General features: G+C 41.8%; 4 protein-coding genes, 1 long non-coding RNA gene and 1 pseudogene across 7 annotated transcripts; 4 read left to right on the top strand and 2 right to left on the bottom strand.

Moving 5' to 3' along the window:
* The first annotated feature begins 6,667 nt into the window (after positions 1 to 6,667).
* Positions 6,668 to 7,542, top strand: LOC309843464 (F-box only protein 27 pseudogene; annotated as a pseudogene). Its single transcript has one exon. The product of its transcript is annotated as an F-box only protein 27 pseudogene (transcript).
* A 21,007-nt stretch (positions 7,543 to 28,549) lies between these two features.
* On the top strand, positions 28,550 to 44,287 carry LOC309843870. Its single transcript, XR_014300387.1, has 4 exons — positions 28,550 to 28,669; positions 29,054 to 29,162; positions 39,911 to 40,030; positions 44,184 to 44,287. It is a non-coding gene; the product is annotated as an uncharacterized lncRNA (long non-coding RNA).
* Positions 38,521 to 39,531, bottom strand: LOC309844079 (mitochondrial import receptor subunit TOM20 homolog). Its single transcript, XM_082690252.1, has one exon. It carries the CDS (start codon positions 39,408 to 39,410, stop codon positions 38,973 to 38,975), a length of 438 nt encoding a protein of 145 aa, XP_082546378.1. The 5' UTR covers positions 39,411 to 39,531; the 3' UTR covers positions 38,521 to 38,972.
* A 21,753-nt stretch (positions 44,288 to 66,040) lies between the features above and the next one.
* On the bottom strand, positions 66,041 to 74,381 carry LOC309843463 (serine protease 40-like; the record flags this gene model as incomplete). Its single annotated transcript, XM_082688981.1, has 5 exons — positions 66,041 to 66,358; positions 69,400 to 69,566; positions 71,135 to 71,409; positions 73,310 to 73,472; positions 74,258 to 74,381. 5 exons carry the CDS (start codon positions 74,379 to 74,381, stop codon positions 66,041 to 66,043), a joined length of 1,047 nt encoding a protein of 348 aa, XP_082545107.1.
* Positions 74,382 to 80,556: 6,175 nt separating this feature from the next.
* On the top strand, positions 80,557 to 131,807 carry GPR148 (G protein-coupled receptor 148; the record flags this gene model as incomplete). The annotated part of the gene is given in 8 exon segments (XM_082688980.1): positions 80,557 to 80,736; positions 83,376 to 83,400; positions 83,403 to 83,931; positions 83,933 to 83,981; positions 83,985 to 84,027; positions 84,030 to 84,178; positions 84,182 to 84,366; positions 131,441 to 131,807. Coding segments are annotated over 8 exon segments (1,527 nt in total).
* AMER3 (APC membrane recruitment protein 3) lies at positions 130,382 to 140,252 on the top strand. 2 transcript variants are annotated; one of them, XM_082690175.1, is made up of 2 exons: positions 130,382 to 131,803; positions 137,735 to 140,252. In XM_082690175.1, exon 2 carries the CDS (start codon positions 137,752 to 137,754, stop codon positions 140,188 to 140,190), a length of 2,439 nt encoding a protein of 812 aa, XP_082546301.1. In that variant the 5' UTR covers positions 130,382 to 131,803; positions 137,735 to 137,751; the 3' UTR covers positions 140,191 to 140,252. The 2 variants fall into 2 exon arrangements, with proteins under 2 accessions (XP_082546301.1, XP_082546300.1); XM_082690174.1 differs by having other exon boundaries at positions 137,732 to 140,252.
* Positions 140,253 to 142,056: the final 1,804 nt, after the last annotated feature.

Genomic DNA, 142,056 nt, shown 5'->3' with positions numbered 1-142,056 from the left:
TCTCACAGGTGCGTGGTGCCATCTCATTTCTAACTTAAAATTTCCTGCTCTCAGAGGAAGTTGAATATCTTCCCATCTGTTTCCTTGCCAACTATAAATCTTTGATGAGGTAATTGTTCAGGTCTTTTCTCCAATTTTTAATTGGTTTGTTCATATTCTAGTGCTGCATTTTAAGGGTTCTTTAGTATATCTTGGATAATGGTAATTTATCAGATGTGTCTTTTGTAAACATTTTCTCCCAGTCTGTGGCTCTTGTCATTGTCTTTTGCAGAGAAATATTTCTTAATTTTATAAGGTCCAGCTAGTCAATTTTTTCTTTCATGGATCGTGCCTTTAATGTTGTATCTAAAAATCATTATAAGACCCCAGGCCATAGATTTTCTCCTATACTATATTGTAGGAGTTACACACTTTGGGATTTTACATTTAAGTCTGTGATCCATTTTGAAGCAAATTTCATGAATGGTATATGGTCTGTGTCTTTTCCCCCCACCCATGTGAACGTCTAGTTGCAGCATTATTGGTTGAAAAGACCTTAATTGCTCTAGTATATTGAATTTGTTCCTTTGTCAAAGACTAGTTGATGACATACTTCTGTGGATTTGACTATGGGCTCTCTAATCCATACCATTAATCTGTCTATTCTTTTACCAATAACCACAGTCTTGATTATTATAGTTTTATAGTAGGTCTGGAAGAAGAGTATTACCTGTGCTTTGACTTTGTTCTTCTTCTTCAATATTATGTTGGCTATTCTTGATCTTCAGCCCTTTCAAGTATATTTAGAATCAGTTTGCTGATATCCATAAATTAACTTGATGAGATTTTGACTTGGATTGTGTTGAATCTATAGACCAATTTGTGATGAACTGTTATCTTGACCATATTGAGTCTTTATCCATGAATATGGAGTCTTTCTCAATTTCCTTTGTTCAATGATACTTTCCATCAGCGTTTTGGGCTGTTCTTATGTAGATAAAAGGGGTATTTTTCAAAATGTTCTTTTTTATTTTCTCCTTGTAGAGGCATGAGGAAGTTTTTCTCCACTGTTAACTATGAGGACCTGGTAGAGCTCCTGGAGGTAAAAACACACAAATGTGTGGAGGTTCCCTCTGGCTGGGTCCCCTTACAGTTGATTTTTGCTTTTCCCCCAATAGAGTTCTTATCAGAGTCATAAGCACACTAAACCTTCAAGCAATACACTAACTACCGTTTAGGTTTCCCAACCCCAGGACTGGTTTCTGTGGAAGTTTCTGTTTTGGAAGGTTGTAATTCTCTGGATCTGCCTGCCTGTCTCTCATGTTTTAGGAGCAGGGGTTTGTCCATGAACTCACTCTCTGAAAAATTTAAGGACAGTTGCTTATTTTTCAGCTTTTTACTTGTTAGGATGGACTAACAATTTCTAAGCTCCTTATTTGTTAGCCCAAACCAGTTATGATTTATTTGAGAGAGGGAGAGATAGAAAGGGGAGGCAGAAAAAGAGGGAGAGGGGGAGTCCTAAATAGGCTCCCTACTGAGCATGGAGCCTGACATAGGGCTCTATCTCATGGGCCTGAGATCACAACCAGAGCCAAAGCCAAGACAGCTCTGCCTAGAGGCCCCAAATTATGCTTATTTTTAAATCAACATCTTCAAGTCTCACAAACTCTTATCCCTCTTTTCTTACTTGCCTTTCCAATGATCACCAATTAAATTTCTCACTGAACAAAAGTTACAAAGTACCTACTAAATTAGATAAGGCCTTTGCAAGCTGAAGGAATTAAGTAATAATTTGTAGCCAAGATATATAATGTACCTGCTTTCATGATTTTACAATCTAGTGGCATAAACCCCAATGAATTTCTTCCATTTCTATTACCTGACTGTTCAATCTGGTTAATAAACCATTTGGTCTCTGGATTATATCTTTTGTGTGTAGAATATGATATCATATAAGAATATTTTTAAATTTTTAATGAAAATTATTTTCAGTACTAAATGAAGCAAAGTCTAAGTTAAAACTGTTGTGGCCCTTGGAAGTAATTTAAGTCACAAATTGCAAAAGTTTGTCAATAGTTACAAGTGGGAAATACTTAAGCAATAGGAAGACAATGCACTGGGGAAAAATGATTTAAGAAAGTTAGATTTCTACTCCCCTCACTGAAATGGAGAGATCATCCAAGCAAAAGATCAGCAAGGAAATAAAGGCCTTAAACGACACACTGGACCAGATGGACATCACAGATATATTCAGAACATTTCATCCCAAAGCAACAGAATACACATTCTTCTCTAGTGCACATGGAACATTCTCCAGAATAGACCACATCCTCGGCCCTAAATCAGGACTCAACCGGTATCAAAAGATTGGGATCATTCCCTGCATATTTTGAGACCACAATGCTCTAAAGCTAGAACTCAACCACAAAAGGAAGTTTGGAAAGAACCCAAATACATGGAGACTAAACAGCATCCTTCTAAAGAATGAATGGGTCAACCGGGAAATTAAAGAAGAATTGAAAAAAATCATGGAAACAAATGATAATAAAAATACAACAATTCAAAATCTGTGGGACACAACAAAGGCAGTCCTGAGAGGAAAATATATAGTGGTACAAGCCTTTCTCAAGAAACAAGAAAGGTCTCAAATACACAACATAACCCTACACCTAAAGGAGCTGGAGAAAGAACAAGAAAGAAACCCTAAGCCCAGCAGGAGAAGAGAAATCATAAAGATCAGAGCAGAAATCAATGAAATAGAAACCAAAAAAAAACAATAGAACAAATCAACAAAACTAGGAGCTGGTTCTTTGAAAGAATTAATAAAATTGATAAACCCCTGGCCCGACTTATCAAAAAGAAAAGATAAAGGACCCAAATAAATAAAATCATGAATGAAAGAGGAGAGATCACAACTAACACCAAAGAAATACAAACTATTATAAGAACATACTATGAGCAACTCTACGCCAATAAATTTGACAATCTGGAAGAAATGGATGCATTCCTAGAAACATATAAACTACCACAACTGAACCAGGAAGAAATAGAAAGCCTGAACAGACCCATAACCAGTAAGGAGATTGAAACAGTCATTAAAAATCTCCAAACAAACAAAAGCCCAGGGCCAGATGGCTTCCCGGGGGAATTCTACCAAACATTTAAAGAAGAACTAATTCCTATTCTCCTGAAACGGTTCCAAAAAATAGAAATGGAAGGAAAACTTCCAAACTCATTTTATGAGGCCAGCATCACCTTGATCCCAAAACCAGACAAGGATCCCACCAAAAAAGAGAGCTATAGACCAATATCCTTGATGAACACAGATGCGAAAATACTCAACAAAATACTAGCCAATAGGATTCAACAGTACATTAAAAGATTACTCACCACGACCAAGTGGGATTTATTCCAGGGCTGCAAGGTTGGTTCAACATCCGCAAATCAGTCAATGTGATCCAACACATCAATAAAAGAAAGAACAAGAACCATATGATACTCTCAATAGATGCTGAAAAAGCATTTGACAAAGTAAAGCATCCCTTCCTGATCAAAACTCTTCAAAGTGTAGGGATAGAGGGCACATACCTCAATATCATCAAAGCCATCTATGAAAAACCCACCGCAAATATCATTCTCAATGGAGAAAAACTGAAAGCTTTTCCGCTAAGGTCAGGAACACGGCAGGGATGTCCATTATCACCACTGCTATTCAACATAGTACTAGAGGTCCTAGCCTCAGCAATCAGACAACAAAAGGAAATTAAAGGCATCCAAATCGGCAAAGAAGAAATCAAATTATCACTCTTTGCAGATGATATGATACTATATGTGGAAAACCCAAAAGACTCCACTCCAAAACTGCTAGAACTTATACAGGAATTCAGTAAAGTGTCAGGATATAAAATCAATGCACAGAAATCAGTTGCATTTCTCTACACCAACAGCAAGACAGAAGAAAGAGAAATTAAGGAGTCAATCCCATTTACAATTGCATCCAAAACCATAAGATACCTAGGAATAAACCTAACCAAAGAGACACAGAATCTATACTCAGAAAACTATAAAGTACTCATGAAAGAAATTGAGAAAGACACAAAAAAATGGAAAAATGTTCCATGCTCCTGGATTGGAAGAATAAATATTGTGAAAATGTCTATGCTACTTAAAGCAATCTACACATTTAATGCAATTCCTACCAAAGTACCATCCATCTTTTTCAAAGAAATGGAACAAATAATTCTAAAATTTATATGGAACCAGAAAAGACCTCGAATAGCCAAAGGGATATTGAAAAAGAAAGCCAACGTTGGTGGCATCACAATTCCGGACTTCAAGCTCTATTACAAAGCTGTCATCATCAAGACAGCATGGTACTGGCACAAAAACAGGCACATAGATCAATGGAACAGAATAGAGAGCCCAGAAATTGACCCTCAACTCTACGGTCAACTCATCTTCGACAAAGCAGGAAAGAATGTCCAATGGAAAAAAGACAGCCTCTTCAATAAATGGTGCTGGGAAAATTGGACAGCCACATGCAGAAAAATGAAATTGGACCATTTCCTTACACCACACACAAAAATAGACTCAAAATGGATGAAGGACCTCAATGTGCGAAAGGAATCCATCAAAATCCTTGAGGAGAAAACAGGCAGCAACCTCTTCGACCTCTGCCGCAGCAACATCTTCCTAGGAACAACGCAAAAGGCAAGGGAAGCAAGGGCAAAAATGAACTATTGGGATTTCATCAAGATCAAAAGCTTTTGCACAGCAAAGGAAACAGTTAACAAAATCAAAAGACAACTGACAGAATGGGAGAAGATATTTGCAAACGACATATCAGATAAAGGACTAGTGTCCAGAATCTGTAAAGAACTTAGCCAACTCAACACCCAGAGAACAAATAATCCAATCAAGAAATGGGCAGAGGACATGAGCAGACATTTCTGCAAAGAAGACATCCAGATGGCCAACAGACACATGAAAAAGTGCTCCATATCACTCGGCATCAAGGAAATACAAATCAAAACCACAATGAGATATCACCTCACACCAGTCAGAATGGCTAAAATCAACAAGTCAGGAAATGACAGATGCTGGCGAGGATGCGGAGAAAGGGGCACCCTCCTACACTGTTGGTGGGAATGCAAGCTGGTGCAGCCACTCTGGAAAACAGCATGGAGGTTCCTCAAAATGTTGAAAATAGAACTGCCCTATGACCCAGCAATTGCACTATTGGGTATTTACCCTAAAGATACAAACGTAGTGATCCAAAGGGGCACGTGCACCCGAATGTTTATAGCAGCAATGTCCACAATAGCCAAACTATGGAAAGAACCTAGATGTCCATCAACAGATGAATGGATCAAGAAGAGTGGTATATATACACAATGGAATACTATGCAGCCATCAAAAGAAATGAAATCTTGCCATTTGCGACAACATGGATGGAACTAGAGCGTATCATGCTTAGCGAAATAAGTCAAGCAGAGAAAGACAACTATCATATGATCTCCCTGATATGAGGAAGTGGTGATGCAACATGGGGGCTTAAGTGGGTAGGAGAAGAATAAATGAAACAAGATGGGATTGGGAGGGAGACAAACCATAAGTGACTCTTAATCTCACAAAACAAACTGAGGGTTGCTGGGGGGAGGGGGTTTGAGTGAAGGGGGTGGGATTATGGACATTGGGGAGGGTATGTGCTTTGGTGAGTGCTGTGAATTGTGTAAACCTGGTGATTCACAGACCTGTACCCCTGGGGATAAAAATATATGTTTATAAAAAATAAAAAATTAATAAAAAAAAAAGAAAGTTAGATTTCTGTACTGGTATAGTATATTTTCTTTTAAATAGAAAGTCAATACTTCAAGTTAAATCTACATTTCAGGTAATGATAAATATCAGTCTATGATATTTATTATTTATGTACTGAGATTTAGGTGGAATACAAAAGTAATCTGAGATTTTGCCATGGTAACAAATGTGAAATTGCCGTAGTAGCAGGACGACACACTCAGTAAGAAGCACACTGTATGTTTGCCAAGAGGTTCTGCACAGCGACTCACTTCAAGGATTTTAAATAATTCTACCTAACCAAGTTGGAAGTTTGCAAAAAGGAAAGCAGTTGTAGCCTCTCCAGAAATACAATATGCTAAAAATATTTTAATACATCTGAGCTTTTTCAAAGTCAATATTTTTACAATTTAATGTTAACTTGGTTTTACTTATTATCCAAGTTAAATGCTTTCCATAATTCATTAGGAATATTTAAATTTGTTCGAACAAAAAATTAGGTGGTAAAAATATTCATCATGTGCATTTAAATAAATATTGCTCTTAGGCTATGTAAAAGGTCTTTCCCAGGTTCGTTTTTTTTTCCCCATACACAAATGTTTTTTTCCATGTTTCAATCTTCTTATGTGTAGCCTTCAGCACTTTTGTGTCCATTCAGAGTTCAAGTAAAATTGTTTTTGCATTGTTTCTTATGAAAATAGTAATTAATTACCATATTAAATGGAAATCAATATGACAAAACTGCTTGTAGATTTGAGAACACATCGATAAATCAAATTAACAGTATGTTATGTAGAGGAGAGAGTCCACTGGCAAGACAAGGAACCCTTGCTCTGATCCAAGTCACCGACAGGCCTGGCGCAAGCTGGGCTAGTGACCCTCTGAGGGCATGCCTGCTCCAGGCCTGGCGCAGGCTGGGCTAGTGACCCTCCGAGGGCATGCCTGCTCCAGTCTCCATGCCCAAGCCAAGGAGGTGCAGGACCTGAGCCAACTGCCACTGGAGTTGCTCCTTGTGGTACTGAGCCACGTGGCCCATGAATGCTGCTGGGGTGCTGCCACAGAGTGCGTTGGGGCTGGCGCACCCTGGTGGATGGCAGGCCCTGTGACTGCTCAGTCTGGCCTGGGACCATGGTGCCCTGCTGCTGCTTGCCCCAACTGTCTGCCCTGTCCCCACCCTCTCCCCCTACCTCTGCCTGCATTGGCAGACCCTGCCTTCTGGGCTGCCTCTGCCAGCGCAGCCCATTGGGATGCAACTTCATCTGCAACCCCTGCAGCCAGGAAGGCCTTCGGAAATGGATGGTGCAGCATAGTGGGGACTGCTGGGTGGTGGTGGTAAAAAGGCCAATAGTGCCGCAGGCCCCCTTGCAGACCTGCTATGTCTTCCTTAGGGTTGTGTCGCTAAAAACAGGTGTTGGACCTGGAGGAAGAGGGTTTGTGGCCAGAGCTGCTGGATAATGACAAGACTGAGATTTGTGTCCCTGGTGGGGAGACTGACACAACAATGACTGCATGTATCGACTCCTTGTCCAACTTCTAGATGGTAACCAGACTGTGCTGGATAAATTCTCTGCTGTGCCCATTCCCATCCAACAGTGGAACAACAATGTCTTCTTTCAGGTCACCCATGTGTTCTCCAACGTCAAGATAGGTGTCTGCTTTATGTTTTTCCAACACTGGGACCAGGACAGGCAGTTTTGGGTTAGTCAGTATGAAGCCCATGTGACCATTCCAGTGTGGTTGTGCAGGCCCAGCTGTATTAGTTGAAGGCTGTCCTGGCACAACAACATGACTGGTGTCTTCCAGGACTGGGGACTATTGGCCAGGACTTCTCATTAACCCAGGACAAGTACCTCCCTGGCATCCTGGGTACTCCATGATCCCTTCAAGGGCTCTGACCTGGCCCTATTTAGGTTTTAGAAACTACTAGAAGAAAGTCTTTCTTCAAAGTTCTCTACTACTGTTGGAGGGAAGTCCTCCCCCACAAAGGCCCCCTGGTATAGCCCCAGTCCCCTCTGTCCTGTCTCTTCTCCTTTCTGCTTACAGAGGCTTTATCAGTCCCTTTAGAGAAGGCTACTCATCTCATAAGTAGAATCCCAACATTGTGATACTTGGACCAAAAAAAAAAAAAAAAAGAAGAAGAAGAAGAAGTAGAATCTCATCCATATGGCTAGGAAAAGTCCAGCCACCTTGGTTGGCAAACTTAACCTCAAGGCTGGGACCAGGTCTCCCAGCTGAATGTCAACATGCACAAAAAATGTGTGGAGATCCTCAAGGACCCTGTGATTGTATGGTGTATAAAATTGTATGTTATATTGAAATTTTCCATGAACTTTGAGAGAATAATATATCAGCAACAACTATCTGCTGATCATATGTAATTAATTTATTGTTTTTCAAAAAACCCCAGTATATTAAGGAAATGCCAACTATAACAAAACTCAAGGATGCACGAGATTCATCTATCACTTCCAGCTTCCTAAATGTGTACAGTGTCCTCCACAAATAACAAAACTCACCCTTATTTAATCTTTCCAAATGTAAAAAAGATACCATCATTTATTAAGTTCCCACTTAGCATGTACTGCATATTTTCCAGATCCTGGGGATTTAACAGCAAATTAACACATCAGATCCCATCCCTTTCCTTTTTGAGGCTTTGAATTTGTTGTTCCCACCTAAGATGAAGGAAGTTCCTCTGGTTATCATTCATCTGCCTCCTCTTCATTCAGTTCTGAGTAAAAGATATCTCTTTAGGCCCTGTGTGGTTATACTGCTGAATGGTCCACTACTCTATCTACATCATTTTCCAACAGAAAACTGACTGGTTTGCTTACTTAGTTTTTGAAATTAGTTTATCCATATTTTTGTTTATTTTTTATGCTTTTTTACCACAGTAATATGAAAATCCCATAGAGTAGAATTTTGCAGCACATTCAGCAAAATGACCAATACCTTCAACCTAGATTTGTCAATAAGTGTTACTTGAATCAATTAACTAATTCATCAGTAAGAAGAAATCAGAGGAGGAGTCAAGATGGCAGAGAAGTAGCTGGCTGAAACAACATCAGGTAGCAGGAGATCAGCTAGATAGCTTATCAAACCATTCCAATCACCTACAAATCCAATAGGAGATGGAAGAGAAGAAGAGCAGCAATTCTAGAAACAGAAAATTGACAACTTTCTGAAAGGTAGGACAGGCGGAGAATTGAATCCAAAACAATGGGAAGATAGACCGCGGGGTGAGGGGCCGGCTCCTGGCAAGTGACAGAGCCATGCAGCACAAAATCAGAACTTTGAAAAGTATGCTCCACTAATGGACATCGCTCCAGAGGCTAAACTGGCATGAAGCCCACACAGGGACAGCATGGCCTCAGGTTCCATGGGGTCAAAGAAGGATCAGGGGTGTCTGAGTGTCACAGAGCTCACAGGTATTAGAGCAGGGAAGCCAGATACAGAGATGGAGCCAAGGAGTGAGATCACAACTCGGGATTACCTTGGACTGTAATCCATGGCACAGGACACTGCTCTGTGAGTGGGGACCCCACAAGATCCGGGGAAACTTCCCCTGGAATAGCTCAGGGATCTGCAGGGTTCAGAGACTCCAAGCAGAGCTGTGTGCCAGAGACAGAGAAGCTTGGTCACAGGCTGGCTGAGCTCAGAGCTCAGCTGGAGTCCAGGGAGACAGGAGTGATTGAGCACTTTACTCCAAGAGTGCACTGAGGAGTGGGGCCCCGAGCTCTTGGCTCCTCTGGGCCAGAGATTGGGAGGCCACCATTTTCATTCCAAACTCTACAGAAACTGTTCAGGGAACAAAGCTCCCAAAAGCGAACCTGAGCAGATTACTTAGCCTGGCCCCTGGTAAGGGCAGTGAAATTCTGCCTCAGGCAAAGACAGTAAGAATCACTACAAAAGGCCCCTCCCCCTGAAGATCAACAAGAAATCCAGCCAGGACCAAGTTCACTTACCAAGGAGAACAGCGGAATTTCAGAGGAGAAAGCAAAGCATGGAATTCATAGCTTTCTCCCCATGATTCCTTAGTCTTGCAAAGTTAATTAATTTTTTTAATTTTATTTTTTTCTTCTGCTAATTTTTTTTAAAATTTTTACCCTTTCCTCTTTTAACATTTTTAACTAGTTTATCTTAACAATACCTTTCATTTAAAAAAAATCTTTTTTGAACCTTCATTATTATAGTCATATTTAATCCTTCATTGTATCTAACTTTATTTTCTGTGTAACAAAGGGGTTTTTCTTCTAAAAAATTTGGAGTACAACTTCTTCTAATAGATCAAAATACACCCTAAATCTAACACCAGGCTTGTGCTAGTCTTCAGCCCAAGCAAATTCTCTCCATTCTCTTTTTCTTTATTCTCCCAACCAACTTATTATCAACTCCTTTTTTAGAAATTCAAAAAAAATTTTTTTATCATTATAGTCATATTCTATCCCTTCATTGTGTTTACCCTTATATATGTTTTTTATTCCTTAAAATTTTGGGAGGCAGTTTCTTCTAAGAGACCAAAATACTCCCAAAATTAAGTGGGTGATCCTGTTCTACTCACCAGTCATATATATATATATTTTTTTTTCTTTATTTGTTTTCTTTTTAATTTTTTTTTCCTGAATGTTTTTTTACCCCTTTTCTCCCCCGCCCCATGAGTTGGGGCCTCTTCTGATTTGGTCAAAACACATTTTCCTGGGGGTCTTTGCCACCCTTTTAGTATTTTACTTGCTCCTTCATATGTTCTTATCTGGATAAAATGAAAAGGCAGAAAAGTTCACCACAAAAAAAAAAGAACAAGAGGCAGTACCAGAGGCTAGGAACATTATCAATATGGACATTAGTAATATGTCAGATCTAGAGTTCAAAATGACAATTCTCAAGGTCCTAGCTGGACTCAAAAAAGGCACAGAAGATATTAGAGAAACCCTGTCTGGAGAAATAAAAGCCTTTTCTGGATGTTGAAAAACAAAAATAAAACTGGGGCATCATGTTACCTGATTTCAAGCTTTACTACAAAGCTGTGATCACCAAGACAGCATGGTACTGGCATAAAAACAAACACATAGACCAGTGGAACAGAGTAGAGAGCTCATATATGGACCCTCAACTCTATGGTCAAATAATCTTTGACAAAACAGGAAAAAATATACAGTGGATAAAATACTGTCTCTTCAATAAATGGTGCTGGGAAAACTGGGCAGCTATATGTAGAAGAATGAAACTCCACCATTCTCTTACACCGTACACAAAAATAAACTCAAAATGGATAAAAGACCTCAATGTGAGACAGGAATCCATCAGACTCCTAGAGGAGAACATAGGCAGTAACCTCTTCGATATCAGCCACAGGAACTTCTTTCAAGATATGTCTCCAAAGGCAAAGGAAACAAAAGCGAAAATAAACTTTTGGGATTTCATCAAAATCAAAAGCTTCTCCACGGCAAAGGAAACAGTCAAGAAAACAAAGAGGCAACCCACGGAATTGGAGAAGATATTTGCAAATGACAGTACAGACAAAAGGTTGATATCCAGGATCTATAAAGAACTCCTCAAACTCAACACACACAAAACAGATAATCATATCAAAAAATGGGCAGAAGATATGGACAGACACTTCTCCAATGAAGACATACAAATGGCTATCAGACACATGAAAAAATGTTCATCATCATGGCCATCAGGGAGATTCAAATTAAAACCACATTGAGATATCACCTTACACCAGTTAGAATGGCCAAAATTAACAAGACAGGAAATAACATGTGTTGGAGAGGATGTGGAGAAAGGGGAACCCTCTTACACTGTTGGTGGGGAATGCAAGTTGGTGCAGCCACTTTGGAGAACAGTGTGGAGATTCCTCAAGAAATTAAAAATAGAGCTTCCCTATGACCCTGCCATGGCACTCCTGGGTATTTACCCCAAAGATACAGATGTAGTGAAAAGAAGGGCCATCTTTTAGCAGCACTGGCCACAGTCGCCAAACTATGGAAAGAACGAAGATGCCCTTCAACGGATGAATGGATAAGGAAGATGTGGTCCATATACACTATGGAGTATTATGCCTCCATCAGAAAGGATAAATACCCAACTTTTGTAGCAACATGGACGGGACTGGAAGAGATTATGCTGAGTGAAATAAGTGAAGCAGAGAGAGTCAATCATCATATGGTTTCACTTATTTGTGGAGCATAACAAATAGCATGGAGGGCAAGGGGAGTTAGAGAGGAGAAGGGAATTGAGGGAAATTGGAAGGGGAGGTGAACCATGAGAGGCTATGGACTCTGAAAAACAATCTGAGGGTTTTGAAAGTGTGGGTGGTGGGAGGTTGGGGGAACCCAGTGGTGGGTATTGGAGAGGGCACGGATTGCATGGAGCACTGAGTGTGGTGCAAAAACAATAAATACTGTTATGCTGAAAATAAATTTAAAAAATTAAAAAAAAAAAAAAAGCCCAAATAAGTCCTTGGAAGGGAAGGAGTGACATTCTTCTAGGGACTCAATTGCCTCAATGTTAATACTTGCCTAAGGGTGAAAGGCAATCCTACCCTGAAACCTTCCCCACCCCATGGATCCTTTAAGTCAACTTTAACATATAAAAATTCCTTTGGAAGCTTCCTTTATCTCTAACAGCCCCAATACATTTGTTGGTAATCACCCCCCAAGCATATGGCCCCCTGATATACATCTGAAGGTTCTCATGACTAAGGTTTTATTAGACATTAATAAATGACCTTTTCCCAACAATATCTGGCCTCCAACATATCATAGAAACCTTGCTTCCAAGATTCCTTAGAGTCTTACCCTATCCCTAACCTCCTCCTGATGTAAAGGTGTTTAGTGGGCCACCCCTCACGACCCTACCACAACTATTTCTACCTGTGGATCCTGTCCCTGTGCTTTTGTAAAACCACCTTTTCACACCAAAAGGGTCTCAAGAATTCTATCTTGGCCATCAGATTAGAAACCTAAAGTTCTTTCTTACATCAGTTCCACCTCCAAGAACTTTCCTATCCTCCCACCTTGAGAGCATACTTTCACTTTAATTAAGTCTTTTGTGCTTGCTAAACTCCTACTGACTGTCTTAATTCAACATGGATCCAATCCCCACATAAATCTTCTGCTGGAAAATCCAAGAACTGAGACCTACATTCACACAAAGCAGGCTGATGGATAATAGCCTCAAATGAGGCCCAAGTGCTACCAATTGGCAGGCACTGCCTCAGAATGATTTTGGGGGGCTGGGTTCTACCATCTCTAAACTATGCAGTCATTTGGGGACAGGCACTAACTCCCCAGGCCTGGAGGGTCTCAATGCCCAAGGTCTGCTGAAGGACTAAGCGCTAGGCAGGTGTAGCTGTGCAGATCAGTGTTTGGAGGGATTTGGAACTGGCAAGGGTCTCTGGAGTCCTGATCACAGGGTTCATCTCTTGCAGGACCAATTTTGTGCCTAATTGAAGGCTCTACTTAGCACTAATGTGCACAGTCCCTTTGCCAGCATTAGCCCAGCCCACTGGGCAAGGTATCCTTCACTAAGAGACTTGCTTACTGGTAAGCCCAGGGCATTATCAGGCAGCCAGTCCAAATGGGGATTGGTAGTTCCCAGTTTCCAGCTGCCACCTCAGGAATATATGGGGAGGATTGGGCCCTGTCCCCTCTGGATGCTATGCAGCTTTGGGGACCAGCCCGAGCCTAACAGGCTCCAAGAGCTAAACACCAGCTGACAGACTGTATACTGTGCTTGTGTGGGTGACACGAGTCAAGAGAGCCTGGAATCTGAACCAGGACATCTATTGGGAGAGGCTGGGTTCCTATAGTGAGTTACTGGGATTCCAGGACACTGCCTAATTCCAAGTGCTAATCTGCACAAATATGCATATTCTTCCCCCTGAAGACACCCCTAGAGGAATCTGGTCTGCCCTGTCAGGCAAGGCAGTACAGGATGGCTGGAGATTTCAGAAAGAGGGAATCTTATCCAGAGCATTGATGATGGTCAGCCCAGCACCCCATCAGACAGCCAATCTAAGTGGGGAGACATTGAGCCTGTCTAAAGCTGCCACCTCAGAAAGATTTTAGGGGAGTGAGCATTGTCCACCCTGGGAACTCTGCATGTTCAGGGGACCTGACTAAGTGCAATGGGCCTGGTAAGCCAGGACAGCCCAACACAGCTGGCTGACACAGTGTAGACCCTTGGAGCACACTACTTGTCTCTCCTAGTTTAGCATTCCATATCCTATATTTCTACATGATAGACCCAACTGGCCATCATCTGCATGTCTCCATAATTACTGTCTGCATCATATTATGCATACATCTTGGATTACTTTTTTCCTTTCCTTTCTCTCTTCTTTTATCTTTCTTTCTTTCTTTCTTTCTTTCTTTCTTTCTTTCTTTCTTTCTTTCTTTCTTTCTTTTCTTTTTTCTTTCTTTCTTTTCTTCTTTCCTTCCTTCCTTCCTCTCTGTCTCTCTCTCTCTTCCTCCCCTCTCTCTGTCCCTTCCTTCCTTTTATTTGTCTAAACTAACTGGGACACATTAATTTGTCCAAAGCTCTTATGCCCATACTTGGCACAGTATCCAAATAAGCTGTGCCCCTAAGGAAAGGTTTTCTAAGTATGTCACAGCTACACCTTAACCAGGTGGTGAAATTCATGCTGCTCAAGACTGAAACCAGTTCCTGCCAAGTATACCTTAGCTCTTAAAATGCTCAAGGATACTTAACCTCTCTTCAAAGGCTATCCGCACACTGACTAATCTGTAGGTGTGGATAATCAGGGGGAGGATAGTCAGGACTTAAAGGAAAGGCACTGGAATGTGCAGGACACTGACTAGCAGGGCCACAGGATCCCCAGCTCTCTCTAGGGCACTTCAACCTTGGCTTTAAGGGGTGAGGCTGGAGTCCTGGTGACCTGCTGGAAAACTTCTTGCCTCCCATTGCCCAGTGCCCTGTAGTATGTCGCTCCTGGAAGAAAGGGCTACTGGCACAAGACCAGGTGGCCCCAGTGATGCACAAGCAAGTGCTTGTGTACATCTTGGATTTAGGGGCTCTCGCTCTTCCTTATCATCTCCTTCTGCTTTCCCTTCTTCCTTGCCTGTTTAACTGATTCTGTCATCATCTCTTCTTCTCTGGGTCCACACACTTGCCTGCTATGTGCCACTCAGCAAGATGGGCACTGAGCCTATTGATGTCTTTAGAGATACTTGCTCACCATTTTTCAACTAGCCATGTAGGCTTTCTCCTGGTAGTTAAAACTAGTTGAATTTAAGCCAGACAATTACTAACATTTTCAGTTAGTTGAAATGAGTTTTATTAATTGACATGTGATAGACTCAGTGGTGAAAGTAGGATGATTTATTGATAGAACTTGTGTTGAGAAAACATCTATTCCTATTTTTGTCCAGATTTTAAAATAGCAATGATGAGGGGACACCTGGGTGGTTCTTTTGGTTAAGCAAGGGATTCTTGATCTCAGTTCAGGTCTTGATATCAGGGTCGTGAGTTCAAGCTCCAGGTTGGACTCCATACTGGGTTTGAAAAAGTCACCCTGGAAGCCTTTCATCTCTGATTTGGGTTATTCCAATGGTGAACTCCATTTGACTCCAGACTCACACATCAGTTTTACTACTATCTGCTTTGCCATAACAAAATCTTTCCACATGGTCTTGGGTTTACTTTTAGGCTAAAGCCCTAAGATGGGCCTACCAATTCCTTTTGTACACAGCCTCTAATTAACTTCATTATCAGCTAAAGTCACCAAAAGGCTGCTGGGTTTAGATTGCTAGCTCCTATCTCTCTCCTGGGCATCAGGCATATCCCACTTAGAAATCACAGGTCTAGGAGAGTCACTGTGCCCCAATTACACTTAATTATGTATCCCACCCTTTACACATGCCCTCTTGGTTCTCTGAGTCAAGGTATTGCTACCCAGTCCTGCCAGATGACCATCTTTCTTCTACTTGAGCTTGATGATATTTCTATTTTCTCTATTCTTCAATATCTCCTTACCATGTATTCTAATTTCTGTGGCCTTCTAAGACAGACCTTAGCAGACTTTGGAAAAAACATCTGCAACTTTTTCCGGGTGATTATCAAGTTTATTGCTCCTTATTGCCCTAGAACATTCCAAAGAGTGAGAGTTTTTTAGATTCTACACACCAGGGGTCTGGTTCACCTTTTATGTGTGTGACTAACATTCCCTAGAGTTGTGCAGGGTGATATCTCTGGATATTCCTCACAATCTATTTGAGAACTTGGTGGACTCAGGTCCTCTGGAGTCCTCAGTCTGTGTCCTCAACTCATTATGCCTCTCTTCTATTGTCTCTATTAGGGAAATCATAAGAAACAGAAGTCTGCACCTATCCCAGTATTATGGTTCTCATGAACAGGTGAGAAAATTGTGTTTCTCTCTAGCATGCTACTCTTCAGGGTCACATCTTTGCTGGCCAGCTCTCATCTCTTCTCATAAGATGGGATCTTTGCCTGCCTCCCTGTCTCTCATTCCCTGGCCTTCTCTATCACCACCTGTGAATGTCAGCCTCTGTCATTTCTTTGCCCCAATGATGGTTGCTAAATGCTTCCTCAGAACACCATCACCACAGTAAACAAAAAGAGAAAGGAAGGTTACCTAGGAAATCCAAAATACTGGGTGCTTCTCCAGAAGGATGATGTATTGCCCATCACCAAGCCCATCCTTCACCAAGGCAGGAGGTATTTTGGGAGAAGAGAGAGCAAACCAAGGCTGTGGTATCCCAGGCCTTAAAGTACAGAGCTTTTTCCGTGTTCCTCTGTGTTGTTTTGTGCACACATCAGTAGCCTTAGCAATGGTGATGCCCACTCATTTCACTTACCAGAACTCTCTCCTCTGGGAGACTTCTGAGCCAAGTGACCTGCTAGTGCCTCCTCCTAATTACCATTCTCATCTCCACAGTGAACTCTGCAGCAGAAGCTGTGCAGCCAATAGGAGAATGGGTGTCCAAGAGTAGCAGAGAAGTTTTGTTCATAGATCAGTGCCATGGGTCTTCTACTTCCTTTTGGTGACTGCTTCTGAATGCTCAATCAAGTTCGGCTCTGTTGGTGTAAGAAAGTGAATTCACTTCAATGTATGAGGCAGGTTATACTCCAAATAATAACTGTGGTGTGTGTCTGCCCAATCACTCTATAATTTAAAACCAACAGGTGATACAGGCAATTCTCCCCTGAAGCCATTCATCAGCTCAGTATGTCTGTGTCTCTGCTGTCTTTGTTGGCTAGGATATTTTTCAATATACTTAACCAAATCTTTCTTAATAGATGGCCCATCTTGACAGTTGCTTAGCCTGCTTTCATCAGTGATGATTTTAATGTGGCTCTGAGCTTGTATTATTGACTTTGCTGGTCACAGACGTTCCTTCAGAAACAGTGCCATGCAGCAAAAGCTTTATTCTCAGTGGGCTGCAGGGTTCCACCTGGACACAGAGGTGGGGTGGCTTTTTATCCTGGAACAGGGTGTCCCAATTCCCACACACTATAGGTCAGCTAAAAGGGAGTCAAAAGTTCTTCTAGAGGTCTGGTGGATGGGTTGGCTCCAATCTTACCTGTTTACAACTGATAGCAAGAAAGAACCTTCCCCAGAGCTGGGGATCTGCTGCTCCTCACCAGGCTTCCAGCCATTCTCAGGCAGCCCCTTCCAGCTGGGCCTTTTTTACCAAGCAAACCTTGGCTCCTCTACTGTGAAATGCAAAACTCCTTTTTACAATGCCTGTGGGTAAATGAAAGCAAGTGACAGAAAGCTGAAAAATAGCTACCAACAGTTTTCTCCCAGCTAGGTCATCAGTCCTTGCCCTCCCTGGAGCTCTCTTAAGCAAACAGCCACAGATGAGACATTCCATCCCTCTGGACTCTCAATCCTGTCTTGCTGGCAAGACATTTCCTTTGCTTTTCCTACAGTTTCCTTATAAAGTGTTTATTTTCAGAACCTTTTTTGACATAGAAATTATCACGATTTCTGAGATTTGTTTTCAAAGAATCCAGAAAAAAATGCAGGGGAGGGTGCAGAATAAACAAAACTGGCAAAGGTAAATATTTAATCCAGGAACCCCAGGTGAGTGAATCATTATCCTGGGTCTTGTGTACATTTAAAAGTGTCCACAATACAAAATATAATGAAAGACACTATGGGAGGAAATTCGATTTTAGATACTCTTCTTACAATGTTAATGTCATCAGAAAGTTTTAGATTCTTTCAATAACATCACGTAAACTAAAGTTTTAAAACTTCTTATTCAAAGACGCATAGTCCTTTAGATTATACATGGTTTTATTTTATTGTACAACCCATTTTGTTCAAAAAGTTTCTATTGATTTAGAGTCATATGTTTTTATATATAACTAAACGATGCAGTTAACATGCAATAACCAGTTAAGTTTAAAGGCATGTTTTCATGACTGCAGTTACAGATGTTTCCCTGAAGGTGCGAGGGGTTTTCCTGCACATAGTTTGCCCAGCCAGGTCTGCTAGTCCCGATGTGGTCCTTACAGCTCACAGAACTTGTCCTTGGGAGGTCCATGGCAGCCAGGTTCACCAAGTCCCTTTGCTTTATTGCTTTATTTAACAGCTCCCTTAATAAACCTTACATTTAAAGGTTTTAAAAATTAAATCAGTACCAAAGACTATTTCATCCTTGGAGGAAGCATGCTATTTCTATAAAGTCATTTTTATATTAAAATCACAGAAGGATTTGGCCCAGAGTTGCAAAGTATCCTCTTCAGTGATGATAAAAGCCTTCCCCCCACTCCCCGCACCCCCCTCCCACCCCGTCCCCCAGTCCTTATGTTGTGGAACCTGGACTGGATCCTGGCGGAAGAACCAAGAGGCACTCAGAGACTTTGGAGGATCAGAGGTTTATTTAACACTGGTGGGCTCAGATGAGGTTGCTCTCCAAAGGTCTGAGCCCTGAGCACAAGCAGGGAGGGGGATTTATACCATTCTCTACTTCACATACTGGGTACTTTTGGCGTGCGGGGAAAATGGGGTAGGAAAGAAGAACCCGGAAGGGCTTTGAGACAGGGACTGGAATTTCTTTTCTGGTTTGGTCAGCCATCTTGGAGTACAATTCTTCCCTATCATTTATTTTAGGGCTCACTCCTTTCTTGGATCCAGAGCTTAACATGAAACAATGACTGGGGCCATCAACTCTACACTCCATGGTTTCACAAGCTGAGCACACTGTAGGCTTCTTTTCATAAAATCTGTACCTTACATATTATTTGAAGATCCTGTTGCCACAGGGACTTTTAAACTAAGTCTCTGTTGTCTCTCTTCTTACATGGGGGATAATGAAAACACTGCCCTAGAGGCATGCTGTATTAAATGGGTAATGTTATGCCCCAATAATGGGTCCGTGATTAAAGGAGTAAGACTGATACAAAGTGAAGGTCAAGTAAAGCTTCATTTCATGCCAAGCATCAAGAATCAAACTGACCAGCCAGGGCCGCACCTATTACAGAGAGGGTGACCCTTCTCTATTTCACAGACTAGCTTTTAAGGGCAAAGGCCATGCAGTCAGGCCTGGCCACACAGAGGTGGCCAATGAGATTGTAACACACACAGGAAGCTCCACAGGTGAAACCTCCACTAGGTGACCAATTGAATTACAATTTACCCTAGTAGACATTTGAACCAGCCTATCACACCTTGATTAGGATTGGTGCTAAAAAGGCTCCCAAAAGGTGGGGGCCCATACTCCTTGGTAGCTAGGGAGGCAGTATGCAACCTCCCACTGATTGGATGTCTCCACCTGGCCTGACCCACCCTTGTATCTGGGCTTTGTTACCTGGAGCTGGTTTCTGGGACTTGTTTTTAAGTAAATCCCCTGGGGGAAGGGGAGCAGGGACAGTTTAAGGGTTAAACAACAATGGAATGGAAGCCTCTGGTGAAATAGGTCCTTACAGGTAATGTATATGACATAGTCACCACCATGCTGGGCACAGAGAAAAGGCTCAGTCTGTGGAAGGATCTATACATCCTCAGAAAGCAGGTGATAAAATGTCTCCCTTTATATTCATCCTCCCCAGTCAAGACTTTTGGGATCCATACCTGCTGCCTAGATCCCACACAATGGCTCCCTTCTCTAGCTGGGTCCTCACTACCATACAAGGGTACATAATATAAAATTTCCATTTTCCTGTGAAAACATCTTTTCATGTTGAGATTTTAATTTTTTTTTATTAGCGTTCCTCACCCCTCACCCCCCCCCCACCCCGTGCGGGAGATGTTTGTTGCCTTAGCCACCAATATTTACATTAGGGGTTGACTACTTCTGTTGATGTAAATACTATTAAAACTATTAAGGAGAGATCAGCATAAATCTCCAGCCCCCACCCCACCCACCCCCACCAAGTCTCAGGAGGCTCAGCATGGGCCCTGCCTGTCACAGCAGCTCACTGCCTAATGGACTTCCACAGCAGAGCCCAGAGATCTCACTGTTGTTTCTCACAGCCTAGAGAAAGGTAGGAAAGATCTGTATCTTCTTTCCTTATCCATCTTATGTCTTAATGCAGTTATTCCAGGTCCTGGAGGAAAGATACCTTAAAATACAAAACCCGGTTAAGACTTGACTTCCTTGGAAATTGATCTTCAATGTATTGATGAGACAAGGAGACTCACACAAGATGTGCCACTGGGAAATGACACGGAGACACCCTGTTAGGTAAGGACTCACATCCAGATCTGAGGGCCAATGTTGGGCTGGCAGGAAGGGCTACTAAAGATGGTGAAAGTTCCCACCACAAGACCTGAGCTCGGACAGGAGAACAAAGGTCCAAGATGGCAAAGAACAAAGGCCCAAGCAGGAATCTGAGGCCCACGCCCCAGGCTCCTGTGGACCAATGGGATCCTGTGAAGCAGGCAGGATATCCGAATAAGGGAAACTTGCCAAAAGACCCCTGAGCTTTCCCCAAGACCCCTTAAAAGTCCCCTCCTCCGTGCCTTGGGCGTGACTTCCGCCACTCTGCTTTCCAGAGTCGCAGAACCTCGCCCGAGGGTGCCCACCTCCTCCTGGTGCAACTTTCCTGGCTCGCCTTCTCCTGAGCCCTGAAACTTTGCCGGAGAGTGTTTTTAATAAATCTTGCCTTGCACCCACTTTGCCTGGTGTTGTGTTTATCTTGCCAGAAAAAACTTTACAGCCAAGAGGGGCATTTAAAAGCCTCCAGAATAAACTGCAGTGCATGCACAATTGTTCCTTCTCATTAAGGAAAGACCAAGACTTTTCTTGGTCTCAAAATCTTTCTAAGCCATGATAACATTAAGTTACATCTACAGGTTACAGAATGATGGCATAATATTTATTATATGTTAAATTTGTATATACTTATGTTTATATATGATTGCTTTACATTTTAAGCATATGTACATTTCTACTTTTACTTTCAAAATTCAAACTTCAATAATTTTCTTTAAGCATTCTAGTCTTCTGTTTTTTTTTTTTTTTTTTATCAGTTTGGCATTACACATCATCCACTTGGGAGACAATGATAAGAAGCATTTTATTTACAGTCTATTTTTATTGTGTATATATATTTCTTAATCATTGTCAGTCTCATATTTTCAATATTTTTAAAATGTTATCAAAGAGAGAAACATAAAGGTAGCACAGAAGAAATCAACAATGCTACTACCCAGAATCTCCAAGCAGAAAACACTCAGCTGGTCCTCAAATAATTTTGGGGAGGGGAATGGAAGCATGGATGGCTGGCAGCCCCAGGATTCAAGTCCCTACTTCAGGGCTTTCCAAGATCTTAAGTCACATTGTCTCCCAAATACATTTGTGGTCATCTCCATCACTGGCCTCCCAGTTTAGGATCTGAGAACAACCTGGAATAGATTAAGGATAAAATGAAAAACCCAGCAGAGAACATCTTATCATCTTCTTATGAAGATATACTATAAAGTGAAAAATATGTCCTAGTGAGTGGCATATGTCTGTGAAAGCAAGTTTTACTCTTTGATTGGTACAATGTTCCATTTGCTCAGGTCTAGAAGAATGTGATTTAAATAGATTCAAAGCAATGATTCCAGCCCAAGTTAAAAGTGGTCCATCGCTTTGCCTACTGCAGACTCTCAGGCTCCAGACTCCCTGTCTCTGGTGGGTGGGAAAGCGGGGGGCAGGGAGGAGAGACTAAATCCCTTTGGTGGGTTTGTTTTTAGTCTTCGCACCTGTGGGTGGTCCCTGCCCTGAAGGCCTGTTTTTAATCACTGTCCAGGGAAACCCTAGCCTGACTTTAACATATGAAAGGAAAGAAGAGAGAAAATCCTATTTGGCAGGGGCCAGTGTTTCTCTTGGTTCCTTGAGCTGTTTTCTGACCCTCCAGTACCCCTGGCAGTTTATTTTTAATCCTTAAATTAACAAATAGGCTTTACCTGAGCAAACAGACTTGGCAGGGAGGTAAGTTTTATTGCCTCTCTGGGCAATCTCATGAGGTACTCTCAGGGGTAGTCTAGCAAAGGACCAGGAGGCATGCTCAAGCTAACTCCCAGGCCTCTCACCCACAGGTGTGCCCCCTGGACTGCGCTGCTGCAGGAATGGTGGCACCTGCGTGCTGGGCAGCTTCTGCAAATGCCCCATCCACTTCACTGGCCATTATTGTGAGCATGAACAAAGGCATAGGTAGGCTCTAGGAGGGGCTGGTTGCCAGTGGGGTGGGGGCATGGGAGAAGGCACAGGGAGAAGCCAAGCTTGACCTTGCAGAGGGGAGAAAGCATGGGGGGGTGGTTAGGGTGTGGGAGAGAGGAGTTGGGGCATGGATGGGAGCCCCTGCAAAGGGCCTGTAGGGTGGGGCTTGTTGGGGAGTGACACCTAGGGCGTGAAAGTCAGGAAGGGCATGACTAGAGCACCCCTGCCTGCCAGGTTGAAGCTGCCTCTTTGCTCAGTGAATGCGGCACACTCTGGCATGGAGCCTGGACCTTGCACCACTGCCGCCTTTGCAGGTGTGTCTTTACAGCCCTGCACTGTCTCCCCCAGCAGACACCTGGCAGCTGTGGTAAGTGGATCTACATCCTGTGCACACAGTCCTCGCTAGCAGGCATTGTTCTTTTGTACCTGCCAATCCATAGAGATCTAACTATGCCAGGAGACACAGAAATGAGAACCAGTGCTAAGTGATCACTTAGGTAGGTCATTCATTCTGAATCACATAACATATTACGGATGAAGGTTTAGAATATAGGTGAGGTTCAATGGGGTGAAGTCCCATTGAAGCCAATGACCAAGAAAGAATTCCTGAGACATCTTTGGTGCAAAATGGTGGTTTATTAAAGCACAGGGACTGGACCTGTGGGCAGAAAGAGCTGCTGCCCAGTTGTAAAGGGTGGCAGGTTATGTACCATTTTAAGGGCCTGCTTAGCCAGAGCGAGCCATTTTGTTGTTTATGCAGTAAACTTAGATTGACCCTGCCACCCCCCCCAGAGGAACTTACTTAGTAACAAGTCTGGGAAACCAGTAAAATATGACTGACCAGCCCCTGATAACAGAGCTCATATACCAGGACATGTCATGTCAGAGGGAGGTAACAGAGCCCAGAATACAAAGATGAGTCAAGCCAGGTGGAGACATCCAGTCAGGAAAATACCTCTCTAACCACCCAAGAATGTGGGCCCTGCCTTTTGGGCACCAATTCTGACCAGAGTGATAGGCTAGTTCAAATAACTACTATAGGGTAAATTGTAATTCAATTGGCCACCTGTGTGTGGCCAGGCTCGACCTCATAGCCTTTGCTCTATAAAAGTTAGTCTGTGAGACTGGGAGGGGTCGCCTCTTTGCAAGAGTCGGCCCTGGCTGGTCAGTTAGATTCTCGATGCTTGGCGCAAAATAAAGCTTTGCTTGACCTTCGCTTTGTATCAGTCTCGCTCATTTGACCATGGACCCAACACCATGGGGATGGGGGAAGCAAGGAAAAGGGAGGTTTCAATAGAACTTTCAAATGCTAAAGAGGATCTACAAGATACCAGATACCAGAGGCCTTGCCTTTGCCAAGGCTGTTTTGCCCTTTTTAGCAAGCTATTAAGATAGGAGATTCCTAAAGAATGTCACAATATATCCCACCCAGAAGTGGGGGGGAGGTTGCAAGGTGTCAGCCTTTTCTTTGCCCTCAGCCAGCCTTCTGTTCCTTCATTATTATCATTATTATTTTAAAATGATTCTTAAGTTTACTATGCCCTGATTGCTTGTTTTAAATGTGCTTTCCAAACAGTGTCCTTAAGTGTCCTTTCAGTGAGCAGACGTTGGGGAGTACACAGCTGCTAAGCAGAGCCAAGCCTGGCAGGGAGGTTACTGACTAAATCTTCAGTGATTTCTCTATACCATGCCAACACCCTTTCCTCAGCTGAGAAATTAGGAGGGCACTGGAGCAGGACAGGAGCAGGCATGGATGGCCAGGTGCCACCCTTTAGAGCTAAGCAGGCAGTGCTCCTGGAGAAGGAAAGTGGCTTGTAAGCACAACTCAGGCCTGCCATGCATATTAAAAGCCAGGAGGGTGTGAAAAACACATGGGGTGAACACTCATTTATGAGAATTCTGAGCAGTGACCAAACAACGCAAGTGTTTTGCTTATAAAAATCAGTGAGGAGTGTGAATTTCCTGGGTCAGAAAACAGATGTAACACTCTGCTGTTGCCCTTGGGCAGGGCCAAGGGGCACAAGTAAAGAAGGCACAGCATTTCAATCCCACATTCTGCACAGTCTCCCCTCTTCACCATGCTCCCCGTGGACTTCAGTGAGAAGTACAGTCCCTTCAGCCTCTTCATAAGCCCTGTGGGCCTTTGCTGTGCAGTAAGCAAAGCTCCCAAAGCCCCTTTTCTGTTCCTCCATCCACCTTCTTCAGCTTGACCAAGTCAAGGGTACACTTACTGCTATCACAGCTCTTCAACACCACTTCCCATCCCTTTGTCCACTGTCAGGACTGCAGTACAGGGGCAGAACCACTGGGTATGAAGCCCTTCAAACCAACCTCCTGCCCCTGCCTTCCCGGTGGGGCCAGTAGTGGAGGAGAACACTTAATAATCATTCAGCTTCCAAGCCACTTTTCTGCTCCTCCCTCCCTCTTCTGTAACCTTGGATGGAATGAGCTGTCAAAAGATGTTTAATGGGGGTACCTGGGTGGCTCAGTGGGTTAAGCCTCTGCCTTTGGCTCAGGTCATGATCTCAGGGTCCTGGGATAGAGCCCTGCAAGAGGCTCTGTGCTCAGCAGGAAGCATGTCCCCCCACCCCCCACCCTGTCTGTCTGCCTGCCTACTTGTGATCTCTCTCATGCCTATCAGGTTTCCAAAGCTTTCCCATCTCATTTCATTTGCTGGGTTTATGTCTCTGATCCACTGGCTGCTTCTTTTGAGCGCCAGAGAAAGGAGGACACAAATTAAGGAACAGGTACTGGAACTGCAAGTGGGACCTATATAATCCTACAGGTGAAGTCATTTCCTACATGCCATTGGTGCTCCCAGCTGTGGTCATTTCCAGTCTCCTATGTGTAAGGTTTTATAGGCAAGATAAACACAACACCAGGCGAAGCGGGCACAAGGCAAGATTTATTAAAGGCACTCTCAGGCAAAGTTTCGGGGCTCAGGAGAAGGGAAACCAGGAAAGTCGCGCTGAGAGGAAGTGGGCACTCTTGGGAGAGGTTTCTTGACTCTAGAAAGAGGAGTGGGAGAAGTCGCACTGGGAGGGAGTTGGCCAGGGGTCTTTTACCAGGCCAAGGTAGAGCATCGGCTCACAACCATATATGGTAGGATATTTGGTGAGTGGAAGGTATGGGGGGGGTCCTGATACCCCTGTTTCCTGCATAGGTATCAGGTTACCTATGGAGACGTGACCTGGGCATACATCCTTTTGGCGGGAGAGTCAAGGGTTAAGGAAAGGAGGTGGGGGAGGAGGCTGGAAGGGGGGGGGGTAGGCAGGACTGGCAGTCATTTCTATTGTTCCTCCTACACTCCGGCCGCCAACCCAACAGGGAAGGGACTAGATTCCAGAATATCTGCTTACTGTCTTCTATCCTTGAAAATGTCCAAGACTGCAAATGTTGTCTGCCAAGGACAGTGCCAATGGCTTCTACGTGTGACTTCTGCTCATCACAGTTAAACAAAATAGTCATACTTCACAGTAATTTATCAGGTACCAAAAGGACAGGAACACTTTTGTACTGTTTGACTCATGATCCTCCTTCAGGGCTGATGACTGTAGTGGCTTGCTGACAGAGGTGATGATGACATGAGGGATGATGATGAGAATGATGATGGGTCTCAGTATATTTCAGGCACTTTATCCACTTATACCATGTAACTCTCTTAAGCTCATGAAATAGGTTTTGCTATACTTTTTATATTTGAGGAAACCAAGAAGAATTAACTCCTATAGCTAATAAACAGGATCTGTTATTTTTTCTTGAAAGATAATCACAAAAATCTAATGTCAATTTAGAAATAATACATTTTATAGCTAGCTTTTAAATATTTTAAAATATTGCAAATAAACATATCATAGCATATTGATATATTATTCTATGAATAGAATTAGTTGCAATATAATTAGAATTAGAATTAGTTGCAATATAATTAGAATTAGAATTAGTTGCAATATAATTGCATATAACATTTTATTAGTTTCAGGTATAAAACATAATTATTTGATATTTCTGTACATTGTGAAATGATAATCCCACTGTTTAGTTAACATCCATCACCTCACATAGTTATGGTGTCCTTTTCTTGTGTTGGGAACTTTTAAATTAACAACTTTCTTTTTTGTTTATTTGTTTTTTCTTTTAAAGAATTTATTTATTTGACAGAAAGAGAGAGGTAGCAAGAGATAAGGCACAAGTGGGGGAGAGGGAGAAGCAGGCTCCCTGCTGAGCAGTGAGCCCTACATTGTGCTCTATCCCAGGACCCTGGGATCATAACCTGAGCCAAAGGCAGATGTTTAACTGACTGATCCATCCAGACACCCCTTAACAACTTTCAAATATAGGTTTATTATAGTCACCATGCTGTACATTACATCCCCATGAGTGATCTATTTTAAAACTGGAGATTTGTACCTTTTGATCTTTGATCTTCTTCTGTTATGCCCGAGTTTTCGAGTCTGAGAGACCACCAAGGAGCCAAGCACCAATGCAATCACATGAGAGTTTATTTGACAAAGCTTAAGCTTGGGCCCAAGTCTACCCGACACAGCAGAGTAGGGACTTGGACCCTGAACCAGATTACAGTCAGAGTTTTTAAAGGCAGAGTAAGGTTGGACTCAATGGTGGGTGAGGACAAAGGATATTAGGGATGGCATAAGTCTCTAAGGACTTTTGGAAGGGAGGTCTCCAGGACCTTGAGGGGCTAGCTATTGTTGGGAGAGAGGTTATTTATTACCAATAATAAAAATCTTCTTGTGAGACCCTTTAGATGTATATCAGTGGGCCATATACTTGGGAATGATTCTTGACACTATCTTGGAGGTTTAGAGATAAAGTTTCCTAAAGGAATTGTTGAAGTAGACTTACAGGATTCTGGTCGGAACTGTCGGGGTAGGGGGTTGGTCAGGCTAGGATTGTCCTTAGCAAAACCTCAAGGTGAGGGCAGTTAAGTCCCCAGGGGAGAGCCACTCTGTCTGTTTCAAGGGCTTGTCAGTAGGTGAGGAATTTTAATGATTTTCTTCTGCCTCTGTTTCCGACATCAGCTAAACTTGAGGTGGGATGGCCTTCATTTTCTCAGCCTCCACACTTCCACTTTGCCCACCTACCAACCCCCACCTTTGGCAGTCACCGAACTTGTTTCTATGAGCTGTTGTTTTTATTTCAGATTCTACATATAAGTGAGAGCTTGTGTTATTTGTCTTTCTCCATTTTAATTATTTAATTTAGCATAAAGCCCTCAAGGTCCATCCATGTTGTCAGAAATGGCAAGATTTCCTTCTTTTCTATGGCTGACAAATATTCCATTGTGTGCATTTGTGTTTTCTAACATATATTTCTTTTATCCACATTTATATCATATCCATCCCATTTATATCCCATTTATATATATCATATCCATCCCATTTATATATACATATTTATATCATATATGTTCTTTGTCCATTCATCCATCAATGTTCACTTGGGTTGCTTCCATATTTTGGCTATTGTAAATAATATGCAGTGAAAACAGAGGTGCATATATATTTTTGAGTTAGTACATTTGTTTCCTTTGGATAAATGCCCAGAGTGGGAATTGCTCAATCATATGGAGTTCTATTGTTAATTTTTTGAAGAACCCCATAGAGGCTGCACCAATTTACATTCCCATCCATAGTGCATAAGGGTTCAGGATGTGAATCTTAACTACTATGCCATTTTTGTACTCCTGCTATAAGAATAATTATCAGTACAACTAAAGATATTTTTTATAGTGTTATTTGGAATATTGATAATATGGGCATGTTCTAAATCTAACTGCAGAATACTAGCTAGGTAACTGCTTTAAATTCTTTAATGGGATGTTGTGAGGATTTTGAAGAAAATACGGAAGGTAGAATGGAAAATTATGTTTATAATATAGTGAAAAAAATGTGAATCAAAGATACATGTTGATGGATGAGTTGCCAGTAGATAGCAACACACTACAAAATCATGACCCTCTGCATCTCACATACAAAAATATCTGCCACCCGCGTCCTCCTGGAACCTCCACCACCTGGCCTGTCCCTCCACATCACAGGGGATATGCGGTACATCACACGTCTAGAATTTCGATGGAGGAGAGCGTTGCTGGGTCTATAAACTATCGTGTCACTTACAGAGACGAGGATGGAGAGTTGAAGCCATTTTTGAGATGATTCGAGAAAAGACAATGGTCCCAGAGATGTGTAGGAAGCAGGTGCAACCGCTCTCTGTGATCGCTGACGGTGAGTTGGTTGGTTCTCTGACACAGAGCCTCAACAGGGCCCAGCACCCCAAGCTTGGGAGGATGCCTTTCCAAATTGCTGAAGAAAGGGTGCAAAGGGTCAAAATACACAGAGGCCAACTTCCTAAAACTTAAAAATGAACAATGTACAAAGTGCTCGTCTACGGATGGGGCAAATGGGACAAGAAGTAATCTATGTTCTCCCTGCGCTAATGTGTACACACACACACACACACACACACACACACACACACACCCTCTGCCTGGAGTTGAAGGGAGGAGGCTATGGCTGCTCACAGAGGATTGGGTGCGGAGGGAGCTTGGGGCCCCCCACGGAGGGCGCCAGGGAGTTCTCACCCTAATGCCACCTATCACTCCAAACTAGGCCTGCTCACTGTGCAACGTTCTCCACGTTCTCTCCCTTTGGATCGTCAGCATTCCAAAATAATGGGAACTTTGTGTCTGAAGCGGAGGGAGCTCAGTGGATAGAGGGGGTGAGTCTCACGTGTGCACACACGCGTGTGTGCCACCAAGCATGCTCGGCAATCTGTTTTATTTTATTGTATTTCAAATCAGATCTTTTTGCCCCTGATTGCTAAAATGACTGGTGTGGAATTCTCTGAAAGATCACCTTTTGTCAGCTCACAGCCTAAATGAGAAGGGATGAAGGGTTTGTTTGTTAAGCCCTAAAAACACAAATTCTCTTTCAGCTCTCTAATTTCCACAGAAATCCCACTGTTTCTGGTTGCAAGAAAAGAAATATGAAAGCCCCAGAAAAGCACATCTTTCTGAAACTGGGCCTCCCACAGTGGGGCTTCCTTCCTCTGCCAGGTGGAAGGCCTGGCAGGTCCACTTTTGCCTTGGGGCCTGGTTTTGCAATCCTTTAGCCCTGCAGCAGAGCCCCAGCAGCTAGTGAGGAGGCTCAGGCAGAGTAGGGCCTGTATCAGAGCAGGTGCAGCTCTATTTCAGTTTCTTAAAACCAGCCTGTGACAATGTGTCTCACATCCTCTGGATTTTTTTTCAGACCTGGACACACACACACACACACAGTGACTGGAGAAGGAGGTGAATACACAAGAGGAGGTGAATGAGTTTTTGAAGCCTTGGGTGGGGGGAATCTTGAAACCACCCAAATATATGTATTCTTCCAAACAAGGTGCATCCAGGATCTGGTATGATGGGGTGAATCAGATAATTTTGAGACAGATGTTACCACCTGATCGCCATCAGGTTTCTATACTCAATGTGCAAACAAGGAGTAGAGAGTGGAAAAACCAGGGGTAATGATTAATCATACATGGGGCATAAGACATAAGTAAGGAATATTTAAAAAAAAAAAAACCAGGAAGCTAAGTTAATAACATAACTCATACTGTTGTACCTGAGTTTTCACATCAGAGAGACCACCAAGGAGCCGACACTGATGCAATCACACGAGGGTTTATTCAACAAGCTTAAGCTTGGGCCCAAGTATACCCGACACAGCAGTGTAGGGACTTGGACCCAAAGCTTAGTTAAGGCAGGGATATTTATGGGTTCCTGTTACTAAAGCAGGGTGGGGGTCTTTGGAACTAAAGCAGGGTGAGGCTTCTTGTTATCAAAGCAGGGTGGGGGTCCTTATGATGAGGGAGCAGGAGGCTGGCTGAGGACAAAGCAAAAGCTGGCGCTTTGCACCCCCTCTTCACCCACTCCCCTCCATATGTGTAGCATTCCTCAGGCACCCCTGACTGCCATAGAATGATAAATAGTTAACTTGCAGGGATTGCAATCCTGCAGAACAGGAATCTCCCTTGCTCTATAGATGTCCTAGAGACCTAAACAGGGAGGTTACCTTATCAATAGCACAAATTTCCAGAGGCAAATAACTCTTGGTTCCTGAAGCCCTAATGTCTCCCTCCTCACCATAAACTGGAGGAGGCTGAGGTAGAAGGGAATGTAAATGATAGCAGGATCATAATACCCCACCAAGAATCTCCCAACTATCTTGATGTTAATACCTGACCTAAGGATGACATTGATCAAGCCATAAGGGCAAGGACTCCCCCCAGCATCTTGTAGGCCCTCCCTAACATGTGAGAACTCTGTTGAAATCTCCCATCCCTTCACCACCTCCCCCCAACCATGGGGTATATAACATGCCTACCCTCACAACCCAGGGCAGCAGCTCTTCCTGCCCACGGGTCCTGTCCCTGTGCTTTAATAAAGCACCATTTTGCACCAAGGACGTCTTAAGAATTCTTTCTTTAGTCGTCAGCTCCGAACCTCCTCACCCCACCGAACCTGACTTAGGTTCTGGGACTTCATCACTTAGAACTAAAGTAGGATGGGACTTCCTGGAACTAAAGGAGGGTGGGGAGGTCTCTGGAATTTAAGTAGAGTGGGGCTTACTAAAGTAGGGTGGGGGTCCTTAGAACTAAAGTAGGGTGGGGCTTCCTGGAACTAAAATAGGGTTGGGGGTCTCTGGAACTAAAGTAGGGTGGGGCTTCCTGAAACTAAAGTAAAGTAGGGGAAAGTTCAGCCCTTGGGCACAGGGGTCTGAGATGGCTGTACTTATGCTAAGGCTAAACCTGAGGTGGGATGGCCTTAATTTTTCTTGGCCTCCACAGTACAACTGTAGTACTGCTTATGCTTTCAAGACAGGTCCATGAAGCAAGCATCCAGCCTCAATCTGAACCCCAGTCTGAAATCTGAAATCAATCTGAATTTGCAAAAAATAAAGGGACTGAAGGGCGCATCTTCCGATGCATTGCACAATGATTGTGAGTCAGGTGTTTCTAAGCTGGATCTGCCAGCTACATTAGCTCTTAGATAATCAATCAGCCCTGTTTTGGCAGTTACCACAATTAGAAATCAGAGGACTGAAAACAAGGAGAATATTACAAATTATTCCAGTGAACAAATAAAAATGGGAGTGAGAAAAGGGCTCTGGAATAGATAATACAGCCTGAATTAATATCTAATTGATCGAGATACTGATATTTTATGACTTGTAGAATTACTATCTGTGGATCATTTTTATGTCCTCTTGGGGAAAAAGTCAGGTCGGGTCAGTAAAGGGTTGATTTGGACTATGGTTCCAGAAAAAAATAATTACTAATGTTTTGAGACATAAATATTTCTAGGCAATCATGATTTTTGATAGCAAAGTTGTCTTTAAACGGTTTCCAGTGCATTCTGAGCAGTACCTTTTATTGCAGCTCAATTATTCTGGAGACAACTGATGAACTTTGAAAACTTATCCTCAGAACCTGATAAAAGGTTTATACTATGTGTAGAAGATTTACAAAATGCTTTTTATTATATCAATAAAAAGTATGCTGAAAAGCATAGGCAGAGAAAAAGGGACATGTCTTACTTCCAATGGCTGCACTTAGGAAATTGAACTGAGAGGACTGTCCCACACTTAAGAGGCTACAATTGTGGTCAAAAGGAAAAGCAAAATGTTTTCATTATTAGTATGAATATGTAAGACATGAACACTCATTTAACTCTCAAGTAGAAAACTGGATCCTTCTAATAGAATAATTCCTGACTATAAATAAAAAAAAACAAGTTAACCATTTTTATTTCTCTATCATCCATTTATCATTCTATCTATGGATCTATGGATTTATCATCTACCTACCACCCTCTCTCTCTCCCTGAGAAACCTTTACCTATCTAACTCAGAAAAGGACATAAATTATCATCCAGTAATTGAGAAAAGTAAGTCAACAGCTTCTGTAATGCATGGAGAATGTGAGGATAAAAGGTGTTTTCCATATAAATAGCTCCCCAGGTGTCCAGAGAGCTCATTAAAAAGTGACACTTCCCAGGACACAAAAGAGGATCCTGGGCTCATGGTTGGAAACTTGACATAAATGTGTCACATGTCTTGTCTCCATCATGCCATTGAGGAAATCACATAGAGAAAGCCTTCCTAGGCCAGAATGTCAGAGCTGCCCCATCCCAGGGATTAGCCCTTTCACACCCCTGGTTTTGCTCACCCTGACAGCTGGTGAGGGGACCTCCTATGGAGACAGATTACAAGCTCTCTCCACTGTGAATTGTTTATAGGAACTATTATTTCCTTGCCAGCTTTCCTTTTCACTCAGTCTCTCCTGGCATATCCTAGAAAAGTAGGATCTGTTACCACAAGGCCATGTGGGCTCTTGCTAAGGGAGCCACTTGAGGACACTGAGAAAAGGAACAAGGAAAGCCCCAGGGATTGATACCAGTCATAGGGTTTCAATTTCCTGACTTTTCAGAGCTTTTAACCCACTTCTGCATTAGAGTTTACTTCCAGAGTCAAAGTGAATGACTGCTGGGCCAGGAGCCCTCTTCTACATTTTGGCCACATCACAATCCCTCCATCCCAGCCTGGAAGCAATTGATTTCTTGTCTGGGAGCATTAAATGGAGCTTTTAGTGTATTTCCAATGTTTGAGGTCTGCAAAAGCCACTCCGGCACCAGTAGCTTTATATCACACAGGCAATAGTTCCTGTGATGGACTGTTTTATTGCATTTATCTTTGAGTCTTTAAAATCAAGTTCTAAAAGCTTTATATATGCAAAATTTAATCATTTAACTTGGTCTCTCTGCTTTTGGAAAGGAAAACAAGTTAGAACTGCTGGGGCCTCCATTGATCTCTTGACCAGCAGCTAGATCCCAGCTGGATATTATGAAAGTTTTTAGCTACAGAGATGGCTGAAGCCCCAGCAGCTGAATCCTGGCAAGCTGAGTGGGAGCATGCTTGTAAATGTCTGCAGCACTTCCATTAGTGTTTATACACCAACATGCAAGTAAAATGTCCCATATCCAGCTCTCCAGAAAGAAATTGATCAATAAAAATATGTTGTTACTTATAATATTTACTTTATATAATCACAAATATGTTATATAATTGGAAGTATATCGGTTTATTATAAGTAAGGTAGATACAGTTTGTTATATATATAGATAGCTCAGAATTTTTACATCATAATTAAAACAACACATAAAATATTCTATTGTAGATCCCATGTAGCCAAAAAGCTGTTGTTGAGTCTTTACCAAATTTTCCATCTGAATGCAACCTATGGCTGTGATCCAACCATAATTTGACAAATGGTGCTGCATCCTAATTCACACTTCCTCCAATGAATTTATTTTCATTACATCTGATATGGGATCTACTGTGAATCTATTTCTTTTTTTTATTTTTTATTTTTTTAATTTATTTGACAGACAGAGAACACATGTAGGCAGAGAGGCAGGCAGAGAGAGAGGGGGAAGCAGGCTTCCTGCTGAGCAGAGAGCCTGATGAGGACTCCATCCCAGGACCCTGGGATCATGACCCAAGCTGAAGGCAGAGGTTTTAACCCTCTGAGCCACCCAGGCATCCCTGTGAAACTATTTCTAATGCTCGTACAATGTTAATGACCTGAAACTTCTTCGGACTTTGGTACTACGTGTATGAGAACTTCATTGCTTATTGACATGAGTGACTTCTTCGCTGTTTTAAAATATACCTGGGACTTGTTTTCATCAAGTAGGGTAAGACATGTAGACACAGAAAGGACTGTCATGAAGAAAGAAGTTAATACTTGCAGATCCCTAGAAATAGGAAGCATGGAACACCACACAGAGCCACACAGGGAAGGACCAGGCTCATTCAGGAGACAAGGAAGAAGAGAAAGTATAGGCAAAAGCCTTACATGTGGTTTACATAGGAAAGAATGGGCAAGGCAAGATAAGAAGGCTTAGAATTGGCTAGTTTGAAGAATTCCAGCAGACTCTGGGGTGTAGAGACTGTCCTGCTACAGTTTCCTGGTATATTTTTCCCTTGATCCCCTCTGCCTCCTGACCCTGGGCTTCCCCACATGGCATGTTGTGCCCTGTCCTCTTGAGATCCATGAGGCTAACAATATCTTTGCAATGGCCTCGTTATACCTAAATAATAATGGAGGTTACATTTGAAGACACTAATTGTAATGGACTAAAGAACCACTTAAGTACTGGCACAGGGCCATCACTGTGAAAGGTCCTACAAATGCTAGTATGACAAATTTTTAACTCATGTTTTAACTCATGTTACCAGTTGTGCAGGTAATTCCCAGAGGTCAAGACAAGGATTGTCAGTAATGAGCATCCACTTGGACACTGCATTCTCTCAAGGGAAGCCTGGTGCTGCTTGGGCCCCTGGACTTTATTGTACACCAAAGGGTACCTCAATAAACCTGGTGGGCGGGGGGTGTCATCACCACTGAAGAACATGTTCACAGGGTTGTAAATGAACAAAAGCCATATTTCAGAATCTCTGTTACTGAGTCAATAATAACTTCATCTAATAATAAACCTCACCTCTGAGCAGACTTTTAGGTTTCCTTCATGGCATTTGATTAAGCATGAGAAAAGAAAAGGTGCCATTATGGTCTTTGTGTGCTATGTGAGGTAACAGAGGCTTGAGGACAATGTATGCACATGACCAGCATATAAGAAATGGGGCACTGAAATTTGGTGCCTTGATTCCAAACTCCATCCACTTTCTCTCACATCTCTAATGCCTGGAAGGGGTTGTAAATTTCTACTATGAGTTTGACATCAACTATAACTTTAGTCCATGCTGTAGAGCCTCCTGTGGGGAGTGCTTGCCAGGCCCAAGACTTCAGGCCCAATCCTTGCTCAGCACGTAAGTACTTTTAGCATCCAGTGGGTATTTCCTCCACTGATGCTTCACTGTTTCCCCTTCCCTCACTCCCAAAATCTTTTGATTACAGGCAGTTTCAGAGTTAATTTTCCTACAGTCTCAAAAGTTGCAGTTCTGGAGCAGGGCTCCTTCCTGTGGCAGTCAGGCCCTGGGGCAGCCAAACCCCACACCCAACTTGGGTAGGACTCTGAGAAAGGGGGAGCCTTCAAGTAGAGTTGGGAAAAATTCATCCCAAATTTCTCCAGTTGGGAATCTAACATTTCACCTCAGATGATGTTGCCAAATGTGGAAATGGCATTCCATTTTGGAAAATCTGTCTTCCTCACCTGTGCCAGGCATGGTTTCTGTGTGATAACCAAAGGACCCTACACTGTAAAGGTAGGGAAGCAGGGGCTGAGCATTAAAGTGGGCACCTGGCTTCCTTCCAAAGAGAAGGAAAGAATAGGCTATATATTGCCAAGGTGGAGGAAGATGGGAGAGGAAAGCATCACTTAGGTTCTTGTCGAATTGACCAGTTAAAATAGACTCTTGCTGTCTCATGTGGACCTTTGGAAGGAAACAAACCTAGGTTGTCATTTTGAGTAAATACAAATATAAAATGAGACAAATTATGGTTTGAATTTTCCAATTCAGTCATGTATGTGTATGACATATGTTGCATTTGAATGGACTTTGTTTGCCCTGTCAGTGTCAATATTTTCTTCCACAAAACAAAATCTAAGACTGTTAGATTGATAAATGTCACTTACTCACTCCAGAAAATCCTAGAAATCCATAACCTCCAGATTATCATTTCCGTATCATCAACAAGGAGGCTCTAAGGATCAAGAGAGCTACCTTGTAGGCTCCATGGGTGAATGCAGCACTCAGAGCCTAGGAAAAAAAATTCTGAGGACAGAAGAAGACACTCAGCTCATCAGACAAGGGGATAGAGGAAGGGCCTAAGGTTTCAAGATCAGAAGACTCTGTAAAGTACCATTAGAAGACTCAGTAAAGCATCATCACCTGAGCCCAGCCATGACTGGCTGATCATCCCTTCACCGATATTTGTGCTCCTCTGAGTGGGGAAGAGGCAAAATATGTTGTTGCTGCTAGCATAAGCACCATATGGGGGTCTCCCTACAAGACTGCAGTAAAGCTTCCTTCTGTTCTCTTGTCTTCTCCAACTACCTGTGTGACAGGACAGCTACTTTATTTCATGACTTTAACAATTTCACTAACAAGAGATGGTGAGAGGCAGAGAAGTGAAGTCAGGTCTCCAGAGATTGGCCTAGAAATGCATTCACACTGAAGGGCAGCTTCAAGAGCTAGGGCGGCTCTGGTAACATGTTCTAGTAGAGTGGAAGTAGGGAGGGCACAGTCTTCAGTGCAGGGCAAGGCCAGCAGAGATGGGAGCAGAGCCTAGAGCTCAGGTGGTCTTTGATGCTCCCTTTATGGCCTCGAGGACATCTGTTGGAGCTAAAAGGGTTTGGAATTCTCAGCCCCAGACTCTCCCCCTGCAGGTCTTCACACTCACAGGAATAGGAATCCTGGCTATGAGCAAGCCTTGCAAGGGCAGCAACCACGCTATCCTCATCACCCATGTTCAGCCCTGGCAAAGTCAGGTGAATATGCTCCTGGACTGGAATCTGGTTCAGGTGTGAAAAGGATCCCTTTGTAACTGGCTCAGGCCTCTTGGGCCCCAGACAAAGCAGGTGTCTGCCCAGCCTCTAAACAAGGGTAGGCTTCTGAAGACAGTGAAGGGTCTTCCTGCTCTGATTGTGTCTAATCCAGGTACTGAGAAACCATGCTCTTCACCTCTGTTTTCAAGTGGGCTATCTGCTGGGAACTCTTCTAGGGCCTGAATGTTGACCTTCCTCTTTCAATGTTTCCAGGGCACCAGTGTATGTGCCCAAGCCAGTGAACCATTATGCAAGGAAAAACAGAGCATCTTTTTCATCTCTGGAACTCTAGGGCTGTGCTAATTAGCATGGTAGCCACCAGCCAGATGAGCCCGCTTCTATGTCATCGAGCCCTCTTTCAGGTGTCCATCAACTCTAGGTGCCAGTGGCCACCATGTTGGATGGTGCAGAGAGAATACCTCCACCCTCCTGGACAGTGTCCTGGGCAGATGTTTTGAGTCCAGCTCAACTTTCAGAAAGGGAGAGTAGCAACCTCCATATGATTTATTTCCTCTTTCGGTCTCTCTCTCTCTCTTTTTTTGTTAAGACTTTATTTATTTGACAAAGAGAAACACAGCAAGAGAGGAAATGGGAGAAGGAGAAGCAGGCCTCCCACTGAGCAGGCAGCCCAATGCGGGGCTCGAATCCAGGACCCTGGGATTATGACCTGAGCCAAAGGCAGACGCCCAACAACTCAGCCACCCAGGCACCACTTTTGGTCTCTTTTTAATTCTCTCTTTTAGTCATAAGCTTCTTTTTTTTTTTTTTTTTTTACAAGTAAGTACCAAGGATCTTTATTCTCAGACCTAATTGTTCAACCTGTGACTGCAGATAACATGTCACTATTTCAAGAACACCGTCATTCTTTCCAAATCTTCAGCCATAAGGTTATACCTTATTCTCATCATAACAAGATAAATGAATGAGATTGAAAGAGGATTAAGGAGATACACTGAAGATAAAAGCAAAGGGGAACAAACATTTTACAACTTTATCATCCCAGTTACCCTAAAGATTAAGTTTCAGATTTACAAGAGTAATGACAGAACCGCATGATTTCAGTGAAAACCAACACAAGTTAGATCTTTAAAAAAAGGGGTGGGAGTGGGAGAATCAGTTCAGAAATACTAAGTCAGGCAAGCATGCAAACTTCAGAGTATAAAAAATGCAAGGCCTGGTTGTCCAAACAAATATATCCCTCAGAAGAAGGTGGTTTTAAAGATGCTTAACAGAAACAAATGAATTAAAAGCTGAAAGGGACACTTCTCTGAATTAGCAGACCAATTCCCTCATTTTTTAAGTGAGGAAAGAGGGTAGACAGTAATTAGAGAGGCTCACATGGCTAGATAAAGGATGTACATAGATTTAATTCCCGGTGCTATTTACTACATACATCTAAAATACGATAAATATCCAGAACCCATTAAGCCCACCAATTAAAATGACAAATACATGGGGAGGAGGTGAATTAATACAGCACAGCAGCACTTCTCACATCATATTTAGAGATTAAAAGGAAAAAAATAATCTCTCAAAGATTTTAATGCTCAGTTTTGATAGACTCCATCCAATTCTTTAATGTAGAGCAAATGTACGAGCTTAAAAAAAACGTGCATTCTTCAGCTTTCTCCTATACTTTTTCGGCCTATCTTTCAAAACTAAGCACTGAGTATTTTTAACCTAAGTAATGTGATGTTATATGTACACTTTAATTGCACGTTTTAGGAATAAAATCCATGATATTTTGGTAACTCAGTGTATTTATATAATGAAAAGCTTTCTATCAAAATACACTTTTCACTGGGAAAAATAAATAAAACAGATGAATGGATCTACACAAAGTAAAAATTAACTTTGGTAGATTTCAGTGTAGGACAGTCCGTAACAAGCCTATTTGCCCTTTTTCCCCCAGAGCTGCTCATCTTCCAACTTAAGATTTTAAAAATATTTTTAATTGAGATTATGTTGACATGTTCTCATTCCACATCATCTTCAGCCAAGCTCTGAGCACTTACAATTCTCTGACTAATTGTTGGAAGCTTGGTCAGAAGCATCTGGAACACTGGTGGTGGGAGAGTCTGCTGTAACACTTGCAGCAACTGCTGTGGCTGTCCACACACAGCAATTGCATTTGTCAGATGGTCTACACCTTTCTCATATTCCCCTTGGGCTAGCAACTCTTCCCCAAGTTGTATTTCTTCAAGGAAGAATTTCTGAACAGCTTCAGCATCTTTAAGGTCAGGTAACTTGCAAAGTCCGGCTCTCTCCTTGGCAAGCTTTTGTTTCTTTCTTCGTTCTCGAAGCCTGTTCTTGAAGTTGGGGTCACTCCGCCTCTTGCGGTCGAAGTAGATGCAGTACCCGATGAAGAGAGCCCCGCAGACGCCGGCGGCGATGGCGCTGTTCCGGCCCACCATCTTCCCACGGCCCAGAGGCAGGAGCGAGCGCGGCGGCGGCGGGGCCAGCGAAGAAGCTGTTGGCGGGGAAGCCGCGGACCACGCCGCTGCGACCGGACGCTCGCCCCGAGAGACGCGGAAAGAAAGCAGTCATAAGCTTCTTTTATAGCTCCTCCCCATTCCTTCCTTCATGACTCTCACCCTGAAGGACCTGGTCTCATCCAGACAGCTAAGGTCATTGGATCTTCAGCGTTCATAAAATCTCCCTACAGCCCCTCTCACACACTTTCCTAGCACTGCCCTGATTTCTGAATGCCAAGCTACATTCTTATGTGTTGAGTAACCCTGAATGCCAAAGTAACAGGGCTGGGAGTCAGAAGAGCTGGGCCCACCATGCTGGAGTGGCCACAGGAGTGCTGACTCTTCCCTGAGCACTCCCTACACAGGAAATTTCCTGCATTGGATGGTTCTGGACATGCATGATTGTTTTCTTCCTTTCAGCTCTCAATTCTTTCCAGCAGGAGTCTGCTTCAAGAAATTCTCTTGTCATGGACTCTAGAGAAAGGATTGAATAAGTAAAAGAGCATGAAAAAGTAGAGGAAATGGGCATGTGGAACAGGTGCACAGAGGAAGCAGAGAAGGCAAGTAAATTCACATATACTTTGTTGCTTTCCTATGTTTTTATTACCACTGCATAAGAATTTTTTCTTAATTGAAAGGCACAGGCACAGTTTGGTGGTTGTACTAGAAAGAAAAATTCTTACTAGGGCAAAAGAGAAGCACTCCAGGAAGCTATTCGCTGTTGAAATGCAGCTTTCACGACAGGACTTTCTTGAGTGGAGGGTTGGGCAGAAAGAAAGGGTCATCTTTCTACTCCTGTTCCATGAAATCTGAGACAATGAGCTCCTCTCTTGGCCCAGGTCTGTGGGACTCAGACTGTTCATCCCTGGAGATGAAGAATCTTCCCCTTTCCTTTTCATTATTTCCCTGTCCAGGCAACCTGACCCTAAAAGCTGCCCTGCTCATCACCCAGGTGAAATGACTGTGTGTGTTGACACATCACACCCTCAGCACAGAGTAGCAAACAGGCCTCAGTACCTTGTGACCACTGGGCATTCTGGGGCTCAAGGTCATTTTCCCATGGCCTGAGAGGCACCTACACACCCACCCTGCTGAACCCCTCTTCTATCTATTTATGTGACCCCTATAGATTCCTGCTTGTGCTACAGATTCTGTCACTGCCCATTTGAGTGCCCAGCCTGGGCCTCAGAGGAGCTGGAGCTTGCCCAATGTAGGTGGGTTCTTCTTTTGTTTTTGTTTTTGTTTTTGTTTTTGCAGGGGGCTTTAATCAGCCATGAGGCAACAACAGAGCTGCCTCTCAGCTCCTCCATGAACACTCCTATCTCCCAAGTCAGCTAATGTAGTGCCAGTTATTTCCTTCCTGAATTGTGTGGACTTGGAATGCGTTTTGGTGAATCTTCTTTATATTTAATGTTGGAAATCCTATATTTTTAATTTAAAATCAATTAATTAACATACACTATATATATTAAGCAATATTTCCTACCAATGATTTTTAAAATATGTTAACCTTAAATAGAAAGCATCCCAAACCAAGAAAGCTCTTGAATTATTATGAGGCAATTATCCTAGTAACTGTCACTGAGGTCATTCTCTCTCCCATAGACTTTTAGTCATGCAAAGTCATCATAGATTTCCCGTTAACCATCTGTCCTTACATTCTTTCAGGGAATTTCTTGTCCTAAGTTTGGTCATCCGTCTTCAAGGGATCATGAGAATAATACTGCCTAAGTTCTTGCATGATGACTTGAATGCCAAGACTTTTATTCTGTATAAATCAGGCTTTCTAGCTAGAAAATCCATGGCTCACTGTTTCTTCTGTTCAGTGTCTTTCAACACATTACTCCATTTTCTTGTGATACAAAATATGTCTCTCAGAAATGTGGATGACATTCTCATTTCCCTTCCTTTATATGTCATTTGCTCTTTTTTTCCTAGATGCCCAAGGATTTCCCTTTACCTTGTTTTAATTAAATTTTACATTAAATTTAATTTTAATTTGATTTTCTCTCAATGATTTTATGAGACTACTTCTTGCCATTTGTCATTCTGAATCAGTATTTAGGGTGCTCTGTTGATATAGTTTGAAAGCACTACTGTGTTTCTGGGAAACTTCCTGTATTTTTATTTTAACACTTTTTGTCTTTCCTTTGTTTTTCTCACAGGTACTCCAATTATTCATTTTCTCTCTTTAGCCTCACATTTTGACATTTTCTCTCAAATCTTGTACTATCTTGCTTAGTTTCTTTTTTAGGATTTTCCTCTTCTTGCTTTCCATTCTCATATAACATTGTCTGCTGCCTTGTGCTTACTACTTTACATTTCATTTATGAAGTGATGTTTCAATACGCTGCTGCTTCTTCCCTAAGACCTGTTCTTTCATCACTGAGTTTTTCTAACTCTAATTTATGGTGTCATTCAATATCCTGTATAATTTCCTTAATGCCTTTCTCTTCATTTTTGAAAAAAGTACACTAAAATAGATGAAGTCTGTCAAGAAACGATGCTTTCATTTTCTGCAGTGGCGCTATTCTAAAGTTACTTCCCTTTCCTCTTATAACCCCACTGCCTGGTATTTGAAAGCACTATTTTCTGTCATTAAACTTGTTTTCTTGGATTTGTGGAAAGCAGTGTGACTTAAAGAGATCTGCTTGCCTCACAGAGCTCTTTTCTCTCCTACTGTTGCTGTGAAGTGCTCAAACCCATGGAAGCTTGCTTTTGGAGTTTTTCCAGCTGTGTCCCCCTATCCCTCATTCATAGGGCTCTGCTCTTTTGCTACTTCTACTGCAACTGTCCTTCTCTATTTTGGTTCTGTTCTTTAATGTAGTGAGTAGCCTGTACAACTTGGAAGGGACAACTGCCTTCATTTTCCCCAAATCTACAGCACTCCTTTACATGGTTATCTATTTTCAGATTCATTTAACTTTAAGGTGATTTTTAATTATATACATGTTTTTTAATTATTTCATTTTAGAATTTCTTCTAGGTTTATTTTTATTAAGTACTTTATTCTTATACTTATTGATTTTTAGTTTTTCATTTATTTTAGTCATGGATTTTCTTTTATTTTTTTTTTAAACTTATTTTGAGTCTTTTGATTTTAGAGTCGTCAATGTTAGGAGTAGGAGTGAGGTGAAACATAACCCAGAGCCTTTACTGTGGTTTCTATGGACAAAACAAGGCAGAGCAGGGGAAACAGTCTAGAATTGGCCAGTTTGAAAAATGTCAACCGGCTCTAGGATATAAGGGTAGTTTTTATTTTTTTATTTATTTTTATTTATTTCATTTATTTTATTTTAAAAAGTAGAATAGATTAACTTATAGGGCAAATGCAATCTTCTCTGCTAGGTTTTTGAAAAAAAAAAAAAAAGATAAAAGATCTCAGCTCAATGAAGCTTATGGTATTAGGCATACTTCTCTGTCACCCTGCATTAGAAGGTAGATGCTCCATGATATGGGGAAAGAAGGCCTCCAGACATCCTATCTTGCCAAACTGAGCATTAGACAATTTGCATTACAGGCCAGGGCAAGGATAGGTGGGGTTCTAGTATTTTCAGTGCACCATACTCAGGGAGAGCCTCTTCCAGAGTAAGGCCTGGATGGTAGAGAGTCCAATCTTGGCCACACTTGCCAGGAATGTCCCCTTGACAACAATCAGCTGAGTCCAGGATGAAAGACTGGCATCCTTCCTCTTGCAAGAGGATGCTGTAACCCTCAAACTGGGAGACAGAGAGCCCTGTGTCCTTGGCTCCAGCCATCTGGAGTGGAATTTGTTTCATGCTGAGCTGGGGATGGTGAATTTATAATAATTTATAAATAATTTATTTAAAAATTAACAGACACAAGGAAATAATTAAAGGTATATAAAATGTTTGGCGTTTATGAAGTCTGCAATCTTTGTCCATTTCTGCTTTATCTTATATTCTGGTTACTTCATGAGCTTTGTTTCCTTTCATGGTTGGTTCTGTTTGACCATATTCTGGTTTTTATTCTTGGCAAAACAAATTACAGTGATTTCCTTATACCAGGAATGAATGTACTCTCCTTTAGAGCAATTCAGCATTGTGTCAGCCAGGAGGCTGGAGCCCTATCATTCACAGACCACCTCAAACCACATTCATATTTTGATGTTGATTGACAGATGCCTAGCTCATCAAACTGCAAGGGCTCATCTACCCATTCCTTTGCTTTCTCCTTTCCACTCCTTCCATGCATGCTCCTGGGCTTGAGGAGACCAGTGTGTCTTATCTTGTTAGGCTCTTTGGGATCCTAGTGTAATGTGGGGAACATTTCCTATAAAATTCTTGATATGGTTGATTTTATGTATTGACCTATTTGGTTCACAGTGTCCAGATATTTGGTCCAACGTTATTCTAGATATTTCTATGAAAGAGTTTATTTTGGATATGATTAATACTTAAATCAGTGGACTTTGAGTAAAGCATAGGTCTTTCTGTAATGCAAGTGGCCCTCACCTCATCAGTCAAAGGCCTAACTACAACAAAAACAAACTGTCCCAGAGGAAGAAGGTTATTATACCAGCCGACCACTCCAAACTTGAACTGTAATATTCTCTCTTCATAGGTTTCCAGCCTAACAACCATTGAACTTTGTGTTAAAATACCTCTGGGATTTTTAACTTATAGAAGGGACTGTATGATGATACAAAGATGCAAATGACATTGAGGAATTTTTGTTACTTGCATTTCCCAGGAAGAAGAGGAGGCATGCCACTTCACACAGTTTGAAGTCAGGAGACAGAAGTAGGAGTGAGGTGAAGCATAACCCAGAGCCTTTACTGTGGTTTCTATGGACAAAACAAGGCAAAGCAGGGGAAACAGTCTAGGATTGGCCAGTTTGAGAGAACTCATTGGCCAGAATGAGAGAACTATTGGTTTCAGTGGATGAGAGTGAGATAAAGAAGGTGTTAAGGTAAGGCCTTGGGATTGGTTGGTTTGCATATGAAAGGTATGTTACCAGTTGATTATTATCTTCATGAATAGAACAGCTCTCCTTGCCAACCTCTAGTAAGATGTCTGGTCACCATAAAATACAGAAAATTAAAAATATGATTAATATAGTCTTGAATTGCAATATCAGCTCTTCCAGGGTCTGAGCCTGCCAGCCCACCCTACAGTTTTTGCATTTGTACTCTCCATAACCATGAGCCAATTCCTTAAAATAAATTTCCTTCTCCCCCCACTCAATGTATAGAATATTGACATAGATACATATCTCATATATTTATGTATAGATATCCAATTTGTTCTCTGAAGAACCCAGATAATAAGCTTCCTTCCTGCAGCCTCTGCAGATATCTCCTGAAGCCCAGTTTTGAACTCCAAGAATATCCTTGCAGCATAAAGAGCTTTGGGAATCAGATATTCTGATTATACTCCAGTTTCAGGCTTTCTCTCAGAATTTGGCCTTTCAGATCCCTGCTATTTTTCTACCTCTTCAATACCTTTATGAAGATTTTTTAAGACTTTATTTTATTTTTTCTTTTTTTGCCTTTTAAAAAAAGATTTTATTTATTTATTTAATAGACGGAGATCACAAGAAGGCAGAAAGGCAAGCAGAGAGAGAGGGGGAATCAGGCTCCCTGCTAAGCAGAAAGCATGATGTGATGCTCTATCCCAGGACCCTGAGATCATGGCCTGAGCTGAAGGCAGAGGCTTAACCCACTGAGCCATCCAGGTGCCCCTTTTTTGTGCCTTTTTATTGAAATTCTAGTTAGTTAACATATAGTGCAATATTAGTTTTAGGTATACAATACAGAGATTCAGTACTTCAATATAACACCCTGTGCTCATCACAAGTGCCCTCTTTAATCCCTATTAGCCATTTAACCCCTGACCCCTGAATACACCTATAACCAGCAAGGACATTGAAGCAGTAATCAAAAATCTCCAAACTATAGCCCAGGGCCGGATGGCTTCCTGCGGGAATTCTCCCAAACATTTAAATAAGAAATAATATGTATTCTTCTGAAGCTGTTGCAAAAAAATAGAAATGGGAAGAAAACTTCCAAACTCTTCCTATGGCCAGCATTACCTTTTAAAAAAATATTTTATTTATTCATTTGAGAGAAAGAGAATGAGAGAGAGACTGAGCACGAGAGGGAGCAGAGTCAGGGAGAAACTTCCTCCTGCGCAGGGAGCCTGATGCACAACTTGATCCTGGGACTCCAGGATCATGACCTGAGCTGAAGACAGATTCTTAACTGACAGAGCCAACCAGGCTCCCTTGTAGCCAACATTACCTTGATCCCAAAACCAGACAAAGACCCCACCAAAAAGGAAAATTACACACCAATATCTCTGATGAATATGGATGCAAAAATTCTCACCAAAATACTAGCCAATAGGATCCAACACTACCTTAAATGGATTATTCACCATGACCAAAAGGGATTTATTCCTTGGCTGCAAGGGTGGTTTAACATTCATAGATCAATCAATGTGTTACATTACATAAATTTTTAAAAAAGGACAAGAATCAGAAGATCCTCTCAATAAATGCAGAAAAAAAAACATTTGATAAAGTACAGCATTCTTTATTGATTAAAACTGTTAACAGTGCAGGGATCGAAGGAACATGCCCCAATATCATAAAAGCCACATATGAAGCCTACAGCAAATGTCATTCTCATAGGGGAAAAACTGAGAGCTTTTCCACTAAGGTCAGGGACACAGCAGGGTTGGATGTCCATTACCACCACTGTTGTTCAACATAGTACTAAAAGTCTTAGCCTCAGCAATCAGACACCAAAATGAAATAAAAGACACCCAAGTAAGCAAAGAAGAAGTAAAGCCATCACTGTTTGCAGGTGACGTGATACTTTATGTGAAAAACCCAAAAGACTCCACCCCCAAATTGCTAACTCAACGGGAATTCATCAAAATGACAGGATATAAAATCAATGCACAGAAATTAGTTGCATTCTTATGTACTAACAATGTGACAGAAAAAAGAGAAATTAAGGTATCATTCTGACTTAAAATCGCATAAAAATCATTAGATACCTAGGAATAAGCCTAGCCAGGGACAAAGGATCTGTACTCAGAAAACTATAGAACATTTCTGAAAGAAATTGAGGAAGACACAAAGAAATGGAAAAACATTCTGTGCTTTTGGATTGCAAGAACAAATACTGTTAAAATGTCTATGCTACCTAGAGCAATCTACAATTCAATGCAAGCCCTATCAAAACACCATCAACATTTTCACAGACCTGGAACAAATAATTCTAAAATTTGTATGGAACCAGAAAAGACCCTGAATAGCCAAAGGAATGTTGAAAAAGAGAAACAAAGTTGGAGGAATCACAATTCCAGACCTCAAGCTCTAGTATGGTATTGACAAAAAACAGACAAACAGACCAACGGAACAGAATAGAAAACTCAGAAATTGACTCTCAATTCAATGGCCAACTAATTTTTGACAAAGCAAGAAAGAATGTCCAATGGAAAAAAGACTGTCTCTTCAACAAATGGTATTGGGAAAATTGGAAAGTCAACATGTAGAAGAATGAAACTGGATCATTTCCTCATACCCTACACAAAAATAGCCTCAAATGGATGAAAGACCTAAATGTGAGACAGGAACCCATCAAAATCCTAGAGGCAAACATAGGCAGCAACCTCTTTGATCTTGGCCCTAGCAACTTCTTGCTAGACACATCTCCAACGACAAGGGAAACAATGGCAAAAATGAACTATTGGGACTTCATCAAGATAAAAATCTTTTCCCCACCAAAGGTTTGAGTTGGGAAAACCAAGAGACAATCAACAGAATGGGGGAAGATATATACAAATGTCTTATCAGATAAAGGGCTAGTATCCAAAATCTGTAAAGAACTTAACAAACTCAACACCCAAAGAATAACCCGCTCAAGAAATAGGCAGAAGACATGAACAGACATTTCTCCAAAGAAGACATACAAATGGCCAATAGACATATGAAAAAATTCCCCACATCACTCAGCCTTAGGGAAATACAAATTGAAACCACATGAGAGATACGACCTTACACCTCTCAGAATGGCTATAATTAACAAGTTGGGAAACTATAGATATTGGTGAGGATACAGAAAAGGGGAACCCTCTTAAACTGGTGGCAGGAATGCAAGCTGGTGCAGCCACTCTGGAAAACAGTGTGGCGGTTCCTCAAAAAGTTGAAAATAGAGCCACACTATGACCCAGCAATTGCACTGTTGGGTATTTATAGCAAAGATACAAATGAGTGATCTAAAGGGGGTGTGGGGACCCCACTGTTTATAACAGCAAGGTCCACAATTGCCAAACAATGAAAAGAACCCAGATGTCTGTTGAGGGATGAATGGATTAGGATGTTGTGGTATATAAAATGGAATATTATGCAGCCTTCAAAAATTTGAAATCTTGGCATTTGCAATGACGTGGATGGAACTAGAGCATATTATGCTAAACGAAATAAATAAATCAGACGACAACTATCATATAATCTCATCTATATGAGGAATTTAAGAAAAACAAACAAACAAACAAACAAAGGATTATAGGGGAAGAGAGGAAAAAATAACACCAAACCAGAGAAGGAGAGAGACAGACAAACCATAATAGTCTCCTGATGATAGGAAACAAACTTATGGGTTGCTTGAGGTTAAGAAGTGTGAAGGGGTGATGTAAGTGGTGACAGACATTAGGGAGGACATGTGATGTAATGAGCACTGGGTAGTATATAAGACTGATTAATCACAGTTCTCTACTGCTAAAATGAATAATACGTTATATGTTCATTAATTTAAATGTAAATATGTAAAAAATAAAAGTTTTGCATACTCCACTTACTGAGCCATCCAGATGTCCCATGAAGATTTTTTTTAAGATTTTGTTTTTAATTTTAATTTAAAAAAATAAACATATATTTTTATCCCCAGAGGTACAGGTCTGTGAATCGCCAGGTTTACACACTTCACAGCACTCACCATAGACACAAAACGTCCACAACCCCAACGTCCACAACCCCACCACCCTTCTCCAACCCCACTCCCCCAGCAACCCTCAGTTTGTTTTGTGAGATTAAGAGACACTTATGATTTGTCTCCCTCCCAATCCCATCTTGTTTCATTGATTCTTCTCCTACCCCTTAACCCCCCATGTTGGATCTCCACTTCCTCATATCAGGGAGATCATATGATAGTTGTCTTTCTCTGCTTGACTTATTTCGCTAAGCATGATACCCTCTAGTTCCATCCATGTTGTCGCAAATGGCAAGATTTCGTTTCTTGTGATGGCTGCATAGTATTCCATTGTGTATATATACCACTTCTTCTTTATCCATTCATCTGTTGATGGAAATTTAGGTTCTTTCCATAGTTTGGCTATTGTAGACATTGTTGCTATAAACATTTGGGTGCACGTGTCCCTTTGGATCACGTTTGTATCTTTAGGGTAAATACCCAGTAGTGCAATTGCTGGGTCATAGTTCTATTTTCAACTCTTTGAGGTACCTCCATGCTGTTTTCCAGAGTGGTTGCACCAGCCTGCAATCCCACCAACAGTGTAGGAGGGTTCCCCTTTCTCCACATCCTCACCAGCATCTGTCATTTCCTGACTTGTTAATTTTAGCCATTCTGACTGGTGTGAGGTGATATCTCATTGTGGTTTTGATTTGTATTTCCCTGATGCCGAGTGATGTGGAACACTTTTTCATGTGTCTGTTGGCCATCTGGATGTCTTCTTTGCAGAAGTGTCTGTTCATGTCTTCTGACCATTTCTTAACTAGATTATTGGTTTTTTGGGTGTGGAGTTTGAAAAGTTTTTTATAGATTTTGAACACTAGCCCTTTATCTGATATGTTGTTTGCAAATATCTTCTCCCATTCTGTCAGTTGTCTTTTGTTTTTTTTAACTGTTTCCTTTGCTGTGCAAAAGCCTTTGATCTTGATAAAATCCCAATAGTTCATTTTTGCCCTTGCTTCCCTTGCCTTTGGCGATGTTCCTAGGACGATGTTGCTGCAGCTGAGGTCAAAGAGGTTGCTGCCTGTGTTATCCTCAAGGATTTTGATGGATTCCTTTCACACATTGAGGTCCTTCATCCATTTTGAGTCTATTTTCATGTGTGGTGTAAGGAAATGGTCCAATTTCATTTTTCTGCATGTGGCTGTCCAATTTTCCCAGCACCATTTATTGAAGAGGCTGTATTTTGTCCATTGGACATTCTTTCCTGCTTTGTCAAAGATTAGTTGACCATAGAGTTGAGGGTCTATTTCTGGGCTCTCTATTATGTTCCATTGATCTATGCGTCTACTTTTGTGCCAGTACAATGCTGTCTTGATGATGACAGCTTTGGAATAGAGCTTGAAGTCCGGAATTGTGACGCCACCAACTTTGGCTTTCTTTTTCAATATCCCTTTGGCTATTCGAGGTCTTTTTTGGTTCCATATAAATTTTCGGATTGTTTGTTCCATTTCTTTGAAAAAGATGGATGGTACTTTGATAGGAATTGCATTAAATGTGTAGATTGCTTTAAGTAGCATAGACATTTTCACAATATTTATTCTTCCAATCCAGGAGCATGGAGTATTTTTCCATTACTTTGTGTCTTCCTTAATTTCTTTCATGAGTACTTTATAGTTTTCTGAGGATAGATTCTTTGCCTCTTTGGCTAGGTTTATTCCTAGGTATCTTATGGTTTTGGGTGCAATTGAAAATGGGATCAACTCCTTAATTTCTCTCTCTTCTGTCTTATTGTTGGTGTAGAGAAATGCAACTGATTTCTGTGCATTGATTTTATATCCTGACACTTTACTGAATTCCTGTACAAGTTCTAGCAGTTTTGGAGTGGAATCTTTTGGGTTTTCCACATATAGTATCATATAATCTGCAAAGAGTGATAGTTTGACTTCTTCATTGTCGATTTGGATGCCTTTAATTTCCTTTTGTTGTCTGATTGCTGAGGCTAGGACTTCTAGTACTGTGTTGAATAGCAGTGGTGATAATGGACATCCCTGCCGCGTTCCTGACCTTAGCAGAAAAGCTTTCAGTTTTTCTCCATTGAGAATGATATTTGCGCTGGGTTTTTCATAGATGGCTTTAATAATATTGAGGTATGTGCCCTCTATCCCTACACTTTGAAGAGTTTTGATCAAGAAGGGGTGCTGTACTTTGTCAAAGGATTTTTCAGAATCTATTGAGAATATCATATGGTTCTTGTTCTTTTATTAATGTGTTCTATCACAATATTGATTTGCGGATGTTGAGCCAACCTTGCAGCCCTGGAATAAATCCCACTTGGTCGTGGTGAATGATCCTTTTAATGGACTGTTGATTCCTACTGTCTAGTATTTTGGTGAGAATTTTCGCATCTGTGTTCATCAAGGATATTGGTCTGTAGTTCTCTTTTTTTATGGGATCCTTGTCTGGTTTTGGGATCAAGGTGATGCTGACCTCATAAAATGAGTTTGGAAGTTTTCCTTCCATTTCTATTTTTTGGAACAGTTTCAGGAGAATAGGATTTAATTCTTCTTTCAATGTTTGGTAGAATTCCCCTGGAAAGCCATCTGGCCCCGGGCTTTTGTTTGTTTGGAGATTTTTGATGACTGTTTCAATCTCTGTACTGGTTATGGGTCTGTTCCGGCTTTCTATTTCTTTCTGGTTAAGTTGTAGTAGTTTATATGTCTCTAGGAATGCATCCATTTCTTCCAGATTGTCAAATTTGTTGGCGTAGAGTTGCTCATAGTATGTTCTTATAATTGTTTGTATTTCTTTGGTGTTAGTTGTGATCTCTCCTCTTTCATTCATGATTTTATTTATTTGGGTCCTTTCTCTTTACTTTTTGATAAGTCTGACCAGGGGTTTATCAATCTTATTAATTCTTTCAAAGAACCAGCTCCTAGTTTTGTTGATTTGTTGTATTGTTTTTTTTGTTTATATTTCATTGATTTCTGCTCTGATCTTCATGATTTCTCTTCTCCTGCTGGGCTTAGGGTTTCTTTCTTGTTCTTTCTCCAGCTCCTTTAGGTGTAGGGTTATGTTGTGTATTTGAGACATTTCTTGTTTCTTAAGAAAGGCTTGTACCACTATATATTTTCCTCTCAGGACTGCTTTTGTTGTGTCCCACAGATTTTGAATCGTTGTGTTTTCATTATCATTTGTTTCAATGAATTTTTTCAATTCTTCTTTAATTTCCTGGTTGACCCATTCATTCTTTAGAAGGATGCTGTTTAGTCTCCATGTATTTGGGTTCTTTCTAAATTTCCTCTTGTGATTGAGTTCCAGCTTCAGAGCATTGTGGTCTGAAAATATGCAGGGAATGATCCCAATCTTTTGATACTGGCTGAGACCTGATTTAGAACCGAGGATGTGATCTATACTGGAGAATGTTCCATGTGCACTAGAGAAGAATGTATATTCTGACGCTTTGGGATGAAATGTTCTGAATATATCTGTGATGTCCATCTGGTCCAGTGTGTCATTTAAGGCCTTTATTTCCTTGTTGATCTTTTGCTTGGATGATCTGTCTATTTCAGTGAGGGGAGTGTTAAAGTCCCCTACTATTATTGTATTATTGTTGATGTGTTTCTTTGATTTTGTTATTTATTGGTTTATATAGTTGGCTGCTCCCACGTTGGGGGCATAGATATTTAAAATTGTTAGATCTTCTTGTTAGACAGACCCTGTGAGTATGATATAGTGTCCTTCCTCATGTCTTATTATAGTCTTTGGCTTAAAATCTAATTGATCTGATATAAGGATTGCCACTCCTGCTTTCTTCTGATGTCCATTAGCATGGTAAATTCTTTTCCACCCCCTCACTTTAAATCTGGTGGTGTCTTCGGGTTTAAAATGAGTTTCTTGGAGGCAACATATAGATGGGTTTGTTTTTTTTTATCCATTCTGATACCCTGTATCTTTTGATTGGTGCATTTAGCCCATTAACATTCAGGGTAACTATTGAAAGATATGAATTTAGTGCCATTGTATTGCCTGTAAGGTGACTGTTACTGTATATTGTCTCTGTTCCTTTCTGATCAACTACTTTTAGGCTCTCTCTTTGCTTAGAGGACCCCTTTCAATATTTCCGGGAGAGCTGGTTTGGTGTTTGCAAATTCTTTCAGTTTTTGTTTGTCCTGGAAGCTTTTAATCTCTCCTTCTATTTTCAATGATAGCCTAGCTGGATATAGTATTTTTGGCTGCATGTTTTTCTCGTTTAGTGCTCTGAAAATATCATGTCAGCTCTTTCTGGCCTGCCAGTTCTCTGTGGATAAGTCAGCTGCCAATCTAATATTTTTACCATTGTATGTTACAGACTTTGTTTCCCGGGCTGCTTTCAGGATTTTCTCTTGTCACTAAGACTTGTAAATTTTACTATTAGGTGACGGGGTGTGGACCTATTCTTATTGATTTTGAGGGGCGTTCTCTGTACCTCCTGGATTTTGATGCTTGTTCCCTTTGCCATATTGGGGAAATTCTCTCCAATAATTCTGTCCAGTATACCTTCTCCTCCCCTCTTTCTTTCTTAGTCTTTTGGAATCCCAATTATTCTAATCTTGTTTCATCTTATGGTGTCACTTATCTCTCAAATTCTCCCCTCATGGTCCAGTAGCTGTTTGTCCCTCTTTTGCTCAGCTTCTTTGTTCTCTGTCATTTGGTCTTCTATATCTGTAATTCTTTCTTCTGCCTCATTTATCCTAGTAGTGAGAGCCTCCATTTTTTATTGCACCTCATTAATAGCTTTTTGATTTCAACTTGGTTAGATTTTAGTTCTTTTATTTCTCCAGAAAGGGCTTTTATATCTCCCGAGAGGGTTTCCCTAATATCTTCCATGCCTTTTTCAAGCCCAGCTAGAACCTTGAGAATTGTCATTCTGAACTCTAGATCTGACATATTACCAATGTCTGCATTGATTAGGTCCCTAGTCTCTTGTTCTTTTTTTTTGTGGTGAATTTTTCCGCCTTGTCATTTTGTCCAGATAATAGTGCATATGAAAGAGTAAGTAAAACACTAAAGGGTGGCAACAACCCCAGGAAAATATGCTTTAACCAAATCAGAAGAAATCCCAAATCATGAGGGGGGGAGAAAGGGGATAAAAAGAGGTTCAGAAAGAAAAAAGAAAGAAAGAAAGAAAGAAAGAAAAGAAGCAATTAAAAAAAGAAAACAAAGAAAAAGTATAAAAAAAGAAAAAATATATATATTAGATAAACTTTCAGAAAGTGGTTGATTTTCTGTTTCTGGAATTGCTGTTCTTCTTCTCTTTGATCTGCCGTTGGATTTGTAGGTGTTTGTAATCTTTAGATAAGCTATCTAGCTGATCTCCTGCTATCTGAAGTAGTCTCAGCCTGCTACTTCTCCACCATCTTGACTCCTCCCCCCATGAAGATTTTTTTTAATGAATTGGTGAAAATATTCAATTAATTTTTTTTTAAGAATTAGAGTGGGGGTTAGTAATCTAGACCTCCCTATAGCAGTTACTTCTTGTTTGTCCCTCCAGGCAAACTCTCCACCCATCCCAGTACTTCTGTGGGATGGAATTGGGAAGAAGAAAGGTCTGACAGGTTCCTGTGCTCACTGGCTAAATGGGTTCAGCCAGTGGAGAGACTCAGCTAAAGAACTGAGTAAGGGATTAGAGTGGTCACAGTGTTTATTTCCATGAAAACCCTATTTGTGAGGTTTCTTCACTTAGTTGTATCCCTCAGATGGTGATCCCTGTTCCTCATTCTCCCTATCCTGTCCCTTAGGGCTGGCAGTGGTGGGGTGGTGGGAACAGTGGGGATGGGGTGAAAAGGGCAATGGGTATTGACAAAAGCTCTGTTGCTCCTGCTTATGCCAGGCTACTAAACCAGCCTCCTCTTCTCCATATACCCCATCATACTTTGATAATTAGTTCTTTGATAAAGAAATTCCACAAATGATCCTACCATAAGTGTGGCAACTCCAAAGTCCATACTTCTGTAATGTCCACAGAAAATAGCAATTGCACGCCTGTCTGATCTGTATTTATCCTGTTATTTACCTAATCTATTGTGCCTTCTAATTCAACCATTCTATTTTTCATATACAATATTTTGACTTGATTCTTTCCTGTGGTTTTCTTGGGTCTTGTTGCTAACGATATTTTCCTATATTCAGGAGAGATTTATTGTGTTTATTACTTTTCTGGAGTCTGTCTCTTCCACTATTTTTATTTCAAATAATATGTAATGTTTATTCTGTTGTATGTCTTAGGTGGTTTTCATATTTCACAGGTATATAGTAATTTTTGCATGGGTGCTCACATTCCCAGTGGGTTAGCAGCTACTCTGTCACTTTTGGTACTGTGCACCAGAGAAGGACAGAAGTCCTTGTTAGGTCCCCCCAAAAATGGGTATCCCAATAATGGGTCTGTCATTAAAGGAGTGAGACTAATACAAAGCGAAGGTCAAGCAAAGCTTTATTTCACGCCAAGCATCAAGAATCAGACCCACCATCAAACAGACCGGTTGGGGACACCCCTTATAGAGGACAACCCCTCCCTGATTTCCAGACTAACTTTGTAAAGCAAAGGCCATGTGGTTGGGCCTGGCCACACACAGGTGGCTAATTGAATTACAATTCACCCCACAGTAGCCATGGAAACTAGCCCATCACCTTGGTAGCTAGGAGACAGTATGCACTCCCACTGATCAGATGTCTCCACCTGGCCTGACCCACCCTTGTATCTGGGCTTTGTTACCTGGAGCTGGTTTCTGGGACTTGTTTGGGGGAAGGGGATCAGGGACTGTTTAAGGGTTAAACAACAAAGTTATTGTTTAACCTCAATGGAAGGCTCTGGTTAAAATAAAAATATAAAATAGGTCCTTACAGTCCTGATGAGTTCAAAGAAAAGGAAGGGTGACCTCAGAGCAGAGGAACCCGGGCACCACAAAGACACTCTTAACTTCTCTTCCATACTGCTTCCTGCCAGGCAGCTCTTACAGCCAAGAATTCAAGTTTAAAGTCCTTAGAAGAAATTATGGAGGAAGGACCAAGTATCCCCTGCAAGGAAGGGTAGAAGTGGGGACACAGAAGGTACTTACTCAAGGTGGCTGTCTGGACCTACACACTAGTTGATATGGCCACCCTGAAACATACTGGCACTTGGGAAATATTAGACAGCATTTGTCATAGGGTATGGGATGGGAAAAGAGCAGAATAGGTAAAAAGCTTTCTTCAAGCCCATCCTCACATTGCCCCACCCTCTTCCTCCAGCTCCAGGACACTTCAGGATCACCTTTAGCTTCCTCACTGATTCCAGATTTTCCTCTCACCTCCCCTTCTCACCTACAGTTTCTTTGGGGATGTCAGCCAGTAGCCCCTTAGGATCTCCTGATGGCAGGTCTGGTGAAACCCACTGCAGTGACACACTCAGCCTTTCCCTCAACTGCAGACTCACCAGCCCTGCAGACCTGATCTGCACCTTAACATCACTCTTGTTACTTGGGATCTTTCCTTGCCACTGACCAGGGCCATGTTTGGGACAGACAAGCCTCTCACGGTACTTATCACAGGTAGCCTAAGAAGGGAAGTCACACAGGGCCTTGATGTGACTGCCTTATAGGGAAGACCTCTGAGGTCCTTAAAGAGATCTGGGTTGGATTTCTGTTCTACTATTTACTACCAACATGACCTCAGGCAAGTTACTTGACCATGCTAGGCCTCAGGTCCATATCTGTAAAAAGAGATCAAACCTGAATAGTAATACTGAGCACTGAAGCTGGCTGTGGGCAACAGGGAAATAGGCTGGGGTGTAGCTGTGATTTAGCAAATCTGCAGAGTGGACCAGAAATGAATTTTCATCTCTGAGTTAGGGGTTCCAAGACCCTTCGTGGAGGAGCAAGTAGTCACACCATTCCATGCTACACACAGAAGCATAGCTATTGATGGACAAAACAGAAGTCTCTATTTGAGAGAAAACCAATACAGTTACCATGAGTTGAGGAAAGTGGCTGTTCCAGGGGCAGCAGGTGGCTAGTGCTCCAAACCTGAACTAAGTGCTGACTCCTACCTCAGGGCCCAACAACCCAGTCATGGATCCCCATAACTGAGTTTACTAAGAGGGAGGAAATTTTTTTTCTCACTTAACAGATACTGCTGAGCTGGGAAGGAAACATTTGCACACATAGCAGAGAGCTTAAAGCCAGCCAGATTCTGGTGACAATGTGCATGTTACTGTAAGGACCTATTTTAACCAGAACACCCCCATCCAGGTTAAACAATAACCTTGTTGTTTAACTCTTAAACTTTCCCTGCCCCTCTTCCCCCAGGGGAATTACTCAAAAACAAGTCCTGGAAACCACCCCCAGGTAACAAAGCCCAAATACAAGGGTGGGTCAGGATAGGTGGAGACATCTAATTAGTGGAGGATGCATACTGTCTCCCTAGTTGCCAAAGAGTATGGGCCCCACCCTCTGGGCACCTTTTGGGCACCAATTCTAACCAAGGTGATAGCTAATTCAAATATCTACTAGGGCAAATTGTAATTCAATTGGTCACCTAGCATGATTGTGCAGCTTTCTCTGTGTGTTACAATTTCATTGACCACCTTTGCATGGCCAGGCCCAACAGCATGGCCTTTGCCATTAAAAGCTAGTCTGTGAAACAGAGGGAGGTCGCCCTCTCTGTAAGAGGCTGGTCAGTTTGATTCTTAATGCTTGGTGTGAAATAAAGCTTTGCTTGACCTTCGCTTTATATCAGTCTCACTCCTTTAATCACGGACCCATTATTGGGGGACCTAACACTTACTTGACCTGTTCTCACCTTCTGGAGAGAGTCTAGGCTGTTTGAGGGACTAGAGTGGAAGGAATTTGCACAGAACACCTGATGGCACTGATGAAGTCCCAGAACCTAAGTGAGGTTCGGTGGGGTGAGGAGGTTCGGAGCTGACGACTAAAGAAAGAATTCTTAAGACGTTGTTGGTGTAAAATGGTGGTTTATTAAAGCATGGGGACAGGACCCATGGGCAGGAAGAGCTGCTGCCCCGGGTTGTGAGGGTAGGCATGTTATATACCCTGCGGTTGGGGGGGGTGGTGAAGGAATGGGAGATTTCAAGAGTTTTCACATGTTAGGGAGGGCCTACAAGGTGCCAGGGGGAGTCCTTGCCCTTATGGCTTGATCAATGTTGTCTTTAGGTCAGGCATTAACATCAAGATAGTTGGGAGATTCTTGGTGGGGTATTATGATCCTGCTATCATTTACATTCCCTTCTACCTCAGTCTCCTCCAGTTTATGGTGGGAGGGAGACATTAGGGCTTCAGGAACCAAGAGTTATTTGTCTCTGGAAATTTGTGCTATTGATAAGGTAACTCCCTGTTTAGGTCTCTAGGACATCTGTAGAGCAAGGGAGATTCCTGTTCTGCAGGATTGCGATCCCTGCAAGTTAACTATTTATCGTTTTATGGCAGTCAGGGGTGCCTGAAGAATGCTACACATATGGAGGGGAGCAGGTGAAAAGGGGGTGCAAGGCGCCAGCTTTTGCTTTGTCCTCAGCCAGCCTCCTGCTCCCTCATCATTCCCCCCTGAACAATTTTGACCCTTAAATCTTTAAGGTGGTGGAAGGTGGAAGGTCTCATCTTCTGTAACTTCTTCGTGCTGAATAGGGGCGTAGAGCTGTCGCTACCTGCTCGGGTCAATATTGGTCAGGGTAAGAAGGTATAAGGGAATTACAAAAGGTGGAGGCAGCTGAATCCAGCGCTGACAGTGAAGAGGCGTCCTCACGCGCGACAAGGATCGTCTGCCGTGGTGTAGTCATTGTAGCAATGGAGTCTCAGCACCAAGTAGAGAAACATGGAACAAAGCGACAACATATTAAGATTAATAAGGCCATAAGAATGAGAAGCCCGAAAAGGAGATTTGGCCATAGCCCTCCTCCAAGCCAGGAACTTAACCAATCACTAAAAGAGAAAGAAGGATCTTGTAGGGCCTTAATCTGGGTGTTCATATCCTTTATTATTCCTGTGAAATTTTTGTGATTGGGATGTATACGCAGCATTCTGTCTTGATAATTGCGCATGTGCCACCCTAGGCTGCTGTCAGGACATCTAAGGCCATCCTATTTTGTAGGACTGCCTTGAGTATTTGTAAGACTTCGGTATTAAGGGAGATGCCATTTAATGAATCATTGAGTGCCTTTGTAGTATATTTATTAAGGGCTTCTACATGTCACATGACATCCTCTAGTCCCGCAGATAGAACAAAAATGGATGCTAAGTGATCATACCACTTAAAAACAGATCACTTTCATCTTTGTTTTAAATTGGAGAGATTAGCTGAAGTTGTAATGGTTTTAGTAATGCGCCCATGAATCCAGGCAAATCCCAAAGTACAGCGACCTATCCACCCTGGAGGAAGCCAGGGCCACAGGTTGGTTCCACATATCGAGTGGGTTCTGTTTGGAGCTGGCCATCTAATGCCAGGTCGCCTTACCCAGTCAGTAGCAAACCAGTCAGTAGTCTGGAGTACTATTATTTGGGAACACATTTCTAATGATAGCTATCCTCGATGTCATGTGTTATTTGCCAAAGTACCATATGTATGATTTCTTTTGTTCCCAGCATAAAACTGCCTTTTAACTGAGCTGTCCAATCGTGGGTGTGAACCACAAATATGTATCCCGGATCTGATATATGCCATCTTCAGTATAGCGATAAGGAGGGTTTCGTAACTTAGGCCCATATTTGATTGGGGAGTTATGGCTTGATACCAATCTCCTTTCCTTCCAAATAGCTCCATGGGCATGTAGTACCAAGAAAGCGTATTTGGAGTCAGTGTTAATGTTTACTCTTAGGCTTTGGCGATTGCAAAGTGCTAGTGAGCACTATGGCACACCTAGCTTTTCTTATTTTTTCTATGAAAACTACTGTCATCAGAAAATCAACTGTCATTCGTATTTTTTTTTTTAGATTTTATTTATTTATTTGACAGAGAGAGATCACAGTAGGAGAGAGGAAGGGAAGAGATCACAGAGAGAGGAAGGGAAGCAGGCCCCCCGCTGAGCAGAGAGCCCGATGTGGGACTCGATCCCAGGACCCTGAGATCATGACCTGAGCCGAAGGCAGTGGCTTAACCCACTGAGCCACCCAGGCGCCCCTGTCATTCGTATTTTTAACAGGGGCATCTTAAATCTGGTCATATAGAATAAGCAAGATCAATAACCTCTGAACATTTTTGCTCTATAGAGAAAGAAGTACAGTGGTCAGGTTCAGGCATACAGGTAACTAGGTTTAAAGTTTGACAAATTTAAGTATTATTTCTGGCATATCTGTAAGTATGGCCCAATATTTAATTAGTTGGCCTTCATCATCCATTGGTGGCCTTTGCCTTCTAAGACAAATCTGGACCTGATGTGACATCATTACAGTCAGGGACTGTCCCATAGTGAGCTTTGAGGCTCTTTTATGAGGGCTGTTCTATGCTTAGCTAAAGCATCTGTTTGCAATTGCACCTCAACAGACGTGGCTTCTAGGATAAATATGACTAAGGGATGAAACCAATAAGAAGACCTTTGAGTGGTCCAGGCTTAACAATATCCTGATTACAGAGGATCACTGGCAAGTGAGAAAACTTGTCAAGAGATAAGGGGAGTTTCCCCCATGCATCATCCAATCCACTCATAAAGAAAGTGGAGTCCTCCATTGTCTCCACAAGTCCATAGTTAATCCTATGGAGTGCGATAGGCTGGCTTTTAGGCAATTTCATTATTCCAGCCACACACAAGGTGTTAGTCAAGTTATACAATTGTAGGGTAATCAATCCCATTTTTCCAGTTGTTTAATCATGTGTGAGGGGGTTCTACTAATATCCCCACAAAATAAAAAGCAAGAAGATCATCTAAATGAGCTATTGTGTAACTTCTCTGAAGTTTACCTCAAATTGTTTAGCTTAGGTAAACAAACATTTAAAGACAATCAAATCTAGAATTTAACACCCATAAAAGTGTGTTACTAAAACATAATTTTTCTTTCTAAAATAACCCTCATTTACAGAGATAGGCAAATCAGTACTAATTCACTTGTGAAACAAGTCCAGTTTTAACAAACTTGGCCCATTATTTACATAAGCTCAGCAAGAAGAGTTGAGTGTGATCATATAGATCTTTTAGAATCTGCTTTGCTGGAACTTTGTATAAGGAATCTCTAGGTTGAACTTTTAGTATCCTCTCCGGGCCAGAAGCCAAGCCCTGTACTTGCCATGAGGCATGCCTGCAGTACCTTTGGGAGAATTCCTCTTCCCAAGACTGCACCTACCAAGGAGTGACATTCTTTACTCACCTGGTGAGGCTGCTTGGAACTCTGTAAGCAAGGTATCAGGCCAACAGTCCCAAGGGGCTTTATGGCTCCAGGTTTCATAAAGTCAACCTTAGTTCCTTAAAACTGTCTGGTCATATCTGAGTCTTTTCAAATATGACATCCCAGTCAAAGCCTTGGTAAAATAACCCGTGTTTCCAATTCTTTCCTGTTACAAGGAGAACAGATTCTTATTGAACTTATGCAAATGACTGCTTGCCATGGAAGAAAGAATACTTACTAAGACCTTTTGGTTTCAGAGGGTTCAGATAGAGAGAAAAGGTGAATGCTTTGAGCACTTTTACAAATGAGCACTTTTACATCTCTATAAGCTACAGATAACTAGGAGGGAGTATCCCGAGTCTGTAAGAGCAAACATTAGAGAGAACCAGCAATGTTTAAAGTAAGACAAAACATTAAGAGACACAACACTATAATCTTTTAGTTCATTTAGTCCCATGTTACTAATTCTGGTGAATGCGGCTTTAGTCAGTTTTGGAAATTCTTACCCATTTCAGTTTTAGGATTTTCAAGTATATCAAATATCTGTATTTGTCCTGAAAGTCCTTTATAGGAATCTCCTTGAAGATAAAACTCATTAAGAATAAGAGAATTAAAAGAATTATAAATGACAAAAACTCAGAATGGATATGGTTAGAGCTAAAGAGACACAGCTTACAATTTAGCTGCAAGAAGATCAGGTTATTTCTGTGATACATAACTTTTCCATAATTACAGTATCAAGCGATGATCTCTCAAAACGTTAAAACTTTAGGAAGTGCGTAGAATCTCTAGAATAGTTATAGTATTTTCCCAAATGTAACCCAAGGTTTATCATTGGTTCAGTAGTACTTCATGAGCAACTTCACATACCAAGGAAAAGCCTGAGTTAAAGAGATTTACGATTTAAATCTTGTCAACATTTGCTAAAATCTTATGAAGTTTTAAAGCACATGCCTAAATATAATTAGGGATGTTAAACACCTGATAAAACTGAACATAGAAACTGGTTTTTCTGGGCAGGCAAAGAGAAAGCCATTTACATTTTCTTAACAGCAGATCAATTGATCTAAGAAAACATTGTCCTTTTGAACAGAGACAATTTCAGTCTTGTACCAATGTACCTTTAAAACCCATTCATTTCAATCTTAATCCATTTTTGACCATAGCTACAATTCCTTTTCTGAAGATTTCCCTTCACAAACCTTCTGCAACTTTCCCTTGCATTCAGGTTTTGTCCCAAGCCATTTCCTTCCAAAGAACCATCTAATTTAGGACAAAATTACCTTCCCTTACCTTCAACAAAATGTATTCCCATTCCTTAAATCTTTCTTACATATCTCCTGCTTTCCTACATACAAAGTTTCCCTTTATTTCCATCCGTCTTAGTTACACTAAGCAGAACTTTGTATTCTTAGAAACACCTTTAGTTATTGTGAACTGTTACAACAGAATTCTTCAGGTGGCCATTTATGAATCAGTTAAGTGGAAAACAAGTTTACCAGCAGATTTAAATACTCTTAGTTTCTTTGCAGTAAGAAGTCAAAAGCACAAACCTACATCCAGTAATTAACGACTTAGCATTTTATCCTGTTTGGTTAAGACCTAGATGTCCACAATTTAATTCCATTTGTCATCCAAGCAAAACTTTAAAACTTTCAGGTTACCAAAGACTTTGAAAGCTACTTCAGCAATTACCCATTAAAACTTTGAGACAGACAATTAACCATCAGTTTACTCATTTCTTTGCTAACAAATTTTAACAAATAATATGAGCTTATTTGACCTTCAGTAAACTTCGAAGTTTCACATTTACTACTGTTAATTTAAAAGACAGGTCTTATCTTAATTAAACCAACAAACTTAACTTAGTTCCAATAGTGATTTATGTTCTGCCTGGGCCCACTCCCCTTTGAATGCTTACCTGAGACATGCGTGGGAAGATCTGGAGTGTGGGGTGTTAGGTCCAGGGGGTGCTCTTCTTGCTCCTTGACAGTGAAGAGAGAAGGAGCTGTGGTGCATGATATAGAGGCTAGTCATGCAGGCTGCACGCATGTTGGTGCAGAAACAGGAGAAGGGGGAAACAGAGGAAACAAAGTGCTGCCAGGAGGCAGAGGAAGGATTCCCAGTTTTAGAGCTCATAAGCCCCAAGAGAGGAGCAGATGCCATGCTTTCCCACCAGCAAGGGGGAAGGGGTTAGGCAGTCCAAGTCAGGCCAGAGAACACAGGGAAACTTCCCCGAAACAAAGAGAGTTTTGGCAGCTGCTTGGGAATATTCCTTATGGTCTCTGTCTCGAGTTAGACCAACCCCAGTTGGCTCCAGTTATAGCCATTAACACGGGAAGTGAAGGAGGGAGAAGCCCCCACATCTATTAGGAGAAACAGAGAAATAAAGCCAGAGTCCCCTTTGCTAGGGATGTCCCAGAAACCTGGGTTTACTAGAAGAAAGCTTATTTACGTAATTATCATCGAATATGTCAGGAGAAAGTTTACTAGCTGACTCATTTGGGCAAACACATTCCTCAAAATCCCCTTAGTCTGGGGTCCTGGTGTAGAGCAATGAAGGCCTAGGTATGAGCGGTGAAGGTATCCTAGGTCCATTTGCCCTGTTTCCTGCAGAGATCTAACTGATAGATCCCACTGAGGCCATGCAGTGTTACAGGAGCTCGGTCCTTTCCTAAGTTTTGCAATCCAAATTATTTCCAGTGGGTTAAAAGGCACCCAAGGTAGAGTCCTTGGGAACTGAATAAGCCTACTGAGGCCATGCTTCCAGAAAAGTAATGAAGGTCCATTACCAAATCCCCTAACTCCTGGGTGGCGTCCCACAGAGGGTATGTCAGAGGTTTTAGGTGTCAAAAGCAACCGGAGGCGTCCCTCAAGATATGCTATTGATCACCATCCTGCCTTAAAAGGCCCTGGAGGGGTTCCGGCGTCCCTCCACTTCCCCATCGCATCCCAGGCTACAGATGGGTGCCTGGTGAATGGACTAGGAAACTGTGCCATGCCAAGCCATTGTCTGTCCTGAAGACTGCATACTGTTTTGCCATATTAACCCATGGAAATACTAGAAAAGTTTGGCAAGGAGAAATTACCCAATTTCATAGCTATAAGTAGTTTGTAGAAGACACTGACAAGAAACAGTAAAGTTTGAAATCCATCATGGTCTATGTGACATTCCAACACATGTGGCCCTTGCAGCCAACTTCCCTAGGAAATGGTCCCCAGTTACGTTTTAATTCAATCGGGTACTGGTTTCGGCCGGCTCCCAGTGAGGTCTCGCGGCCAGAAGTTGCTAGACCAGGGATGTGGAGGGGATCACATTAGATCAATCAGGAGGAAACCTCACACGGGAGTCTTAAGATTGGCAGCCGTCCTGGTGACTTAGGTGGCTGTCCCGTGCCCAAGAGTGACAACTTTCTATAAGAACAGGAATAGAGTGAGGCCATCAAGTTTCTGGGTCTTATTGCCATTCCGGCCAGGGTACTAACTTACAGCCAAAAGGCAGACGCTCTCCTCCCCGTGGAGTAGCCACGGGCTAGAGGATTACAGCCTGAGCAATTGACATGCAAGTGTTCCAATAAGACCATACTCCTTGAAAAAGCCCTGGAATGAGAGTAAAGGAAAAGGAGAGAAAGTACTCACCAATTTTGCACCGAAGCTCAGAGTCCAAATGTAAAGACTCACAAATCTCCTGGCTTGCTCGCCAAAAATGATGAAGTCCCAGAACCTAAGTCAGGTTCGGTGGGGTGAGGAGGTTCGGAGCTGACGACTAAAGAAAGAATTCTTAAGACGTCATTGGTGCAAAATGGTGCTTTATTAAAGCACGGGGACAGGACCTGTGGGCAGGAAGAGCTGCTGCCCCGGGTTGTGAGGGTAGGCATGTTATATACCCCACAGTTGGGGGGAGGTGGTGAAGGGATGGGAGATTTCAACAGAGTTTTCACATGTTAGGGAGGGCCTACAAGGTGCTGGGGGGAGTCCTTGCCCTTATGGCTTGATCAATGTTGTCTTTAGGTCAGGCATTAACATCAAGATAGTTGGGAGATTCTTGGTGGGGTATTATGATCCAGCTATCATTTACATTTCCTTCTACCTCAGTCTCCTCCAGTTTATGGTGGGAGGGAGACATTAGGGCTTCAGGAACCAAGAGTTATTTGCCTCTGGAAATTTGTGCTATTGATAAGGTAACCTCCCTGTTTAGGTCTCTAGGACATCTGTAGAGCAAGGGAGATTCCTGTTCTGCAGGATTGCAATCCCTGCAAGTTAACTATTTATCATTCTATGGCAGTCAGGGGTGCCTGAGGAATGCTACACATATGGAGGGGAGTGGGTGAAGAGGGGGTGCAAGGCGCCAGCTTTTGCTTTGTCCTCAGCCAGCCTCCTGCTCCTTCATCAGCACTGTAGATAAAGAGGGTCTGCAATGATTGGGGGCTGCCCCCTGATCAGCAAGTATTCAGGTTTGTGATCTCCAGTTGTGAGACCCCTCTGAGCATTCTGCTAACTAGTTAAGGTTCTGTGACCCAGACATGTTTGTAGAGAGTAGCTCAGGTCATGGATTAGGCTCAGTGGTGGCCCAAGTCCAGGGTCAGCCATGCCTCAAATATGTCAAGACTCCAGGGGGTGGTAGGCTGGTCTTTGAGAGACTGCGGAAAGATAGAGCTGTGGGTATAAGGGGATAGACTGAGAGCTAACTTCTCAGGGTTAGAGAGTAGAGCTTTAGAGCGCAGCTGACCTGAGACTTGAGACTTTAGCCTGGTGGCCAGAGTCCTTCACGGTCTACCTCAAGTAGAGCCTTTCCAAGGGAACCTGTGTTACCTGTGAGCCTGGAATACCCTTCAGCTCATGCCACATCATGCACTCTAGGAGGACCCATCCACATTAGTTCTTTGTGGAATCTAAGGCATGCTCCTTCCTCTATGAGGTGAGACTCTGGCTCCTAAGCCATGATAATTCTTCAGGAAGAATCCCCAAGGCTAGTGGCTCACCTCTGGATGGCCACCAACCCCCCCCCCAAGTGTCCCTGTCCTTCCCTGCTCCCAGACCAGGGAGCGGGGGGATCTTCTTGTGCTGAGGAGCTTGAAGGACAGTAGTGTGGGGGTGGAGGGAAGACAGGTCCAAAACAGGAACAGGAAGCTTATTTGATTATTTTTATTTTTTCAGGCCTGTAACAATCCACAGATGGACAAGTGAGTTCAGAGACGGACAGAGTTAAGAAGAATGCAGAGTCTATTGGAACTAACATAGACAAGTTTGTGGGAGAAGGGGAAGATGGGGCACCATGGGGTCTGTCACAGTGTCCTTAGGGAAATCAGCAGCAGGAGGAAGGTCTGTGAAGACACAAGGGTTATGTAGGTGGTAGGCTTGTGGACTGTGCCCAGAGAAGTGAAGTCACTCAAAATAGGAGGTTTTTCCTGAGGAGGAGCCAATGAAGGATGGGGATTGGGTGAGGTGCTCTGCTTCTCACTGATCCAGTTGGAGAAGTAGGTGATCCTGGTAAAGATGCTGGGACTTATGGGGTAGTGGCAGGCCTGGCTCCAGCTAGACAGTCCCATCAGAAACCAAGTACAACTGTTCAGCTTGCAGACCAGGGGGCCCCCAGAATCTCTCTGAGGAAAGAGGCAGTATGAGTTCTGAGAACAAAGATAAAGGAGGATACATATGGTTTAGGCAGTATGAAGACAATGCCCTTGTCCTCCACCAGAGTGGAATTTAGGAAGCCTCGTGTTAAGTGGGCTATGAGTGGTTCTTATCAGGATCACCTGAAGAAGTTGGAAAGTCCAGACACAGGGTCCTACTGCAGACTTCTTCAATCAAAATCTCAAGGGTAGGCTCTGGAGAACACCTCACAAAACTCTGGAGAGGACCTAGGCTGGCAGTCACAGACCTATGAGAATGTACAGAGGGGCTCCAGGTTTTGGATACCAGCCCTTTTGCTCTCAGCTCTATGTGAGAGAAGGTACCACCTGAAATCCCATGGAGCCTGCAGGCCTCTGGCTGAATCCTCAGCCCAGTACTACATCCCCCCTTAGCCTTTGTTTTCGGACTTCTTAAGGTCTCTAGTTTTCCCTCTAATTCTTTTTTGAGCTTCTCTAGAAAATGCAAACTGTTTGATATGTCAGAGGAAAAGAAGTGATGCCCGAGTCCAGAGTGGTAGGGTGGTCAGAATAGCAGGGAGCACAAGGGGTTATAGAAGAATGCTGGGGACTTGGAGCTCTGGACTCCAAGGCAGGAAATACCTACTACCTCAGATATAATGCCTACATCTCATGGTCTAAAAAGTAGGGACCAAAAAAACCCAACATCCATCCAGGCTTCTGTTGAATAAACATGACTTAGTCCCTTCTGTGTGCAGAAGACACTAAAGTAACAAAAAACACAGACAGTAGATTTTGCATCTTCAGATGCAAGATGTGGAACAGAGGTGCCCAAGAGGTTATGAGTGGCAAGAAAGGCTGCCCTACCTGGGTCATCAGAGAGCCTCTGAGCCAAGATGGGAGGAATGAGCAAGGCTTGATCTGGAAGATGCAAGTACAGATAACCAGCTTAAAATAGGTGAAACCAAGGAGCAACAATGCCAGATCACAGCTCTTATCAGCTGGGAAGGTAGGGGTGAAGCAACACATTCAGACACTCAGAAGGAAGTAATGTGACCTGGTCCAGATTCTAGAAGGATGGTAGGATGTTCTGGGACTAGGTGAAGCACAGCCAGTGGCAGGGCAGAAATCAGCACAGGGAGCCCAGTCAGGGCACTACTATGTGCAGAAAGAGTGTGAAGACAGGAAAGAAATGATGGGGCACAGGATTAGGTATATCTGATGCTTTCCCTCCATCTAAGGTAAAAATGGAGCAAGGCAAGAAAAGCAGGATAGAGCTGAGTGATTGGTCCTCAGCGTGCAGAGTTCAGAAAGAGATCAAAGAGAGCAGGAGAGAGGGGAGGGACTGAGCTCTGAGTGTGTTGGGAGATGCTGCAGGTGCAGGGCTGAGCACCAGCTAGGAGATCCGAGGTGAGACCTAGGTATCTGGCTATCTTGATGGGGGCACTATGGAGAAAGGGCAAGCACAAAAGTCTGATGGATGGGCTGAGGTGAGAAAGTGAAGGGAGCAAGCAGGAGAGGGCCTATGCAGACACCCCTTGGATAAGTCCTGCTGGGAATACAGGATGAGAATCAGGGCCCAGGGCAGAGGTTTGGGGAGGAGAGAAGATGCATGCAGGGGGTTTGAAGAAGGGAATCACAACAGTATGTTTCTGAGCTGGTGGGAGATGGCCAAGGAGAAAGACAAAGAGCTAGCAAGAAGGAAGCCCATGGGGCCACAGCTCCAGAGGAAAGCAATGGTTTTCTAGGTTTGCTATGGTCGTGCTACCTCACCTTGGGCTATCCACTTCCCTCTCTGTGTCTCAGTTTCCTTACCATAAAAGAGAAGGATTCCACAGTAGAAGACATTCTTAACACATATCCAATAACATACTCAGGTCCTACAATTCAGTAGGAAAGGCACACAACGCCATAGAAATAATGGCAAAAATCTTGAATAGATACTCTTTTTTTTGTAAGATTTTATTTATTTGACACAGAGAGAGAGATCACAAGCAGGCAGAGGCAGGCAGGGTGGGGAGGAAGCAGGTTCCCCGCCGAGCAGAGAGCCCGATGTGGGGCTCGATCCCAGGACCCTGAGATTACAACCCGAGCTGAAAGCAGTGGCTTAACCCACTGAGCCACCCAGGTGCCCCTGAATAGATACTCTTTAAAAGAGGTAAATATAGATGAAAAAGCACTCATCTCCATCATTCACCAGAGAAATAAGTAAAATAAAATAAAATAAAAATCACATGTAATTGTTAAATTGAAAATAGCGGGCAACATGAAGTACCAGAGACAACATGGAGTAAGAAGAACAGCTCTCAGCCACTGTTGGTGGAAGTGCAAATTGGTACCAAGCAGGTAAGAAACTTGCTTTCCAGAGTATATGAGAGATGAAGCTTGCTTATGGCACAGTAATTCTACTCCCAGGGTTACACCCAACCCAAATACGAACCCATGTGCACTAAAACATATGCACTAGGGTGTTCATAGAAAATCTGTCTGTAATGGTTTCAAGTGGAAGCTATCCAAATGCCACCAAGACTAGAATGGATGGATAAAATGATAGTATATTCACACAGTGGGTATAGGCAGTAAATGAACAATGTAAACCACACCTAAGACGAATAAATCTTTCAAACATGATATTGCTTGGAAGAGACTAGATGAAGATGTATTCTATATAATTCCATGTATGTAAGTCTCAACACTAATGCACAGTGCTTCAAAAGCCAAAGCTGCTCTCAAGAAGTTAGTGACAGAAAGGTGGTATGAGAAGTACTCTTTGGGTAACAGTTTACATGGGTGTGCCAATTTCTAAAAATATATCAAACAACACATTTGTAAATTATACCCTTTTCTATGTATGCTATATACTTCAATAATTTTTTTTAAAGAAGACATGTATGGTATTAACTAGTATTCTTTGGGGGCTCTGACTTTCAGCTCTGACACTTCAGGCTAGAGTGGGCTTAGGAGGAAGAAGCCAGGGGCTAGGACCAGGTTCAGAGAAGACAGAAGGGGACAAACACCACAGGAGAAGACAGGCAGTCTGAGTTCCCACTTACTTGGCAGATGGACTTTCCTGTCATGAGGTCCCCAGCACAAAACATATCTTTGTGTATAGAATACTCGCTGCTGCTGGAGTCTGGCGATTGGAAATATATTTTATAGACCTCACTGTCAGTAATGCCAACTTCTCCTTCTTGCAGCTGGAATGGTGGAGCTAGGGAATCTGCAGCAGATTTTGGGTTGGGAAGAGGACAGATATGGGGTGGAGCCTGGAAGGAAGGCTAGCTCCCTCTGAAACATGCTGCCAATTCTAGCTGACAGGATTGGGGAAGTCTCTCAGAGGACTTGCAAAGATGAGGGGACAAGATGTTCAAGACAGACAAAAGAGCAAATGAGGGGCCTGCAATAGGGGCCAGGAGGGAGGCATATGTGGCTGCAGTGGGGTGGGAATGGAGGTTGTAAAAGAGGAGGCAGGGTCATAGCAGGGTCTAGAGCAAGCAGGGTCTCCTCACCATCTGAAATGTGGATTTCAGATTTCATTCTAAGCACACTGGGAAACCACCAAAGGGTCTCCTTATGTTTTGAAAGCAATCAATGTGGCAGCTATGCAGAGCTAGAAATAGAAACACAGAATGTGGAAGCTGGGAGTCCAGGCTCGGTTGCACTGATGTGCCCACTAGATACCAGGTGGGTTGAGGTAGTATGACCAATAAGACACGGCCCAGCCTCAAGGAGCAACTGGTCTGTGGATATTTCCCATGTGGATTCTATTTCTACACACTGCTCACAGATCTGACTGGTGTTTGCATGGGGCAGCACAGTGTCACAATGACAGCTCCCTCCTAGGGTGTGGTTGCCATGTGCAGCCCTCACATGTTCTCGGGGGTCGCCCATGCCCAGCAGCTATAATCAGGAGAGGGTGTGGAGGAAGGAGAGCTATAGACTCCATCTGCTTCTTCTCTCCTGCTCTAGCCTGTGACATCCCCTCGTGCCCCAATTCCTACCCTCTGACCTATCCTGCAGAATCCTCCTTGCTCTGCCAGTGGTTCTTCTTGAGTGATAGTCCATCACAGAAGGGTGTCTCTGGAAATGCTGGAGAGTTGGCTGTTCACATGTCTAGAGATTGGGACTGACATTTAGTAGCCAGAAGCACAGACAAACAAGTCTTGCCCCAAATATCCCCACTGAGACACTCAGCCAGATCCTGGCAAACCTATGACCCTACAAATCATACCAAATCTACATTCCAGTTTTTTCACTCTACATTATATTTTCTAAGTCAAAAGTATTCACCATTGTGTAAAAAGGCCCATTATTTCTCCAGTGTCACCCTAAAAATTTACAAGCCCAGCAAGCTGGCAAAATTGGAGTTTTACTTGAGTTAATGGATAAGGCGATGTGAGAGTTACAGAGGAAAATATCCTTAAGCCATAAACACCCCAACTTCGCCTCCTGGGCCAGCAAGCAGGCCTGCTTTGATTTCCCTACTGCTGCTCCAAGAACCTTCCATGGCAAGGGAAGCCTAAGAGGTGTTTGGTGAAGCCTTGGAGGGGCTTGACATGGTCCCAAGCAGAACCTTGGAGTCTGAGTGGAATCCTGAATGGCTTGAAGTCAAAGAGCCCAAGTTCCTGATTCTGAAAGTTACAGATACTCAGACTTACTGATCCATGGGCAGAAGAAAACTTGAAACTTGAAATGGACATGATATCAGGGCTGGAAGGGCCCTACAATGGGCATCACACCTCCCTCCTTCTTGGCCTTTGCCCCCCTGCCTGTCCTACCCCTACTCACCACCCTCAGTGATCATCCCCCAGCCTGTTATCCAGCAGCTGCTGTGAAGGGTTAGCTTTGTGGTTGGCCCTGGGAGGCAGGCAGGAAGAATGTGGGATGTAAAGTTCACAGACAGATGCAGTTGCAACAGGGTGATGTCACTGCCCATGAAGTAGTGTTTGTTAAATTCATTGTGAACAATGAGTCGATACACTGTCATCTGCTGGCTATGCTCAGTGGGATGTTGGAGCCGATGGTACCTGAGCAGGATCCGGTAGTCAGATGGTTCATGGGACCTGTTGTGAGAAGCTGCATTATCACCTGTCTCCTCTGTATTGTGCACCCTTGTACCCTCACCTGACTGTCTACCCCCAACTCCCTCTACACTTGTAAGCAACCAGACACCACCATTTTTCCAGAGGTAGCTCTCTCCTCCCTAATAATCTTATCAGTTGGGTTGGTTGCCTGTCTGCAGCTTCAGGACATCTGTCTTTTGAAAGTGTTTGATGGCTTCCCCTGTATGTCCCCAAATCAAAGGAGCAGAAAATCTCAGTGCTGGAAAGAAAGAGCAGAGCACATAAAACTATATCTCTTCATTTTAGAGGAAAGAACACTTGGCTCATTCCCAGCTCTGATCAGAACACTTGGAACATCCCATGTCTTGAAGTAGTTCTCAAAGACCCCATTTCCCAACCAATGATCCATTCCCTCTTCCCAGTCTTCACATACACATACTTCTTCAAGCCTGCCCCCATCTGGAGACAGGCATTCAGTGAGTCTGTGTGGAACAAATAGGGGAACTCATGTAACTGAACTCCTTGTTTCTGGAACATGAGCAACTTTCCAACACAAATGGCCTGCTTGTGCTGCTACTTTGCTTAGATTCCACATGTCTATACTCTCCTCCCATAAGGCCTCTTTAGTTCTAAGACCCTATTCTGATGGGATGCATGGCATTTCCCCTGATACTGGCTCAGAATCCATTCTCTTGTATATTCTGGCCTTTCCATCCTGCATCAAAGTAGTTTGGTTTATGTCTCACTTTTCTGATAGTATGAGAAACTTCAAGGTCTGCATCTCCACATCCTCCACAGGGGGACTCAGATGGGGCCTGGCACCCATGGGTGCTGAATCAATGAACAGAACCCAAATGGGGTCTCTAATCTAGTTGATGCCAATAACTCTGACCTCCTCTGACTTGGAGCATGATGTTCTCCCCGCTCCCTCTGGGACAGAGTAAGTTGAGGATACACTTGAGGAGCTGCTCACTCTCTTAACTCTCTGCATCCTGTCTCCCAGGACAGAGACCATTTCCTTCATGCCTCACTCTGGCCTATAGGGACAATGATGACTACAGGATCTCTTAGATACATAGTTCTACAGCGTGACAGGAATTTCTGGGTACTGGTTAAATAAGCAGTGGTTGCCTGCAGAGAGAAATGTGCTAGAATGGTGGGTGGTTAGGACCTAGGGAAGTCTCTGACAGTTGTGCTGATGATGACCTTTGAATGGTCTGACTGGAAGAGTACAGAATAATTGCCCATTTTGTCCAGGGCCTGACTGATGCTCTCTCAGGAGAGTTCTGAAACTACTGTTGTGACTAATGCCTGTGCCATATGTTTAGCCAGGGACACTACACATCCACTACCATCTGCATAAGAGGAAAATAAAACCCACTGAGATCGTTGGACTGTCTAGAGCTGGGCAAGATTCAGAAACCAGAGTCTACCTTGAGTGAGAACAGGACTTAGAATCCTAAAGTTTAAGGAAGACCAAGAGTGGGCTGGAGGCAGTTCCTTTGGAATTAAAGTCTGTTTTCCTGTGCTGATCATCACAATTAGAATTAATTTCATTTAGCTATTTAAAAGTAATGTACATGTAGCTGAAATAACCATGCCATCTTGGCAAGTATTACCAAAGTGTGAGGAGGGGGGCAGATGAGAATATCCCCAGAGGGAGAGATGAGGTAAAGGGCCTTTGTTCTAGGAGATGTGAACACAGACAGTCAGGAGACTGGACTCAGGTGGTGAGTAGGGATGGCACTCAAAATAGAAGGGACTGCTGGCTCAAAGGCAAAGACAGCAGACTTTCCCTAGGGAGAAAGGGTTGAGACACTTTTCAACTCCTTCTGTTCTGCCTATCTTGTGCTTACTCCCCAGTCCCACCCGGGCAGCTGGGCCCATTGGGAACACATACTTTTGGAAGCAGTGGGCAGCTGAGATCACCCAGTAGGCATCTATGAGGGCAGCTCCACAGATGTGCTTGCCAAGGTAGAGCAGACTGGCCTGCCATGGCCACCGTAGATCAGGTGCATTCTGTCCACCAAAGATCTTCCCACTTACTGTTGGCTTCCCACACACTGTGGAGACAATCCTACCGTGAAGCACCTGTATTATGGATGCCAGCCTCGGTGTCTCCAAATGTCAGCATCAACAGGCTCAGGTTGACCATGGACCCTTCTCACTTTCCAGCTGGGAAATCCAAGGCCCAGAGTGAAGTGACATGGCTCATGTAACAAAGGGCTACCTGGCTTTGCTGGTGACAGTAGCACTAAGGAAGAAGTCTCTGAGTCTGGGTAAGAAAAGGGGGGCAGTCATCGAAGGGCAGGGAAGCAGGCAGCTGCAGGGGTGCACATCTGCACTTACTGGGGTACAGAGGTCCCGGAGGTGGTGCTGCCCCAGGCTCTTCCCCAGACCTTATTTAACTTAACTAGCACACCACTGTTTGAAGGCCTCAAAACTGAAGACTTCTGAGGGATGCTATTTGCTCCAGACTATTGACGATTAAGTGGTTGCATCCTTCCCTCCTCAGCCTAATATTCTAGGGAAACTGATGGAACACATTCTGCTTGACAATTCTCCTTCTGAAACACTGCACTCCCATTCTTAAAATGAAGAGATCGTGGGGGCCCACAATGACAGGCTAGTGAAAGACCTCGGCCCTTGAACTGAAGATGCTTGAGGCCCTGAGGGAAAGAGCCTGGTCTTCTCAGCCTCGGCCCTCCCTGACCCAAGGAGGGACCCACTAGGGACCCAGAGACTCTAGAGCTTCACTTAGCCAGGTAGAGGTCCTCCTGGCTTGGTGGGGTTTGGGAGCGTCACTTGAGAAGTGTGCTAGCCTGATGCCCTTCACCTGCTCACTCACCATCTGCAGTGGTTCCCTTCGGCTCAGCGTGCAGCAGCATTGGGCATAGCCAGAGCAGGGCTGTGGCCAGCACACAGGCCCCCTGCCAGCCTGGGCCTGAGCCCTTGGCCTGGGCGCTTGCCATCCGGCCATTCCACGACCGTCTCCCGGATGTGTAGACCGCAAGGCATGAGGCTGAGGGGGCCGCTGGGAAACCGCCTCCCACGGTAAGAAGTGTCCCCTTCCCAGTCCGCCCTGAGGCCTGCTTGGATAGTCAGAGAAGTCAGTAGACCTCATGTACCTGTAGCCGGGAGCCCCGGGGCTGATGGGGGAAGCAGAGGGCACATAGGGTGTTCTGCCCAGGGACCCCAGTTTGATGGCAGAGACATCAAGGCAGTTATGTGTATGCCCAGGAATATGCACTAATGGTCAGAGCCTAAGCACCTCTATGATGTCACCAAATATTTCTAACTGGCTTTCAAGATCTAATCCCTTCATTTCTGCCCCTTCCCCATTCACATAATTAAGTCATACCACCATGGATAATATCCCTTTTTTAAACTCACTCGTGCAAAACAGCATGGCATAATCATGGGTGGATACTTCATCAGAAGGGCATTATGCAAGGGTATGGGTTGTATAGGAAGTCCAACTTCTGGCTGCTAACCCCTCATGTTCTTCTCAAATGAAAAATTATTTGCTATCTCCCAACAACCCCAAGGATCTCATTCCATTCCTGTATCAACTCTAAATTCAGAGTTATCTCTTAAAGGAGGTCACTAAGAGGACATGACCACTAGTTGATCTGATAACTGGACCCAGGCAATCAAAGGCTCTGCCCTCTCTCCCTTGGCCTTGGAATATATACTCTGCCTACCAAGTGGGAGCTGCTTAAAGGACACAGCCTTGAGAGAGAAAGATGTTGCTGAGAACCTCCGGACTAAAATGTGTGACTGAACCAGTAAAGGTTTCTTCTTCTTCTTCTTTTTTTAAGATTTTATTTATTTATTTGGCAGAGAGAGAAAGAGCACAATCAGGGGGAGTGCCAAGCAGAGGGAGAGGGAGAAGCAGGCTCTCCCCTAAGCAGGGAGTCCGATGCAGGGCTCAATCCCAGGACCCGGGGATCAGGGCCTGAGCCAAAGGCAGACACTTAACAACTGAGCCACCCAGGCACCCCCAATAAAGTCTTCTATATAAACTTTAAGATCATGGCCTGCCAGTGTAGAGATTCAATCATCTTGTGATCCCCCAAGACAAGCCTCATACCTAAATTCCCTTGCAAATTAAACCTGCCATCTACCAATCTGTAGCAACCTGCCTCTTTCTCTAGCCTCTCCTTGGCCTCCGTGTCCAGGGGCCAGGCTGTAAGCCAACCTCATCTCAATGTAAACATTTCATCAGCTCCTAGTCCAAAATCTCATTATTGAAATTCTTTAAGTTAGGTGAGGATGAGGTTCTAAGATTTAACTCATTAAACATAGTTCTTAACCACAGTTCTTCCTCTATTTATGGAACTACCTACTCAACATTCCCAACATAGGATGGTAAGACAGGCCAGGAAGGGGATAAAAATCACAGGCATCGCCATTCAAAGAGGAAGGAGGAGAGGAGATGTAAAGCAAAAAAGAGTTACTGTCTGTCCTACTGGGCAAGGTCTAAAGGCCTTAGGAAAAAAATCTCTGTGACTCTTGACTCTGCCCTTTGAACTCTTGGTCATCCTTCCTTATTTATTTATTTATTTTTAAATTTTAATACTTGTTTCTTTCTTACTCTCTCAACTGTTTTATTTTTCTTTTCCTTTTCCTTACTTTTTCTTGCCTTTTAATATTTCCTTAAACTTAACAGGAAATCTTCAAAATCTATAAAAAGAACATTTGTAGTGCTTTAGAGATTTACCTGAGTGAAATTCTGATTTTTCCTGTGAAAGTCTTGCAGTCCTTAATTGATAATTTCATGAATTATAGGTGCAATCTCAATGACTATATTTTATTTATTTTTTTAAAGATTTTTATTTATTTATTTGACAGAGAGAGATCACAAGTAGGCAGAGAGGCAGACAGAGAGAGAGGGAGGGAAGCAGTCTCCCCACCGAGCAGAAAGCCCGATGCGGGGCTTGATCCCAGGACCCAGGGATCATGACCTGAGCCGAAGGCAGAGGCTTAACCCACTGAGCCACCCAGGTGCCCCTCAATGACTATATTTTAAAGAACTTTTAAAATACTCCTCTAAAGTCATTTGAAGTAATGGAGACTCAGTGTAAAAATCACAAAGAAATTAATAATAGTGAACACTTGTACCTGTCCTTTTGTGGGGGGGAAGGAGCACATAGTTGCACAAAATTTGCACCTGAATAGTTCTGTCAGCTTGCTTCCGCCTAGTGTAGAGCTGAGGGTCCAACTTCCATTTTGTATTTTCTCTGATCCCTGTCAGTACCAGACCTTCATACCTTCATACTCCTGCTGACATCCACTCCAGAATTTTGTGGTCCTTGTGTGGATTTCACTAGTTTTCACAGTGCTAGACAGAACCACATCCACATGTATTTTTGAGTTAATTAATCCAAATTAGCTTCCTATTGAGAAGTTATGTACATACCCTCCAACCCCGCCCCCCCCCCCAACTACACACACAAAAGCTTATCGCCCTGGATGCACAAGGACGACAAGAAGCCCCAGTTCAGATGCATCTTCTCTCTCTTTATTTCTGCAAGTCTACACACTTATATACGCTTACATGACCAATCAGCGAGCAGGGTACAGGAGGGAGCGAATCAGGCTGCGCACCTAAACGAGCAACTTTTGCTAGCAACCAATGCTGTTTACCTCCTCTTTGGGCATTCCGCTTAGTCTCATGAGGCAACTTTTCTTGGCAACTCGCCAGGCGCCGTCTTTTAATGGCGGAGGCCACCCTGGCCAGGGGCCTGCCTCCGACAAAAGCTGAAAACCCTAATATTAGGTAAAGACATAGAAGACAAGATTGAGAGTTTCGAAGGGAAGCTAGAGGAAGCCAACAGAATGGGGAGGGTGGGGAGGCATAATTATTGGTCCTCAAAGGAGGCATCAGAAGTTGGGGAATGGAGGCATTGCAGAAGATAGGAATAACAATTGGGCACACCAGGCAAGTATGTCTGAGGAAAAAGGCAGCCTCCCAAAGAGAAGCCACAGGAAAACTGTTTTCATGGAATGTGGGAGATAACAGGGACTTTGGAAAGGATGAGGTACAGGAGATTTACTGCTCACCATCTGAAATGCTTCTGAAATGCTCAGGGGGATCATGTCATCTCCACAATTATGTACATTGGCAGTTTGCAGGTGAGGAAACTGAATCCAAGGAAAATGAACCATTGCATAGGAAACACAGTGACAGGATTCAGCCCCCAGGTCGGCTGATGCCCCCCTATGTCCTGCTTTTAGTCAATCAGAGCCCTAATCTTTTCTCCTGCTTGTCCCAACTCCATGCTATTTCCAAGAGAATGAAGAAGATAGGCTTAGGACAGGGCTGCCACCATTGTGAGCTGGGTGGGTCTGGAAAAAATGGAGGGTGTGCTATGAGCAGAGGCAGGTGCAGAGGAGCAAGCACTGTGACGTCACACCTGGGGGAATGGACTGTCCTAATTCCTACTCAACATGAGGAACCAGCATCCCAGAGAGGCAAAATGAGAAGCAGGTGGGTCAGTGCCAGAACTGGACCCAGCTAGCAGACTCTAGAACCTGTGACCAGAGGCATAGTTCCACACAGCCTCTCTGCAGGCTCCACTCAGCAACAACGTACAAGTGCTGGGAGAGGACAGCACCTTCCCTAGCTTTTTCATGCTCAGTCAGGTTTTTCCACATTCTCTTTCCTCCAGTAGTAAGTTCCTCTTGAGCCTTGCCACAAGGTGGCAGCATTAAACTGTTTGAGATTGCCTTAATGAGCTTTTATCTCCAGACCTAGGACATGGCATCCATCCTCTTAGGTACACTGATTTTCAGGTAGTTACTCTTTCCACCATTCCTAGCTTTAGTGTACCCATGTCCCTACAACCTCCCCACCATTTGCAACCATCCCAGACTCTTTAATGGCTCCCCCTGCATCCTTCCCCACCAAGTGGAAACTCACTCTCTCTAGGAATTCCCTAGGCACTTTGTGGGGAGTTTTAAAAACATTGTCTTCCTCTGTTCTGTCCTGTGGGTGTGCTGTCCCCCTTTCTCACCCTCCTGTTGCACTATAAGCTCCCTCAAGGCTGAAGCTGCGTTCTTGTGTGTGTGTGACACAGCCTCATTGTGGAGAGAGGATGTGTAGCAGGGCTACTGCCCCTGAGGCTCTTGATGGTCTTTTCCTCCCCAGCCATAGAGGGCAGGGCCAGGAAGAGCCTGATCCACCCACACCCTGAGCACATTTTCCCCTCTCTGTGACCTCTGGATGTCTTCAGTTCATCGCAGGTGCTCATGCCTCAGACAAGACTCTGTGCACAGTGGTACCATCCATTTCCTAAAAGAAGATACCCCATCCCACCTACATGTTGCCTGCAAAAGGAAAATCCTGATGAATATTGTGATTCCTCATAGTCAAGCAATAGTACTTCTAAAGAAACATCATATATGCACATACAGAACCTCCTCATAATTGCTCTCCTTGAAATACTATACACATCCATCTATAGCTAAAGGATAAAGTGTGGTAATATGGTCAGAGAATGAAATGCTATAGGGCATTTTCATAGAATGAAAGAGAACTGTGTGGAAAAAAACCCTGGCCTACAATGTATAACATTGAGTAAAAAATGCAATAGCAGAATTAAATCACAGTATAATTAAATCACAGTACAAGCATGAACATCAGTACTATATAAGCTTTGGGAACCATATATTGGCAGTGAAAGTTTAAATACATGGACAGGAGGAATACAGACCAAATTCCGAGTGGATGCTGCTCCCTGGATAGGTAGGAAAGGGAAAAGAACCAATAGTGTACAATATTTTATTTATCTACATATGTAATAATAAAATGATATATAAAATTATTGGAAGCAAATATGGCAAAACATGAACATTTGTTAATTTTAGATAGTAGGTCCAGGAGCATTTGTTAATTCTTTTCCACATTTTCAATGTATTTAAAATAGTCTACAATGATAATAAAAGAACAGAGTGTGGTATATGAACCTTCAAAATTAAATAAATGGACAAAATAAATCCCAAGTGTGAACCAAATAGTACAGGAAGCATCAGGGTGTTGTGATGGAGAGGACCTGCATCTACAGAAGACAGGAAGGAATGGCCTCCAGAGCAGAGGCAGGAACAAACTGAAGGGATTGGCCATGGAGGAGCATGCCAGGTAGAGAGGACTTAGTGCAAACAGACTGGGCTAAGAGAACAATGGGTAGTTGCTATGTAGGGAGGAGTGGCCACAGGGCTTCTTCAACTAGAATAGAACCAACCAGAGAGATTTTCCAGGCTTTATGGAGGGCTTTTGGGGTCCTTAACTACAGGCAGAGTTAAAGAGGCTTTTCAAAGGTGTCCCCTGTATGCTAAAATCCAATAAAATAAACTTACTTAAAGCCTCAGTGAGTGCATGAATTAAAAGTGTCTCTGACAACTGAAAGGCTGATGGACACCCTAATGTGAGTAGAAGGTGAGTTGTGGGATGGCCCTGAGGAGCAGGAGGCACTCAGGTTTGCATATGTGCAAAGAAGACCAAACACTATGGTCTTTCCCTGCCATCTGTCTCAACCAGACTCCAGGTGCTATCATCCATTTATTTATTATTCCAGCATTTTCCAGGTAGGAGTGCTGAGCCAGCAACACCATCTAAAGGGGGAAAAGGGCATGCAGGTAAATAAGCTCTAGCCCTGCACTCGAGTAGTTCAGCGTGGTAGAGTCAAGTCAATAACTGAACACAGGAGATGTAGAGAGTAGTACGGGCTATGGGAGCTATCAGGATTTTAATTTCTCTCTCATCAGTATATATTATTTAATTATTTTAAAAATCTGGGTTTAACCAGTGGCAGATGACATTCTAATATTTTTTGATTATGGATTAAAAATCTGCTAATTCTAAAGGAATCAGTATGGTGGAGATCTCTAAGACCTCACGGACAGTTCTTGGAAAGTGGCATATCTACTGATGGAAAAGTCAACTGAGGACCTTTCTTCGGAGGAGCATTCTTCTTCTACCCATGTGGTACATCACAAAGAGACCTCACTCTGCTTCCAGGCCTCCTCCAGCCCATTGCCCATCTGGATGTCAGCTCTGTCCTCACAGAAGGTAAATTTTGTCCTGTCGCTCTGAAGTATAAATTGCCTCCCCTCTCCACCCACCCCGCTCCTGCCACAGTCAACATGACCCAAAGGCACTGCTGGGTCCTTCATCCTCCTGGATCTGCTCAAACTGGATTCCTCACTCTGAACTTCTACCCCACCTCTTCTTTGTCTAAGTCCCTGGCCTTAAGGACAGGCCATTTAAACCTCAGCCTGGCATTACCTGATGAGGTGACAGTGATCACAATGATGGTGAGAATGGTAAGGAGGAGGAGGGAGATTATGGTGATGTGGTGATGATGATAATGGCAAAGATGATGCAGGAATGACAGTGATGAAATAAGGATGGGAGTAATGGGATGGTGACAGTGATGCTGACATGGTGATAATAATGGTAATGATGAAGATACGAGGATTGAAAATGAATAAACAAACAAACAAACAGAAATCAGAACCAAACCTATAAATACAGAGAACAAGCTTATGGTTGTAGAGGGAAGAGGGTGAAGGGATGGATGAATGCATTAAGGGGAGAGGGATCTACTGGCTTCAGTTATTGGATAAATAAGTCACGAGGCTGAAAGACACAGCCAGGGAATACAGTCAATGGTGTTGTGACAGTGCTATGTGGTGACAGATGGTAGCTACACTTGTGAGCAGCACAGCATGACATATAGACTCATTGAATCACTATGTTGTACAGCTGAAATTAATGTAATACTGTGTTTAACTGTACTCAAAAACCAAACAATAAATTAAAAAGTTAAAATAGATGCATGTACTGAAATGCTGACAGAAATGATGGTGGTAAGAAGAGTCTAGCACCAGTGTCAGCTAGGAAGGCAGTGGCAGGAAGACTGTCTGGGACGCTGATGAAGAGGATGGAAACAACACATGATTTGGAGTCAGACATCATTTACAAGTGACCTGTAAACACCTATGCTCTAATATTTTTGGGGTGCCTTTGAGAAAATGCCTTGATCTCACATATGCCTCAGTTTCCTTGCCGTGTAAAGGATTCCTAAAGGTGAAATGATGTCTATAAAAGTGCCTGGCACCCAGGAGATTCACTTTCAGTTTCCTTTGTTTCTCCTTGACATACATGCATGCAGCTAGGCATGTGAAGTGGAGGTTCTCTCCACTGCTTCATTCCTGCAGCTTGGTCAGGTGACATGGCCTGTTGCTGAGAGACATTGTATTGCTGCTAAGAGCCCAAGAGTTCCCATTTAGATCGTTCACTCCAACTTGAGAGTCTTGGCTGTTGGCTGCCTGTGGGCACTGCTATGTAAGCAGGGGTTCTGCTCAGGGCTACCACCATCACTGCCCAGTACCCATACCTGTCAGTCTTGAACTTCGCTCTAATACCACAGTGAGTAGTTCCTATTCACTACCAAATCTGGGGGACACAGCAGCAGGGCTTTTGCATGTCCTGGGAAAGATAGCTTCTTCCTGGTCCTGAACCTTCCCACAATGTGATTATACACAAGGCACTTAACCTCTTTGGACTCCATTTCTCACCTTAAATCTGTCTTGCTGGAACAATGCAAGATTCCTGTATCATCATGTGGCAGTGCCTATATGCAGTAGATGCCCACAGTGAAGACGTGTGCAGTCACTGTTAGCTTCTGTCTCTCTCCTTTGGTGGGGGGCAGAGCATAGGGGCCCATCCACTTGGTGGTTTGAATTTGCTGGCCTCAACTTTGTCCATAGTTTCAGTTTATCTCCAGCTTCCTGGAGGGTGCCTTCTGGCTGGTCCGTGGATAGGGACTGTCCTAGCATTCCAATGCTTTAGATCTGTCACACATGGTGAAGATTTTATTTCCAAAGTGACTTGTAGGTTCATTACCCTGCACTACTCATTTCCCCTATATCAGTATGTAGTTTTCTATAGCATCCATAGTTTTCTATAGTATGTAGTTTTCTATAGCATAATGTGAAGTCTTCAGTTTCTACACTGCTGAGAAAGAAAAGGGAGGAAAAAGGTGTGTGCCCATGTAGTCAGAGGGTCCTTAGATGAGGCAGGGTCTGGTGTGTTACTTGCTAGATCTGGTCCAGGTGGCTTTCATATGAGGCTAGGCCTCTTATGGTTCAACGTCTAAAATTTTTGTTTCTCTCTGATCTTAAGAACATTCTGCCTGTGCTCAGGAAGGCACCAACTCTGTGGTGGCTCCTTCCCAAGGCTCAGTCTGGTGTTGGGCTGGGGCCTGGAGAGAGACTGCAGAGAGATTGGAGGGGTGTGGCACAAGCAGCAGGTCCCTGGGGCATGGAGCAACTAGTGCACTCTGTCTACAGTGAGGACAAGGGAGGTCTGTGGAGCAGAGATGACCCAAGCCTCTGGAAAGTGTGGTAAGGTAAGGACTTATATGAATTGAGCATTTATTCCAGGCTATATGTTGCATTAAGTATGTTACCACTAGATTTTTGCAACAATTCCATGAGGTACGTATGAGCAGCATTCATATTGTGAAAAGAAAACAAATGTAGAGAGCTTCCCAAAATCTCAGAGCCAGGATCTCAAGAGCAGAAAGTATGCTCATCTAAACCGGATGGGAGACCCTTCTCAAAAGATCAGTGACCATGTGACCATACATCATGGTAACAGCCTGATCCATTTAGTTGTACCCATGAACACGTGGCCAGGACAGCTGGCAGATGTGTATGAATGTAGGAGCCCCTGGGTGAGCAGAATTTTGCCTTGTTGTTTTATTTTTGTTTAACAGTCATTCCTAAGGCCTGCTCAAGCACAGCACTTCTACAGAGGAGTAGCACCAACAGAACCCTTGCATGGGAGATATGCACCCTGGGAAGGTACAGAGCAAACCATCTGTGAGAAAGCCTGCCATTCCTGCCAGGAAGCGGGAGGGATCAGCAGATCCTACCGCCTGGACACAACAGCCTAGCCAGCCTCTGACCAGCTCATCAGTGAGACCCCTGCATGCTCCAGTTAGCCAGCAATGCCTCCCTGAGCCTTGGAGACCTGAGGGTGGCTGTCTCCATGCTGTGCTGGCTGTTCCTCACCTCAAGCCCGCTGGCTATAGCCACACTTGCTCTGAGCTCTCTGCTGCTGGTAACCTTCCTGCAAAGCCAGAGACTTTGGCAAGAGCCCCACTACCTGCTGCTGGCTAACATCCTGCTCTCAGATCTGGCCTACCTTGTCTTCCACGTGATCATCTCCTCCAGCAACCTGGGTAGCTGGCTCCTGGGCTGCACTGCTTGTGGTGTTCTCACAGATGCCATCTTTGCTGCCTCTATCAGCACCATCCTGTCCATGGCCACTGTGCTGCACACCTACCTGGCAGCTGTTTATCCTCTGCACTATTTCTCCTTCATGTCTTATGAGGCTGCCCAGAAAGTGGTGGCCCTCATCCAGTTGGTAGCCTGCTTCTTCTCCACATGTCTCATTTGGCTTAGCAAGAGCCAGAATGCCAGGTTAGAACAAGAGGCCTCATGCATCCTTCATGGACACTGAACCAGGCCATGACCCCCGGGTCACTGTCACTGACACCTGAATTTTATGCATTCTCTTTCTTTGCACAGCTCTCATCATTAACTGTTCTGGAGGATCTATGCAGAGACCAGGACTTCAGGCATCTGGGTTCAGGGTTATTCCCGGGCCAAGGGTACCATGCTTATCCACACAGTGCTAATCATGCTATATGTTAGCCCAGTTGTGGTGTTTTCCATGGACATCTTGCTAACCAAGTAATACCACACTGATGTCAGAACTCATATGTGGATCATGGCAGCCAACAACAAGGTGTTCATGATGTTTTCTCATGCCATGCGCTCATATCTGTATACACTCCATTACTGGCAGCAGCTGGGGACAGTCCAGGGCCACTTCTCATCCAGGAGGACATCTCCACAGATATCACAGTCTAGCAGACTTAGGTTAAAAATTATATGTTGGGTGCCTTAGCATCCAATTATTGACAACTCAAAGAACTATGAAATATACTTGTGCAACAGGACCTTTTTTTCACATTTTATTTTATTTTATTTTATTTTATTTTATTTTATTTTATTTCAGTATTCCAGCATTCATTGTTTATGCACCACACCCAGTGCTCCATGCAATACTGCCCTCCATAATACCCATCACCAGGCTCACCCAACCCCCCCATTCTCCTCCCCTCCAAAACCCTCAGTTTGCAACAGGATTTTAAAGATGACCTCAACTGATGGTTTTCAACATTTCAGAAGTTTTTAAGTAGAGAAAGCTCATTCTCACTGAAGTGAAGATTTTCTACTTGAAAATGAAAACAAAGAAGTGATTCTGATCAAAATGGGGCTAAGAACCTGATCTGTGCCTTTCCAATGGCTTCCACCATATCTTCTACCACTACTGGTAAACCATTGTTCCTGACAAACACACAGGGGCCAAACCATTACTAAAAGTTATATACACTATGGAGTATTATACCTCCATCAGAAAGGATGAATACCCAACTTTTGTAGCAACATGGACAGGACTGGAAGAGATTATGCTGAGTGAAATAAGTCAAGCAGAGAGAGGGGGTGGGAGGTCAGGGTACCAGATGGTGGGTATTATAGAGGGCACGGATTGCATGGAGCACTGGTTGTGGTGCAAAAATAATGAATAATGTTATGCTGAAAATAAAAAATAAATTTAAAAAAAAGTTTGAACCTGGAGAGTAAGAAAGCAGATCTGCTGAAGCTGGGACCATGAGCCTCCATTTTGGCATCTCCTCAGTATATGGGAGGAAGAACAACCTAAGAACCATCTATAGTGGGGAGTGTCATGAAGACATCTATAAACATGGAACCCCCTTAAGGCACCTGGGTGGCTTAGTCAGTTGGGCATCTGCCTTTGTCTCAGGTTGTGGACCCAGGGTCCTTGGTTGGAATCATCACACAGGGCTTCCTGCTCAATAGGGAGTCTGCTTATCCTTCTCCTCCCTGCTTGTGCTGTCTGTCACAATCTCTGCTTCTTTCTTTCTCTCTCTCTCTCAAATAAATAAATAAAACCTTTAAAATAAATAAATAAATAAATAAAAATAAAGCCAGAACCCCAAAATATTACAGCCTCTGAGCAAGGATAAATGACAGCTAACAGAATAATAAGGGAAGTTCCCTGCCTTGATATTGGTGCTGTGCAAAAGAGGAAGAAAATGCCTTTGAAGCCACCCTTCAAACAGGATTAGAACTAGTTTTTAAACTATATTTAGTGGTTAATAAACTTCATTCTGTGGTTGGTGTGGCTCTTTAGGAGGATTAGAATTTTGGTTCAGGCTTCAGAGAATTTCATAGTAAAAGAACCTCAAAGAAAATGAATTACACATAGTCAAAATTCATAAAACCACACAAAAGAATAAGGTACCATAAATGAGAGTGAGAAGAGACAACAAGAGAACAGTAGTATACTCCATCCAGTTCCTTAAACTGTCAGACACTTGGCTAATACAAAAATGTTTAGTACGTTTTAAGACATGAAAAATGACACAGAAATACGAATGAGGAACAATACATTTTTAAATTAATGAAGCAAATTAGGATAAGAATTAAAGAAAACTTCTAGAAATAAAAAGATATATAGTAATTAAAATAATAAAAGATGGGTTATATTTAATATAGATTAAAAAGTATATTAGAGGGATATCTGTGTGGCTCAGTCTGTTAAGCATCTGCCTTTGGCTCAGGTCCTGGGATTGAGCCCCTCATTGGGCTTCTTGCTCAATGGGAGCCTGCTTCTCCCTCTTCACCCCACTTGTGCTCTTTCCTGCTATCTCTATCACTATCTGTCTTTCTCTCTCTCAAATAAATAAAATCTTTTTCAAAAAAAGTATTTTAGACACAACTGAAGAGGGATTTTGTAAACTAGAAGGTGGGTTTAAATAAATTACCTTAAATTCAGCCTAGGACAAGGAGGTGAAAAATATAAGCGAAATTAGAGATTTTGAATTTAGAAAAGACTGACATCTAATTTGAGAATACAACAGAGACAATGCGGAGAGGGAAATACTTAAAGAGATAACAGCTGATAATTTTTCAGATTTATTGAAAGATATCAAACCTTAGATTCAAGAACTCTAACCAGTTACAAATAAGATGAATGACAAATAATCCACTGCAAGTGAATGTGAAACTGCCGGAAACTGAATACAATGACAGGTTATTTAAAGCAGTCAGAGACAGAAGAATAACAATTTAACTGAGAGCTGACTTCTAAAAAAAAAAAAAAGGCACAAGTCCAATGTAACTGAAACAATATTGTAAACGTGATGAGAAAAAATAACTGTTGACCTGGAATTCTACCTAGGGGAAAACAGTCTTTTCAGAAAGCAAAATAAAAACCGTTATAGAACACAAAACTGAAAACACAATAGTCCTAACAATACACATTAAAGAAATTTTAAAGGATATTTGTCTGGCAGAAGGATAGTTATTCCAGATGAAAGATTTGAAGTGCATGAATAAAATGGTAAGAAATAATTATTGAAAACAATGTGCATAGGAGCAGAGTTAATATGGCAGAATAGAGGAGGATCCTGACTTTGCTTCAAATACAGCTAGATCAGCATTCAACTATTTTGTATCCTAGGAAGAGGATCTGAGGATTAAGGAAACAATCTGCATAGTTGGAGGGAGAAAAAGTGATAGATATGAGATTCCAATCCATGGATTGTGGGCGAGGAAAGCAGAGGGGCTCTTTTCATGCAACAAAAAGGAAAAGGGAAAGGAAGAAAGTAGGAGAGAGTCCAGTAGTTAGGGACAGCACAATTAGCCACAGTAAAGGGTTACCCTGGGTTGCCTAAGGAGAAATAAATCCCCTTCCCAGAGGGCATTTAGAAGAGTGTGTTTAGCCTCACCAAGGACAAAAGGCCAGCTGGGAGCCACTGAGTGGTGCTTAACAGCAGAGTCATACATGTGTGGCTTCAAACCTCTGTGGCAGTAAACCTCTGAACAACTTCTCAGTGTGAGCTGCAATAGACTTAAACCTCTGTGCGCATTGTTGGCTAACTGAACATAATAATAAAAAATTAAAATAAAAAATAAGAAAGAAAATTAAAAAACAAAACAAAAAAACCTCTGTATGCAGGATGAGCAGCTGCTTTTCTGTGACAGAACTGAACAGAAAACAGACAGGAGCAAATTACAGAAAACCTGGCTGTTACTTTTTGCTATCTGCTGTAATAGATTCAAGCCTCTGCAATGGCTTTCCTGGAGCAGAACCAGTAGGGAATTGAGTCAATTGCAGACTGTGAATAACCTGGTTCTAGCTTTTTGCTGAGCATTACAATAAATTCTAGATTCCGAGTGTGCACTGCGTGATTGATTTTTTGGTGTGGGATGGTGCTGGGCATCCCTCCAGCCTCTCTTCTGGGGGATGGGAGTGGGTCTGCACCTTGCCAGGCCCTTTAAAACTTGGGAGTTTTGAATCTCAGCATCTAGCCAGAGATAAAATACAGGAGATCTGTGGCTCTGGGCTTGCTGATGGCCTGGGCACAAGGTAAAGGGCAGGGAACTGAGAAAAGCATAGGACACCGGAGATTGTTTGCTTTCCGAAAAGGACCTCTAGAACAGCCAGTGGTTCGTTGGCTCAGAGGTCCACATCCCAGGAACAAGAGGGAGAGATGATGCCATATTCTTTCTCCTGCTCCACCACCCCGTTCCACCCACCAGCACAATTAGACTTCAGAGAGAAACAGCGCCTCCAGTGGAGGCTGGAGTTCCCTACACTACACCCACCCCCAGCCCCACTTCCCGCGCCTGGCGGGGGCATCATCACACAGGCAAGTCAGTTTGTAAGCCAGACCATCAGGCCTCTCCCTCAGAAGAGGAACACAGGCCCCTGCATCTACCAAGTCTACTGATAAAAGAAAGCTCCAAAACATCAGCTTCCGGTGGAAATAGGGCCAGGCTTTCTTCTTTTTGTTGTTGTTGTTGTTTCCTCTTTTCTTAATTTAAAAAAATATATATATTTTTAATTTTTATTCTTTATCCTTTAATTTATATATATTTTCTTCCTTTTCTTTTTCTCTTTTTTTTGTTTCAAGCTTATAATCTTCTGTTCATTGATTGGTTCATTTACTTCTTTCTCTTATTTTTCAGATCAGGCTTCTTATTTTTTATTTTCCTCTTTTCTTCTTTCCTCACTCTTCTTTCCTTTCTTCTTCCTTCTTTTAAAGAATCAGGCTTCTAGTTTATTGTTTCTCTATTTGTTTCCATTTTTGTTCCATTTCCTTTCTCTTTTCTTGGATCAACCTTTTTGATTTTTGTTTTTTGCCTTTCTTCTTATTATATTTCTTTTATTTTCTTCTTGACAAACAAATTAAAGCACATTTACATGAAGGTCCAAACACTTTCCACTACAAGTGGGGAGGAACTCTATGGAGGAAGGACCATTGGGAAAAAGCAGATAACACACACAGCAAGACTGTACACAGCACACATCAAAAACACTTCCTGAAGATTTTGTTGTCATTATTGTTATTCTTGCTGTTTTTTCTGTTTTTTTTTTTTCATTTTCTTCCCTCCCCCCCTTTTCATTAAGGGCACAATGACTAGATAGAAAAATTTAGCCCAAAAGAAAGAATAGGAAATAATTCTCACTATCAGGGATTTAAGCAGTATGGATATAAGTAAAATATCTGAACTAGAATTATAAAAAATTATTATAAATATGCTAGTTGGGCTTGAAAAAAGCATAGAGGACACTAGAGAATGCCTTACTGTAGAAATAAAAGAATAAAATCTAACCAGTCCAAACATAAAGGTGTTATTACTGAGATGCTATAGCAAATAGGAACCTTAACAGAGAAGAAAAGTGAGACAGAAGAGAGGGTCAGTGATACAGAAGACAAAATGATGGAAAATAAGGAAGCTGGAAAAAAAATAGAGAAAGAAAGCTACTGGATCATGAAGGGAGACTTCAAGATTTCAGCAATTCCATAAAGCAAAATAATATCTGGATGATGGAGCCCTAGAGATAAAAAGCGGGAGAGAAGGACAGAAGTTTTATTTGAACAAATAGTGAGAATTTCCCTAATCTGGGGAAGGAAACAAGAATTCAAGTCAAGCAGGCACAGAAAACTCCCTTAAAATCAGTAAAAATAGGTCAACACCCTGACATATAATAGTGGAACTGACAAATTTCAAAGATAAAGAGAAAATCCTGAAAGCATCTGGGGACTACAAGGATAGAAATGTAAGGCTGGAAATAGACCTGCCCACAGAGACCTGGAGGCCAGAAGGGAGAGGTATCATATATTCAGTGTGCTAAATGGGAAAAATATGCAATTGAGAATACCTTATCCAGCAGGGCTGTCATTCAGAATAAAAGGGGTTATAAAGACTTTCTAGGACAAACAAAAACTAAAGGAAATTGTGAATACTAAAAGAGCCCTGCAAGAAATATTAAAGGGGATCCACTGAATTAAGAGAAAGCCCCAAAGTAAAAAAGACCTGAAAGGAACAGAGAAATCTAGAGAAACAGGGACTTCACAGGTAATACAATGGCAGTAATTTCATATATTTCAATAACTACTCTGAATGTAAATAGAATAAACCCTCCAATCAAAAGACGCATGGTATCAGGTTGAATTAAAAAAGAAGACCAATCAATATGTTGTCTACAAGAGACTCATTTTATACCCATAGACACTCCAGGTTTAAATAAAAAGGTAGATAATTACTTATGGCAATGGACATCAAAAGAAAGCTGGAGTAGCCATCCTTATATCAGACAAACTAGATTTTAAATCAAAGACTGTAATAAGAGATGAAGAAGGACTCTATGTCATAATAAAATTGTCTATCTGACAAGAAGATCCAACAATTGTTAATATTCATGCCCCTGGTTTGGAGCAGTCAATTATATAAACCAATTCATAACAACATTAAAGAAACATTAATAATAATACTATAATATTAGGGGACTTTACCATCCCTTTCACAGCAATGACAGATTGTGTAAGCAGAAGATCAACAAGAAAACAAGGGCTTTGAAGACACACTGGACCAGCTGGACTTCAGAAATATTCAGAAAATTTCATCCCAAAACAACAGAATACACATTCTTCTTGAATGTGTACACATGGAACTTTCTCCAGAAGAGATCACATTACATTTCAGACCACAATGCTTTAAAACTTGAATTGAACCACAAAATAAAATTTGGAGGGGACACAAATACATGGAAATTAAAGAACATCCTACTAAATTGTGAATAGGTCAACAGAAAATTAAAGAAGAGTTTTTAAAATACGTGGAAGCATATGAAAATGAAAACATGACAGTTCACAACCTTTGGGATACAGCAAAGGTGACTCTAAAAGGGAAGTATATAGCAATACACACATTTCTTGAGAACAAAAAAAGTTCTCAAATACACAATCTGTCCTTACACGTAAAGGAATTGAAAATTGAAAAAAGAACAGCAAATAAAATCTAAATCTAGTAAGAGAAGAGAAATAATAATGATTAGAGCAGAAATGAATGATATAGAAATTTAAACAAACAAACAAACAGTAGAACCAATCAATGAAGCTAGGTGCTGCTTCTAGAAAAACTAGTGAGACTTACAAACCCTTAGCCAGAATTATCAAAAAGAAAAGAGAAAGTATAAAAATAAATAAAATCATAAATGAAAGAGGAGAGATCACAATCAACAACAAAGAAATATAAAGAATTTTAAGAGAGTACTATGAGCAATTAAATGTCAAGAAATTAGACAATCTGGAAGAAATGGATGCATCCCTAGAAAGCTATAGACTATGAAAACTGAAACAGTTTTGTTTCATAACCAGCAAACAGATTGAACCAGTAATCAAAAATCTCCCAACAAACAAGTCTGCATAGACAGCTGCCCTCTCATCAGAATTCCACCAAACATTTAAAGAAGAATTAATAATTATTCTTCTGAAGTTGTTGCAAAAAAAAAAAATTAAAAATGGAAGAACTTTGAAACTCATTCTATGAAGCCAGCATTACCTTGATCTCAAAACTAGACAAAGACTCCACCAAAAAGGAGAATAGCCCCAAAAGATCAATATCTCTGATGAAAATGGATGCAAAAATTCTCACCAAAATACTAGCCAATAGGATCCAACAGTGCAATACGATTATTCACTATGACCAACTGGGATTTCTTCCTAGGCTGCAAGTGTGATTCAACATCCGCAAATCAATCAGTGTGATACAAACATTAATAAAAGAAAGAGTGAGAACCATATGATACTTTCTACAGATGCAGAAGAAGAATTTGACAAAGTACAACATCCTTTTTTGATCAAAACTCTTTACAGTGTAGGGATAGAGGGTACATACCTCTAATATCATAAAAGCCTTCTATACAAAGCCAATAGCAAATATTTTTCTCAATGGGGAAAAACTGAGAGCTTTTCCTCTAAATTTGGGAACACAGCAGGGATGTCCACTATCATCACTGATATTCAAAAGAGTTCTAGCAGTCCCTCAGCAATCAGACAACAAAAAGAAATAAAATGCTTCTGAATCAGCAAAGAAGTCAAACTCTCACTCTTTGCAGATGATATGATACTTTATGTGGAAAACCCAAAGGACTCCACCCCAAAACTGCTAAAAATCATAGAAGGAATTCAGTAAAGTGTCAGGATATAAAATCAATGCACAGAAATCAGTTGCATTTCTTTACACCAAAAGCAAAACAGAAGAAAGAAAAATGAAAGAGTTGGTCCCATTTACAATTGCATGCAAAACCATGAGATACCGCAGAATAAATCTAACCAAAGAAGCAAAGAATCTGTATTCAGAAAATTATAGAATACTCATGAAAGAAATTGAGGAAGACAAAAAGAAATAGAAAAATATTCCATCCTCATGGATTGGAAGAATAAATAAAAATGATATTGTGAAAATGTCTATAATACCCAAATATAAATCTACATATTTAATGCAATTTCTACCAAAATACCATCAACTTTTTTTCAAGGAAATGGAACAAATAATCCTAAAATTTATGTGGAGCTAGAAAAGACCACAAATAGCCAGAGGAATGTTGAAAAAGAAAACCAAAGCTGGTGGCATCACAATTCCAGACTTTAAGCTCTATTACAAAACTATAATCATCAAGACAGTATGGTAATGGCAAAAAAACAGATACATAGGCCAATGGAACAGAATAGAGAGCCCAGAAATGGACCCTCAACTTTATGGTCAACTAATCTTCAACAAAGCAGGAAAGAATGTCCAATGGAAAAAAGACTGTCTCTTCAACAAATAGTATTGGGGAAATTGGACAGTCACATGCAGAAGCATGAAACTAGACCATTTCCTCACACCTTAACAAAAATAGACTCAAAATGGTTGAAAGACATCAATGTGAGATAGGAATCCTTCAAAATCCTTGAGGAGAACACAGACAGCAACTCTTTGACTCTAGCCACAGCAACTTCTTCCTAGAAACATCACCAAAGGCAAGAAAAGCAAGTGCAAACTATTGGGATGAACTATTGGGATGTCATCAAGATAAAAAGCTTTTTCATAGCAAAGGAAACAGTCAGCAAAATAAAAAGACAACCAAAATAATGGGAAAAGATACTTGCAAATGACATATCATATAAAGGGCTAGTATCCAAAATCTATAAAGAACTTATCAAATTCAACACCCAAAGAACAAATAATCCAATCAAGAAATGGACAGAGGACATAAATAGACATTTCTGCAAAGAAATCTTTTAAAAATTAATTAATTAATTTAAAAATCAATCAATTAATTAAGTATTTTAAAGTTGCAAAAGCCTTAGAGTGATATTATCCCCTATCTTCCTCCCCAAACCCTGTGTCCTTGGCCTCCATCCAGACACAAGTCCATGTGCATATTTGCCCAGATTTCACTCCACAGTGACACACAGCACTCTTTCCTCATCTCACATTTTTCATTTTGGAAATCAAAGCACATGAGCAATTAGAGAGCTTCCTTGTACTTTTAGTTATATTCTCTACCTGAATATATCAGAACATAATTAATTGATGCCTTATTGGTAAACAGCGAGTTGTTCAAGGATATTGCAACTGCTAACAGTATTAGAATGCACATCCTGGGACAAATGTCACTCCCATGGCTGATTGTATGGCTGTAAAATAATTTATGTGCACTTTCCACCTTGACAGTTATAACCAGAGTGCCTTACATAGATACTGGATCAATTCTGTACTCCCTTCAATGTATGAAAATTCCCATCACTCCACAAGCTTGCCAACAGGGACTATGCTCCTTGTCCATCTAGTAGTTGGAAATGGTAGCTCATTGGAATTTTAACTGTATTTCTCTTATTAGAAGGGAAGAGTGAGGTTGAACTTTTAATGTTGTTGGTGGTTTAAGAACTACTTGCTTTGTTTTCCTGCAAAGCTTTTTTCTGTGTCCTCATGGCCTTTACTACTTTTCTTTGGGTTATTGTAGAAACCCTTCCAGTAAGGACATGAATACTTTTATGTAAATATCTACCTTAGTCGGTGTTTGCCTCTTGACATTGTTTATTTCTAGTTTTCAATATAGAACATTTTAAACCGTCTTATATTTGGATCTATCACTTATCATTTATGGTTTTGTGGTATTCATCCTTAGAAAGGCTTTCCTTAAAATAAGTTTACTGTCGGAGGCAGGCCCCTGGCCAGGGCGGCCTTCGCCATTAAAAGATGGCGCCTGGCTAGTTGCCAGGTTAGGATTGCCTCGTGAGACTAAGCAGAATGCCCAAAGAGGAAGTAAACAGCATTGGTTGCTAGCGAAGTTGTTCGTTTAGGTGCACAGCCTGATTCGCTCCCTCCTGTACCCTGCTCGCTGATTGGTCATGTAAACATATTGTAAACATATATAAGTGTGTAGACTTGCGGAAATAAAGAGAGAGAAGATTCATCTGAACCAGGCTTCTTATCCTCCTTGCGGGGCGAGGGTGATAAATAGCGCCGGCACCCGGGAACTAAATAAAGGAATCTTGCAATGTAATCCACAGGAAAGCGGGGAGTAAAGGTCTGCAGGTAAGCGAGGACATTAGCCACGTTCAAAAGTGGGAATTCCGCGGTAAAGCAGGGAGTAAAGGCCACATTCAAAAGTGGAAATTCCGTGGTAAAGTGGGGAGTAAAAATAGAAAAACCTTGCAAGGGAGAAGTCCACAGGTAAGCGGGGTAAAAGGACGACAAAGGTGGTGGGAAACTTGTACAAGACTGCAACAAGAAGCGGGGCGGCCATAGAGCTGAGATTTTCTTATTGAAACCACAGGTAAGCAGGGAAGGGACCACGATCAAACTGGTGGGAATCTTGTACAAGTCCGCAATAAGAAGCGGGGCGGCCTTAGAGCCGGAATTTAGCGGCGAGTCTTTAACGTCCGTGTCTGTTGTCTGTGTGTTCATATAGGGATCTGAAGTATCTAAAGTGTGGTTGGAAGGGTCTTTAGAAGACCTGCTGAAAGCCAATGGAACTCCACTAAAAGCAAAAACTGCTCGGGCCTTTTTGAATACAGTGGAAAAGGCGGCTCCATGGTTCCTAGATGAAGGCTTGCTAAACATACCTCAATGGGACCACTTAGGGGAGGATTTGAAGAAACAGGACAATAAAACGCCTTTGCCACCCGGGACCCTGGCAATATGGACCTTAGTCCGGGGATGCCTGGTGGGGCCTAAACCCAAATGTGAATCAGCTCTACAAGAGGGAGCAGAGGCATTGGAGGAAGTGAAAGAGGAGCGGTCTTCTTGTGCCTCAGAGGGGGGTAGTTCTAGTGAAGAGGAAGAAGAACTGTCAGGGGAGGAGTTAGACCGTAAAATGCACTCCAAGTTTGAACAGTTGAAACTGTCGACTCCAGCGACGCCTAGTGCCCCTCCGCCGTATAATCCTATGGCGTGCCAAGGAGCTTGTAGCTGCTGCACCACATGTGGTAGTGGCAGGGTTTCGAGCTGGAGAGATCATGACCTGGCCTCTGCCTTTCCGGTTTTAGAGGACCAAAACAACCAGCGGTATCATCAGCCTCTTGATTTTAAACTAGTTAAGCAATTAAAGGAAGCATCATGCAGTATGGCCCTCAGGCAGCCTTTATGGTATCTTTGTTGGAGACCATAGCGGGAATGAACTTAGTCCCTGAAGACTGGGGTAACCTAGCTCACGCAACCTTGTCAGGAGGGCAATATCTAGTATGGAAAACAGCCTGGCAAGAATGCTCACAGGACACTGCCCGCTGTAATGCAGCAGCTGGAAATCCTCAGTGGGACCTAGAAATGTTAATGGGAATAGGACCGTACATGGGAAAGCAGGCCCAAATACAATACAACCCTGTGGTGTATCTGCAAATAGCCTCGGCGGCCACTAAAGCATGGAAGACAATTCAAGGCAGTGGGGATTTACAGGGTCAGCTTTCTAAGGTAATACAAGGACCAAATGAAGCATATGCTGATTTTGTAGCGAGGCTGATGCAAACAGCTGGTCGAATATTTGGGAGGTAGAGACAGCCATGCCATTGATAAAACAGCTGGCTTATGAGCAGGCTAATAAATGGTGTAAAGAAGCCATCAGACCTTGGAAAAGCAAAGACTTGAGTACATATATTAAAGTTTGCAGGGATATCAACGACAGTGTTATTCAAGGGCAGGTTATGGCTGCAGCTATCACTCAAGGTTTACAAGGATTACAGGGAGCTCAACAATATAAACATAGGGGTACTCCTGGAGTTTGCTATTACTGCAAGAAGCCAGGACACCTGTAGGAGCTATAGTTACCAAAGAAGAGAGTTGGACCTTCCTATTTCAAAGCTCCTCTCCCCAAGAAACCAAGCTGCTCACAGTGATAAAAGCATTTCAAATGTTTCATCAAGAACCCTTCAACCTTTTATCAGATAGTAGATATGTGGTGCAAGCTGTCTCTATCATTGAAAATGTGGGTTCTATTAATGCCAGGTCTACTATCTCTAAGGCATTACAAGAAATCCAAACATTAGTTTGGGACAGGAAGGCTCCATTTTATATTGGCCACATACGAGCTCATACAACCTTACCAGGCCCCCTGACAAAAGGTAATCGGTTAGCAGACTCCTTAACCAGAGGAGAATTTGTCTTTGCCATTGAGGACCCGGTGCAACAGGTGAGACATTATCACAAGCTGTTCCATGTGAATGCTTTAACTCTTTGCCTCAAATTTAACATAACAAAAGCACAGGCACGGGACATAGTAGTCTCCTGCAGAAATTGTGTGATTTTACTACCTGCACCGTCCTTGGGGGTTAATCCTAAGGGTTTGTTACCTAATCATATATGGCATATGGATGTCACACATGTTTCAGAATTTGGAAAGTTAAGATACCTGCTCTGTAGATACCTGCTCTGGAATAATTTTTGCCTCAGTGCATACGGGGGAAAAATCCAGAGATGTTATCGCCCATTGCCTACAGACTTTCGAAGCATGGGGAAAGCCACACCAGTTAAAGACAGATAATGGTCCAGGCTACACCTCACAACCCTTTAAAGCCTTCCTACAACAACTTGACATTCACTTGATACATGGAATACCCTATAACCCACAAGGACAGGGTGTTGTGGAGCGTGCGCGTCTTACAATAAAAAATGCGCTTTATAAACAAAAGGGGGAATAGGGGACACCTTCAGGTCCCCTAAAGATAAGCTCAACACCATTCTCTTTATTTTGAATTTTTTAACGTTGTACAAAACGGGTAAATCAGCTGCAGACAGACATGCAAGTGATGCTGCTGCTTCCCCTAAGCCTTTAGTACTTTGGAGGGACGTCCTCACAGGAAAGTGGAATGGACCAGATCCATTGTTAGTATGGAGTAGGGGGTCTGTATGTGTTTTTCCACAGGAAAAGGAGGCTCCAATTTGGATCCCAGAGCGGCTGGTGCGTGCAGCCTTGCCTTAAAACACCAGTCATGATGCTGAAGATGCTTATGATAACTCTGGAGATGCTACACCTCCTGCGGCAGACTCAAGCCAGAGAGCTGTGAGCAGTGGTTAAAGCATGGCTATATCCTTTACCAGTGACTAACTCTTCTCTCATATTCCCTCCTCTCCCTTTGATGCATGGCAGGTCTGTAACCTGCTAGGAGCATGTATTGATATCTCAGCAGTGTCCATGTTAAATAGTGGCAAATTCCTCAACTGTTCTTATAAATAAAATGACTCTAGTACCTTTGAGACAACAGTTAATGTGTCTTGTCCCAATAATATTACTTATCAGCCCAATCCCATATGGGTCTCGCCACCGTTCCTTTCCCTCATAACAAATGCTAGCGAGCTGTATGATACGTTGAATTGCACTAAGAATTGCTATCTTTCCCAGTGCTGGAATGTCATGGCCTTCAAGCTGGCTGTGATTATGCGTATCCCTACCCATGTTCCTATCCCAGTTTCCATTCCAGAGGACAAGTTACCGGTGGTGCTATCCAGAAAGAAGAGAGATTTTGGTATCACAGCCGCCGTTGTGACAGCATTGGCTATATCTACAGCAGCTGCCACAGCAGCAGCAGTCTCGCTTGCTGCAACTATACCCACTGCGGAAGCTGTGAACACCCTTGCAGAAGGAACGGTGGCTGCCCTTCAAACACAGACTCAGATAAATGCACATCTGCAAGCAGAAATCCTGATAGTCAACCAGAGAGTGGATTTGGTTCAAGAACAAGTGGACATATGGGGGGACCTATTGGGACTGGGATGTATAGTACCCTTCCTGGCAATTTGTGTAACTCCCATAGCCTATACTAATATGAGTGACTTACAGAATGTCTCCCGACAGCTCTCCCAATACTTGCGGGGGAATTAGTCCACAGAATTCCAAAACTCTACTCAGCACCTGGTACTAGGAATAACAAGGATAAATAACACCAGAGTTGAGCTTGCAAACCTCCCAGAGATAATCAAAACATTGCAAGATGTATTAACCTTTATGAAACAATGGGCTAGAGTAATTGGTCTGATGATAATCCTTGTAGTGGGCTTGATTCTGCTAGTAAGGAAACTGCAAATTTGGAGGCGACAGCAACATAGGCAACAGCAAGCCATGGTGCAGGCCTTGTTAGCCATCGAGGCTGGAACATCCCCCCAAGTGTGGCTAAGTATGCTGGATCGGTAGTCAGCGACGGGTAAGATTGGTGGGGGAAATATACCAACCTAAGACAGGACGCAGATCATTGATATCTGCCGTCTGATGACGGGTAAGGATATTCCCCACCACTGACAACCTAAGACAGGCACGATCCCTGCCATAAAAGAAAAAAGAGGGAGATGTCGGAGGCAGGCCCCTGGCCAGGGCGGCCTCCACCATTAAAAGATGGCGCCTGGCTAGTTGCCATGTTAGGATTGCCTCGTGAGACTAAGCGGAACGCCCAAAGAGGAAGTAAACAGCATTGGTTGCTAGTGAAGTTGTTTGTTTAGGTGCACAGCCTGATTCGCTCCCTCCTATACCCTGCTCACTGATTGGTCATGTAAGTGTATATAAGTGTGTAGACTTGCGGAAATAAAGAGAGAGAAGATGCATCCGAACCAGGGTTCTTGTTGTCTTTGCGGGGCGAGGGCGATAGTTTACCAAAAAAAAAAAATCTCTCAAGTTTTTTCTAGTTATCTTTATGCTTTTATATTTTATTTTTAAAGTTTCAGCTTATCCAAAGCTTACTTTAGTAGGAAGCAGATAAATTCTCCTTTTCCCCAGACATCTGTACAGTTGTGCCAACTCATTTCTTAAAGAGTCCTATTTTTCTCACTGATTTGCATGGCTCTCCTCATCCAATATCAGCTTCCCTTTTAAAACAAATTCTGTCTCTGGAATCCAGCTAAAAAAAGAATCATCTCTCCTGAATGGCTCTACCACCAAACTTGACACAAATACAACCCAGAGGCTTCTGGGTAAACAATAAAGAGTGATTTACTTTACTCTAGGAGTAAAGCTTCACACTTGGCCAGAACTGCATTCTCTCTAGGACCTGTCAGGGTTCAGAAGGGGGGCAGATGATTTGTCAGAAACGTATGGGTGTTACTGACTTCACCCACTTGACAAACACCTCGGAGGCCAGTGGCTGGAACTCGACATGTTCTGTAGTGGAAAGGGCAGAGCTTTCAGTCCCTGTCTACCATAATAACCACTGTATTCTAGGTCTGGCAGGACAAGCTGGCCTCTCTGACTCCTCCCTCTGCTGGACCCTATGACCCTAGCAAATAAAGTTTAAACTTTAAACTTTAAAGATTAACTTTAAAGTTTAAACTGGCCAACCACAGCAACCTCACTGTTTCATCCCAAAGAGGTTTGGCCTTTCCAATCACAGCTGGAGTATCTACTGAGTGTTGATATGTGTTCAGCCCTGTGTCAGCTCCTTGTACATCTTATGCCAGTTGGCCACCTGCCTGAGACTTGTTGATGCTGTTTCTTGCTCTGGAGTGTTACAAACAATAGGACTCAGTGGCAGGTGGATGGCAGGACCCATGCAGTAAAAGTCAGTGGCCACCAACCTACCCAGGCACCCCCTGCAACTCTGCTTCAGCATGATACCAGAAGCCCAAACAACATTACTCCTGCAGAGACCATGCTGTCTTTCCCTCCCTATCATTCTCTTCTACCATCCCCTCCACTAGTCCCCTCCCTTCCCTCCTGGCCACCTTCTGCTCATCCTCTAACTTAGTGAAAGCATAAAGCAGTCCTGACCCTCCAGACTACCTTCCTTTGTGCCCCTGAAGCCCAGGTGGCTCTCTCTATTCCAGTTCCAGCTACTCTGTATCATCATCAGCTGATGGTGATGAAAGTGGTGCCTTGCTGTGACCACCACTGTGACCACCATGGGGTGTGCACGGTGACTCCATGTACTCAACAGACTGCAGTGAGGGAGTGCTCATGTGATCAGATGGGCATTATGGAATATTATGGAAGCATCACATGCTAGGTACATCTCAAATCGGAGAATAAATGAGTTAATCCCCATATGAAGGAATCACAGGGCCTGTCGATAGGTTGTAGAAGGAGCAGTAACCATTCTCAGTTCCAGGAAACTGCCCCACATGGGTCACCCTCCTCTCAGCTTCACATTGGCCTCACTATTCCAAAGCTTATGACAATCCTGTAGGTTTTTCAAAGTGTCAGCATGAAAGGTAATATGAGCTATTGAAGAATGATACAAGTTTTAATAGTTTAAAGAATGACAAGAGCACATAGATGTGATCTTCTCACTTCTGCAGACACCTTAGTTTGTTATTCCGAACAATAGCCAGTGTCTTTGACAGAAGACCACAGACTAGAGCCCTTGCAAGTTCTCCACGGTTCAACTTTCATTACAGCCCCCATCTCCAGACTTGCCACTTTCCTCACAGTGAGCAGCAACTCACTGTGGGCTTAACTTGGGTAGGCCACAGGCTCTGGGTGGGAGGGAGATGGCATTTTCCTTAAAACTGGGTTTAGAGGGGCCCCAGTGGCAGAGAACAACATGGGCTTTGAGGCAAACAGAGACAAGACCAGGGTGTGAAACAAAGGGAGACATTTGTGTTAACAGAGTTAGAAATAAAATTTTTTATTGTAAGAGAAAAAAGATGTAAATATAAAATAAAGCAAAAAAAAAAAAAACTCTGCCATGTGAAAATGGAATTTAAAATATTAATACAGGGGCACATGGGTGACTCGGTTGGTTAGGCATCAGACTCCTGGTTTTGGCTCAGGTCATGATCTCATTGTCATGGGATTGAGCCCAATGTCAGACTCCACATTCAGCACAGAGCCTTCTTGAGATTCTCTTCCTCCTTCCCACTCTGCTCCTCCCCCATTCAAGTTTGCTCTCTCTCTCTCAAATAAATAAATAAATAAATAAAATATTTTTAAAAAATAATATATTAATACAAACTCATGATTTCAAAAATAAGTTTCCTGGGATGCCTGGGGTGGCTCAGTCGCTTAGGCGTCTGCCTTCAGCTCAGGTCGTGATCCTGGTGTCCTGGGATCCAGTCTTGCATCAGGCTCTCTGCTTAGCAGGAAGCCTGCTTCTCCCTCTTCATGCCCCTCCCCCCACCGCTTACTCAGTCTCTCCCTCTCTCTCTCTCTCTGACAAATAAATAATATGTTTAAAAAAATATTGTTTCCTACCTCTACCCACTGAAAGGGCTTGGAAACTGATATTCCAGCAGGAATGATCACACCCAGAGTGCAGTTTTGATTTCCAAATAGCCCCTCACCGAAAGAAATCAGGAATCTGGAGAAATTACTGGCTTTGGAACTGAGCCAGGGAAAGGACAGGTGATACTGGCATGCTTTTTTTGCCAAAAAGAAGGAAATGCTTCAGTCAAAAGAACTCAGAAGGCACCTTGAAGAGGCTTTTGCTAGGTAAATTTAGAATAATGTGAACATCAAAAAGAATAATAATTAAGTGTATTAAAAGCAAACAATAATTTAAAATTATAATAATATAATAATTATAATATATATTATTTATAATTTATCTAATTATATAAATTATAGAAATTTATTTAAATATATAAAGTATATAAATTTAATCATATAAATTATATTGTATAAACATGATTATATATAATTATATGTGATATAACATATAACATATAACAATTATATGTTATATAACATAACAATTATATGTTATATATGATATATATGTTATATATAATTATATTTATACAATATAATTTATATAATTAAATTCATATAATTTATGTTATATATGTTATATTATATCTAATATATGTTATATATATGTTATATTATGTGTAATTATGTGTAATGATATTATATAATATTAAATGTCATGATTATAATTATAATTAATTATTATATTATAATTATGATAATTATTATAATATTATATAATGGGGGAATAAGGGAGAGAAACATGTAGAGGTAAATTGTCAAATACTTGGGCAAAAATAATTATTTTTAGTCAAAGTGACAAATGTTAACAATTTTTGAAGCCAGGTTGTGGGTACATTTATATACACTTGAGAATGTTAACTCTAGGAAGTTGGAGGAAAATAAAAGAAGTGCCCAGTTGCTCCCAATGTGCAGCTGCATCCTGTACATGAGGAAGCAAAGAGCAGGTGTGCTTCCACAACTGAGTGGAAGGGATTTTCCTTAGGCAAGTGTGAGAGTATGTGAGTGTGTGAGTCCATGTGTGTGAGAATGTGAGAGTTTAAGAGTATATTAAGGGCTTTCTTACACCACATACAAAAATAAACTCAAAGTGAATGAAAGACCTCAATGTGAGAGGAATCCATCAAAACCTAGAGGAGAACATAAGTAGCAACATCTTTGACCTTGGCCTCAGCAACTTCTTATAGACACAACTCCAAAGGCAAAGGAAACAAAAGCAAAAATGAACTGTAGGGACTTCTTCAAGATAAAAAGCTTCTGCACAACAAAGGAAACTCTTGACAAAGCTAAAAGATAATTGATAGAATGGGAGGAGATAGTTGCAATGTCTTATCCAATAAAGGGCTAGTATCCAAAATCTGTAACTTACCAAGCTCAACACCCTCAAGAAACAACAAATCCCCTCAAGAAATAGGCAGAAGGCATGAACAGACATTTCTACAAAGAAGACATACAAATGGCTGACAGACACATGAAAAAATGGTCTACATCACTTGGCATCAGGGAAATACAAATGAAAACCACAATAGATACCACCTTACACCAGTCAGAATGACTAAAATGTAACAAGTCAGGAAACAACAGATATCAGTGAGTATGCAGGAAAAGGGAACACTTTTACACTGTTGGTGGGAATGCAAACTGGTACAGTCACTCTGGAAAACAATATTGAGGTTTCTCCAAATGTTAAAAATATGACCTGACAATTGTACTACTAAGTATTTATCCAAGGGATACAAACATAGTGATTCAAAGAGGCACATATACAACAGTGTTTATAACAGCAATATCCACAATAGCCAAACTAGGGGAAAAGTCCAGATGTCCATCGACAGATGAATGGATAAGGAAAATGTATATATATACATATATATGTATATATACACACACACACACATTCCAGGAATATCAGAAACTGATATTGCAGCAGGAATTCTGATCACATCCAGAATGTAGTTTTGATTTCATCATATATATTCCAAATATATATATAAATTTACATATATAAAGTTTTGATTTCATCATATATATTCCATATATGTGGAATATATATATATGGAAATTATTCAGACATCAAAAAGAATAAAATATTGCCATTTGCAATGATGTGGATGGAATTAGAGGGTATTATTCTAAGCAAAATAAGTCAGTCAGAGAAAGACAAATATATGATTTCACTCATATGTGGAATTTAAGAAACAAAACAGATGAACATAGGGGAAGGCAAGGAGAAATAAAATAATATGAAAATAGGGAGAAAAACCATAAAAGACACTTAATTCTAGGAAACAAACTGAGAGTTGCTGAGGGGGAGGTAGGTGGAGCGGGGCGGTAATTGGGTAATGGAGATTAAGAGGGGCACTGGATGTAATAAGCAGTGGGTGTTATATGCAACTGATGAATCACTAAAATCACTACTAAATTAAAATCACTATTATGATTTTAATAAATCATACTAATAAATGTGAAACAAAGCTGTTTTTTGGTTCTAAAAATTCACAAGATTGTTTACCAAAAAATCTGAACAATAATATCACTTAAAAATTTTTTTTAAAAAGGACCCTTGAACAAAGGTATGAGTGAATCACAGAAGGGAACAAGAGGAACCATGATGGACTGGTATGTGGTAAATACAAATAAATATTGACTATCTAAAACAGAAAGAATAAAAATATCTTTTAAATATACATAGTGATAAGACTATAGTAACCACATTGAATGAAAAAATGCCTCAGTTAAAAGAAATATATTATCAGACCAGTAAAAAAATAAATAGATCCCAAGTATATATTTACAAAAATACACATTAAATAAAGGGATAACAAAGACCGAGCCAACAGAGCTCAGTTAAGAAAACCAAGGTTTTTGCCCATGGAGATGAAGATATGATTCATTACATACCTGGCAAACCACTAGACCCACTAAGTGCTGTTGAAGGAAATCCAGAACAGGTGGTAGAGAGGGGGAAATGATTAACATTGTTTACCATCTTGGGAGAGGCTGCAATAGTAAAGATTCTAATTTTTGTTTGTTTCATGTTTTAATTAACACTCTTATTTTAATTTTCTTCAGAGACTAGAAATTTCCACTGCCTTGAAGAGGGCTTCTGTGGCTTACTGGTTTGTATCTTCAGATTGTGTTCCTACCACAAAGCAAAAATGAACTGCAGGAGACAACCAGAAAGAATGAGAGTGCAGTTGATCTGCATGAGCTGCTCACCCTCCAAGACTTTTCCCACTTGTTTCCCCAGCCATTGGGCTGATTTATGTTAAGCAGGTTTATGAGAGACTGTGGGATTCACTGGCACCTGTGCATATGCAGTGGGAAATATGGTTGTGTTAATGTTCTTTCTGTGGGATGAGTATCTCTAGTCAACATTTAGTATCTCTAGTCAACACTTCTTCTTTGAGATACAGTTTTTCATAGATCTTTTAGAAAATGAGAATATTTTTCCTTTCCTTCTCCTAATGTCCTCCATGTTATTTTTTATGACATTAGGAGAAGGAAAGGAAAGGTGAATTGGGGCAAATCTGAGGGGAAGATGAACCATGAGACTGTGGACTCTGAGAAACAAACTGAGGGTTTTGTAGGGGACAAGGGTGTGGGGGGTTAGGTGAATCTGGTGGTGGGATCTTAGGAGGGCATGTATTGCATGGAGCACTGGCTGTGGTGTATAAACAGTGAAACTTGGAACACTGGAAATATAAAATAAAATTTAAAAAAAAGAGGACATGAGCTTAAAATGACCACATGCACTCTATACCAAGTAGTGGACAACTCAGTGGGGCACAAATTCATTTGAATCCTCCTTTTCTTTTTTTTTTTTTAACTTATTTCTTATTTATTTTCAGCATAACAGTATTCATTATTTTTGCACCACACCCAGTGCTCCATGCAATCCGTGCCCTCTATAATACCCACCACCTGGTACCCCAACCCCCCCTTCAATGAAAATACAGAAAGGGAAATTAGAGAATTGATTCCATTTACTATAGCACCAAGAACCATAAAATACCTGAGAATAAACCTAACCAAAGAGGTAAAGGATCTGTATTTGAGGAACTACAGAACACTCATGAAAGAAATTGAAGAAGACACAAAAAGAAGAGCATTCCATGCTCTTGGATCGGAAGAATCCTCCTTTTCTGACTCATTTCTTTTACCCCTTGTTCCTGCTTTCTTGAGATGGCTGTTTTTAAAGCACATAACATGTGATTTTTTTTCTAGGTCTCTGCTTTCTGAGGAACCCCATATTAGTCACAGATAAAAGAGAAAATCTAGACCATTGTCTAGGAAGTTCCAAATACCTAAATGTTTGACCTCATGAAAAAAATATCTGAGGAGGGAGTAACTCAGTAATTGCATGCAGTGTTTAAAACTGCATGCAATTTTATGCACCTCCGAAAATAGTAATACAAAATATGTTAATTAAATTTAATTTTAATTAATTAATTAAATGCAAAAAAACTATTTCCTCTAATTAATTATCTGACAGAGGATGAGACTCTAGGAAAGAGGACTCAAGGAAAGAAGTCATGTTGTACATCACCAGCTACACCACCAGGTTCCATCCTGCCCCAGTGTGCCTTTGCTCATGCTACCTGCCTGCCCATAGTGCTCTGCTTTCCCTACCCTAGCCTCCTCAGGCCTTCCTATACTTCCTCCAGGAGATTCCCCAACCACTCAATCTCCTGGTGTCCACAAGGTAAGCAACAAATAGCTTCTTAGTGATTAATCCTGTCTGCAAAACTAGACTGAGTTCCTTAGAAGGGACACTGTGCCCTAGATTGGGAGCAGCTTCAGCATAATGATCACACTGACTCATAAACTGCATCCTGTCTTTGGAATGTGCCCATTCCAGGGAAATCACTGGGATCCTGCAGGGAACAAAATCTTGCTAGCACGACAGACCTAGCAAGCTGGAGGCAAAGATGGATAGCACACAAGAGGCCTGACTGCAGCAAGCAGTCCCAAAGGTAGGACAAACAGCACATACCATTACCTGTTGACTCTCAGCACAGGACAGGGCTCCCATGCACCTCCACATAGTTGGCAAGGGTCCAGGTCTGCTTCTATGAAAAGATCTGTCCTTGGAAATCACTTTAGATGAAAGAATACCTTCTTTGGCTTACTCCAGGGACTGTGTCCCCAGAGAGCTCCTTGTTCTTTCCTGAAAAACAGCCTAGGATTCTGCCTTTTGCCAGGACCCTATGGCACAGCAAATGGATCATGAGCTTGATCAAATGAAAGTGGACAGATAAGAGGGCCTTGGGATTCTCCCAGAGGTTCCAGAGCTGGATAAAGCTAGATGACTCATGAAAACAGCTATTTGCTTTTATAGAATCCGTTGATTAGAGTTAATTAAATACACTCTTTACATTCTCAAGGCCAGCTTTAAGATTGAGAGTAACAGAGCATTAGCCTGGGGAGACTTGTAATGTCCTCCTGTTCCTGGGGTCTCATGTCCCTGCACAGAACATTGGAGCTGGCAGAGGCCTCAGAGCTTCAGCAGTCCAAACCCACATATCAATGGTCAGAACTAAAGCCTAGAGATAGTTTGGGTTGCACAGAACAAAGGCTTCTGCCTGACAATCCAAAGCTCCTTTCTCATTATATGTAGGAACAGAAGGTTACTCTGGGCCAAGGATGAGGAGCTCTGCTGAAGCTACCCACTCTCCTGGGTGGGAAGGTCTTATCTACTCTCAGGGAAAGTCACACAAGAACTCAGCAGATGAAGCCAGATGTGGATCACAGGACAGTTTCTGATCCCACAGTCTCTGAGCTTTTGCACTGCATTTCTGACTCCACAGGCAGTAGGATGTGCCGTCGGGGCAGCTATCTCAAACTCTCCAGGAGAAGAGCACATCAGTTGATCCAGCCTCAAGGTTTCTTGGTGCTCATGAGGGGAACACAGAGATGGGGAAGGATGGAAAGTTCTCCAAAGGGGAAAGAGACACACTCTTAGTAAAATAGATTGAACATTTAGCTTTATCTTTGCACCTATCAAAAATATCACAAAATGCAGTGATGGACTTTAAAAAGGTATGAACTTACCAAGGAAAAGAGAAAGAGTGAAGACAATGTAGACTGGAGATGTCAAGGATATGTTGGAAGAGAGGAAGGGAGGCAGACAAAGAGAGAGAGGGATAGAGCCAATTCAACAGGATTGCAAAGTCCAGGTCCACTCTGCCTGAAAGAAAGCAATGGGAGAAAGGCAGGAAAGACTCCAGATCTGTTTTCCTTCCCCCTCCCCGCACACTGTGGGAGAGAGGCCCAACTGGGGAGTACAGGAAGGTTGATTGTGCATGAAGAAGTGAGACCTCAGATTTGCTCCTATCCTGAAAGACTCTGGATTCCAGGACAGTAGGCTCAACTGAGAGCAGGGGTGAGACCCCAGGGTGAACAAAGAGGGCAAACTGGAATGTGTGTGAATGCTGAGATCTCAGACTTCTCCCTCATCAGGTTGCTAGAAGCCTGACATTTAACTCAGAAGAAGGAAATTGAAGGATTCATCTCCAGAAAAACTGAGTGATCTCAGACACCATGGGAACATGGTCATATGGGTGAGGAGGTATGAATAAGCCATTATACTGCACAGTCACTCTATAGTGGAGGCCCACTAGTTAACAAGAAGGAGACAAAAACAACACACAGCTTCTTCACTTACAATTTACTTACTAGGCCTCACACTTAAATAAAGGGGAAAAAAAAAAAAACAACAACAGCAGCACAAGAATCACCAAATATTTGGGGGAAGTTTCCAAAGTGCAATATAGAGATCAAAACAAAGTATTTCAGAGAAAATAAGACCTCAGAAGAAAATAGGCAAGGAGGAGGCATAAAAAACTTGAATTTATTTAATTTATACAACAGATTAATAGAACATACAGAATCAATGATGCAAATAGAGGTGTTATAAGAAAAGGAACAGTGTCAGGAAACACTTCTAATATCTATTAGAACTTCTTAAAAATTAAAAAAAATCCTATGATAAGAGAAGTTAAAAGTTCAATAGAATACAAAGATAAATTTGAGAAAATCTATTAAGAAGCAGAAAATAACTAGAAGTCCTAGCAACAGCAATCAGACAACAAAAAGGAATAAAAGGTATTCAAATTGGCAAAGAAGAAGTCAAACTGTCTCCCCATGACATGACACTTTATATGAAAAACCCAAAAGACTCCACTTCCAAACTACTAGAACTCATGTAGCAATTCAGTAACGTGTCAGGATACAAAATCAATGTACAGAAATCTGTTGCTTTCTTATACACTAAAAATGAAAATACAGAAAGGGAAATTAGATAATTGATTCCATTTTTTATAGAACCAAGAACCATAATATACCTGGGAATAAACCTATCCAAAGAAGTAAAGGACCTGTACTCAAGGAGCTACAGAACACTCATGAAAGAAATTGAAGAAGACACAAAAGATGGAAGACCATTCCATGCTCATGGATCAGAAGATTAAACATTGTTAAAATGTCTATGCTACCTAGAGCAATCTAGGTAGTATAGACAAAATCAAAATTTCACTGGCATTTTTCAAAGTGCTGGAACAAACAGCCCTAAAATTTGTATGGAACCAGAAAAAACCCTGAATCACTAAGAAAATGCTGAAAAAGAAAAACAAAGCTGGGGGCATCACTGCCTGATTTCAAGCTTTACTACAAAGCTGTGATCACCAAGACAGCATGGTACAGGCACAAAAACAGACACATAGACCAGTGGAACAGAGAGCCCAGATATGGACTCTCAACTCTATAGTCAAATAATCTTTGACAAAGCAGGAAAAAAATATCCAGGGGAAAAAAGACAGTCTCTTCAATAAATGGTGCTGGGAAAATTGGACAGCTATATATAGAAGATTGAAACTTGACCATACTCTTACACCATACACAAAGATAAATTTGAAGTGGATACCTACCTCAACGTGAGGCAGGAATCCATCAAAGTCCTAGAGGAGAACAAAGGCAGTAACCTCTTTGACATCAGCCACAGCAACTTCTTTCAAGACATGTCCCCAAAGGCAAAGGGGAAAAAAACCCAAAGTTGAACTTTTGGGACTTCATCAAGATAAAAACTTCTGCAAAGGAAACAGCAAAGGAAAGTCAACAAAACAAAGATGCAACGTACAGAAGGGGAGAAGATATTCGGAAATGACACTACAGAAAATGGGCTGATATCCAAGATCTATAAATAACTCCTTAAACTCAACACACACAAAACAGATAATCATGTCAAAAAATGGGCAGAAGAAATGAACAGACACTTTTCCAAAAAAGACATACAAATGGTTAACGGGCACATGAAAAAATGTTAATCATTAGCCATCAGGGAAATTCAAATCAAAACCACATTGAGATATCACCTTACACCAATTAGAATAGCCAAAATCAACATGACAGGAAACAATAAATGTTGGAGAGGATGTGGAGAAAGGGGAAACCTCTTACACATTTTGTGGGAATGCAAGTTGGTGCATCCACTTTGGAAAACAGGATGGAGATTCCTTAAGAAATTGAAAATAGAGCTACCCTATGACCCTGCAATTGCACTACTGGGTATTTACCCCAAAGATACAGATGTAGTGAAAAGAAGGGCCATTTCTACCCCAATGTTCATAGCAGCAATGGCCACAATCACCAAACTGTGGAAAGAACCAAGATGCCCTTCAACAGATGAATGGATAAAGAAGATATGGTCCATGTACACAATAGAATATTATGCCTCCATCAGAAAGGATGAATACCCAGCTTTTGTATCAATGTGGATGGGACTGGAGGAGATTATGCTGAGTGAAATAAGTCAAGCAGAGAGAGTCAATTATCATATGGTTTCACTTACTTATGGAGCATAAGGAATAACACGGAGGACATTAGGAGAAAGAAAGGAAAAATGAATTGGGGGAAATCACAGGGTGAGATGAAGCATGAGAGACTGTGGACTTTGAGAAACAAACTGAGGGTTTTGGAGGGGATGAGGGTGTGGGGTTAGTTAAGCATGGTGGTGGGTATTAGGGAGGGCATGTATTGCATGGAGCACTGGGTGTGGTGCATAAACAATGAATCTTGGAACACTGAAAAAATAAAATAAATTTTTTTAAAAAGCAGAAAATATAATAAAACTAAAGCATTGATTCAGAAATTTTAGCTTATGGTACTTGGAGTTCCAAAAAGAGAGAAAAGGAAAGGAATTATTTTCTTTTTAACTGAAGAATATGTCCCAAAATTTACCTTTCTGATTTAAAGAGTCCACCAAGTATCAGCACAACAAATGAAACCAAAACACCAAGTTGTATTATCAATGTATTTCAGAATCACTGGAATAATGTTAAAAATTTCCAGAGACAAAAACAAACAAACAAACAAACAAACAAACAGGTGTAAGTATTTGAAAATGAATAGGAGCAATGTCTTTATAATTCTGAGGGGAATTGATTCCCATCTTAGAATTTGGTACTCAAACTATCAGTCAAGTCTAAGAGTGGAATAGAACTGTCTTAGACATTCAGTGTCTCAAAAGTATGCCTAGGGAAGCTATTTATGGATTCCAACAAAACCAGATAATTAACCAAGAAAGAGGAAAATGATCCAACAAAGGGAGGAATCCAAAGGAATTCTCCAGACAATGGTCCGAAGAAACTCTAGGACAAAGGTTTGAGCAGCAGGTCTAAAGTGAAGCCATGTCCCATAGGAGCAAAAGAAGAATGTGTACCAGCAGGTGGAGGTATCCAGAAAAAAAAAAAGGAAAGAAATTGATAGACTAGAAATGCATTTGAACATGTGGCAAATTTATGAAGAAAGCATTTCCATATTCAATGAAGAGTCTGACAGTAGCAAAAGATACATGGAAAATTAGACAGAAAAAGAAGCAATGATTAACCCTGGGAAAAATGAAAAGGTATACAAGGAAGGAAACAAACAGCACATTACAGAGCACATCAGTGAATAATATTTACATAATTACAATGCGAATGTAGTATTGATACAGCAAAATGAAAGGAAAAGGAGAGAGCTCATTATTCCTCATATTCAAAGGTGGGCACTTGGTGTTACAGACAACTAATGAATTGTTGAACACTACACCAAAACCTAATGATGTATTATATGTCAGCTAAATAGAACACAAAAAAATGTTTGGAACTGTTTTTCTTGGAGCAGGGGTAGATTTACCTAGAGTCCACATTCTCTGTCTCTTTTGCCTATGAACTAATGTGTGTGTGTGTGTGGGGGGGGAATCTCTCACCAGGGTGGGCAACTCATTCCGGCTCTATGAAAATGATTTTCCCTAACATCTGAAAATCTGGTTAAAAATCTAACCAATGACACCACCAGAATTCAAGTCGTAGAGGCACAATCAAGGTTGTCTGCACAACGTCCCTAATTGTTGAGGGAGTAGTGCAGTGGAAACACATATATTTGGGGTGCAGTGGTAAAAAAAAATATGGACTCTAGATTCTGCTTCTCTAAGAATAAACTACGTGACTCTTTTTCCTTTTGCTTCAGGCCCCCAAATGACTCAGCATTGAACTGGAAGAGCTCATTGAAAGAAAAATGAGCAACAAGGAGTGGAAATAAATAAAGGTTTTAGAAGGATTAAAAGGGAAATTATGGAAACTGAAGGTAATTCTTGCATCTCAAAGATAAAAACAAACAAACAAAAACCTTTGAGCAGCCAGGCCAAACAATGATTTAGCAAGAAAGAACTTCAGTCTTTTTTTTTTTTTTTCTTCAAGAATTTTTTTCTTTTTTTTTTTTTTTTTTAATTTTTATTTTTTATAAACATATATTTTTATCCCCAGGGGTACAGGTCTGTGAATCACCAGGTTTACACACTTCACAGCACACATTTTCTTTTATTTCTTATTATGTTCATTGGGCCAACACATAGTACATCATTAGTTTGTTTTTTTTTTTTTTTAAAGATTTTATTTATTTATTTGACAGACAGAGATCACAAGTAGGCAGAGAGGCAGGCAGAGAGAGAGAGAAAGGGAAGCAGGCTCCCTGTGGAGCAGAGAGCCTGATGCGGGGCTCGATCCCAGGACGCTGAGATCATGACCTGAGCTGAAGGCAGCGGCTTAACCCACTGAGCCACCCAGGTGCCCCCATCATTAGTTTTTGATGTAGTGTTCAGTGATTCATTAGTTGAGTATAATACCCAACTCTACAACACGTGCCCTCCTTAATACCCATCACCCAGTTACCCCATCCCTCCACCCCCCACTTCTCTGCAACCCTCAGTTTGTTTCCCAGAGTCCAGAGTCTCTCATGGTTTGTCTCCCTCTCTCTAATTTTCTCCCTTTCAGTTTTCCCTCCTTTCTCCTGTAGTCCTCCACTCTATTCTTTATATTCCACATATGAGTGAAACGGTATGATAATTGTCTTTCTCTGCTTATTTCATTTAGCATAATCCCCTTAACTTCCATCCATGTCTATCCAAATGGTGGGTATTCATCCTTTCTGATGGCTAAGTAATATTCCATTGTACTTATGAACCACATCATTTTTTTCCATTCATCTGTTGAAGGACATCTTGGCTCCTTCCACAGTTTGGCTATTGTGGACATTGTTGCTATGAACATTGGGGTGCAGGTGCCTCTTCTTTTCACTACATTTGTATCTTTGGGCTAAATACCTAGTAGTGCAATTGCTGGGTCATAGGGTATCTCCATTTTAATGTCTTGAAGAATCTCCATACTGTTTTCCAGAGTAGCTGTGGCAGCTTGCGTTTCCACCAATAGTATAAGAAGATTCCCTTTTCTCCATATCCTCACCAACATTTGTTGTTTCCTGTCTTGCTAATTTTTGCCATTCTAACTGCTGCAAGGTGGTATCCCAATGTGGTTTTGATTTGTATTTCCCTAATAGCTAGTGATGTTGAACATTTTTTCATGTGTCTGTTAGCCATTTGTATGTCTTCTTTGGAGAAGAACTTCAGTCTTTTAATAGGTGTATGTCTTGTGCAGATTTTTTTAATGTTAATAAACTTTTTCACCTTTTAAATGGATTTTACTTTTTAGAGCAGGTTTATGTTCACAGCCAAGTTGAGCAGAAAGTTCAACTCACAGTTCCCTTATTTCCCTGACCTTTCTCATTTTTTTAATTTTACATTTCTTCTATGATATCTGCTTATTTATCATCTGAGTATCTTTTCTAGTGAAGTGTCTATTCAGACTTATGCTCAGTTTTCATTGCATTGTTTGACTTCTTATTATTGAGTGTTGAGATTTTTTTATATAGTTTGAGTACAAGTCCCTTGTGAAATAGTTGATTTGCCAATATAATTTTTCTAAATCTATTGCTTTTTTTTCATTTTCTTAATAAGTTCTTCAAAGATAAAAGTGCTTAATTTTGATGGCATTCAATTTAAACAATTCTATCTTTTGTCTTTGTACATTTGGAGTCACATCTAAGAACTTTGTCTAACCCAAGATCACAAAGATTTTTTCCTGTTATCTCTTAGATAGTTTATAGTTTTAGGTTTTACATTAGGTCTATGGTCCATTTTGAGTTAGATTTTGTATTCAGTGAGGTATGAATAAAAATTTTTTTTAGATTTTATTTATTCACTTGAGAGAGAAAGAGATAGAGGGAGAACACAGTGGGGGAGAGGGAGAGGGGAGTGGGGAGAGGTAAGCAGTCTCCCCACTGAGCAAGGAGCCCGATGTGGGACTTGATCCCAGGACCTTGAGATCATGACCTGAGCTGAAGGCAGATGCTTGAATGACTGAGCCAACCAGGCCCTTTCATTTTTCTTTTAATATATGGATATCTAATTATTCCAACAATATCTGCTGAAAAGAGCCTCTTTTCTTCACTGAATCACCTTTTGTGAAAATCAGTTGGAAAAAAATATATATATGTCTATTTTTTGGCTCTATTTTGTTCCATTGATCTATTCCTCAATCTTGGCATCAATGAAATACTGTCTTGATTACTGTATCTTTCTTAGAAGTGTTGATGTTAGGTAATGTCAGTCCTCCAACTTTGATCTTTTTTCAAAGGTTTTTCGCTATTTTAAGCCCTTGGTATTCTATATGAATTTAGAATCAGCTTGTAAATTCCTACAAAAAAGTCTACTAGAGTTTTGATATGTATTATATAAAGCATGTAGATCAGTCTGAGGGAGTACTGTCCTCTTATCAATATTGCATTACCTTATCCGTGAACTAGGAGTATGTCTCTATTTATTCAGGTCTTCTTTAATTTCTCTCAGCAATGTATTCTAGTTTTTATCTTACAGCCTTGAAACTCTAAATAGTATTATTTACCATTATTATCATTTTAATTTCTGATTGTTCATTGCTAATATATAAAATAGAGTTGTATTTTGTATTTACCTTGTATCCTCAGACCTTGTTAAGCTCAATAGTTATGGTAGTTTTGTTTGTTTGTTTTTACAGATTCCATAGGATTTTCTGCATAGAAAAATCATGTTGTCTGTGAATAAAAGCAGGTTGTCTTCTTCCTTTCCAATCTGTATGCCTTTATTTCTTTTCTCTTGCTTTATTGCACTGACTGGGACTTCCTGTGTGATACTGAATAGAAGTAGTGAAGTGGATAACTTTGCCTTGTTCCTGATGTTATGGGAAAAGCGTTCAGTCTCAAGGTTTTGTGGAACTTCTCTTCCACTTCTAGTTCATGGTGAGATGGAGAGCTTTAAAAAAAAAATCATGACAGGGAGTTAGGTTTACAAACCAGGACACTTAAAAAAGTGAAAGTGGGCACTTTCACTTATGTTTATAATTATGTTTATAATTATAATTTATATTTATAATTATGTTCATGTCAACAGATCTAAATCAAGGGATATTGGCATCCTATATATTCCTTCTTTCACAGTAAAAAACATTTTAAGTTAATTTTGTAACTTTGGACAGGAAAGTGAAAGGAAAGGTACTAGTTCCCCTAAAAACAATGTCAAATAGTATCATTTAAGATCAGTTACACAGGGTGAATCTGTGCATGAGGGATCATAGCTATATCATAGAATAATAGCTTCTGCTATTATTATTCCACTAATAATATTTATATTATAAATACATGTTATGTTACATTATATTTAATATATTATATTTAATATATTATAATATTATTCCTACTACCATCTGTCTTCCTCTCTTTGCCATCAACACCATGTATCATTGCAGAGCTTCCCTTCTTTAAAGACCCATAGGATCAGAGAAGGGTTTTGGGATTCTTGTAGCTCAGCTGAGCCCAAACTGAAATTTTCAAATAATCCTGACCAAAGGCCTGAGCAGAACAAAAAGTAAATAAACACATGCTAACATAATATTGGGTGTGTTATGGGCATAGCTCACTTTATTCAGCCCAAGACCCAGTGGTTCTCTTGAGAGCTGACATTGAGTGTGAGGAGTTTCTTCTGAAAAAAGGAGGTGGGTATGCCTTCATCCATCTCTGACAGTATAGTGGACTAAATATTCTAAGCAGCTCCACTTTTGAAAATATAATATAATAGCAAATGTAATATATAAATATATATAATATAACAGCATATATTAATGTATGTTATTATATAAAATAATATATAAATATAAATGTAATATATAAATATAAAATATAATAGCAAAATATAATAGCAAGGCTCACTACTGAAAAATACCTTAAATCAGTCATGAGTTCGGTAAAGCCAAAAATGAAGAAAAATTAGGATTCCTTGGAAATCAGCCGGTACTGGCTTTGCCTTCAGGATGTTGCAAAACCATGGAGGCCTTGAGGTTAAGATCTAGCCCTTTGAGGGGTGTTTGTAAGAGGGAACAAAGCTCAGGGTCTCCAAGGTGAAGAGTCTAAAAGGAAGCATCAGCATAAAGCTGGGAACCTAAGCATGGAATAAAGCATAGACTCTCTGAATTGAGGAGGTAAGCCGAGAAGCTTTTCTGTCTTGAACTTGGCAGTGGATGGAGGAAAATTTATGACTGGAAGTCAGCCATTGAATGGATTTGCCACCTCAAGTCACACACAAAAATACTCAACCATAAAATTTAATTTAAGGTGATCCCAGATTTGTAGAGCCTCCAGAAAAACTAGAAGAAATAAGCTCAAATACTTTCTCAAGTTAGTCAACCTTAATCAAAGCTTCTGGAAATACCATAGATAAAATTTAACGAAATTGGTTAGTTTACTATGAGAAGAATTCAAAACTCACATGAAATATATAACATGACTGAGAGTCAAGAGAAAAGGCAGAAAACAAAATCAGACCACCAAGACTTCAGATGAGACACAGAATGCAAAGTAAGTTTAAAAGGCTTCAATAAATTAACAAGGTCTTACAAATGTGAACAATTAGTAAGAGACTATGAAAATTACCAAGAAGTTATGATGGCTGAACAGATATGCAAACCATCAATACTTCTAGGGAGTAACTGGGTGGCTCAGTTGGGTAAACATCAGACTCTTAGTTTTGGCTCAGGTCATACTCTCATGGGTATGATCATGAGATCAAGCCCTGTGATGTGCTCTGTGCTCAGAGGGAAGTCTCCTTGAAGATTCTTTCTCTCTGCCCCTTCCCTCACTTGCAATCACTCTCTCTTTCTCTAAAATAAATAAATATATCTTTTAAAAATTAAAAAAAATTCTAGAAATAAATTATATAATAACTGAAGTTAAAAACTCAATGAGAAAGATACACCAACAAATGTTGAAGAGGATGTGGAGAAAGTGGAATGTTCTTATACTCTTGGTGGGAATGAATGTTGGTGCAGCCACTTTGGAAAACAGTATGGAGATTTCTCAAAAATTAAAAATAGAGCTACCCTATGACCCAGCAATTGCACTACTGGCTATTTACCCCAATGATACAGATGTAGAAAAGACAGGTCATATGTACCCCAATGTTCATAGCAGAAATGTCCACAATAGCCAAACTGTAGAAAGAGCTAAGATGGCCTTCAACAGACAAATGGATAAAGATGTTGTCCACATACGCAATGAAATGTTGCTCAGCCATTAGAAAGGATGAATACCCAACTTTTGCATCGATATGGATGGCACTGGAGGAGATTATGTTGAGTGAAATAAGTCAAGCAGAGAAAGTCAATTATCATATGGTCTCACTTACTTGTGGAACATAAGGAATAACATGGAGAACATTAGAAGAAGGAAAGGAAAAGTGAAGGGGGGAGGTGGAGATGAACCATGAGAAAGTGTGGACTCTGAGAAACAAACTGGGAGTATTAGAAGGGAAAAGGGTGGGGGAATGAGTGAGACTGGTGGTGGGTATTAAGGAGAGCACATATTGCATGGAGCACTGGGTGTTATACATAAACAATGAATCTTGAAACACTACATCAAAAAGGAATACTGTTATGCTGAAAAATTAAAAAATAAATAAATATTGGCATAAAAGAAAAAAAAACTAATGATGTATTGTATGGTGACTAACATAACAAAATAAAATTTTTTTAAAAGATGAAAAGAAATAAAAAGATATAAAAGGGACACCTGGGTGACTCTCCTGGTTGAGTGTCTGCCTTCAGCTCAGATCATTACCCTGCAGTCCCAGGATCAAACCCCACACCTGGCTCCCTACTCAGCAAGGAGTCTCCTTCCCTTTCTCCCTCTGCCATTCCTCTCCACCACTTGTGCTCTCTCCAACATATAAATAAATAAAATATTTCAAAAAAACATTAAAAACAGGGTACCACAAGAACTAAGTAAGGAAGTGAAGTGTAGATCTAAAGAAATTATCCATGATCCAACCCCAAAATATAAAGAAAAAAATTGAGAGGGATGAAGAGATACAGAAGAAAGGGTAGGAAAATCTAACATACCTAGATTCCAGAGAGAATAACAGAGGAAATGGAAACAAGGCAACATTTGAAGAGATAAAGCTTGAGAATATTCTAGAATCATTTGAAGTTGGTAAGCCTCAGATCTAGGAAAAAATTACACCTAAAAAGGGAATAAATAAAGTGAAATCTGTATGTAGACATATCACCAGGAAATTTAAAAGCAACAGAGAGAAAAGATTGGCCACTTACAAAGAATCAGCAAATAAAGTAGCTCAGAAGATGAGCAAACAAACAGATTAACTATTAAGTTTGTTAGGTCTCTCTGCCCAGGCCTTCTTTGAGCATAGGAGCATCTCAATTTATGCCCAGGACAAGCCCAGGACAAATGCTAATATCCATTGTCTCTAAAAGATAAATCTATACCCATGTCCTTCGCCTGGGTGGAGTATTCTAGACTGAGGGCCAGCCTTCCTACAGAAGCAAATGTCTTGATAGAATAGCACCCCTTTATCAGCTGCCTATAGGCCCCATTCACTCTCAGTGGTTCCTGGCATCACATCCCAAATAAATGGTTTCCTCTTATATACTCAGGGCCTGCTTCTGGAGAAACCCAAGGAGAGCAGTGTATAATATAGTGATATCTTATGCCCTTTGTGTTCTAACCAGGTCCAGTGGAGGCCCATCTTCACAAGGAAGCCCTCCCTCCACCCTAACCATATATGGTCATGGCATAGCCATGAAATGAGCTCTAGGGGTATAGGAGCTGGGTCTGTATGGATCCAGCCCTTTCTCTTACATGGTGACTCCAGGAAGAGGTGCATTCCTGGTGATTTCTTCTAAGAAAAACTGTCATGTATGGTAAGAGCACGACCAAGGACATCATGTATCTGTTCAGCCACCAGGACTCTGAGTATTTTGGAAAGGAATCTGCCACTTCTTTCAGTGGATTACATACTAGGGTTCAGTGAAATGATGTTCATGAACACACCACAGACTTCCCAGAGGTATATTTTATTCATTCATGAGCCACCGAGGAAGAAAAAAGTCACTTGACTTAAAATATAAACAGATGATAATGATCATGGTAATGATTACAATTATTTTGTAGGTAAAAATAAGCAGTAATTAAAAACATTGTAACAAGGCATTTCTAGCTGGCTAAGCAGGAAGAACATGTGACTCTTGATCTTGGGGTTTGTGGGTTGAATCCCCACATTGGATGCAAAGATTATTTTAAAATATGTGTTTTTAAAAAAAGCATAAGTAACAATAACATGGAAGGAAGCAGGAAAGCACTGGAAGGAAGTTAATGTATGGGAAGGCTCTCTTTCTGTGAGAAAGAAAGAAAAGTAGGGTGATTAGATATTCCTAAAAATAATATATATAATGTTAAACATAATGTTTAAAATTTTAAAGGTAACTAGTAAAATAAGAAAATGTAGAGGTAGGGGAAGATCCAGTTTCTATGTAGTTTAAAAGTTACACAATTTTACAAAATAAAATCACCAAAACAAAAGTGAGTATTTAAGTGGGGGCCTATCCAAACAAGGCATTCTAAAGCTTAAACTTCATTAGCTTTAGAATGAATCCATCTCTGTTAGGAAAAATTGATAACAGGGAAAAAAAATTCAACTTGACAACAGAAAAGAAACAGAAATAAAAGACATTGAGAGTAACAAACACAATATGGTAGACATATTCTTAAAAATATAGTAGTCACAGTGTTAAATTTATTTATCAAAAATGTCTGCCAGATTTTTATATACATAAAATAAATATATGTATGTTTGTGAGTGTGTATAAGTGCATGTATGTGTATGTGTGTGTGTATGGTTTTAATATTAGCTACATTGATATATAAGAACCTAGGGGGAAAAAGTCACAAAATCATTCATAATATTACTATCCAAATATAATCATTATAACATTTCAGTATTCAAGTAACTTTGATTAATATATTTATTATATAGAATTAAAAACAGATTGTATGTGCTTTATCTAGACTTTTTTTTTTTTTGCTCAGCAGTTCTTGGTGGGTTTGTTTTTATACCCAGTGCTCATCACAACACGTGCCCTCTTTAATACCCATCATCCAATTACCTTATCCCTCCGCTGCCCCCCTCCTTTCTGTAACCCTCAGTTTGTTTCCCAGAGTCCAGAGTCTCTCATGGTTTGCCACCCTCTCTGATATCTTCCCATTCAGATTTCCCTCCCTTCTCCTATGCTCCTCCATTCTATTCCTTATATGCCACATGTGAGTGAAACCATATGATAATTGCTTTCTCTGCTTGACTTATTTCATTTAGCATAATCCCCTCCAGTTCCATCCATGTTGATGCAAATGATAGGTGCTCAACTTTTCTGATGGCTGAGTAACATTCCATTGTACTTATGAACCACATCTTTTTTATCCATTCATCTGTTGAAGGGCATGTTGGCTCCTTCCACAGTTTGGCTATTGTGGACATTGCTGCTATGAACAATGGGGTGCAAATGCCCCATCTGTATCTTTGGGGTAAATACCTAGTAATGCAATTACTGGGTCATAGGGTTGCTCTATTTTTTTTTTTATTATTATTTGTGAAAATGCCTTTTTTTTGCTTTTTTTTTTTAAATTTCTTTTCAGCGTAACAGTATTCATTGTTTTTGCACCACACCCAGTGCTCCATGCAATATGTGCCCTCCTTAATACCCACCACCTACCTGGCTCTCCCAACCTCCCACCCCTGCCCCTTCAAAACCCTCAGGTTGTTTTTCAGAGTCCATAGTCTCTCATGGTTCACCTCCCCTTCCAATTTCCCTCAATTCCCTTCTCCTCTCCATCTCCCCTTGTCCTCCATGCTATTTTTTTATGCTCCACAAAAAAGTGAAACCATATGATAATTGACTCTCTCTGCTTGCCTTATTTCACTCAGCATAATCTCTTCCAGGCCCGTCCATTTGCTACAAAAGTTGGGTATTCATCCTTTCTGATGGAGGCATAATACTCCATAGTGTATATGGACTACATCTTCCTTATCTATTCGTTCATTGAAGGGCATCTTGGTTCTTTCCACAGTTTGGCGACTGTGGCCATTGCTGTTATAAACATTGGGATACAGATGGCCCTTCTTTTCACTACATCTGTATCTTTGGGGTAAATACCCAGTAGTGCAATTGCAGGGTCATATGGAAGCTCTATTTTTAATTTCTTGAGGGTAGCTCCATATTTAATGTCTTGAGGAATCTCCATACTGTTTTTCAAAGTGGCTGTACCAGCTTGCATTCCCACCAATAGTGTAAGAAGGTTCCCTTTTCTCCATATCCTCACCAACATTTGCTGTTTCCTGTCTTTTTAATTTTTGCCATTCTAACTGCTGCAAGGTGGTATCTTAATGTGGTTTTGATTCTTATTTCCCTGATGGCTAGTGATGTTGCACAGTTTTTCATGTGTTTGTTAGCCATTTGTATGTCTTCTTTGGAGAAGTGTCTATTCATATCTTCTGCCCATTTCTTGAGTGGATTATTTTCTTTGGGAGGGGGTGTTTGGTTTGATGAATCCTTTATCTGATTTTCAAATATCTTCTCACATTCTGGAGGCTGCTTTTAGTTTTGTTGATCATTTCTTTTACTGTACAGAAGCTTTTTATCTTGATGAAGTCCAATGGTTCATTTTTGGTTTTGTTTTTCTTGTCTTTGGAGATGTGTCTAGCAAGAAGTTGCTGTGGCCAAGGTCAAAGAGGTTGCTGCTTGTATTCTCCTCTAGGAGTTTGGTGGAGTCTTTTCTCACAGTTAGGTCTTTCATCCATTTTGAGTTTATTTTTGTGTAGGATGTAAAAAAGCCATCCAATTCAATTCTCCTGTATGTGGCGGTCCAATTTTCTCAGCACCATTTGTTGAAGAGACTGTCCTTTTTCCATTGGATATTCTTTCTTGATTTGTCAAAGATTACTTGGCCATAGAGTTGAGGTTCGATCTCTAGGTTCTCTATTCTCTTCCATTGATCTCTGTGTCTGTTTTTGTGCCAGCACCATGCTGTCTTGTAATGTAGCTTGAAGACATTGTGATGCTCTCAGCTTTGGTTTTCTTTTTCAACATTCCCATGGCTATCCAGGGTCTTTTGTGGTCCTATGCAAATTTTAGGATTGTTTTTTCCAACTCTGTGAAAAATGTCAGTGGTATTTTGATAGGGATTGCATTGGAAGTTGAGATCGCTCTGGGTAACATATATATTTTAACAACGTTTTAACTATGTTTGGTCTTCCAATCAATGAGCATGGAATGTTTTTCCATCTCTTTGTGTCAACCTCCATTTCTTTCATAAGTGTTCTGTAGTTTATAGAATATAGATCCTTTACTTTTTTGGTTAGGTTTGTTCTTAGGTATCTTATCATTTTTGGTGCTATTGTAAATGGAATTGATTCCTCAATTTTCTTTCTTCTGTTACATTTTTAGTGTATAGAAATGCAACTGATTTCTGTGCACTGATTTTGTATCCTGCCATGTTGCTGAATTGCTGTATGAGTTCTAGTAACATGGAGGTGGCATCTCTTGGGTTTTCCACATACAGTATCATGTCATCTGTGAAGAAGGGAGAGTTTGACTTCTTTGCCAATCTGAGTACCTTTTATTTCTTTTTGTTTTCTGATTGCTGAGGCTATGACTTTTAGTACTGTGTTGAACAATAATAGAATGGGCATCCCTGTCAAGTTCCTGACCTTAAGGGAAAAGTTCTCAGTTTTTCCCTACTGAGACTAATATTTGCTGTGGGCTTTGCACGTACGGCTTTTATATTATTTAGGTATGTTCTCTCTATCACTGAACTTTAAGGAGTTTAATCAGGAAAGGATGTTTTATTTTGTCAAATGCTTTTTCTTCATCAAGTGAGAGGATCATATGGCCCTTGTCTTTTCTTTTATTAATGTCCTCTATCACACTGATTGATTTTTGAATGTTGACCCACCCTTGCATCCCACGAATAAATCCCACATGGTCATGGTGAATAATATTTTTAATATACTGTTAGATTCTATTAGTTAGGATCTTGCTGAGTATTTTGGCATCCATGTTCATCAGGGATATTGGTCTGTAATTCTCCTGTTTGTTGGTGTCTTTGTCTGGTTTTGGAATTAGGGTAATCCTGGCCTTATAGAAAGAATTTGGAAGTTTTCCTTCCATTTGTACTTTTTGAAATTGGTTCAGTAGAATAGGTATGATTTTTCTTTAAATGTTTAATAGAATTCCCCTGGGAAGCCATCTGGTCCTGGACTTTTGTTCTTTTGGGAGGTTTTTGATTACTGCTTGAATTTCCTTACTGGTTATTGTTCTGTTCAGATTGTTTTTTTCTTCCTGTTTCAGTCTTGGTAGTTTATTAGTTTCCAGGGATGCATCTCTTTCTTCCAGATTGCTTAATTTGTTAGCATATTGTTGCTGGTAGTAATTTCTAATAATTGTTTCTATTTCTTTGGTATTAGCCATGATCTCTCCTCTCTCATTCATGATTTAGTAAATTGGGCTCTTTCTTTTTTCTTTTGGATAAGTCTGGCCAGATGTTTATCAATCTTCTTAATTTTTGCAAAGAACCAGCTTCTAGTTTTGTTGACTTAGACTGCTTTTTATTTAGAAATGTTTTGTGAATATTTTTCCAGCATATTTTCAATGTCTATTTATTTCCTCATTAAGGAAATGATTCAAGAATCAGAAGGTTCCCAACAATTTATTCCTGGGTTGCAAGAGTGGTTCAACATCCACAAATCAATCAGTGTGATACACATTGGTAAAAGAAAGAAAGGACAAGAATGAACAACAATCTGAAAAAGAATTAAATAAACTAATTATATCTGTAATATTGCAAAACATAATAAATTTAACCAAGGAGGTGAAAGATCTGTACATTGAAAACTCTAAAATATTGATGAAAAAAATTGAGGATGGAAATAAATGGGAAATTATCTCATGTTTGTGGGAGAAGAATTAATATTGTTCAGATGTGCATACTACTCAAAGTCATCTATAGATTTAATGCAATCTCTATCAAAACTCTAATGGCATTTTTCAACAGAAACAAAAATAACAATCTTAAAATTCCAAAGAACCACAAAAGACCCCAAACCCTGAGAAAGAAAGAACACAGCTGAAAGCATCATATCCCCTGATTTCAAATTATATTCCAAAGCTATGATAATCAAAATAGCATGGTACTGGCATAAAAACAGGCACATAGATGAGTGGAACAGAACTAAGAGGCCAGAAGTAAACCCATGCATTTACAGACAGCTACTATACTCAGTGGGGAAATGAATAATCTCCCCAATAAATGTTGTTAGGAAAACTGTATATTCATATGCAGAAAAAAGACACTGGAGCTCTATCTCAAATGACTCATAAAAATTAACTCAAAATGGATTAAAGACTTAAATACAAGACCTGAGGGCACCTGGGTGGCTCAATTAGTTGAGCATTGGACTCTTGATCTCAGCTCAGGTCTTGATCTCAGGGTCATGAGTTCAAGCCCCAGGCTGGGCTCCACATTGGGTGTGAAGCCTAGTTTAAAAAAATATATATATAGAGAGAGACCTGACATTATAAGACTTATAGAAGAAAACACAGGGGGAAAAACTTGACATTGGTCTTGGCAATGAGTTTTAAAATATGACATTAAAAGCACAAGGAACAATAGCAAAAATAAAAAAGTACAACTACATCAAACTAAAAATCTTGTGCAATGCCCAGCAAAAGAAATAATTAACAAAATGTAGGCCACCTATGGAATGAGAAAAAATATTTAGTAACCCTCTATGTGATAAGAGGCTAATAATATCCAAAGTATATAAAGAATTCATATAACTCAGTAACAACAACAGCAAAAACAATTGATTAAAAAATTAGCAGAGCCTCCATGTTGCTCTGCTAATTTTTTAATCAATTGTTTTTGCTGTTGTTGTTACTGAGTTATATGAATTCTTTATATACTTTGGATATTATTAGCCTAAAAATATATGTTTATAAAAAATAAAAAGTTAAAAAAAAATTAGCAGAGGAACTGAATGGATATTTTCTTTAAGATTTTTATTTATTTATTTAACAGACAGAGAACACAAGTAGGCAGAGAAGCAGGCAGAGAGAGAGGAGGAAGCAGGCTCCCTGCTGAGCAGAGAGCCCAATGCCAGGCTCTATCCCAGGACCTGGGATCATGACCTGAGCCAAAGGCAGAGGCTTTAACCCACTGAGACACCCAGGCACCCCCTGAAAAGATATTTTCCAAAGAAGACATCCAAGTGACCAAAAGACATGAAACATATCTTCAAGTGTATTCAACATCACTAATTATCAGGAAAATGCACATCAAAACCACAAGATATCACCTTACACTTGTTAGTTAGACTAAAAAGTCTAACTTGTTATTGTTATTATCAAATGCACAAATACACAGCAAGAGGAGAGGCTGTGGGGAAAATGCAATCCTTGTATACTATTGGTGAGAATGTAAATTATTGTACCCACTACATAAAACAGTATGGACATTCCTCAAAAAATTAAAAAATAGAATTTTATATGATCCAGCAAATTCACCTCTGGGATACATCCAATGGCAATGAAACCACTATCTCAAAAATATATCTGCATCCCCATGCTCTTTCCAGCATTATTCATAATAGTCAAGACATAGAAATGACCTTAGTGTTCATCAATGGATGAATGGATAAGACACACACACACACACACACACACACACACACATACACACACAGAGTAGAATATTATTCAGTCATAAAAATAAGTAAATTCTGCCTTTTATGGCAACATGGGTGATCTTGAGGGCTAAGTGACATATGTAAGACAAAGACAAATAATGTATTATTTCAGCTCTATGTAAAATCTTAAAAAGCTGAATTCATAGGAGAAAGTGGAAGGGTAGTTGCAGGTGATGGAGGGTGGGGGAAATGGGGAGATGTTGGTCAAAGGACACAAACTTCCAGCTATAAGATGAATAACTTTGGGGATCTAATGTACAGTATAGTGACAATAACTGACACTATAGTATTATATACTTGAAAGTTTTTCAGAAAGTGGTCCAGTTTCATTCTTCTGCGTGTGACTGTCCAATTTTCCCAACACCATTTGTTGAAAAGATTCTTTTTTTCCATTGGATATTCTTTCCTGCTCTGTTCAAGAGTCATTGACTATAGAGTTGAGGGTTTATTTCTGGGTTCTCTATTATTTTCCATTGACTTATGTGTCTGCTTTTGTTCCAGTACCATACCGTCTTGATGACTACAATTTTGTAATATAGTGTAAAGTCTGACATTGTGATGTCAACAGGTTTCTTATACCATACACAAAATTAAACTCAAAATAGATGAAAGGAATCCACCAAAATCCTAGAGGAGAATTTCGGCAGCAACCTCTTTGATCTCAACATACAACTTCTTACTAGACATGTCTCCAGAGGCAAGGGAAACAAAAGTAAAAATGAACTATTGAGACTTCTTCAAGATAAAAAAGCTTCTGCAGAGAGAAGGAAACAATCAGCAACACTAAAAGGCAAGCTATGCAATGAGGGAGGATATTTGTAAATGACTTATCAGATAAAGGGCCAGTATCCAAAATCTATAAAGAACTTATCAAACTCAACACCCCCAAAAACCCAAAATCCAGTCAATAAATGGGCAGAAAACATGAACAGATAGTTCTCCAAGGAAGATATACAAATGGCCAACAGACATGAAAAAGTGCCCCACATCACTCAGCATCAGGGAAATACAAATAAAAACCACAATGAGATACCACCTCATTACAAATACAAATACAAATCAAAACAGTGAGATACCACCAGTCAGAATGGCTAAAATGATCAACTCAGGAAACAACAGATGTTGACAAGCATGCAGAGAAAGGGGAATACTCTTACACTGTTGGTGGGAGAGCAAGCTGGTGCAGACACTGGAAAACAGTCTGGAGGTTCCTCAAAAAGTTAAAAATAGAGTTACCCTTTGAGATAGCAACTGCACTACTAGGTCTTTATCCTAAGGATACAAACATAATGGTTCTAAGGGGCATGAACACCCCAATGTTTATAGCAGCAATGTCCACAATAGCCAAACTATGGAAAGAGCCCAGATGTCCATCAACTCAAGAATGGATCAAGAAGAAATGTGGAATATTACTCAGACATCAAAAATAAGGAAATCTTGCCATTTGCAATGAGGTGGATGGAACTAGAGGGTAAGGCTAAGTGAAATAAGTCAGTTAAAGAAAAATAAATACCATATGATTTCACTCATATGTGAAATTTAAGAAACAAAACTGATGAACATAGAGGGAGGGAAGAAAAAATAAAATAAGATAAAGACAGAGAGGGAAGTAAACCATAAGAGATTTGTAACTCTAGGGAACAAAATGAGTGTTGCTGGAGGGGAGGTAGGTGGGGGGATGAGGTAATTAGATAGTGGGCATTAAGGAGAGCACTTGATGTAATGAGCACTGGGTATTATACACACCTGACGAATCACTGAATTTTACCCCTGAAACTAATACTACACTGTATGCTAACTAACTTGAATATAATAAAATTTTGAAAGAAAAAAAAGTTGCTGAGAAAGTAAACCTTAAATGTTACTACTATACCCTATGTTGTGGGGAGATGTTTTGCCATATATACATGTTTCAAATAATCAGATGGTACACTCTAAGCTTTCATATGGGTATGTCAATAATATCTCATTACAGTCAGGAAAAAATATAATACAACTTAAAAATCTGTAAAGGACTTAAATAGACATTTCTCCAAAGAATATATACAAATGGTTGATAATTACATGAAAAATTCCTTAATATTACTAATCACCAGGGAAATGCAAATCAAAACCACGATGAGATATCACTTCATACTCATTAGAATGACTATTGTTAAAAAACAATAAAAACACAGAAAATAACAAATAATTAATTGGTAAGGATGTAGAGAAGTTAGAGTCCTTTGTCAGTGCTCGTGGGAATATAAAGTGGTGTATAAAAAGGTACAATGTAGAAAAAAGTACAATGGCTCCTCAAAAAATTAAACATAGAATTACCATTATGACCCAACAATTCTACTTCCAGGTAAATACTCAAAAGTTATGAAAGCTGAAACTTGAACAGATATTTGTATACCAACATTCACAATATTCACAATAGACAAAAGGTGGAAACAACTCAAATGTCTATCAAGGGAAGAATGGATAAAAAATATATAGACATACAGTATAATATTATTCAGCCTTAAAAAAGAATGGAATTTTCATTCATAACTACAGTATAGGTGAACCTTGAAAGCTTTATGCTAAGTGAAATAAACTAGACACAAAAGGACAAATATTGTATGATTCCATCTATATGAATTACCTACAACAGTCAACTTCATAGAGAAAGAAAGTAGAATACAGGCTACCAGCACCTAGGGGGAGAGATAAATGAGGAGTTTTTGCTTAAATGGTAGAGTTTTTGTTGGGGGTCATAAAAATATCTTGGAAAGAGACATGATGGTGTATAACTATGTGAATGGACTTAATGACACTGAATTATACACTTAAAATATATTGAAATGAGGGGCGCCTGGGTGGCTCAGTGGGTTAAGCTGCTGCCTTCGGCTCAGGTCTTGATCTCAGGGTCCTGGGATCGAGTCCCACATCGGGCTCTTTGCTCAGCAGGGAGCCTGCTTCCCTCTCTCTCTCTCTCTCTGCCTACCTCTCTGCCTACTTGTGATCTCTCTCTGTCAAATAAATAAATAAAATCTTTAAAAAATATATTTAAATGAAAAATTCAATGTTACATATATTTTACCAGAACTTTTAAAAAGAAAAAGAAACAAACTGTTACAGCTTTTTTTTTTTAAGATGGAAGTTTTAAAATATAGGTAATTTTGTGCTCACTTCTGCAGGACATATATTAAAACTGGAACAATACAGAGAAGATTAACATTGTCCCTATGCAAGTATGACATGCAAATTCATGAAGTGTTCCATATTTTTAAAACAATTTTTAAAAAATAAAACAAAATACAGTTACCTTTGAAAGAACAAGAAACCACCCAGTCATTGCAGTAGGCCACATCATGTGAATGTATCCCTAATGCTCGTTTGTTTGAGATTGTGGAGGACATCTTTCTGCAGGGGAACTAGCCTAAGTACTAGGGTGCCTCTTGCCACATCCATCCTTGGAGCCATCATCCTTCTTCTCTACTCCAAATTTTGGCTCTTGAAACCACCTACTCTACCTTTCCAAATTGTGGCTCTTGAAGTCTTTCTTCTCCACGTTGACAGTGCCAGCCCTCTCATGCTTCCTTGTGGGCATAGGAGCCCACCACCTCACCTCGCAATCCTCTCTGAGGATCTATTGAGGCTATTATGCTATTGATCTATTATGCTATTGATCTATTAGGCTGCAAACCTGGATTTTTGCACCCAAACTGAAGCACTTGACAGGCTACTGCCATATTTGTGCTCACAGTCAGGTAAAATCCTTTGAATTTGTCAGAAAGCAAAGGTTATGGCCAGATGGTCCGAGACCCATAGTTCAATCAATAACCAGGGAACAAGGGCAAAGAACCCTATTTTTCCATTCCAGGAAAGAAAAGTGTTAGAGCCACAGCCCCAAAATGTGGTGAGTCCTGATGAGAAAACTACATGTGTTATAAAAATAACATAATGCAAGTTTACAATAGAACACTATTAAAAATCACTCAGTAATGTCTGAACTAGAACATCCTGGTATGAAAGATCTTTCCAGGGGTCCTCGGAGAAGACCTGATCCAATGTCTTTGGGGAAGAAAAAATATTATGTATTATAAATCGTCCATATAGTTTGTTTTGTTTCTTAAAAATAAGGATATTTTAAAACTCTCTGAGGGAGGAAAGTAGATGGCTTAGAATAGCTCTCAATGGCCAAAGGGTGACAAATTGGAAAGGAAAAGAACAATTATCACTCATTGGAAGAAGTTAAGCCCGTAATTATTCCTCAAAAGGGGAAAAGTTTAAGAAAAATATAAAGTCCTTGTAATGAAAAAGAGGGAAGACCATAATAAAAGAAACAAATGTTTATTAACTTTAACTAGTAAGGACTATGGAGTCTGTAGGAGTCTTATTCTTAATTTACGGTATATGTTGCAATGAAACATAGATCCGCCTTTGTTTCTACCTAGTAGGGGAAGAATTGACTAAAGGAACTCTGCTGGCCAGAAACTGACAGGAAAGGTCAGATCTATACCATCAACACCTGGAGAGGGGACATCTGGGATCATGCATGCTGCATCAGTCAGCAGAGGTGACAGCAATGGAACTCTCGACTCTGGGGTGTTGAGAAAATCATGGCCTTTGCCATTTACGCTAGCCCTGATCTCTTTCTGGCCTCAGCCCACACCTGTACTGGGCGAACCCTATGTCCTTCCTTCTGTTACTCACTGCCTGCATTCACCCCTATTGTGTGGAATCCGCCCCTTACCTCCACCCTCTTCTACAGCCCACTTCCCCTCCGAGGAATAAGCAGCTTCGTCAGCACCAGCTGTGTGTTCCCGCCCCTCTCCACCCCACATCTCTTCCCCCACGTTCTTGGCACTGCTCCTTGAGCCATCCAGTGATTACTTAAGCCATACTTTATTCCTTTCCCCCAGCATGCCATCCCTCTGTCCTTGGCCCAGGCCCAGCGGGGAGATAGTTCCCACAACGTTTCTGCTCTTCCCAAGACTGCTGCAGGGCAAAGCAACAGAACACCTCACACGATGAGTAGCAGTAAAGGAAGTGCCTTGTTCCCATAAATAATATAATCCGGTCCAAGGAAGGCACTCTGTAAAGAAGGTTCTGTAAGACTTCTGCCGCGCCTCAGGAGACTGGCCTGCCCCAGATCCGCTCTGAATCCTGGGTAGGAATCTCAACTAGGCCCCGTGTGATGGAACCTTTCCGAGAAGGTTGGGGTTAAATCTTCCTGGACGCTACGAGCTGCGGAGATCAGGGTACCAACACCTGTGCACTCTAAGGCTTTCGGACCACTGCACAGGCTTGCGGTCTGGAGCCAGGGGAGACCACTGCGCTGCTGTACATCCCAGCAGCATTCGTAGCTGGGCCTGAGGAATGAAAAACCACAGCCTTGCGAAGAGTCAAGACAGAGACCGGAGAAATACTTAATAAAGCGAGGCTGACCGAGGTCCGGGTGGCACTGAGGCTACAGTTCTCCGAGAGCAGCCCCCAGCCGGGCCCAGTGCGTTTCACGTCGCCCCCAGCAGCGCCGGCCCCGGAGGACTCAGACAAGCTCTCTGCCCCGCCCCCACCCCGGAGCCCTCCCTCGACTTAACCCTTCCATGCCCGCTTCCTGCCACAACGGCCCGCCCCTCCAAGCCTCGGCGAGCGGGCACGGGCCCTCCTCCTTTCCCACCCCGCGGGGGCGCGCGGCGCCAGGAGCTGACCGTGGTGCTGAGCTCGGCGTGCGGCTTGGTCTCGGGCGCGGCTCTCCGCCCTGCCAAGGCCGCGTACTGCGACACTCCCGGTCACGAGCGGTAAGTCGGCAAAGGCCGAGGATTTAGGCTTGGGGAGAAAGGGGATGATTTGGAAATTTCTGTATGTTCTTTTGAGCGATGGGCGGACTGAGTGAAGGAATCAGGGTCTGCACCCTCTCTACCCCACAGTGTCCTGAGCGGATGTTACGGAGTCTGGGGTCTGGGGGCGACGACACGTTTTGGTCTGGGCTAAGAGAAACCTTGAGCGCGGTTGCGGAGGCTGGGAAAGAACAGATAAGACTGGAGACCCATTTTCTTTCAGCCGGGCAGCCCGGGAACACCTAAAGACTCCCTTAGAGGAGGTGGACCAGAACATTTGCTCCCCAAAAGGTCCTTTGTCTCCCCAGCGTGGGGATTGGGTGAATTGGTGATGTTCTTGCTGCAGATTCTATTTCTGCTTCATTCCCCACCCCACACCCACCCCATTACACGAGGCTTTCTTTCTCCACAATAGCCTTCACTCCATCCACCCTGAAGGTTTTGGCTTAGACAAGACACCCTCTACGGAGGTAAACAATTGCCCCATACATAGTCTCCTACGCTGACCCCAATGTCCAGGAAGTCCCTTGGTGGGGTTCCCCTCTGAAACCTCTGCTTTCCTATCACCATTCACCTCTTTGTATTTCAAGGCTTGTGATTTTATTGGGTGTTGGGGGCGGGGCAGGGAAAGGCAAGGCAAATGCCAAAACTATTAGTCAAAATTTTTCTATCTCCAAAACACTGCTATTATATGTGTACCTGCAAGGTTTTTATTTGCTCCATGATATGCCCAATCACTTTCATGTTGAAAAAGGGAAGAAACTGACAGAATTACCTTCCTAAAGGGAAAAGAAAATCCTAGGCAGTGGAGTTAAAGTTATTCATCTTGTAGAAAGCAGCTAGTAGAATTACTTCATTTTCTCAATTTGCAATAAATCCATATGCAAGCTCATACTCTGTGTAAGACTCTGAGAGGAAAGATTGGCATACATGGAAAGTCTCTGTCACTATTTACTTTCCACTAGGCCCTGGTCTGGCTTCTTCTTCTTCTTCTTCTTTTTTTTAAGATTTTATTTATTTACTTGACACAGAGAGAGAGATCACAAGTAGGCAGAGAGGCAGGCAGAGAAAGCAGGGAAGCAGGCTCCCTGCTGAGCAGAGAGCCTGTTGTGGGGCTCCATCCCAGGACCTTGGGATTGAGACCAGAGCCCAAGGCAGAGGATTAAACCACTGAGCCACCCAGGCACCCCCCTGGCCTGGCTTCTAATCTGCTTTCTTTTTATTTTATTTAATTAATCAATTTATTTATTTATTTAGTTAGTTTCAGCAAGACAGTATTCATTGTTTTTGCACCACACCCACTGCTTCATGCGATTCGTGCCCTCCCCAATACCCACCACCTGGTTCCCCAACCTCCCACCCACCCCCCCGCCCCTTCAAAACCCTCAGGTTGTTTTGCAGAGTCCATAGTCTCTCATGGTTCACCTCTAATCTGTTTTCTTGCCTCCACTCTTTGAGCCTGCTTTCTATTCTCATTTACAACTGATCCATTAAAACTGAAAATTCACCCCTGTCACTCACCCTTGATGGTTGGCTTTCCATTGTGCATAGGATAAAAGCCAAGACCCAACCTGTGAACTTGGGTCTGGTGCAGTCTGCCCTGCATATCTCTAGGCCTCAACCCACTGGCCTGCTGCTCTGGCCACCTGGGCCTGCTTTCAGAGCTTTAAATATTCTTCATCCTTTGCTCAGCAAGGCCTTTCTGAGGGATGTTCCCTCTGCCTGGAATATGTTTCCCACATCTCTTACCTGGTTGTTTTCCACTGTCTTTTAGATCTTGGTTTAAATACCACATCTGTGAAACAGACTTGATTAAATAAATACACAAGGTGGTCCCTGTTCTCATGGACTTTGGAAGTTCATTTTAGAGAAGCAAGACTCAGTCCAAGGTCTTAGTGTCACTGAGACCTTTCTCAGAGAATGAGGTGCATAACGCCTGGGTGGCTCAGCGGGTTAAAGCCGCTGCCTTCCACTCAGGTCATGATCTCAGGGTCCTGGGATCGAGCCCCGCATCGGGCTCTCTGCCCCGCAGGGAGCCTGCTTCCTCCTCTCTCTCTGCCTGCCTCTCTGCCTACTTGTGATCTCTGTCAAATAAATAAATAAAATCTTAAAAAAAATGCCAGATTCAAAAAAAAATATATGCCAGATTCAGCATTCTATTTAGAAAATTTAGGCATAAATATGTGACTAAAATGTCTCAAAAGCATAAATATTTCATTTAAATAAGCAGTAGCTCACTGTCAATGGCATTTAGAGTCCTGAAACTTAGAGAGTTTTCAACCTCATTGGGGAGTAAGAAGACCAAACAAGCAACAGAATGAGGAGCCAATGATCACTGAGTGCTACAGAGTAGAAGGCACCAAACCAGGGAAGGGACAGTGCTACTTTTTCTTTTGGGGAGGGATGTGGAACATGGTAAAGGATTCCCTCTCAGGTTTCACGCTGAGCACCACTGGAGAGGTCTTTAGCTAGAGGGTTACAAAGCAGAATGTGCACTTTTGCAGCTGGAAACCTCGACATATTTGGCCTCTGCCCTCAGGCAATGACAGTGTCAACATCTGGCTATCCAGATAATTTCTACTCTGCCCCTGAGAACTGTCATGGAAGGTGACTTCTCAGCTTCCTCCAATTCGGCAGTGGGCCCTCTAGCTCCCCAAGGGATTTCCAACCCATGTCACAAATGGACCCATTTCTAAAGAGTCAGGCTCTGATAAAATATTTTAATGTAGAATCTGGACTGAACATACACTGAATGTCACATAATTGTTCCAGTATTTAGCAAGTTTCTCAATCATTATTCTGAATCTTAATGCTTATTTCCCTATCAATGTGCCAAAGTGTTAAACTCAGGAAACAGAGTTGGCAACATCAGTGACACTGAGTCCAGCCATTTGTAGAAATGATTGCTATTTTGAGACTTTATTTTCGAAGTTCAGAATATAGTGAAATTTCCAGTTCTTTGTGATTTTAAATCAGTTAACTGAATTAAGAATTAAAAATTCAGTTTTATTTATAGAGATCAGATCTCTATATCACCTAGAGTATCAGATAAACCATTTCAGTTCTTGTAGTTGCAATTTCTTCACACAGTGAAGTAATCTTTATCATGCTCACTTGAAGTTATTCCTAAGAGCATAGTAATAAAAAGATTTTTGTAAAACATAGAAAAGAGATCTCATAATAAATATCTCTAAAATTTCATGTCATAGAAATTACATTATCTTCAATTATAATTTTTCTAAATTTGTGTGCACTATACTTTCTATTTCAATCACCATTTTCATTGTGCTTGCCAAAATTCTTCATAAAAACACATTTATTAATTGATTTTTAAATTTCCCATGAAGAGGAGTTTGAACTGTTGGTTCAAAGAATATCTATCATGATTAAGAGCATATGGTCAGAATTAGATGGGCTTGGTTTCAAATCTTAGTTCTGTCACTTACCACATGGGTAAACTGAACCAACCTATTGACTTTTCTGGACCTTAGTATCTCCTTTGTAAAATGGAGGTTACAGCAGTATATCTCATAAGGTTATTGGCCAAGCTCTCACCTGGATAAGAAGATGTAACCAAGACTCAAATCTGGGTTCTCCAACTCCAGAGTCTAGATAGTATCCACTATGTTGTGGATATTAAAACCCACCAGATAAGAAGGACTTATCTATGCCACAAAGGACTATGGGGAATGAAAATGGGATCTGCAGATACAGGGTAGGAAAGGCTTGGGCACATGCCACCTCACAAAAGGCAGAAGGCAGCTTGAAGCACTGTCCCATCCAGGATGCTGCCACCAAGAACTGAACTGCCCCCAGAGCCAGATCTGGATTCTGTCATTTTCCCTGGTCCAGGGCCAGCTCCTCCTATCCTTCAGCTAGAAGTCCCAGGTGTTGCTTTGCAGGTTAGGAAGCACTGCTTATAGGTGGGAGTAGGGTTGAGGCTGGTCAGCTTGCCCCTGTGAACCCCTACAATGACAACCTTGTCACCCCTTTTCATCTTCTTCAGCTTTAATGTTGTTAACTGTGCTGTGAGGCAGCCCCTCTGCTCACCTCCAGGTCCTCATGGATAAGCATTTGAGAGACTCCAGATCTGACCCTATATGGCTTACATCTGTCTAGCAGCTTTCTGAAGGTAGCTGCAAATCTGTGTGGACAATGGACCCAAAGGCATGCAGACTGACAGAGCCACTTGCCTTTACACTTGCTGCATCCCTCCCTCACAGACTACAAATTATGGGGGAGTGAATTCAGGAGCTCCCTATCAAGAAAGTCCTTGTGGAGAGTCAAAGAAACCCCAAATTCATTCCTGTAATCTTTCCCTGGACAAACTGACAGGATGGACTGTCAGATCATCACCAAGGAGAGGAAGAGCTGCTGGAACAGGCTGAGCTGTGAGCTGGGGGCCAGTGAGAACGCAGAGAGGGAGAGTCCAGGAAAGGTCACAGGTGGTGCTCTTGGGCATCACCTTCTTTTGTTCCACTCGTGTAGGCTTCTAAACACATTCCAAAAGCAACATGATTAAAACTATAGATTCTTGCTTCTCTCTCTCAAACCAGCTCTTGGCACAGGCCCCTTCCTTGCCTTTATTCAGTTTTTACTTCCTCGCCTTTTCCCACTTCTGAGTCAGTATTTACTGTTCCTCGGTGTTGATGACTTCTCTCTCTTTATTCAGTTGCTGGGTCCTAGCACTTCTGCCTTTGAAAGGCCCTCTATAATTTCACCTCTCTTATTTGTGACTTATGACGATAGCTTCCATCTGGATCTTATCTCCACATACTTAGCCCACTTTAGTTACCTTTTGTGAATCTTCTCTGCTCAAAACTTCTCTCTAATTTATTCTGTCCTCCACTCAAAGGTCAGAAAAATTGTCTTAGACCACCAACTTTGTTATGTTACTGTTTCTACACACCCACTCACTCAGAAGGCTTTCACAGCTCTTCACTGATTTCAGAGGAAGGTCACACTCCCCAGCTATGCAAAAATGGTCAAGATAACACTCTTACTGGCTTCCCCACACACACCCAGGACAGACATTGGTAATCAATCCTAACAGTCTGTCACATTAGATTAGACTGGACATCCATCTGGGTGGCACTCTGGATGGCACTCCAGACATCAACACTTCTCAGGTGTGCACAGAAAGCGATACCTGCCCATCATGTTCTGTGTCTATCTAACCTGCCTGGTCTTGGTCTCTTGTCTGACTCCTCACTTTGGTCTTCTACCATGATGCCATCTCTCTTCTCAGTGCTCAAACCCAGCATGCACTGTTATATGCTTGGCTGTGCCTTGCCCTGATGGTCTCTGTGTAGACTGAGTCTTGCCTCCTCAGACAGATGCAGTAGCCCTGGAGGGCAAGGTATGTGTCTTTCCTTCCAACTGATAAGTACCCATGTCCATCCCAGAAGGCAGGCTTGGGTTTTCCTTTGAGCTTTGTCTTTTAGATGAAGGCAGGAGCTTATTTATTGAATCCACTGCTTCTTCACTGATACTGTAAAGTTGTGATGCTATATGTAGAGTGCTTGGGCCTGGAAATGGAAATCTGACTTGGCTAGATAAAGTTTGAGAGGATGCTTGGTTGAGTTGAGAGATCACAAACACAAGAACACCAGACCCCAGTCTGCTCTCAGTTTAGTTCCCACTGTGTGTGACTTTAAGCATGTGATTTAGCTTTTCTAACATCAGTTTTCTGTGGAGCAGTGGGCAGCCCTGGAGCAGTGAGCACGGGTGAAGCCATTCTCATTTCCCTCTCCCTGCCTCTGAAGAGGATCCAAATTTAGTTGTCATCACTCAGCAACAAGGCCACAGTGTAAGCAGACATAGGCAGAGGTCTTCTAGAGCCATAGGCCTCCATCTTGGATTCTAAGTGTCTCCTGCTTTCCTTCACAGCAGTTTGGGGCACTGGCAGCATGGAGCTGAAGAGAGGGAAGACCTTCATCAAATCCAGCCTGCAGATTTCCCATGAGAAACCCCCAGATCCATCAGCCACCTCTCTGGCCAGGGAGGATACAAGTCCCTGGTCAGTCTCACCAGGAGGGCAACAGCGGCCCTACTGTGAAAGGGCCCCACAGGTTAGTCCCAGCACCCAAGGATATGACAGATGTTCCAACAATGGGGCAGAGCTGGAACCCCAGGTGGGGGCTGCAGCCTTCTGTGGGGCCACCTTCAAACTTGTACGAAAGAGCAAGACTCACGACTGTGTGCCTGAGGCTGGCAGGGCAAGCACAGCCACAAGGCAGCTGGTGGGCAGTGCAAGCTTCCCAGGGCCCCCTGGCAGCCAGCGCATGATTGATTACCGCCACTTTGTGCCCCAGATGCCCTTTGTGCCAGCTGTGGCCAAGAGCATCCCAAGGAAGAGGATCTCCCTGAAACGACCTAAGAAGTGCTTTCGGAACCTATTCCACATTCGCAGAAACAAGACTGAGAACTTGGCCTCACTGGTGACCAAGGGTGAGAGCCTGTCTTCCCTTGGGGAGCCATCAGAGGATGGTGGGCAGCCAGGCAAAACTTTCTTCCCTTTAGGTGAGGGACTGGGGCCAGATAGCCTGTGCCAGGACCTATCTGACAGTGAGCTCCTGCCTGACTCTTCCTTTGACCTCTGCAGGGCCTTGTGTGAGGATGTGGCCTCTCTCAAGAGCTTTGACTCCCTCACAGGTTGTGGGGAGATCTTTGCAGATGAAAACTCAGTGCCATCACTGGAGCTGAATGAGGGCCCAGAGAGCCCAGCCCAGGTATCCCAGATCCTTGAAAGCAAGGTTCTTAGGGGCCCTTTCCAGGGCAGTGTGGAACAGCTGGCATCACCTGCCCAAAATGAGATGTCTGACTTTGCCAAGTTCTGGGACAGTGTGAATCACTCTGTGAGGCAGCAGCACCGTGCCCTACTAGGGCCATGGCTGGGGGGTCCCCAGGGGACAGACACAGACCATCCCAGACTAGATGCAGCTGGGCTTGCTGAGCTACCCTTGTGTCCCTGCAGGGACCCCCACAGTGGCTCCAAAGCTAGCTCCATAGACACAGGTACCCCTAAGAGCGAACAGCCAGAATCCGTGTCCACAAGTGATGAGGGCTACTATGACTCCTTCTCACCTGGCCTTGAGGAGGACAAGAAGGAGGCTTCAAGCTCAGGCACACCTGCAGCTGCCTTCCCCCGTGACAGTTACAGTGGAGACGCCCTCTATGAGCTTTTCTATGACCCCAGCGAGGGCCCTATAGGCCCAAGCCTAGATGATGACTTATGTGTGTCTGAGAGTCTGTCAGGGCCGGCACTAGGAGCGCCACTGTCCATGTGCAGCTTCCACGTGGGGGCAGAGGAGAACTTGGCCCCAGCACCAGGGCCAGATCTGCTCAGCCAGGGCTTTTTGCAAAGCTCTTGGAAGGGCAAGGAGTGCCTGCTAAAGCTCTGTGACACCGAGCTTGCCATCACCATGGGCATTATCAACTGGCTTCGCCGTGGCCCTGAACTCCGTACCCCACCTGCCTCAGCTCCTGGAGAAACTGCAACCTCACCCAGGAGACAAGCAGAGAATCTGGGAGCTGGCTCTGAGGAAAAGGGCCCAGATCCTGTGAAACTGGAGGGCAGGGGGCCTGGGGCTTCAGATGCAGGTAGAACTACTGTGGGCTCAGCACCCAGCAGACAGGAGCTGTGGGCACATTCTCATCCCAAGGGCCTGCTTGCTGGAGAGAGTAAGATCACAGGAGGGTCCAAGCAGGGAACCAGCACTCCGCCTAGGGACTCATCTCTGGAGTGTGCACAAGTGTCTGGGGAAGGAGGGACACAAGGCTGTCATGAAGGCTTGTTTTCTTCTTTGGGGTGTGAAGCCTCTGCAACAACAGACACTTCCAGCAAAAATAAGATCCCAAACCCTTGGCCTGGCTTCCAAGAGCCCAGACCTCCTGGGAATTTGGAGTGTTTCCAAGATCCTTGGAGGCCAGATCCTGGCAGAACCATTCTTGATGTAGAACCTCCCCTGATAGGCTGTGTGGCCCAGGTGGCAGCTTTGCACATCCACCCAGACTGCCAACCCCCTTCTATACACCTGCCAAGACAGGACACAAACAATGGGCTCTGCAGGCAGCCTCAGGCCAGGGGCCCTGATATTATCCAGCAGAAACAACCTAACAAATTCCCTAGCATGCCAGTTGTATGTGGCCTGCCCTCCCTGGCTAATCCTCTCCACAGCCCACAGGACCAGAGGTGCGCAGGTCACATCCTGGACCTTAGCCAACTCAGGGTGGAGCCCACCAGGATGGATGCCCAGGCTTATTGTGTCTCCATGGATGACCAGCCCCTTCAGCTCAGTTCAAGGGCTGTGGAACAGGCAGCACCTAGGGGCCGGCTGGATTCATAGCCCCTCTTGGTCCTACTACCCAGCTGAGCCCCCCGGGCCAACTCCCAGGATTCCTGGACCTCACTTCCAATATCCAGTATAAGCGAGCCCCCTGTGCAAGTGCCCCAGAAAGTTGTTATAGTTTCCTGGCCCATGAGGGCCTCCTCTGCAACCAGCCGGAAGAAGGGCCCCCAGACCAGCCATGGCTGAGCCTCATCTGTAGCATGGGCCCTCACTCACCAGAAACTGTGTCTTTGGGGCCACATTCAAGAGAACCTAACATCCAAACCTCCAGCCTCTGTCCCTAATGTGAGGACTGTGGGGGAGTGGGGGTAGAAGCACACAGGCAAGTGGAGCAGAGCATTTTAATGTGGAGGCATCCATGCCTGAACCAGTTCAGCCAGACCAGGTACTGGGCAGCCCAAGGCCAAGGACAGCTGCACAGCTGCCATTGCTCTGAAAGTGTGCCTCACTGATTTCCCCACAAAGAAATGAAGATTCGAATCCCAGTTGGCTGTAAAGTGGCCACATCTGGATTCTCCTCATATAGCATGTTAGAGAGAGGAGCTCAGGCTTGAAACTGATGGGAAGATAACAGTACATCTTATAAATGGCAATTGAGGGAGTCAAGATGTCTGCATAGGGGTTGAGAAAAATAAATGTGTGGCCTAGGGCTTAGGGGTGGGATGCAGAGTGGGAAAGAGGCAGGATGGGGCACTGTAGATGAGGTCAGGAATGTGCACTGACCCCACACCAGTCTATTTCCAGAACAAGTAACCATAGTGTACTGGGGTTCTGAAGGACTTCTCATGGGAATAAGAAGCAAGAACAGCCTCATCTCATTAAAAACCTTGAATCCACAGACAACATGTGTTACTGTGCAACTCTGCCAGGGCTAGACCCTGCAGACCCTAGTCAATAGGAGTTGGTGAATTCTCTGTCACAAATCAGACCAATAATTTTCCCTGACTTCTCTAAATGAAGCCAAGGATAGCAAAATGTTCTTAGGGAAGAAGCTGATTGATTGTCCACAACTCTGCCATTTTCACCCCTTCACACTGTCAGCATCTTTGCCTCCCCCTTCAGGAAAACTTACCTCGAAATGGAGCTGTAATTCTCATCCTTCTGAAAGCCACAACAACATACACAGTACCAAATATTCAGAATCATGGAGGGAAAAGGAGGCCCTCATCCTCAGGAAGGGCAAGTGTCAGAACATCAGGTACAGTGACAGACCATGCATCAAGTTTCTCCATGAAAGACCCTACCTCACCCATAATGCTGCAGTGAGGAGCAAAGGATGGGATACCACAGATATGAAACAGTTTCTGGAAAAAAGGTCATCATAGAAAGGGGTAGTTCAGGTGGTGGGGGAGAAATTCCAACCAGAAGGATGCAGTCTCACAGCTGACCACATTCTGGTGCCTCTCCTGATTGTCTGAGGCTTCATTTCAGACTAGAAAATGCTGTGCAGCCCTTGTTAACAACTGCTTACAGGGGCCTACTTTTTGCTCCTATAGGCTTCTGACCAGGCCCATCCCTGGGACATTTCTAGTCTTCTTGGAAAACCACACATGATTCCCTCTCCCAGGACTTCCACAAATGGTTAGGATTATTGAGCTGTGCTGGGAGCAGGTTACACATGGAATAGTTTACCTCATCCCTGCATCAGTCTGAATGCAGCTGTCTTCATTTCTCAGATGTGGAGACCAAGGCATGGAGTGCTGATGTGACTTGCCAATGAACATACTCAGTTAGTGTGTGGGGTTGGTGGGGTTTGAGTCCCACCCTTTGGCTAGAACTTCTCTTGCTGAACTCCTGCAGTGAACTCCTCTTTCAAAGCCTTCACTCCTCCCTTCTCCCACAGCACCCTCTAGGAGCCAGCTG

Source organism: Mustela nivalis (genome assembly GCF_964662115.1).
Source record: "Mustela nivalis genome assembly, chromosome: 11".
In the NCBI taxonomy this organism is placed as follows: Eukaryota; Metazoa; Chordata; class Mammalia; order Carnivora; family Mustelidae; genus Mustela; species Mustela nivalis.
This window is presented reverse-complemented; position numbering and strand designations above follow the sequence as displayed.

Bases quoted from the DNA above. Each gene is read 5' to 3' on its own strand.
- LOC309844079 (XM_082690252.1), bottom strand. From the start codon at position 39,410: ATGGTGGGCCGGAACAGCGCCATCGCCGCCGGCGTCTGCGGGGCTCTC.
- AMER3 (XM_082690175.1), top strand. From the start codon at position 137,752: ATGGAGCTGAAGAGAGGGAAGACCTTCATCAAATCCAGCCTGCAGATT.